The following is a 119,730-nucleotide window of genomic DNA, read 5'->3' on the forward strand; positions in this document are numbered from 1 at the left end:
TCCCCAGCCTCTAACTCTTTCCCTGGATTTCCTCTAATGCACAAAAGATGGCTACAGACTTTCTTGATAGCAAGTTAGAAAAATGGTCAGAGGTAAACAGGATGAAGTTTAATAAAGAGAAATGCAAAGTGCTCCACATAGGAAGGAACAATCAGTTCCATACATACAAGATGGGAAGCGACTGTCTAGGAAGGAGCATGGCGGAAAAGGATCTAGGGGTCATAGTGGACCACAAGTTGAATATGAGTCAACAGTGTGATGCTGCTGCAAAAAAAGCAAATATGATTCTAGGTTGTATCAACAGGTGTGTTGTAAGCAAAACTCATGAAGTCATTCTGCCTCTCTACTCTGCACTAGTTAGGCCTCAGCTGGAGTACTGGGTCCAGTTCTGGGTGCCACATTTCAGGAAAGATGTGGAGAAATTGGAAAGGGTACAGAGAAGAGCGACAAGAATGATTAAAGGTCTAGAGAACATGACCTATGAAGCCAGGCTTCATGAACTGGGCTTGTTTAGTTTGGAAAAAAGAAGATTAAGGGGGGACATGATAGCGGTTTTCAAGTATCTAAAAGGGTGTCACAAGGAGGAAGGAGAAAATTTGTTCCTCTTGGTTTCTGAGGACAGGACAAGGAGTAATGGGCTTAAAGTGCAGCAGGGGAGGTTTAGATTGGACATTAGGAAAAAATTCCTAACTGTCAGGGTGGTCAAATATTGGAATAAATTGCCAAGGGAGGTGGTGGAATCTCCCTCTCTGGAGATATTTAAGAACAGGTTAGATAGACATCTGTCAGGGATGGTGTAGACGGAGCTTGGTCCTGCCTTGAGGGCGGGGGGCTGGACTCGATGACCTCTTGAGGTCCCTTCCAGTCCTATGATTCTATGATTCTATTATTGATGCAATCCCCTTTCTGCTGTAAACTTACTACTTTCATACCAGTCCCAGGTGTTACTCCCCAGCTGGGCTCCATCTCCAATCAGTCCTCCAGTTGCTGGCTCTTTCCCAGGGACAGCCCATCACAGTGTCTTGCCAACTCAAGGAAATGCATGGTCCCTGCCCCAGAGAGGTTACAATCTAATGTCCACACACTGTAAATTGATCAGTATAGGCCAGTGGTCTCCAACCTTTTTAAGCACAAGATCACTTTTTGAATTTAAGTCAGTCCAGGATCTACCTCAAACCCAAATACCCCTGCTCCACCCCTTTGCTGAGGACCTGCGCTCCTCACTCTATGAATATGGGGTACAGGGGAGGGGGACAGAGTGACATCAATGCCCCCTGCCTCTCTTGCCCCCACCCTGCATAACAAGCAGGAAGCTCCCGGGGCAACTCTGAGGCTCTGGGCAGTAGCAGCTGGGCAGTGGTAGGAGGGACAGCTGAAGTGCCAGCGCTTGATAGTCTCCCAGCCAAACCAGTCAGGATCACCTGTCAGAGGCTCTAAGATCTACTGGTAGATCCCGATCTACTGGTTGGTGACCACTGGTATAGGCTGACCCCTGCCAGGCAGAACAAGTCACAGGACTAAGGCCTTAGAGCTCAACTCTGCAAATACTTAGGCTGATGACTAATGTGCCTCCTTGGCAGAGAAAGATGCTAACTAGAGATGTGAGACAAGTGAGGTCAGTAGACAAATGTCATGGAAAGGGGAGGTGGGAAAGAGGTTACAGTAATAAAATCAGATGTTTACTCATCTAGGCTGCTCCTAAAACTGGATCTGCAAAAGCAAAATCCCATTGACTTCAATGAGATACACATAGATGCAGGGGTCCACCAGCATAAAAGCTATTGGGGATGTAAGGGATGCACACATCTTGATGTCTCTATCAAATTCGTAATTAAAATATGTAAATTGTATTTATTTGCCACAAGACTGAAAGATGCTAGAGAGTATTTCGTATAATATAATAGTGGTACAACAAGTAAGCTAGTTAAAGAGTTCTCCAGATTGATCCAATTTTCATCTCTTACTTTCTTTTCTCTTACATATGCTCCCTAGACACCTAGGTGGAGTGCCTTAAAAGTGCCTAGATAAATAGAAAAGCCACAACATAGGATCAAAACAGATACGCAGTGAAGTTGGATATCATCTAAATTTAGAAAAAAACAACAAATGGTCCGGTAGCATTTTATAGACTAACGAAACATGTAGACGGTATCATGAGCTTTCGTGGGCACAGCCCACTTCATCAGATGACCGGAGTTATACTTAGTCAACTGTCATGTCTTGCTTTATTAGCTTGCTTTATTAGTGCAGCAATTTACTGTACAGTTTCATTCTTTTCCAGTCCATGTGAACAGAGTTCTGTATTAAAATACTTAGCAAGGACTCTATTTGTAAAAAAAAAACCCACATTTTTTAAATTCTTTTAAAAGAACTGTTCAGGTTCTTAAGAATTTTTGGATCAATATGCCCTCTTAGCTGATTTTTAAACGGGTATTTGATTTTTTAAGGTAACAGTTTATTATATACAATAAAATTTGTTAATAACATGGGGGAGCAGTCTCTGACTGGGGCAATTTTTTTAACAGCACCATAAAAATCTCTCCTCTGCTTTTCAGAGCAAATGGGTTTTGAGCCTGCACTTTCCATGCTAAGCAGGAAAGTGATCATAACTGGGATTTGCATTCATTTTCACAGCTGTTTGATTTTCTTTACATAATTGAACCAAGAGTATATTGTTTTGAAAAGTGGGGAGTAATGGATACAAATAAGAAAATGGGTGTTTAAAATTAAATGAGTTTGTTTATTTATAACACTATTATTCCTGTGACTAAATCAGATCAGTTCTGAGCCTTTTAATTTCCCTTCAGGTTTTTGTAAAATTATAGTTGTCCAACAGCAGAATGGGGTAAACTCAATAATATGAAAGATGCTCCTCTGCCATTTGTACTGATTTTGGGGCCCTATGTGGGCAACAATTTGAAAACACACTCCACACACCTTTCCTTCCCAGCTTCCTTTGAAACATTCATTGGAAAGGGGGAAGGAGACAGTCAGAATGAGATGGTATCTGCCACAAGGGCAAAATATTCAGCCCCTAAACCTGCAGATGGTTTGAGATCTGAGTGTCCCAGAGTAACTGTCATTACCACATGTATCTCACTGTCTGGTCAATTCCCATGGTCACAAACATACATCAGATTATTCTTTCACCAAAGTGCATATTTAGGCTTTTCTTATAATTTCTTGTTGTAATGCAGTCACCCATTACCAAGATAGTTCCCCAATTATCACCTCTAATACCATTAACTCACAAACATCCCACTCTCCCTACCTCTAATATCATCAATTCACAGACACTTACCTTCCTTCCTCCCCCCCCCACCCCGCATCCCCCTCCTGTTCTGCAATGTGATTTGTCCTTTTCATATTTGTTCATTTTTTTTAATTGTATCCTTTGGTATATATGGTTGTGACTACTTTCTTCCACTATTTGATCTGAGGAAGTGGGTCTGGCCCACGAAAGCTCATCATCTAATAAACCATCTTGTTAGTCTTTAAAGTGCTACATTGTCCTGCATTTTGCTTCAGTAAATAAGCACTTCTCTTTTACCTCCAAAACATCCCCTTGCTGCCTGTTTCTATTTATATCTTCCCAACTACCTCATTAGCCTCCCTGCCCAGCGTTTTTTGCTCTATATGCCTGGTTGGGCACCTATCATGGACCTGCCTCTCCTGGTACCACATCTTTGCAAGGTAACACATGGGGAAAGGGTGGGTTATGTAGGTTTACCCCCCATCCCACCTCAGTTTTCTGACAGGGTTCACATCAGAACATGACCCGCAGCATCCTTTTGGCACTATGCAGGAAAGGAAGGGATGGAAGCTGCTTTCAGCTACAGGGGAGGAGGAGGTGGGGAAGGGATGACCTGGCTCATGTCTTTACAGCACTCATCTCTTACTCCTCCAGCCAAGACCACCTCCCAAAAACCTCCTGTGGCTGAAAGCAGCTCCCCTCTCTTCCTGATGATACAGTGTGAAAAGGCAGCTAACCCCTCCAGCATGGATGGTGGATGAACTCCTGGCTTGGGGAGACAGCCCTCAGCTCCACCTCTTCCACCCAAAGCCCTGCCCCTTCCATACCCAATGGCCCCAACCCCTCCTCCCATTGTGGCTGCTGGCCTTGGAGCCCAGGGTTGCCAGGCAGCACAGCCCCAGACCCCCAGCTCCAGAGTGCTGGAGAGCCAGGTGAGCAGCACAACCTCAGACTCCCTGGGCTGCAATGCAGTGCCTGGTTGCTCCCCCTGCCCATGAAGTCCCTCCCCACCCAAGCCGTCAGCCCCAGCACTGCGCAGGCAGTGGACCCAAGGGCACATGCACCACAGTCCCAATCTGCCTGCCCTCACCTCAGGGAACAGGCAGGAGAGCCTAAAGGTAGAGCATGACCTGATGATGCCACAGACAACCCAGTCACCTCTTGTTCCCTGGCTACAGTGAGGGCAAGAAGGAGTTAAGCCTGAAGGCTCTATTGTCTACTTCAGGGATCAGGGAACTGGATTGCAGGGGCTTCAGCGTACCCAAGTGACTCGGAAAGGGGGAGCTAGTGGACAGAGCACCCCGGGCTCCCTTGGGACAGGATGGAATGTGGGGGGAGAGGGGCAGGTGAAAGGAGGGTGCTAAGCACCTGCCTGAGGGGCTGCTGTGGAGCCTGCCTATTTGAGGAGCAAGCAGGATGGAAATCGCTTTCCCACTACGACTCTAGAGCTTAGCTGAGAGGTGGACAGGATCCTCCAGATCCTCCATGTCAGGGCTGTGTGTGGATTTGGCACATGTAGGGCTTGACTTCTCCTGCCCAGTGCCCAGGGGGGAGGGTTCTGGGCTTTTGGGGGGCACCGGCTCCCAGCCAGAGGCAGTGAGAGGGAGGAAGAAGCCTCCAGCCAGGCTCTTGGTGAGCTGAGCCCTCTGACCAAGGGCTGGTTCTGTGCACAGTGGGAGCGGGACGTGCCCTGCCAGGGGAGATACAGACGAGTAGTGGGATGGGAGAGACAGGTGAAGGGGCAAAGCAGTGAGACTACAGCAATGTTCCCGACTTGCTGCCTACACCGTTCTGCTTACAGCCCCAGCACCGTGTGTGATTCCAGGAGAATCTCCGCTTTCATTTAAATGGTTGCAGAGAAAAGCGGAGCCCGTAACTGGAGCGTACCCCGCTAGCAGGGAAACCCGAAAGCAACGGCGCCTGCCCCACGCCAGACCCCCATGATTGCTGGGGCTGGCAACCCTGGAGATAGGGCCTGACAATGCAGCTTCCATAGAGCTCACAGCCCCCACTCCCTAGCCTGCCCCTGCTCAGAGCCCACGAGCCGCCCTGGCCTCTCCTTGTCCTTGGCCCCTCCCCTTTCCCAGCCTTTGCCCCGGCGATCTTCTAAACCCTCCCTTTCCCAGCAGCCACTGCTCCTCGATCCGTGGACTCGACGCTCGGCAGTGGCGCCTCGGTCAAGCCCCGCCCCTCCCTGCTGTCCCGGATGAGCCTGCCCATCTCCTCCCATCGCTAGCTCGGCGCTCGGCCTGGGCTCTAGCCCTTAGCGCAGCTGGGCCGGGCCCGCGGCCCGGAGCCGCCGCCTCGCCTCGCCTGGGAGCCGAGGTGAGACCCGCCCCGGGGTGGGCTCGGAATCCGGCCCGCGGGCCTGCGCTCCGCTCCTCGGTTGGGGCGCGCCCCTGGGTCCGCAGGGCGGGGGGATTCCTCTCCTCTCGCGCGGGACAGGGCGGGGCCCTTGTGGGGAGTAAAGGCGGCCCGGCCCTGGAGCGCGGGACCCTCCCCCTTCTGGCAGGGGCAGCCCCCCCCCGTCGCAGTGGGGTCGGGGGCGCCGCGGTCCTGATGTTGTTGCCAGAGCTCGGCGGGGCGGGGCGGGGCCGAGCCCGCTCCCCGGGGCGGGGCGGGGCTCGCAGGCGGCCACACGTTGCTGGCAGAGCTCCCCGGGCGCGTTTCGTAACGGTCGGGGTGTCCCGTGGGCACTTGGACCCTCCCCCATCCAGTTGGGCGTGGCTGGACTGCAGCGCGTCCCCCTCGGTGCTCCCGCCACAGCGCCCCTCTCAGAGCGTCACCTCCGTGGGGCGGGTGGAGGCACCTGTCGCAGGATTTCCATGCTGAATAGTCTCCCAAGTGCTTCCTAGGAAGCCACTTCGGTGGGTGAAACGTCCCGAACACCTCTTGCAAGTTCCCACGCTCCCCCGAGGTTGACATTAGTCTCTAGGACAGTGTTTCTCAACTCTTTTGCTTTTTATGAAGTGCCCCCTTTAAAAAAAAATTATAAGTACCCCCAGTACCTACCGTTTCAGAGGCAACATTTTTTTCTACCCTTGCAATACATTTGTTTCAACAACTTAAATGTAGCCGGGCAGGCGATGAAATTTTTGGGTGTAAGAAGTACACAAATAATAAAGTGGTGTAAAATTTAAAACAAAATTCAGTTTTCTCCAAATTTCAGTTGTGTTGCCGTACCCTGCAGACTTCTCAGACTTCTCTCGAGTACCCCTAAGGCAGGCATGTCCAAAGTCCGGCCCGCGGGCCAATTGCGGCCCGTGTTCCGGTTTAATACGGCCCCACAGGTAATTTGGCAATATCTATCTTTTAAGGCCCCCAACGAATCCATATGTATTGAGATGAATACATTGTAAAATCTCAGTTAATGTCAGTTGGTCTAAATCAGTTATAAATATATTTGGACACAACATGTATACTTGGTGTTATGTTCCTGTTCATATTTTTTGAACTTAAAAGTTGACAGACAACCTTTATTACCAATAATATGTAATGTACTTTACAATGTTCCTGACATATATTTCAGCTTCCTGGATTTTTTTTTCATTTGGACTTCAGATATGAAAGGCAGAGTGATTTAACACCTGTTTAGATTTGTGATCCATGTGATGAAATGAAAAGTATGCCGTTTGCAATAAACTTTGCATAAAATAGTTAATTTGCATTTAATTTTAATGGTTCAAAGAATGTCAGGCAAAATGGTCGGCCCTCACGCATGTTCACTTCATGAAATCTGGCCCTCTTTGAAAAAAGTTTGGACTCCCCTGCCCTAAGGGAACTCATACCAGTGGTTCAGAAACACTGCTATAAAAAATGAACATACAATCCTACAGTAACGCACCCAATAGTTGTATTTTTAGTACAGTGGAGCCCAAAGATCAGTATGGTTTAACTTCATTCATGAAGGTTTATCCTGGACATTCGAGGAAATTGCCCTCTAAAGTATTTACCTGGAATGACCCAAGTATTTTGAGTCAGACTGACCATTTTTATTTACATTTTATTTTCTTTAGCTTTCTTTGTCATTTGTCATATAAGTTTTCTTCCCTAGCAAAGGATCTTATGAGAAACTTGTGTTTTACACCCTCTAAGAGAAGTTAAGGGGCTGGGGTATAAAAGGAAGGGTCCACTGAATACTTGAGGGTCTCATGCAATATGTGATATGAGGTGAAGTATGATTTAGTCTAGAGGTCCCAGACTAAATCATGAGTATGTATGTGTACCTCTGCGGGTATACGGAAGTCTTCTAGGCTAGGGCATACATCAACTCATTTAGATATTTACATAGTTTAACAAGGTACATAAAAAACATTAGCAAAGTCTGTACAAACTAAAATTTTATACAGTGACTTGTTTACATGGTTCTATAAGCTATATGCCAAAATGTAAGTACAATATTTATAGTTCAGTTGATTTATTTTATAATTATATGGTAAAAATGAGAAAGTAAGCAATTTTTCAGTAATACAGGTTGAACTGCTCTAGTCCGGCTCATTCTGGTCCAGCAACATCCATGGTCCAGCAAGATTTTATTTAGCCAGATGTCCATTTACTATGGGTGTGGCCAAGTTTCCTGCAGTCCCATGAAGTGTGTTAAAGCCCTCATTCTTGGCTCTAGTGTTCTGTGCTGTTGTTTAATTTATCCCTGAATGTCTTCCAAGAGCCCAGTAAACAGTGGAAGTATTGGTAATACTGTTAGACAGTATTGACCTCCTGTGGTTCAGAAAAACCTCTGGTTTGGCACTGGTCAGATCCCCAGGGTACCAGACTAGAGAGGTTCAACCTGTAGTGTGTTGTGGCACTTTTGTATTTTTGTGTCTGGTTTTGTGTCTGGTTTTGTAAGTCCAGAGATTTTAAGTGAGGTGAAACTTGGGGGTAAGGTTCAGAGTCTTGAATGGGTTATAGTAGTCTGAAAAGGTGAGAGCCACTGCTTTAGTTTCTTCAGTTGTCTGTGGAGCAGTGTTCTAGGAAGTAACTGGATCATTAAAAGATCAGATAGCTACTGAGTTAAACTGTTCATCCTGTTTAAAACTGCACTGTGCATCTTTTTCAGATTGCTGTTTTGCACAAGCTGCAAGGAAGAATGCCACTTGCTCTTTGTTAATTCATCAGACATAATGCTACAGAACAGCATATTGCTGTTCCACTGCTGCTAAGTTTTGGAGGACAACAGTATACCACAAGTGCACAAAGCATCATGGCATCAGGCTACCCTCCTCCATTTGATGACTCTGTGGAAGTGAGAGAGGGTTTTCTCTGTCCCCTGTGCCTGAAGGATCTGCAGTCTTTCTATCAGCTTCAGTCTCATTATGAAGAAGAACACTCAAGTGAGGACAGAGATGTCAAAGGACAGCTCAGAAGTAAGAATCATGACAACAGTTTTAACTTCTGCTGTGTAAAATTATGTACAGTGAAATACAGCCGCTCTCTGAGTTACGAACCAACACTTGGTCCGTAACTTGAACTGTTCGTAACTCAGATCCCATAGAGTTACATGGTGACCATGCTGTTTGTAAGCGCAGATCGCCGTTCGTAACTCGGATCAGCATTTATAACCGCTTTGGTCGTAAGTGCGGATGGTCATAAGTGGAGGTGGCCGTAAGTCGGGGAGCGGCTGTATGTTTGTTGCACTACAGATTCCTAAGAGCATCTCAGCTATAAGTCTCACTTCACTAAAATATTGATTAAAATGAGTTAGAAGTGGGGTTGGTTAATGTGTAAATGGATTTAGGCCAAAGAATTTTTGTACAGTTTCCAACAGAAAGTTTCAATAATGTTTTCTAACTTGGTTTCCTAATTTTAGGCAACTAAATAAGCGGCTTGATTTTCAGATACCTACTTTTAAGCGCCCAAGTTAGAAAATGCAGGTGCTTCACTTTTGTGAGAGTTCTCAGTACATGAAGGATTTATATTATTAGAATTAATAACAGTTATGCTTGCAGTTTCCGTGGACACGATCTCAAAAAATAAATTATGGATTTGTCATTGGAATTGAAGGTGGATAACTTGCACATAATTAAAAGTGGGGTGTGAAATTGACAAGAGCCTTGGCTATATTTATAGTGGATTTAATAATGCTGTTTAGGTAATCTATTTTTGTGATAATAAAAGATTCTTCTTAGCTTTTTGTTCATATACACTTCAGTTGTATGTGTTGAGTAAAATGTTCAGAAACAGTCTTGAGTGTTTTCCTGGACAGTTGCTTGTTTTTCCTTAATCTTGAATTTTTATAATTTTTAACTGTAATTGACAGTGCCCCTTAAAAGGATACTTTGTTTGAATATATGGCTTTTAATCTCAATATTTTTATTTAAAACATTGCTTGTGTTACTCTTAGACCATGTTAGATTATTAAATTAGATTTATCAGACTGAATTTTACTTTTCACCACTTTAGCTGCTCATTTGCTTTTAGCCATTCACTCACTTTTGACAATGAAAGTAGACTTGTGTTCTGCTATCTCAGTAGTGTCCCTTCAATTTAAAATATCTCTGACATTTTCAAATTTTTCTTTAATTTGTATTTTTAAGGATGTTATTTTTATCTGTCTGCTTTGTCATAGTCAATGCTGCCACTTTAAAACATTGCATGGAGCCTGAGATCAGTTCCCAGTTGATCCTGGGTTCCATGCGGTGCTGCTGCTTTGAAATGCTGTGTGCAGCTTGATTCTGGGCTCCCCGGAGCATTTCAAAGTGGCAGCGCCACTTGGAGCCTGGGGTCTGGCTCCAGGTTCCAAGTGACACTGCCGCTTTGTTGAAGTACCCCCTACTATTCTTCCTCCTTGCTGCCTCTTTCTGACAGAGGCAGCAACAGGGGGATGTGACTAGTCAACTAGCCTGTCGATCATCTGATAAGCATTTACTTATCAGATAGTCAACTAGTCGGCTAGTCCTTCACATCTCTACTGATAACAATGAGGAAAATTACAGCAGGTCTCCAATTTGATGTGTATAAATGTGTCATGGGATACGTGTTAAACTTTATATGACAAATGATAGAAAAATTATGTGATTGCATACAACTATCTTTAGTAGATATTGAAGTGTGTTATAATATCACTATTGATTTTTCATGTGTTGCATATTATCTGTGTGACAGAGTTATGTCCTGTAATAATTTTTAGAAACTGCAGAAATTAGCTTGATAGGAAATAAATATTTTAAAATGTTGAATTTACTGGAATTTCACAATACAAGAGACTGGGAAGTCTTTAATAAAGATAGTCTATTTATGTAATGTGGTATAAATCAAGGCTGATTTTGTAGAATTATGTAAATAAATTTATGCTTCTGGTGAAGCTACCAAATCCATGACCTGAACCAAATCTGGCCAAAGAGAAGCCTAGTTTCCCTCCCATCAGAGGCAAATAAATAAATAGTGGCCAATAGCCATTGAGTTGAGGCGCCTGCCTGTGGTGGTAAATCAGGCCCCTATGCACAATCATACTGAAACTGTTGAATATACCTGTGAGCAAAACATTCAAGAAGCAACACTGTTGAATTATACTCTAATTGTTTGACTCCGCTTCCTCGAATAAAATAATCTCCACCGATTTTCCTTTCCACTGTTTCCGTGTGCAGATTTGGATTGTGTGTCTATGGCCAGGTCTGTGCTAGGAGACAGTCAAACAAAGATGTGCTATTATAGCTATGTGAATATCGTAGCTGGAGTAGATGTACTTTTTCCAATTTCAGTGGCATAGAATCATAGAGCTGGAAGAGACCTTAGAAGGCCATCAAGTCCAGCCGCCTGCCCAAGGCAGGACCAATCCCAATTAAATCAACCCAGCCAGAGCTTTGTCAAGCCGAGACTTAAACACCTCTAGGGATGGAGACTCCACTGCTTCCCTAGGTAACTGATTCCAGTGCTTCACCACCCTCCTAGTGAAACAGTTTTTCCTAATATCCAACCTGGACCTCTCCCACTGCAACTTGAGACCATTGTTCCTTGTTCTGCCATCCATCACTTCTGTGAACAGGCTTTCTCCAGCCTCTTTGGAACCTCCCTTGAGGAAGTTGAAGGCTTCTATCAAATCCCCCCTCACTCTTCTCTTCAGCAGACTAAACAAACCCAAATCCCTCAGCCTCTCCTCGTAGGTCATATGCTCAAAAGCCCCCTAATCATTTTGGTCACCCACTGCTGGACCCTCTCCAATGCATCCACATCCTTCCTGTGGCATCGCCACCACAGGAAAAACTGTCCCATAGACTTCTCTTACTCCTTGCAACCTAGTGGAGTACTGGAGTGGACAGGGGGCATGATCAGCAGTAAATGTAACAGGTCCTTACTAGACTCTCTAAATCGAATCCTGGGAGATCCATCTCCATAACACTGATCTTTCAATAATTGGAGAAAAGGCCTATGAAAATATTGGAGTAGCAGAAGCTAAGATGTTATTGGGATTGTACCACACCTATCGTAATGCGGATCCTGCTTCATGATTATGGTTACTAGGCCTTTAGTAGTACAAATAATAACCTGCTTCCAGCATTTTGAAAGTACCCACAAGTGCAGGGGTGGGCAGGATAGGATCTGTGGGCTGCATTCAGCCTGCGGCTGCCCTGTTGCTCCACAACCTGATGGACACCTGGGGTTGGGGGGAGCGCACAAAGTCTCCTGCCAGCCATTTTGAATAGTGAGGGAGGGAGATCTCTCTAGGCTGTGCAGGGTGGGGGCGGGGCAAGATACTTCATGCATTCCCCCCACCCCCAGACGCTGATTGGCCTGGGGTCAGGAGAAGCATGTAGAATCTCCTCCCCCCCCCCCCCCCACCAGGGGCATGAGGCACCTAGAGGGAATCATCAGCTGTTCAAAATGGTTGGTGGTTCTCTTTAGGCAATGGGCACCCCTGTCAGGGCATTGGAGGGGACAAAGACTTTGCATACTGTCCTACCCCCAGGCCAGTCAGGGCCTGGGGAGAGTGGGGGAGCACATGGTCTGCTCCCCCCCCACCAAGGGCATGCCACACCTAGAGAGAACAGCCCCCTTCTACCTAAGACCCAGCCCCTTCTGCCTGAGGCCCTGCCCCTTTCAGGGGTGTCCACAACTACTTCCAAAATTTGTGAAGTGGATGCCCTGCAAAAATTATTGCCTGCTCCTGCTCTAGCGTACTCTTGCTTAAAAGACCTTTGGACTTCTTATAGTACCTTTCACCTGCAGGTTTCAGTGGTCTTTACAAACAAAATTAATACACATTGATATTAGCCACATGTTGGCCTTGGCTGATAGTTAAGTTATTCTGGATGTCTTAATGAAGAGAAATAATTTTTATTTTGTATAATTTATAAATGTCAAAAGTGGCCTAAATTATGCTAGTACAGATTTGTGATACAGCATAGGTAATGGCTGGAAAGTTGATGGCTTCTGTCTATCAATAGAAGCAGCCCCCCGATTTGTGGTGCACATTTAGTTGTTGCCAAGAGCCATGGAATAAATTTGGTGCCACGCTTCAGTAGTAATTAGGAATGAAGCATGTCTACAGGCAGGTTTTGGTGTTGGGACTTCTGAGTTGTGTTCATAACTCTGTAACTGACTCTGGGAAAGTAATTTTCTGTGCCTCAGTTCAACCATCTGTCAAATGGGGCTAATCATACTTGTGACTTCAACCTACATGGGTTAAGTCTTAATGTTTGCATAAAGGGCTTTGGGATCCTTGGAAGCAAAGTACTTTAGAAGGGCGAAATATAATGACTGCTAACAGATGGATAAATATGACTCTTGTTTAGTTTAAACCAGTAAATGTGGGACTGTCTGCACCCAATTCACTGCAAATGTGAGCTGTTGCATGTTAGCAGTACAGGCAGTCCCCGAGTTACGCGGATCCGACTTATGTCGGATCCGCAGTTACGAACGGGTCCCTCTCCCTGGTCTCCAGCAGACGCGTCTGGGCTATCTGCTTCCCGCGTGTTCCACCGCTTTGCTCCCCGTCCTTCTGGTCTGCAGACCAGGGCGACGGGGAGCAAAGCAGAGCAAAGTGGCGGAACATGCGGGCAGCGGACAGTCCAGACGCGTCTGGGCTGTCTGCTGCCCGCGTGTTCCGCCGCTTTGCTCCCCGTCCTTCTGGTCTGCAGACCAGGGGGACGGGGAGCAAAGCAGAGCAAAGCGGCGGAGTCCGAGGGCAGCAGGACAGCCACGGCGCGTCTGGGCAGTCCCGCTGCCCCCGTGCTCCGCGGCTTTGCTCCAGACGCCTGTGGTACAGCAGCTGGGGCGCTGCTGGTTGGTCCTGTAGCGCCACTCTGGGCGCTACTGGACCAACCTGGCAGCACCCCAGCTGCTCTGCCCCAGGCGTCCTGATTCAGCCACTGCTGGTCAGTTTCAGCAGTGGCTGAATCAGGACGCCTGGGGCAGAGCAGCTGGGGTGCTGCTGGGTTGGTCCAGTAGCGCCGAGGAGCGGCGGCGCTACTGGACCAACCCAGCAGCACCCCAGCTGCTCTGCCCCAGGCATCCCCAAGTCAGCCACTGCTGAAACTGACCAGTGGCTGACTACAGGAAGCCCCTGCCCCGGGCTTCCTGGAATCAGCCGCTGATCAGTTTTAGCAGCAGCTGACTTGGGGATGCTTGGGGTTCTTAAGTTGAATCTGTATGCAAGTCAGAACTGGCATCCAGATTCAGCCGCTGTTGAAACTGATCAGTTTCAGCAGCGGCTGAATCTGGACGCCAGTTCCGACTTACATACAGATTCAACTTAAGAACAAACCTACAGTCCCTATCTTGTACGTAACCAGGGGACTGCCTGTATCTTAATAACAGGCTGCTTACCCGCTCTTTAATAGCTGCTAAGTAAATCAGACTTGTTTCATGTTTATAAAATGTTCTCCTATCTACTACTTTGTTCAACGTTTTAATTTCACAAATCGCTTGAAAAATAAGTCTTTGTCAGGGTACACTGTATTCCTGTGAATTGTTGATAATTGCAAAGATGGTTTAACTGGCACATTAATATTCCCACTAGGTTGAGCCAAGTAAGAGAATTTGACCAATATTAACATAGTACTTACAGCGCTTTTCAACTTCAGAGTTCTTTTCATTCAGCTGATTAATTCTTATAACATCCCCATGAGTAGTTAAGTATTCCCATATCTCTACAGTGGGGGAAGCCAGAACAGAATACTAAAATGCCTTGTCAGTACCGTTGGGGCAAATATTGCAATAAAGATGAAGATTCAGGAGTTTCAGACTCCCAGGCTTTGCTTGCTCCACTAGATTATGCCCCTCTCTCAATAACATTCATCTCACGTGAGGTAGTCTGGTAGAATGCATTGATATTTCAAAGATGTTCACTATTAGCAGTATTTTAAAATGTCTTTCTGCTTGTGGGCTTTTTTGTGTGTGAAATTACAAAGAATGTAGCTAAGTTCTGCAAAGCAGTACTATTTATTAACAGAGTATTTGAAAATAATTGTACTTCACTGAAGGTACTTGTACATTCAAGTGGCTGCTTTACTAATGTTTAAAGAAGAAAATCAGGTATTTGCTGATCATGATTGTGTAGCTTTCTTTAGGGTTGGCTCAATAAGTTGACTCTGGATAGGATTCCCTCCCTTAGGCCTCAATCTGCAAAGTGCTGAATTCCCATAGCTCCTTCAGAAATCACTGGGAATTGAGCGGTACTCAGCACTTATAAGATGTGCTCCGCTTTGCAGGATTGAATCCCTGCAGTGATGTTGCAGTCAACAATTCTCTATTTTAAATTAATTTATTTGCCTAATAATTTTGTCATAAAACACTGGTACTGGTGCCAAGTATCTGTAACTTGGGATTGGCAACAGGAGTTGTGGATGCTAAACATCTCTTCATATCCAGCCTCATCACTGTCTGACATATGTATGGGGATGCTTTGTGGTTCTGTATAGGGATGTTCAATAGTAGTTAATTGAATCCTCATGAATTCTTATCGATTAGTTGACTGTTCTATAGTCCCCCGGGGGGGGCCAGCAGACAGTGCATTCTGGCCTCACTCCCAAGGAGCCTTCTGCCACTCTACGCCGCTGCCTCTGTATTGGACGCAGCAGTGTGGGATGCCAGTAGGGTTGCTAGCTGTCCAGTTTTCACCTGGACAGTCCGGTAATTGAGTCTTCTGTTCGGTAAAAAACAAAAAATACCAGTCTGATTTTCCCTGGCGGGGGCAGGGGAAACACAGAAATTTAAAGGTGCAGCGACTTTTTTTTTTTATGCTCAACAAGTTTGGTCCCCTACCCCCGCCCCTTTTTTGTGTTTTGGTTTTTTTTGCTCAACCAATTTTTTTCCCTGGCATGTTTGGGATTTTTTTGTGAAGGTATCTGGCAACCCTAGATGCCAGGCAGGAGCTGGTCTGCGAGGAGTGCCAGTTGAAAAACGAGCTCCCCTTGTGGATCAGCTGCCTGTTGTCCTGTGCTGCTGCTTCTGATAAAGAGGCAGCAGTGCGGTGGTAGCAGCAGCTTCTGTCTGGGGTGGGGTCTGAGATTCCGGACCTGGTGTGAGTTGAAATTAAACCGGACTGCCTTTCTGCACGCCTGGCTCCTAATACACTTTAAATACAGAGCTACAGTGGGGGTAGGTCCCAGACCCATTGCAAGCCAGGACTGAGCCTGGCTTCTGGCCAGCCTGCTAAAAAAATTACTGGGGGGGGGAGAGATGGAGGGGAGGGAAATGCATGTAAAAACAACCCTATAAGCTTTTGTTTATCGTTTAATCGACTACGCTATTACATCTCTAGTTTTGTACACCAGGCCAGCCTATTTTTATGAAGGAGCAAAAATACTATTTTAAAGGGAATTGGTTTATACTAAATGATCAAATGATGTTTATAGGGGCTTCAGATGACACACATTCAGGAGCTGATTGCTTAGTGTTTGATCTGTTTTTCAGATCTAGTCCAAAAGGCCAAAAAAGCAAAGAAGAAGCTGCTGAAACGCGAAGGCGATGACCGAACTGATACTGGGACTCAGGAGCGATATGAATCTTTCAGCTATGGTGGAGTAGATCCATATATGTGGGAGCCCCAAGAACTGGGTAAGGAAACAGGAAAGCCATGTGTGATGGGACAGATTTTCTGGTAACACTCAGTACAATCCAATTGATTTCAGTGGAGTTGCACAGATTGTAAATTCATAGATTTTGGTGCATGGTGTAGAGAGGTGATGCTTTGTGTATTTTTTTATTAAACTAAGGCAATTGGGTAATATTTTAGAAAACAGATGTTACTATGTCCTTGAAACACACAGCACGGATTTGGAGTATGGGTTGGAGGGTGTCTTGTACCCAGTATCCTGTTATGGTTACAGTTCCCAAGGGCACTCTTGCTGTTGGGTCTGGGATGAAAACCCAAAGGGACTGGTGACAAACCTACACCTCTGAAACTGTCCCTCTGATCTGCTACAGTTTTACAGTGTATTGTACTATTAAGTTAGGATTATTTTTGTCTACAGAGAGACCTATATTTTGTACATGGTTCTTGGCTTGCACTAGTATGAGGAGGTGAAGCTATAGATGCTGTTACAGGTTTATAAACAAATATTTGTAGTGTAACCTCAGCATTGATTTTTTTGCTCCATCTGTAGCGTTGCAGGAAAAAAATCATCGTGTCATGATTTGTCCATATCTCTTGGAATAAAATATGAATCAGTAGCAAAGAAACATCTTGAGCAATGCTGAATTGCACTTTTCTTGAAGTGATTATGAAATGTTGATATCTCTCTCGTGCGTCCGTCTCTCTCTCTCTCTCTCTCCCCCCCCCCCCCTCTCCCCCTCCCTCTCTCCCTCCCTTCCCCCCCCCCCCCCTCCAATTTGAAATCCTTGCAGGGGGAAAAAAGGAAATGAGAAATCTGAAGGAGGAATTACAGCAGCACTCATTTTTAATATTAAAATTTGACAGCTTTGCTCCCAATTCCAGCAATAATCAGCAAATGAAAAGGAAGTAACTCTTGAAAAGTAATACATTTAGTAAGCTATTGTTGACTGGTAATAGAGATCAAGAGGGTAATCGCAAGAGTTGTGTTGCTTTTTCTGTCTTTAAAGTAATTATTGTAATTTTAGAAATAAAGTGCTCTGTTTATCACTAAAACCAGCCTACAGATAAGAGGTGTAATTTACATTTATATTCAAGGCTTCTAATCTCTCTCTAAAATTCCATTTGAACCTGAGTAGCAAACAATGTGAAAAGAGATTAAAGTTTCCTTTGAATCTGACATTTACAAGGTTATGTGATGGAATCTGGAGATTTTCCTAATCTGTTTTGTCTCACCAGGTGCCATGAGGAGCCATATTTCTGATTTCAAGAAACACCGAGCAGCCAGGATTGATCATTATGTTGTTGAAGTCAATAAATTAATAATCAGGTTAGAGAAGGTAAGTTGGTTACTTCTAAATTATTCCTGTGAATGTATGGAAGACTGGATGTAAAATCCTTGTTTGCATCTAAAATGTGCATGATTTGTGCAATGCCCATGCTGTTTCAGAAATGTTGGAGATTTAACCATAAATATTTGGTTTCCTATACAGTCTTCTTTTTGGCTCTCATTTTCCTGTGTGTCTTGCACTTGGCCAAATCCTGGTCCATTTTTAATTAATGCCCCTCTTCTGTGTTAAGAACTTCTATTTCTCTGTGGGCTAAGCATCATCTCTTTTATTATTTTCTTCTAGTTTTGCAGTGCTAAGCTCCTTCCTCATACTGTCTGTTTCTTTTTTGCATTTAATCTTTTATTATTCATATTTTCTTGTGGGTCTTGTTTCATGGCTCTAGTTTATTTCTGTCTTTTCATAGAAACAGTGATATAATGGGTGCTGTAGGAAGAATACACAGGCTCTTGTAAACAATCTGTTGTATTCATTATATTCATGGGGTTAGTGTGAGCTCCTCAGGTCAGGCATCTGGCTTATGTATATCATGTACTGTTTACCGTAGTGTTGATGTAGAAATAATGGGAAAGTGCAGGTTGCTGTAAAGGAGAGAGTACCTTTTTAGTACACAAGAGAATTCTGTCAAGGCTGAGAGGTCCAAGTTGTTAAAAATGCCATTCCTGAGGCCTGTAAATATTGTCTTAGTTAACCTGAAGTTGACCTGATTAACTTCTCTGTGTTTCCTTTTCCAGCTTACATCATTTGATAGAACAAATACAGAGCCAGCTAAAGTAAGAGGTTGGTACAGGCTTACATCAAACTAGCTTTGCTGATGCTTCACACCAGCAGATAATGGATTTCATAGTTGTTCTATGGTCAGTTTTTGTGTGTATGTTTCCCCATGAACAGCTATAGAGAAGTCTGTTGTGCCTTGGGTCAATGATCAGGATGTACCATTCTGCCCTGACTGTGGCAACAAATTCAGCATTCGGAACAGACGTCACCATTGCCGCCTTTGCGGGTCCATCATGTGCAAGAAATGTATGGAGCTTGTTGGCCTTCCGTTGGCGAGTGAGTACAGTGGGCAGATGTGAGTCACACCTCTCCTCCTCTTTAACAACAGCTACTAAAGATGTTGAGCTTTTTCAGTCTGAGCTGCTTGTCTGTTGGCATCAAAAGTTCCTGTCCATGATTCTCCTCTTGGCATTCCCACGATTTCTCAGAATGGCACAGTAGAATTTCTTGAATATTAGTACTCTTCATTCCTGTAACACCTTTCATCCAAGGAGGTCAAAAATGTTTTATAAACATGAATGCAGTAAGTCTTACTGCAGGCTAGATAAGTGTAAAACCTAGGTAAACTGAGGACTAGAATCCAGATTTCTTGATTCCAAGGAATTTGCTCTGACAGTGACACCATAACTTTTTTTTAGCAGCTACAGCACCTGATAACTTTGGTTAAAGAGGACAGATGGTTGTTGCAGACCTTATATGTTCCTTTGCTAGCACTTAAGAGAGCAGTACAAGGAAAACAGATGGATAGTATTATGAAACATTTAGCTATCAAAGTTGTAATGAACTCATTAACATGACTGAGAGAAATACTATCCTCCCTTTTATTAATTAAATATTGACGATTAGTCCATAAAATCACTTGATCAGCATTGTTCTTGATCATACATGTCAGTTTATTTTCCTGTATGTCTTCAGGCACATGCCATATAGGTCCAGAGAGGATGCCCCATTACTTTAATTAGGAATATTAAAATAATCTTGATAATTGTTAATTGTATGTGTGAGTCTTACAACTCAAGGTCCTCACCTATCCAATTAGCTGCCTTTGCTTGCTTACAGTAGGTGGATGTAGGACATCCCAGTAGCTAGTTCCTGCCTCCCTAATAAGTTGTTTTCCTTTATGAAATTTGTAGAACATGTGTATTTGTTTGGTCCCAATGGGTGGATACATCTAGATTACATCCCTCTTTCGACAGAGGGACGTAAATTAGGCACTTCAAAATTGCAAATGAAGCTGGGACTTGATTTTCCTGTGCTTCATTTGCATAATCACATAATGGTGTTCTTTCGAAAAAGCGCTCTTTTGAAGGTAAAACCGCGGACTAGACGCGATTCTTTCGAAAAGGGAAGGCTTTTTTGAAAGATCCTATAATCCTTGTTTACAAGTTCTTTCGAAAAAGCCTTCCCTTTTCAAAGAACCATGTCTAGTCTGCGGTTTTACCTTCAAAAGAGCGCTTTTTCGAAAACGTCATTATGTGATTATGCAAATGAAGCACGGGAAATTCAAGTCACGGCTTCATTTGCAATTTTGAAGTGCCTAACTTATATCCCTCTGTCGAAAGAGGGATGTAATCTAGACATAGCCAATGAGAGAGTAGAATATTCATTGCCTTTTGGGCATTACAGAATCTTTTGTGTGTGACTTTCAGGCAAACTCACCAGTGCCAGCAAAGAGGCCCTGGCCTCTCATATTAGTCCAAACTCCTCACCTAACAGTATCCATGGCTCCCGTCGTGGCAGCATTAGCAGTGTAAGCAGTGTGAGCTCAGTTCTGGATGACAAGGACGATGACAGAATCCGCTGCTGTAGGCACTGTAAAGACACCCTACTCAAAAGAGAGCAACAAATTGATGAGAGAGAATACACACCGGATATTGTGAAACTCTATGAGGTAAAATAAAATCTAGTACCTGTTCGGGGGGGCGGGGTATATGGAGGATGGTATGGAACTATACATAGGAAATGTTCACCACTTGGTCCATGATTTATTCTTCCTCACTGATGTTCCATGTCTGAACTGTTTATTGTACACCTTACTAGGAAAAGGGAATGCAGGGTGGTGGTGTCTGTCCACTAGCTCTGGGATAAGAATGTCTGTAGGACTGTATAATAATTGGTTCCTTGTCTCTAACCTGATGATGAAGCATCTCACTTTGTGACCTGCTTTATCTAATCATCTAGAATCAGTAGTTTTGAGGTGACTCCCAAATTAACATAAGAACATAAGAACGGCCGTACTGGGTCAGACCAAAGGTCCATCTAGCCCAGTAGCCTGTCTGCCAACAGTGGCCAGCGCCAAGTGCCCCGGAGGAGGTGGACCGAAGACAATGATCAAGCGATTTGTCTCGTGCCATCCATCTCCAGCCTCTGACAAACAGAAGCCAGGGATACCATTCTGGTCTTCCTCAGCTGGGTTGCTCATAAAATCCATTTTTTAAATATGTGTGTGTGTACATATTTGTATGTCTGCACTACATTGATGGATTGTACAGAATCTTGATGTTTTTAACTGTTGCTTGTATGGGACCTGGAGGGCAGTTGGACAGGATGGCCCAGGAAATTAGTAATAGGATATAACCCTCTTTCAGTTCTAGATTATGGGTTCAAATACAGTCCAAGCCAATAATGACTGAAAGCCATAATATCATGGCTATTTAGTGGTGTCTATAAAATGAATTAATGGGTTTTAGTTCAGTTCACAGTGGCTAACTGTGAATATCATACATTGGAACACCAGAGTTAGCACTAATTGGTTCTCTTATCAGCAATCTTAGCAGAGAGGCCAAGGACTGAAGAAGTCATGATGACAGATATACTTCATCCATCTTAGAAATGGTCTCTTAACTTGGTTCAGTAGTGGGGCAGTGAATGAAAACTTGCTGTGCTACTGCATATGCTGCATTTGTTGTGTGCATGAATAGAGGACCTCATTGTCTTAGGTAGTCAATTTGATAGTATTCGTTACCACTGAATTCTCACATGCATGTGCATATGCCCCAGATGAAGGGCTTAGACCAGACACATGGCTGGATTTTTATGTGAGGAGAGTATTTGTATAGCTAACATGGGAGAACTGCATTTTAATCTCTTGATTTTGATTACTTAAACAAGAAACTCCGACTTTGCATGGAGAAGGTTGACCAGAAGGCTCCACAATACATAAAGATGGCAGAATCATTAAAGTAAGCCTGTGTGATTTTTTTCTTGCATGTCTTTTTTTTTTCTTCCCTAAAATGCTGATTTTAATACAAAGTCTACAGTAATGAAAACTGGCAAGCTGTTCTCTGTTGATTTGAGGACAGCCAAATATTAGACACTGAGATTTCATTATATCCAAATATAGGACACTGCTCAGTGGCTGAAGCTAAGCTAGTAAATGGGAATGTCCTAAATTATTAAAGCATATCTTACAGTTGACAGAAGTTTCATCTTTGGCTTAATTCTGGTAAGATTTCAAATGACACTGTGAAATGTCTGAAGCTAAATATAAATATCTCATCTAGGTGACACTGAGAGATATTTTACATCATGTTGACGTACAGTGTTTTAAACTATTACATGTTTGTGGAAACGAGGGAAGGGTGTTAGATAGAAGGTTTGATTTGGTGGATGTTTATGATGCAGTACAAGTGATGTTCTGGCCTTATATAAGTTAGTGGAAGTTTAGCCACTGACTTGCAAGGATGGCAGTTTTTCTGCCTGCGAAGTCTGCATAGTTAGTACTTTATAGACAAGTACAATACATTCTGTCCCAAAGGGCTTTGACTCGAGGCTAGCTATGAGAAAGGAAGAGCTCCTGTACTATGTGAGAGGAGATCTCTGCACAGTGTATGTTCAGTATTAGGACCTGAGTTATTTCAGTCAATAGCAGTGGTATCAGGGAATGACAGTGCATGTTTTGTTCAGCATTGGCTCTGCATTGGAAATTGAACTGAAAATAAAAGGTATAAAGGTGTTTTCTGAAGGAGAAGGAAGCTGTATGCAAATGGGTTCAGGGAGACCATTTAGTGAAGGGGCAAAGTGTGGTGGTATTAAGTAAGGCTCCCTTTTCAATTATTTGAATCCATGTTACTTGGTACAGTATGCTATCTTTGCTGCTCTGAAGACTTTAGAGGATTACTGTAGTAAAAGTATGCTGTTATTGCAGAGCTCCCAGGACCTGGCTTGATCTGGGACTTAGCCGGGCTGTCTCCGGCCCCCCCCCCCCCCCCCCCGGCTCCTAAAATACTTTTTCCTGCTGAGCTGCAGTGGGAGTAGTTGCTGGACCCAGCATGAGCTGGGACTGAGTGCTATCCCTTATAGATTAATCATGTAGTTGACAAAAACTGTACTACACAATTAAGGAATTAAATGCTTCTTAGCATCCCTAATAACTAGATGAGCATATCAGGGTTTTGCTCCCAAATACAGTGTTGCTACATGGGAGTCATCTTTTTGACTCTCTTGTCTTTGTAAAGAGCATTGGGACCCTCAGCTGACCGGCTGTATAGTACTACAGTGTGCTGATTATAATACTCTCTCCCTACTTAACTACTATAAAATTTAAAAACCAAATGAATGAATTTATCATATCAATAGGCATTTCCAGGAGCTTCTCTCGGGACATATTCTCTCTGATTTTGTGTATCTCTCATGTTTAGACTTTTCGCAAGGCTGTATTTGTATTCTCTGGTGGTACATATTAGATGTAAAGTATAGGGTAAACCTCACTAACTTGTGCTAATGACTGAAGACCCTTTTTGGAGCCTAGAATTTTTGCAAATTAGCAAATAAATTCACAAAGGCACTGACAAATCAAGGCTACTATGTCACTGTGTACTCAGTATTTTTAAATTTTGGCAAGCATAGTTGTATAATTTAATAATATAGTATAGCAATCACACCTAAAATAGTGTGGGCACTTTCCAGACATAAAGTGATGCAAATTTAATTATTTATACTTATAATACATACTAAACATTTAATTCTAATTCTAAAAAATGAATTTCAATAAAGAGATCTTGCTGGGGCATCAACAATAGTGCGTGTGTGCGTGCGTGCGCGTGCTGCCTCCAACTGATATCTCTATGGGATAGTGGCCCCGATCCAAAAAAGGTTCCCCACTCCTGCTGTAAACTCTTCTGTGAAATATTAGCATTCACAAATTAACCATTGTCTTCACTTTTGTAAATAAGAAATTTGTTTTCACTTGAGTTTAACATATAACACTCATCCTGAAATCTTATTAGCTGCAGTAGTCTTTTTATCTGACAGAAGAGATAGAATCATAGAATAATAGGACTGGAAAGGACCTCAAGAGGTCATCAAGTCCAGCCCCCCGCCCTCAAGGCAGGACCAAGCACCATCTACACCATCCCTGACAGATGTCTATCTAACCTGTTCTTAAATATCTCCAGAGAGGGAGATTCCACCACCTCCCTTGGCAATTTATTCCAATATTTGACCACCCTGACAGTTAGGAATTTTTTCCTAATGTCCAATCTAAACCTCCCCTGCTGAACTTTAAGCCCATTACTCCTTGTCCTGTCCTCAGAAACCAAGAGGAACAAATTTTCTCCTTCCTCCTTGTGACACCCTTTTAGATATTTGAAAACCGCTATCATGTCCCCCCTTAATCTTCTTTTTTCCAAACTAAACAAGCCCAGTTCATGAAGCCTGGCTTCATAGGTCATGTTCTCTAGACCTTTAATCATTCTTGTCGCTCTTCTCTGTACCCTTTCCAATTTCTCCACATCTTTCTTGAAATGTGGCGCCCAGAACTGGACACAGTACTCCAGCTGAGGCCTAACTAGTGCAGAGTAGAGCGGCAGAATGCCTTCACGAGTTTTGCTTACAACACACCTGTTGATACAACCTAGAATCATATTTGCTTTTTTTGCAACAGCGTCACACTGTTGACTCATATTCAACTTGTGGTCCACTATGACCCCTAGATCCCTTTCTGCCATGCTCCTTCCTAGACAGTCGCTTCCCATCTTGTATGTATGGAACGGATTGTTCCTTCCTAAGTGGAGCACTTTGCATTTCTCTTTATTAAACCTCATCCTGTTTACCTCTGACCATTTCTCTAACTTGCTAAGGTCATTTTGAATTATGTCCCTATCCTCCAAAGAAGTCGCAACCCCACCCAGTTTGTTATCATCTGCAAACTTAATAAGCGTACTCTCTATCCCAATATCTACATCATTGATGAAGATATTGAACAGTACGGGTCCCAAAACAGACCCTTGAGGAACTCCACTTGTTATCCCTTTCCAGCAGGATTTAGAACCGTTAACAACAACTCTGACTACAGTTATCCAGCCAATTATGCACCCACCTTATCGTGGCCCTATCTAAGTTATATTTGCCTAGTTTATCAATAAGAATATCATGCGAGACCGTATCAAATGCCTTACTAAAGTCTAGGTATAGGACATCCACCGCTTCTCCCTTATCCACAAGGCTCGTTATCTTATCAAAGAAAGCTATCAGATTAGTTTGGCATGACTTGTTCTTCACAAACCCATGCTGGCTATTCCCTATCACTTTATTACCTTCCAAGTGTTTGCATATGATTTCCTTAATTACCTGCTCCATTATCTTCCCTGGGACAGACGTTAAACTGACCGGTCTATAGTTTCCTGGGTTGTTCTTATTCCCCTTTTTATAGATGGGCACAATATTTGCCCTTTTCCAGTCTTCTGGAATCTCCCCTGTCTGCCATGATTTTTCAAAGATCATAGCTAAAGGCTCAGATACCTCCTCTATCAGCTCCTTGAGTATCCTGGGATGCATTTCATCAGGACCTGGTGACTTGCTGACATCTAACTTTCCTAAGTGATTTTTAACTTGTTCTTTGTGTATCCTATCTTCTAAACTTACCCTCTCTGCGCTTGTATTCACTACGTTAGGCACACCTCCAGACTTCTCGGTGAAGACCGAAACAAAGAAGTCATTGAGCATCTCCGCCATTTCCAAGTTTCCTGTTACTGCTTCTCCCTCCTCACTAAGCAGTGGGCCTACCCTGTCCTTGGTCTTCCTCTTGCTTTTAATGTATTTATAAAAGGTCTTCTTGTTTCCCTTTATGCCTGTAGCTAGTTTGATCTCATTTTGTGCCTTTGCCTTTCTAATCTTGCCCCTGCATTCCCGTGTTGCTTGCCTATATTCATCCTTTGTTAATTGTCCTAGTTTCCATTTTTTATATGACTCCTTTTTTATTTTGAGATCGTGCAAGATCTCCTTGTTAAGCCAAGCTGGTCTTTTGCCATATTTTCTATCTTTCCTACACAGCGGAATTGTTTGCTTTTGGGCCCTTAACAACGTCCCTTTGAAATACTTCTAACTCTCCTCAGTTGTTTTTCCCTTCAGTCTTGCTTCCCATGGGACCTTACCTACAAGTTCTCTGAGCTTATCAAAATCTGCCTTCCTGAAATCCATTACCTCAATTGTGCTGGTCTCCCTTCTACCTTTCCTTAAGCTCATGAACTCTATTATTTCGTGATCACTGTCCCCTATACTGTCTTCCACTTTCAAGTTCTCAACTAGTTCCTCCCTATTTGTTAAAACCAAATCCAGAACAGCTTCTCCTCTGGTAGCTTTTTCAACCTTCTGAAACAGAAAGTTGTCTCCAATGCAGTCCAGAAACTTATTGGATAGCCTGTGCCTCGCTGTGTTAGTTTCCCAACATATGTCTGGATAGTTGAAGTCCCCCATCACCACCAAATCTTGGGCTTTGGATAGTTTTGTTAATTGTTTAAAAAAGGCCTCATCCACCTCTTCCACCTGGCTAGGTGGCCTGTAGTAGACTCCTAGCATGATATCACCCTCGTTTTTTACCCCTTTTAGCTTAACCCAGAGACTCTCTACACAGCTATCTCCTACGTTCATCTCCACTTCAGTCCAAGTGTGTACATTTTTAATATACAAGGCAACCCCTCCTCCCTTTTTTCCCTGTCTGTCCTTCCTGAGCAAGCCGTACCCTTCCATACCAACATTCCAATCATGCGTCCCATCCCACCAGGTTTCTGTAGTACCAATGATATCATAGTTGTATTTATTGGTTAGCAATTCCAGTTCTTCCTGCTTATTACCCATACTTCTCGCATTTGTATATAGGCATCTAAGATACTGATTTGATCTTGCCTCCCTGTTGTGCCCTGACCCTCCTTTCTCCTTGCCATTATAGGCCGTAGTCCCCCCCATTTCCAACCCATCTCCCAGTCCCGCACATGCAGCACTTACCTGTGGGCTTTGCTCACCTGCCCCCGACAAACCTAGTTTAAAGCCCTCCTCACATTAACAGGAGGCCTTTTGATATTTCTTAACATTGCATAGACTGCTGTTGACAGGACACAACAGTGTAAGTGAAGATAAGTGTTTTTTTCTTTCTGTCTTAGTGCTGGAGAGACAACCTACAATCTTGAACATGCTAATGACCTGAGGGTGGAAGTGCAGAAAGTGTATGAGTTAATAGATGCTTTAAGGTAAGGAATAAATAGTTGAGAGAGGTTTTTGTAACTATTTAGTGGATGGGCTAAATCAGAGACACAATTACCTGAGATTGAAATGTACTGTACTTAATTTAACCAAACAAAGAAAAATGGAAAATCACCTAATACAGTTTGAGTGAGAATATGTAAAGACAAACAAAAAAAACCCCAATCCTGTTAAGGCATGAATCAGCTATGTCCACAGTACCTCTGTCTACAATACAGGGACACAGGCAACTTCATTTGCAGTTTAAAAAATAAGTTTAAATAATATTCCTGTCTCCTTATCAATATTTTGTGGTTTTATAAGCTCACTCGGTAATTTATAATATTTGTTTCTCCTCTTACTGTGTAAGATAGACTTATGTGGGAAATTCACTATAGTGAAAGTGACTATACATAAAGTGCTGCTAAAGGCATGTATTAAGCAAATTGAACAATATTTTTCTGTAAATTTTTTCAGTCATCTTGGGTAACTCTTGTGGCAATATATTTTAAAAATCATGCTTTAATGTAGTTTGACAGTGTCTCTAACATCTGGATCTTGTTTTGAATTTTGCTTACTCTGGGCCCTTATTTTTGTATTAATTCACTGTATGTGTGTGTTTTGATTCAGTAAGAAGATTTTGACACTAGGCTTGAATGAAGAACCCCAACCTCATCCCAAAACTCTACAACTTCAGAGAATGATTAGATACTCAGCTACCCTTTTTGTACAGGTAAATAAAGCACAGGTTGCACGTATGTGAATCTTCTGCTGTATTATCTTCAAAAGCAAAAATTGGAACCATGACTAGACTCAAATTACGTGTTGGAGAAGAATAATGCTTTAGGCTATTTAAATGGTGAATATCATGCAATCTGACCTAATGAGTCCTTTAAGGCTTTTCCCTGGCATGAAGATAACTTGTGTTGAAGACATAGTACTATATGCTTATGCAGCATGTTTAAATGCCTTTCTTGGTGTGACAGCATATTTTGTGTATTTAGTTTTATCAGGGGCTTGAAACTTTGTTGAGCATTGATTTGTGGTACAGAAAAGTTGAGACACTGCAGTAGATCATCTTATTTAATGGTTTCTGTTCTTGAGTAGGCTAACAGTCTGCAGTTTGTTGGCAACATTATTTTACTAATTATACTCTTCCCTAGGAAAAATTGTTGGGTTTGATGTCCTTGCCAACCAAAGACAAGTATGAAGAACTGAAAGAGAAAAGAAAACAGGAGATTGATAGAAAATTGTACATGGAAAGACAGGTGAGGGTGTAGATCTCGCTTTAGCTGTGTTGGAGCTTTTTCGTGCAGTCACTCATATTCATATATATATATATATATATATAATATGTTCATTTAGTACTCCATTGTCCCTCAATGTAGGTGAGTAACTGTCTGCAGGACTGGATTTTGTGTGTCGTTAGCCTTTCAGGAACTGTCCCAATTCTATATGGATACATCTTGAAGGAGGTTGTGATATTCCCTGGGGGGAGACAGGCCATGCCTTGTGAGGGGGGGAAAAAAGAGTCATTAGCTAAAAGAGGGCTGGGTATGTCTGGGGGTAGGAATGGAAGAACGAGAACCCTTTGCTTCAGTTCAGTGCATTTCCCTGAAGAACACACTTGCCCTCTGTTCTAAGATTTTATATATACTTTGATACAATTTCTGTAGGTTTCATTGCATTTATGACCCCTTTAAATTAGTATTCCATTACAAGATCATCTGTTACAGAGGGGCTTGGGCAGTGTAATACTCAAATCAAATTAGGATTGCTCTTTGCACTGTCTCATCAGGCATATTTTTCACTAAGTGCACACAACCTTCAGTGAAGAGGATGACTGTTGTGCACTTCATATAATATCACTACCACTAGTGTAGAGCAGGAGAGGTTTAATGTAGGGAACTCGGGTGCGATTTCAGTTGATTTGTGAAACTAATAATAAACTCAAGGAAAAGCATTGCAAACTCAGACATCTTCTGAAGTGTGGTGATCACTTCTCTCTGGGATGGGGTGGGGAGCATCATTCTGGATCATCATTAATGATCCAGAATGGTTTCCATGGAATTGGCCTTCTGACGTCATTGCGAGTATCTGCTGGATCTGAACTGTGGTTGTTTTTAAGGATGGGAAGAGGTACTTTAACTTCCTTAACTAACAGGCTGTCAGTGTTTGAAGAACAGTATATTCCAGATAATAAAAGTACTGCCTCAGGCATAACTAGAAAATGTTTGTAACAGTCTGACTTTAGTTTTTGGGTGGAATTATGTAGATTTTAAATTGTGGCTCTGAGTTTTGTCCCATTAGATCAACACAGAACATAAAGTTGACATGAAGACAAGTTTGAGCCCTGTGTATTCCTTCTATTGTAGTAGAAATGGGTAAAATCTGTTATGCTGTATCCATAATCTAAATAATTTGAGTCAGAACAAAAGTGCTGTAATCCTCCCTTTTTGAGAGATTTTTGTGCATGTCGCCGCATTCTGTAAAGGATGCTGTAATTTAAAAAAAAATAATTAAAATATTTCATTTCTGATGGCGTAACCTTCAAATAGTGCACACTGATTTTTTTTAAATAGGCTGTTTTTTCAGAAAGGGGGGAAAGGGACTGGATACAAATGCATTTTATAAACTGCATAAAATATGTTGTAATCTCAGATGTTGTAACTACTGTATATAGGTACAGAAATTTTAGGCAAAAGTGGGAGTTTAAGCTAATAGGTCTCTGTTTAAATCTTCTCTCTGCTAGGCAACACTAGAAACACAGAGAAGACTAGAGGAAAGGCAGAAAGATTTGGCTTCCAGATCTACAACTGCATCCAATGGTGAGGTCCCTTATCCAAAGAGAGGCACAGTAAAGAAATCTGAAGGTTGGTTACCTACATCCAGCTCACCTCGCCAAAGGGAAATAGCAGATCCACTTCTTCAGCAGATTGACAATATTACATCCTTTATTAAACAAGCAAAGGCAGCTAATCGTTTAGATGAGGTCCGTATGTTGCAAGAGAACCTGCGACAGCTTCAAGATGAATATGATCAGCAGCAAACTCTGAAAGCTATTGAGCTTTCTAAAAGGCAGGCAGAGGAGGAAGAGATGCAGAGGGAGCAGCTTCAGGTCCTTCGTGAGAAGGAGTGGGAAAGGGAGCAACATAAAGCAATGTCTCTACACTCAAGGACACGTTCTCTCGACTTCAGAGAAGAGAAGCAACACCAGCATGACTCTGGAAAAGAAAACCTCAACCAGATAGCACATGCATTGGACTTAGATATCACTCAGATCAAAAGCAGCCCAAGTTCTAAAACACCTTCTCCAGGTGCTATCCAGCAAAAGCTAACTAAAGAGAACTCAGTCTTCCCAATTAAATCCAGAGAAGCTCCACAGTACATCAGAGAGACAGACCAAAACCAGACAGTTTTCCTAAACCCTTTTGAAGATGAGGCAGATACTAGTCCAGCAGAAAACCCTGCTAACACAATAGCTGACCACAGTTCTCAGGTGGTGTCTTTGACCACCAAAGCCTTGCACAGTGATAAAAAAGAATATAATCCATTTGAAGATGAGGAAGATCAGCAAACAAAGGGGGCAACTGTTTGTGCTCCAGCTCCCGTTGAAGATAATGGAAATCCATTTCAAAAGTCTGTGAATCATCAGAATTCTGGCAATCCATTTGAAAAGTTGTCTTCTACCAATCCCTTTGAAGTTGATGATGATGAAATCTCAGGAGAAGACATTATAGAAGAAGAACTCCTTCTCCAACAGATTGATAATATCAAGGCATATATATTTGATGCCAAACACAGCGGAAGGATGGATGAGGTGGAAGTACTGACAGAGAATTTAAAGGAACTGAAGTGCACACTAGCAAAGCAGAAAGAGAAATCCAACAGCTGAAGCAATAATATGTCCACATAAATATAATTTTATAGTTCACTGTTACTGCTGATGGATGACGCAGATAGAATTAAAAAAAAAAAAGGAGCACAGGTTACAAGAGGGAACGATGAAAAGAATGTTGAATTTTGTGTTATGCACTTTCATTTAGGTGTTTTCCTCACTATTCAGATTTGGAGAATAAAACTGACTATGCTAATACTATTACATTATTCTCAAACATTTGATAATGCAGACTTTGAATAGTATGAACTCTGTCACAACACCATTGTTTAAATTGCTGATCATCATCAGAGGTTTAATTCTGGGCAAAATGGCAAAGTGCTAATAGGGGAAAAAAGAGGATTCAAAAATACCTGTGATGCAGACATCAGTCTCTTTCCTTTTTTGCTTTGGTTGCAATATTATAGGTCAGCCTTTAAAACTGGACTTCTATTAATAAGAGACCAATGCTGCTTTCTAAAATTTTTTAGCACAAATGTTTCCCCTGAAAATAACAGTGCAAGTTGTGATACAAGGAAGTGCTGTTAAAAAGCAGGCTGCTATGATTGAGCTGCACAGTATAAAAGATACAAATCAATATGCGCAATGCAAATATGTAAAGGGATTTTTAGAGATTTAAAAACAAATTTGATAACTGATCTCATAAGTGTTTGAATTTTTTTAAATAAACTAAAAAGCTGTGGATGCTGCCATTTCACTTCCCAATACCTGTGTTTTTAGCTGCCACCATTGTGCTGGCCATAAAACACAGAATAAAAGTAGAGGGAACTGAGCTGTTCGGAAGTGAATTGTTTGTATAAAAATAATCTAACTTCCTTTTTAGAGGAAAAAAGTAGCAGAACCCAGTGCAAAATAAAAGTAAGGTAAAACCATCAAATTCCTAATTACTTTTTTGGAACCTGCACATTCCTTTGTAACTTCTGGGTGACAGAATGATCATGTGCGTATTGTTTGTGAGACTGGAACCCTGTTTACATAGCACTTAGGAAAAGCTTGTTTGCAATGGAGAAGCTGAAAACCACTAAACTGGAATTTTGTGAAAATGTTGGAGGACAAAGTTTGTGGCTATGAAATGCCTTTCAGTACACTATTTGATTCACTTTTTAAAAGATGCATTGATACAAATTCACAATCAAACTTGATTGCCTTACATAAAATAAGGTTGGATGTGTTTTAAGCTCAAAGTATGAGCCTTTATTAGGATCCACATGAATGAAGGACATCACTTTTGAAGTGTGTGTGCCCAACGTTGGTCACCTAAGCCTTTATTTAGGTAACAGTTTGCTTCAGTGGAAGATGCATGTACCCGGATCTCTGAAAAATCAAGCCACTTTTGTTTTCTAAATCTAGATTTACATGCTTCACTTCAGGCACGTTTGAAAGTTTTGGCTTAACCATGTGTGTGTAATTTTAGATGAAATAGAGATCAGTGAATATGAAAATGCAAACAGTTGTGACAGCACAATGCTTTTTGTAAATAAGTTACTTACACCTCAAATATTAAGAGGCATATGTTACTTCCTGAAAGACAAAATTAAGCTTTTTAAGCTTTGTTTCATTCTGAACAAAAATCACTAGCGTACAGCTAGTCATGCATTCCTTCCCCAAAATATTAAAATTTCCTTTTGTGAATTTTATATCATAACTGATTAAATAAATCATTATTTAAAGCAGTCGCATGTGGAAGATCCTGTGTTTCTTTAAGTATCTAATAGTACCCAGAGCTTTCTGCTGCAAATTGAGCATTTACTGATTGTATTATTTAAAAGATGCTTGAATATGAATGCCATAAGCCTCTCCAATCAGACCTGATTGAGCCCTTTACCTGTGCTGTCCACTCAGTAAACTCCACCCCAAATAATGTTTTTGCAAAAATATGAAAAAAGTATCAGGTTGCAGGGACATATAACACCTCTTGAAAAATGCATGTGATCCTAGTGCCAGATTAATGAAGGCAGGTGAGGTGCATGTCTCAGTAGCTCTAAGATTAATCAAAGTATGGAATTAAAAACATTTTAAAAGCCTTAAAAGTTTAGCATTTATTCATTTAGGCAAAACTGTTTCCTGTACCAAAACAGAACTGCTCGTAGGCAGCAATCCAAAATTTATCTTGTCAATTTAAAAATAAAAAATGGTTTGGTGGCTTCAGCTTTTTACACTGGGAGACAAGATGAAAAGTATGTTCCCTTATCCTGCATTGTGTTTTACAGTCTAATACACTAAAGTATAGTATTGTATATGTAACTATGTATTTTACAAGCAGTTAAGATGCTAGTGTACCTCATGATCTCAATCAATGTTAAATGTAATAGACTAGAACTTTTTATAACAGTAAAGGTGATCTCCAAAGTGAAAACCTTACATCTGTGTGTGGACTGCTGTGGAGATTACATTATAAAGCAGAAGACAGCTTATTGTCCATTAACTAACATTGATATGTTAAACTTGCACGCACTACTCTATACTGAAAATTTGTAAAGAAATAAAAATGACATGCTTATTTTGGTGTGTGTGTGTGTGTGTGCAGTAGTTGGAAAATGCTTTTCACTGTGGGTCTAGAGCCAAATAGGATCTGATAGGGGCCACCATTATAAGTATGCAATAGCAGGGGAATTTTAATGTAGTGCTATTACTATGATTTTCTTTTAGGAGCATATAAACTTTTAAAGTAAGATGTGCAACTTTACCTTCTGTCATGTCCTCACTAGTCAAACTAACTTTAACTTGGAGTGATTCCTCCACATTAGAGCAAACAACAATGAATTACTGCTGCATTATGCAATAACATTCAGCAGGACATGGGATATATTTAGTAAAAGCAGTTAGAAAGCTATATATCTATGTAGACTCAATCTCAATCTTTCAGTTTTAAGCAACCAGATTGTTTAAGGAGTAGGTTTACTCTTTTAAAGTGGCCTGTATTAGTTTGTACTTTATTTCTTGTAACACTATTGCTTACAATACTAGAACACCTTAGACCCATTTAAAAAAAGATACTGAATACTGCCACTAGCAAGTACCTCTTCTTAAACATACAGTATTTTATCTGTATACAGGTGAGCAAGCATAAGATACACCTTCCCCACCAATTCTACTAGACTAAAGTCTGAAAATCCATCCTAAGTCAACTTGGGGAAAAGTAGGCTTAGGCTCATGACAATGTTCAAGACTCTCTATATTTAGGCACCTTCGGTGTAACCTGTATCTTTTTAGTGAAGTCTCAAATCTGTTTCTACTGCTTGATTTTCACCTTTGGGTCCTCTCACCAACATGCAACCTCCCTCCCATTTCATCAGTTCATTACTTCTTCCCCATCCAGCTAGTTACAGAAGCTGGCTACTTCTGGGTCTGCTTGTTTGTGGAACTGTCACCTTACAAACATCTACTTGGTTCTGATGATGGTGTCCCCTTTTACAATATAGCAAATGGAGAGAACTATTAGGGCATGTCTTAAGTTACAGTGGCCCTATCCATTTTCAACCCATCAGTCAGTGCTGCAGTAGCTTTCCTCAGACAGAACTGTAAGGCTACTCACTTTCACATAAGATTTTAAATTAAAGGCAGATGAACTTGAGGCAGAGCACTCCCTCTCACATATAAGCAAGTATAAGACAGAGGATCGTTCCTGGATAGGGGAACTTGCCAAAATTAAAACAAGCTGAAGTTTTAAAAAGATTTATTTAAAAATGTCCTTCTACATGTCTGACCAGCATTAGTGGGTCCAACCACCTCTGAATCAAGGATTTCCGTCTAATCAAATGGACCAGTTTTTTTTTGGGGGGGGGGGAGGGGTTGGAGGAAGGGAGATGACACTGATAAGTCTGCCTCAGTTACTGAAGCACCCTGTATCCTATGACTGTCTGCATCTTGAATGGCAGCAGAAGTGCCTAATCTGTTAAATCATTGTGGTTTTTCTTTCATGGTGCCTTTAAATTTGCCTGTCATCTCTTTAGGCAGCGGTACTAGACCAGGGCAGGGGATCTGGCCTTCAATTTCACACATACATTCACGCAAATGATATTTTTTGGGTCCAAAGGTTGCAGGATGAGAGAGCTTCTTTTTGTCTTGCTCCTCTTTTTGTAATGTTTCCCTGGAAGAGGAAAGAAAATTAACGATTAAGGCGGCTGTATTTCTTCCTCTCTTCTCCAACCTATTCCCTGCTGCTTAAAAAGTACGGTTGGTGGTGCATTTTTTCATAGACCAAAATTTAAAAGGGCAGAATTTCACAGAGTAATGGCTATTGGCAGCCAAGCCACCTTTCCAGGACACTTGTAGAAAGAATTCCCACTTAGCTTGGAGAAGTTTTACTTTAATAGCACGCTTGCCTTTGCCAGAGAGGAAGGTCAGATCCTCTTACCACTAAATCAGTGGATACATGTACCTCTGGGAGTACTCAGAGGTCTTCCAGAGGGTATATCAATTCATCTAGATCTGTTTTCCAACAGGTTACATAAACACTAGCACAGTCCATACAAACTAAAATGTCAGACAATGATTTGTTTATACTGCTCTGAATGCTACACACTGAAAAATACAATATAGTCTAATTGATTTGTAAATAAAGCATTTGTTCAGTAACAGTTTGCTGCTACACTTCTAAGTGAGGTGGAAACAAACTCTTAAAAGGGGTACAATAATCTGGAAAGGCTGAGAACCCCTGGGTTAAGAGGCCCTATCCACTTTTCAGCTCATCAGCTAGCACTGTTCCATCTTACTGTTTTATCAGCAAGAGGACAAGCACTCCTCAGTTTGTGATGTATGTGTACTTACTCGCTTTTACCCAAGATTTTTTTAATGTGCTCCACTATCTCTCTGTTGCTTTTATCTTCCACATCAACCAAGACTTGCTCACCACTATCTGCAGAGGAAAATGGTACAGAACAGGTATTAACAGGTGACTGCCTAGAAGTGTCCACCATTCTGCATTAAATGGAAGGATTTTTTGAAAGTGTAAAACAATCGCAAGACCAGGAGTGGGCAATAATTTTTGATAGGGGGGCCACTCCAAGGATTTGCTAAGTGGTTAAGGGCTGTACTCTTCCATAATATTTATAGAGGTGGTGCGGGGTCTGGGATCGATGTTGGGTGCAGAAAGGAGCTTGGGATAAGGGACTCGGGTGCAGAAGATGTGGGATATGAGAGGGAGTTCAGATGAAGGTGTTGGTTGTGAACTGGGACAGGTTCCAGAAGGGGGTATGGGTACAAGAGAGGATTCAGACCTGGAGGCAGGATGTAGGATGGTGGTTGTGCCCTGATGCAGGAAGGGGTGCAGGAGTTGTGACCTGGTGCAGGAGAGAATTCTGATCTGGAGGGGTGCAAAAGTGAGTGCAGGGGGTTGTGACCTGGGGTAAGAGTGCAGGAGGGGATGCAGAGACTTGGGTTGTGCAAGGTTGAGAGAGGATTGTGACCTAGAGGATGGTTGTAGGATGGAGTGCAGGGTCTGGGAAGGGGTATTGGTATAGGAGAAGGGGTGCAAAGGGTTTGGATTATGTGGGATTGGGATAGAGGAAGTTGCTGGGGTGCCAGAATCAGGGTCTGGCCAGGAGGTACTCACCTGGGCAGCTCCCAGCCAGCAGCCCAGCATGTTTTTTAGCCTGGGTCCCTGCGTGCTGCTCTGGACTCTGTGAGCCCAGGGCGATGGGTACTTCAGAACAGGTAGCTCCTATTAGCTGGAAACCAGCCAAGGGGAGCTGCAAGACTCTGCTGGGAGCAGGAGCAACACGCCTCCCCTGGGTTTGCAATGTTCACAGAACACACATACCCCCACTGCTGTCTTTTCTGAGGGTGGGACAGGTAGGGGTCAAAGCCCATGAGCAAGATAGTCAAAAGCAGTACAATGTCCTACCCATTCCTTGGTCAATAACCTTTCTGTATGCAAGTCTCAAGAATACATACCAAGCTATTAAAGGGATCTTGCAGTGGGTCTTAGCAGGTAAAACTCAGCTCCCTGTAAACATTATTTCCCTTGTTCAGATGGTCCATTGGCACTGTGGTGAAGCAACTTGTACCCAGGCCACCCAGCAGCAGAGTCCCAAATCAATACACTATCCCTTAGGCTGCACTGCCTTCCTATAAATGGATCTCTCTAGAAAGTCATGTCCATAATCCATCAACCCCATGTATTTCTATAGGCTAGCAAAAAAGAGCCACTAGAAAGTTTTACAGATTCATGGCATATATAATGTGAGGCCCTTATTAAGATCCCTCTTGTCATAGATGGTTACTATTTGGTGCTACTGGACCAAATCATTACAGCTTAAAATAGTGAATTTGAAGTGCTACAAGCAGGGAATCCTGCAGAACTTTTAAAAATCTGAGTAAAATAGTGAACCAGTAAGTCTGTGAGGCCCCTTATACAACTGTGGGGTGCTCTAACACCTTTGCTCTCTAGGCCCTTACAAGAGTGAGGCTGTTGTTACCCACCCGACTGTAAGCAAGCCTTGGGAATCACAGTCAACATAAGCAGAGCCCTGCACATCTGTTTTATATCTGCATTCCCCGACACAGCTCATTTTTGCTGATAGGGATGCAGAACCCTGCAGGTTTGGAGATCTCTGCTTTATAACCGTGGGTATGGGCATCCCGCATGTGACTGCCCACCGGTCATTTTCGCAGATGCAGACATGGCTGCGGATACCAGTTGTATCTCTGCACAGGGCTAGAGCAGCCAGCAGCTTGCGGGGGAGGAGAACGGGCGCACGGTGACCCGGGGCGGTGGAGGGGACGGGGATGCTCCGCTCTCCCAGGTACAAGCACTTACCTAAGTAGAACCTTAGGAATGGCGAAGGGGTCATGTTCCGAAACATCATGATCTGCACCCAGGGGTTTTTGTACTGAATCTGGGGGATGTTGAAAAACACAAATTTCCTAGGGGGGAAGAAAGCCAGAGTCAGCGGGACGCACTCAGCCCTTCCGAGGTGGGCGGTGACATCGGCAGCCCAGCCCAGCCCAGCAAGCGCCAGTCCCAGGCAGAGCGGGGTGCACCCACCTGGCCCCCTCGCTCAGCTCCCCGTGGCTGTTGTAGTTCACAGTCAGCACCTTCACCGAGCTCTTGAAGACGACCTCGCCCTGGCTCAGGTACTGCAGGGTCCTGCGGATGGGGAAGCGGCCCTTCATGGGCATGGCTGCAGCTGGCGGGGCCCCCCGGGCCGGCACGCACACGGGCAGGCTCCGGCCCTGGCTCCGCGCACCCAGCGCACGCCGGGAGAGGGCGGCGGGCGAGGCGGAGAGACACGCCCCTGACGCGCAGGGCGGCGGGAGACGTAGTTTGGCTGCTGCAGGGCTGGGACGCGTAGCCGCAGCAAGGGGGTTTGCAGGAGCGAGGGTCGGAAGAGGAAGGGGAGGGGGCGAAAGAAGCGAACTAAGGGACAGGAGGAAGGAAAGACCTGGGGTATGTCGAGAGCAGGTAGCCCCAGGGGAACGCTGCAGCCTGAGTCACCTGCCTGGCTTTCCTGGGCACCTGTTTGCTTCATGTAGTGGCCGGAAAATGCTTCCTAGCCCTTTGCTGTGGGACTGGTTCAGCTGCCTGCTCTCGTTAACAGGAGCACTTCTTGGGCGCCACGGCATTAATCCTAGGCAGAAACGGAGTTGGTGGCCTTAAAAATACCGACACAGAAAGCTTGCTCCAGCGTGGTGGGTACGCGGGCGTTGAAGAGAAATGAAAGCAGGGGTTATGTAGGGCCTTGTAAATGAGGCTGAAGAACTTGAATGTTATTTGAAACCAAAGGCAAGATTAATGGCGGAGTTAACTTGGTTGTAGGAGAATAGGGAAATTATTCTGGAAGCAGGGAGACCAGTCAGTAAAAAGCAACAACAATCAAGGCAAGAGGCGGATCGTTTCAGACAAGGGTTTAAGCCATGGTTATAGTACAGAAGAGGACAAATTTGAATATATGGAAGCATATGTTGATGCAGAATTTGTAAGGTGGACAGAAAGCCAACATAGACAGAAGTGACAGGAGTTAACTGGAGACAGGAATTCGGGAAAGGAGAGAAGAGAGTCAAAAGAGGGCACTGAGTTTATGGATTACAAGGAAAGTGAAGTTGCTGCTAAGACTGAAAAAACGATAGTGCTTGCTGTTTTCCATCTGTCAGTGTGCATCCCTTTCATAACAATGTCCTATTGATTCAAATTAGATTTTAAGTACATTCAGTAATCCAGATTTTGCATTTCATTTTTCCTTTGTATTCATATGGTCACAAAAGGCTTATTTATTGAATTTCTGGGATTTTTTGAGATGTGACATGAATACACATTTTTGTTAGTGGCAAAACAGCCATTATTGTCAAATATGAAGAATGAATTTTGTACTCATGAAAGTGAGGGACCAATTATACTTGCAAGCCGAAGAAAGATCTTGGAGTCTTTGTGGGTAGTTATCTGAAAAACCCCCAACAGCAATAGAGGTGCAGAAGCAGTCTAAAAACTAACACAATATTAAGAGCCATTAACAAAGGGCTAAGATTATAAAACAGAAAATATCATAATGCCACGACCTGAATCAATGGTACACCAACACCTTGAATACTGCATGCATTTCTGGTTATTCCATCTAAAAAATGACACATTAGAATTGGAAAAAGTACAGAGAAGAGCAATGGAAAATTATTAGGTGTATAGAACAGTTTCTGTACAAGAAGAGATTAAAAAGAAGAGATTAAAAGACTGGAACTATTCATCTTAGAAAAAGAGACAACTAGGGCAATATGATAGTGGTCCATAAATTCATGAATGGTGTAGAGGTGAATAAGGGAGTGTCATTTACCCCAAGACATAACACAAGAACTAGGGGTCACCCAATGAAATTAATAGGCAGCAGGTTTAAAACTAAAGGAAGTAATACTTCATATGTCTCGTTATCTGGGATGTTGTGATGACCAAAAGTATAACAGGGATCAAAAAATAATTAGATAAAGGCATGCCAGATAAGCCTATCAATAGGTGTTAGCTAAGATGGTAAGTGATACTAGCCCATGCTTTGGATGTCTTTAAACCTTCAGTTACCAGAAGCTGGGAGTACAGGGGATGGATCACTTGATAACTTCCCTGTTCTGTTCATTCCTCTGTGCAGCATCTGGCATGGGCCACTGTGGGAAGACATGATATTGGGCTAGGTGGACCATTGGTCTGACTCAGAATGGCAGTTCTTATGTTCTTAAGGGTAAATATCTCTCAAAATAAATCATTTGATGGGAGAATCTCAGCCACACTTACTTGCAGCAGTGGGAGGGAGTCTAGTGATCTGGCCCAGCCTGCTCTACTGGCTTCCTGCTGTGTTCTGCTTTCCGCTACTGGTGTGGGGGTGGTTCCAACCTCTTCACTAAACTTCATCCCCCAGCAATGTAGCTCAGGGGACTAGTAGGGGGCTTGGTGGTCAGGACGCCCCCGCACTCACTGATGGCAGCAGGAAGTGGAGTGACCTAGCCCAGGCTACTCTGCTCCCCTGGCTCCAAGCTGCATTGTTTGGGAGAGAGGATGGGGGGGAAGAGTGCATAGGGAAGTGGAACGACGAGGCCAGGAGCTGGCGGAGTGGAGCAGAGCAGGCTGATTCTGGGTCACTCCACTTCTGCCACCATTGCTGGTGAGTGCAGAGGGCACCCCACTAGTCCTGAAGAATGCATTGCTCAGGCGACGGGACTTGAGTGACAAGGTTAAGTGTGGGTAGCGCAGGTGGAGGCAGGGCCTGGGGCAGAATGGTGGCAAGATGGGGATAGGAAGAGGTAGGGCCCTCTTTCAGGTTAGGGGTGGTATGGGGAGGAGTCGCGTGGGGCAGTCACATGACCAGTGCCCCTCTTGTGTCCCTCCCCGAAGCAGTCCCCACTGACTCCCTGATTTCTTTCTATTAGTTGTTAAACCTTTAGTTTGTTTATTACAGGAGTGGCTAGAGGCATCATCTTTGGGGTGAAGTATAAGGCACAAATTGATCAGGGGAAGGTAACTGGTCTTGGATTGGAAGCCACCTGAATATTTTTTTTTATATTTTTGGTGTAAACGACCATTGAAAGTCAAGACAGACTGGAGAGCCCAAGAGGACTCTATGTTAAGACTTTTACAGTGATCTAGGAACTCACATTTGTAAATGGGTTGTTGAAATCTAGTTATAAAACATGCCACTGTTTGGGGTCTCTGCTCTACTTTTGACAGTCTGCCCTAAGATTAGCACCCACGGTTAGCATGTCACTCCAGAGAGTGTGACAAAAAGGAAACAGGTAAAACTGAAATTTTGGCATGAATATGAAATGATCACCCCGATTAAAAAAAATAATTATAAAAATCAAAGATACATTTAGGTTTGTAATTCACTTTAATAGTATAAACCTCATTTAGGAAGTAGTATTAAGCCACAACAATATAATGCCACATTTAAACAGCATTTAATAAAATGCATAAGCTAATTCATGCACTGCAATACTCTATATACAAACACAACAATGCAAATTTCCTCTTCATGACTGAAGACATTGATTAGATATAAAATTCAGATTAAAAAACTCATGCTATTATTTTTAAATGCCATCACACATACAAAGCTGATTTCACAAAGGTGTGAGAAAGCAACAGCTTTAATAGGTTTTAAACCTGAAATTAAAAAATAATGGCATAAACAGTTTCCTAAACAATGAAGAACAGAGAGTTCCAAAAAACATCCCAAGGAACTATAGTAGACAATTCCTTTTGTAACAGATGGGGTATCTTTATAAAAGAGTTCAGACCTTGTAGGTATGCCAAATACATACAATTATACAATGAAAAATGTGTAGTTCAACTATAAAGCTGTCTGGCTTACTATATATTTTGGAAAACAGATGGATTATTGAAAAATATTCTAGAACTTGAACTTAATTTCATGGATGATAAAAAATAAATATGCTCTAACATTTTTCTAAAAGATATTCTCCACCTCTAACTTGAACTCTATTAATTCCCATTTTTAAAGTCCAAATTGTAAAACAAATTCTTAAAATGGATCTGTGCCTTCTTTGCAATAGTAGATGTTTCTAGGAACAGAGTTTTTTATATGCAACAAGCCAATTACTAAGAGGAGCAGAGCATCCCCAAGGGAATGAATTTGGCCATCTGTGATCAATACAGAAAGCTCATTTCGCATCCTGTAGTTCCTGCAAGATAGTACAGATCATATTTCATCCATATTTATATTTAAGCACATTTTATATTTCAAAAGAGGAAAATCAAACTTATGAGTTCCATAAACCTTCAATCCTAGATTATGGGCATTCTTTTTAAAATTCATGGTTTAATTATTAGTCTTTGAAATGGCTGCAGTGCTCAACAACACCCCAATCCATTTCTTAACCTTAAAATATGTTAATGAAATGAAAAAGCATTTAAAAACATTAAGGTTGCCATTCTGTTTTCAACAGAAAAGCAATAATAAAAACATTAAGGTTGCCATTCTATTTTTAACAGAAAAGCAATAATATTCAAATGGTATGATTGTCATAACACTAAGGAAGGGCCAAGTCATGCAAGAAATGTGCCCATTGATGGGACTTTTTTACATGCACAAGGCCTCAGAAATCAGGCTTGAAATGTTAAAAAGATGGATGTTTCATAAAGTCAATATTTAAAACAATGTCTACATATATTTATTAAACAGCATGGCAAAAAAAGAACACATTCTTAGTATTCTTCCCAGCAAACACTTTACAACCAAGGTCCTGATTCTGTGAAAGCTTACATGTGTGAAGCGTTCCCTTTGATTTCAAATGGCAAAGGGAGTGTTCAAAGATTGGGGCCCATGATATGCACAAAATTATTCTAAGGGAGAATATTTTCACCACTTCATTTACCGAGAGGTCAGTAGATCTTATTAATTTTCCTTTCAATTAACTTGGAAATACATGAAGAGCCTTCTGCAAAAATGATTATATTATCAGAGAAAAATTAAATTCAGAAATTCTTTATTAACAGGGGGAGCTCTCATATCTTTATTGGTAAGAATGTAATTGTTCAGTTTTTTGAGCATTTAATTTCTATAACTGAATGTTACTTGCACAGCTAACTGAAGCTGTTTTATTTTTTAAACTACTGAAGAAAACAACATTGAAACTGGAAACTTATATTGAAATTCGGTACCCTTACGTAGTTCTGATTGATCATTTCCTTCAATCTAATTGCCACTGATTTCTATTTTTGTAGAAATAAGAGCATGTATGGAGACTGTTTTAGCACATTCCTCTCTGCCCTTCTGCAATAGAAACAAGGACTATCATGTAGAGGAATTCAGTTTAAACCTGAACCTCACTCTAATTCCAATTTCCATATAAACAGTGTAGCATACTGAAACCTGAAATTTTACACCACAAAGTTGGGAGGCATCGTCAATACAGAGGAGGAATGGAATATGTAAACAGGAAGATCCGGGTGACCTGGAAGACAGGAGTGACAGAAATGGGATGAAATTCAATAGTACAGAATGCTAGGTCATGCATTTAGGGACAAAGTATCAAGAATTCTGCAACAAGCTGAGGGCTCATCTGTTGGAAGTAACATAGGAAGTGAGAGGTATGAGTGTGTGGGCTGATGACAGGATACATGTGAACCATGAGTATGATTTGGCTGTGAAAAAGGAATTTCCTCCCAGGAACAACTGATAGTGACCTTTAGGATTCTTTGCCTCCCTTTGCAGTATGTGGATACATATCGCTTGCTAAGATTATCTGGGTATATCTCACTAAATTGGTTCCCTGTTCCTTAGTCCCACCTATTTTTTGCTTATGGTACACAACAGTTTAGATTCCTGTGGGTTGTAATACTTTGGTTTAATTTCGGTTGTTGGATTTAGTGTGCAGATGCTGGTCTATAAAATAAATGAAGTCATATTAGATAACGTGGTGAACCCTTCTGACCTTGAACTCTATGATATGTAGAGATGTAAAAGTTAATCAGTTAGCTGGTTAACTAGCTAGCAGACCCCTTAACAGGTAATGCTTATCGGTTCTGGTTAACTGGTGGGTGTCTGCCATGGGGAGGGGAATGCTCTAGTCCCATGGGGGGCCTGCTGTGGACATGGGCTGCTACAGTGTCTGGAGCAGTCTCTGTCTGTGGCGAACCCAGACACTCTGCAGGCAGGGATGCTCTGCCCAGGCCTGCCACAGAGAGGGCTGGGCTGGAGCAGCCTCTGCTTTTGGTGGCTGGGCCACTCCAGCTTAGCCATGGCAGCAAGGGAGCTGCTCCAGCCTAGTGGGGCTGGAGCAGACCCCAGACCCATGACCCTTTAATCGGTTAACTCAGTGGTCCCCAACATGGTGCCCACAGGTGCCATGGCGCCCGCTGGGGCATTTATGTGTGCCCACCTAGTGACCAGGACCGGCCCGAGCCATTCTTGCACCCCAGGCACCCAGTGCATGCGCAGCCCCTGCCCCAGGCGCGCGGCACATGCGCAGTGCTGCCCCCGGGCACCCGGCAGCCCCAAAAGGTTGGGGACCACTGGGTTAACTGGTTAAACAGTTAATCAATTATACAGGATTTTACACCCCTAAAGACATGACTGTTATGACTTTTACTTTATTTTTCAGGATATAGTCCAAAGATATATTGTAACCTTTTTTTTTTTTTTTTTTTAATTAGCCACTGCTGGAGACTTAAAGAAATCACTTTAAAAGTTTACAAATAGAACTCTCTGAGAAAGCTAGAAAAGCCCCTCTGTGTCGATCAAGAATATAGGGGAATATTTTTTTTTCATGTTTTTGCTTGGAAATGGTAGATTCTACTAGCTCTCAGTTGGATGATTCCTACCCACCACTGAGAAAATAACCTGAAAACCTCAAACTGGAAATTTTTAAACTGTACTGAAGACAAAAGTGTCACATTCAGCCTTGGTTTAAAAATAGGTAGAATCCTACTGAAGTTAATGGAGCTGAGCCTGCTTAAGGCAGGGCCAATACTGGATCAAGAAATGAAAACTAGGAAGCCCTCGATTAGCAACTTAATAATAAACTTTCTTTTAACATATGAAAAGGGTGTATACATGGCTATGTATCTGTACAAATACACTGTAGATATGCTGTACATAATATATTAGATATATAAACACATTCATACACACAAACATACAACTATGTACATATATGCATTAGCTCCATGAGTGAGCTCTATTAGTAAACATCCAGAAATACACAATGGTAGATGGTATAAAGAAAACAGTATTTAAAAAAAGGATGGGGGAGGAAAAGCTTGAATTTAAAAATCATAATAATCCATTTTCAAAGCCTTCACTTCACCCAAGTAATGACAGACATTGGGAAATATGGAACACTGATTTACTGACATGAATATTTTTTATGATAAATACAGTACCGATTTCACAACAAAGAGAAAGTCTTAAATAAAGCAATTATAGGCAATAGTGCTTTCCAATTCTGATATATTTCATTAACTTTTTAAAAAAAATTTGTATGTGTATTTAGTTTTAACTTCCATCTTCATTAAGACTAACATTTTAAATGTTTACAAAATAATTTCACATTTAATACTGATACCTATTAAGGTGAGTTTGATAACACAGGCTAAAAAGGGGAATTGGGGCACTTTTAGTAAAACAATAAGCCTAGCCTTATTTTGAAGAGGCTTGACAGCCCTATAAAAAAGACTTTTCAAATGACACAGCAACTCCAGAATTAAAGAGGGGAATATCAAACACACAATATAAAACAGCTTTTGATTTTTTTCACTTCTCACTCTTAATAATGCCCCCTGTGCAACATTAACATTTCTATTACTCAGGTTATCGTTCTATGTCTAGTAACTCTGACGCCTCCCTGTTGTGTGTGAAAGAGCCAGCAAAAGAAGCTATGTTTGCTTCTACATCTATGTACAAAGATGTATTATCATAGCAGATGTTCTCTGCTACTATCACAGTAAGTGTATCTACCATCATACTGCTGCTATAAGGCTGGTCTGATGCACTCCTGGAATTAAATTCTGAAATTACCTGAGGCTACTTGAAGCTTTTCTCCCCATCTCTCTGCTTTTCCAGAGGTAAGAGAGGAAGAAGGAAAATCTTTTGCCTATAGGGAGATTTGAACCTGCAAGTAGTTGCTGAACAATCTGCATTTTAATTCGGCCTTGGAGCATACTTCTATGTTTTTGCCTGTTTCCCTGTGTATGTTCGGACATCCCACAATGTCAGCAATGAGCAGCTGGTACCAAGATTGGAACTATAATACCTGTTAATTTCTTGTTTATGTCAGTGGTACCTTAAATGTAATTGAGAATGGCAGAGATATCAGCACAGTTCTGAGAATCTAGTTTGTTAAAAGGGTTGCTTGAAGTGTGTGTGTGTGTGTGTGTGTGTGTGTGTACACATACCAATATTAACTTCTGCATTATCTGATATTGGGTATCCCATTGCTGTCACTATTGCAGAAGGGTGTTCCTGATCTGCCCTTGCTATAAGTGAATCTTTAGGGCTACATCTATACTGGATAGTTTTTGTGCATAAATGGCCATCCACACTAGAAGCATATTTTTGCTCAAGACAAAGTACAGTAGATTGTCAGAAGACAGGGCTTTTTGCACGAGAGTTATTCCTCTTTCTATGGGGAATACGCCTTTTTGCTCAAGAGCTCTTGTGCAAAAAGGCATGTGTGGATGGACAACAAGTTTCTTCCGCAAGAAACCCATTGGAAAAAGCACAGGTGCTTTGATGGTCATTCTGTGAATGCCCATCTGAGCTTTCTTGTGCAAGAGCTCATGACAGCGTGGACGCTGTCTTGCGCAAAAGCACATGGCAGTGTGGACGCGCTCTTGTGCAAGAAGTTTTTGCGGAAGATCTCTTCTGCAAAAGGTTCTTGCGCAAGAAGCTTGCAATGTAGATGAAGCCTAGCTTGGCAGGCTCCCCTCTTCCTTGCTGAAACCCATTCACAGTGGCATTGTCAGTCAGCTCTTTGAACAAGGAGTGCTCTGGCTATGCCTCCTCGTACCCCAATATACTCCAGAACACACCCTGAGCGAAAGGCTTCTAGGGGTGAGGGGAGAGGAAACCCATCTCTGCTGCTGACATAGAAGCCTTCTTGAGCTAATGCTATTCATTGGTAAACTTTATGCCTGCCTTATACCCCATCTGTGTCAGGAACGATGGTGCAAGGGGGCTGGAGGTCAATGACGAGTCTTGCCATCTGTGACTACGCAGCCAGCCAAAACTTCCATTGGCTAGCAATCAGTTTTCTGCTGCATATAAATTAACCATTGTCTACATTCTAACCATTTAAAGATTAATCAAAATCTGGATTTGTGTATCGTAGCTAAAGATCTGGGCTCAGTTTCTTCTGTCCCATCCACCAGTTTTATATCAGAGTAACGCCACTGGCTTCCAAGGGTGAGTTCTAATCTACGAATAGTTGAAGGGAAAGGAAAATAATCTAATCTTAGTTCTGATTGTAGTTTGACCAGTCAGTGTAACTAAGGAGAATTGCTCTTATTTAGATATTTTAAATATATCGGTTTGTTTTAGGTTCATATACAATAAAAACAATTAAAAATCTTTTAAAAATAACCAAATATTGCTTACTCAAATTAACCTTTTGTAATTGCCAATAACCATTCCTTTATACTCACATACAAACTCCAAACTCATATTTTTTCTTGAAAGAATGGGAAAACAGACAGCATATCCTGATAGTCAACAGCTTTGGGAGTTATTGGACTATTATCACTCACTGCATTCAGAACAATATCAGCCAACAGAGAGTTTTTGTATGAACTGTCTTACTGCTATATATGGATGGTCAAACTAGATCCACCATGACACTGAAAAACAATTTACGTTTGAAAGCAGCACAATGAGACTTTAGCAGGTTTTGAAGATAATCAGAGAGAGTAGCAGGAACTTTAGTTGGATGCAAGGTTTTCTAGAATCACTATCAGGCTTTGTTACTTTGGCTCCTAATTTTGCAAGGTCAAATTTGGCCACACAATTAGCTTTGCAATACTAAATTTTTACCAAATTTAACATTAACACAAATGTTTCCAATAATTGTCATTATTTCAAAAGAAAAACAAAAATATTCCCAATCTATATTTACAATACAAAAATGCACATAAACAAGCCAATAAATGGCAGAAAAATAACGTTTGTAATATGCTTTCAATTTTAACAATCAAGTGCATTACTAATAACATAGGCAAGGAATTTACTGTCTGAACATAGAGGATCAGGTCCTATGTGGCAGCCAATCTGTGAAGAGTTTTATTCAATGGTGTGCAAAGTTGACAAAGTTTACCTTTACACTCTTATGATCTTGGAAGCTGCTGTATGAAGCTAATTTCCTGAGCTATATTAAAGGAGCACAAGAGTTACAATGGGAACAAGGAGCTGAAAATATGGCCAATGATTAGAATAATACAGGAACAACTTGGTTATGCCCCACTGTCCCAAGCCATGCCTTTCCCCCCTGCTATCCCAGTAATAGGTGGCTGGAATAGCATAAATCAGTTCTATGCTTCTGGTAGATTAGCCTTATATTAGGATAGTCCTTCTGGAGCCAGGAGAGATGGCTTCACAGCTAGATTATCTCAGTGGTTTGGTGTAAAAAAGCCACACCACACTGGAGTTTGGCTCATACTTTTTAATAGGCCAATAATATTGTAAATGACTGTTTTACAGCATTGCTCTCTGTAAAGCAGGGCTACTCAACACATGGCCAGGGGGCCACATGCAGCCTGTGGGACGTTTCTTTACGGCTCGCTGTGCAGTTTGGGTTTACATGGGGCTCAACACGTGGCCCACAGGTGGGAGTCAAAACAAAAAAGTCAATATAATGATCTTCTATTGATATGCGTTTTAGAAGTTAAATTCCTGGACTGTCATTGCTCATTAAAAGTGCTGTCATATTGGTAGAAATAGAGTAAATATTGAATTGTACTAATATTAGCAGAACTGACTTAAATGGGATCTGCATGTTGTGTAGTCTTGCCGTAATCTTTGTATTCATGCCCGTCAGTGTGAAATAAGCTATTTGCGTATATTTACATATATATTTGCATGTATATGCAATCACACTTAAGTTGCAGCCCTCAGCATGTGCTGTGAGTATCATTGTGGCCCCCGGAGCTTCCAGAGTTGAGTAGACCTACTGTAAAGCATACCAATTCCTTGGCTCAGTGTTAATTATAGCTCTTGAACAGCATGTGAAAAAAGAAGCCTGAAGCTTATTATTCACACCTATCCTGTTATCTGTAACTTGTATTCAAATAGCTGGGAACCTGAATATCTCCTAAGCTGTGAGATCCACTATCTGCTGTCCAAACTTCTACCATCTAAACTGCTTGTCTTAGAATCAAAATAACGTATGTTCAGAGAAAACATTTTTTAATTACATGGGGGCTAGGTTAGTTTGGGTCTCACAAACCATGACAATGATGCTACATGAACAGAGTCTTCATAGTTTAAAGGTGGTAATTTAAGGTTTTAAAATAAAAAGTTTAATTATGGAACTGCTTCACACTATCCTTAAATGCATTTACACTTTTAAAAAGTAAACCGTAAGTATGGGCCCGATGGCAATACCCACACTCACGCTAAGTATCATTTTATTCTACGCAAGTCTTACGTAAGTCCATGAGACTACCTGCAGAATAATGTACAAATGGTATAGCCCTATGTTTACAGAATGCATTCTATACATGTTAACTGAGCTGTGTGAAATTCACCATTTTTTATTTATAAAATTTAATGCATAAATTTTGCTCGACAGCTTAGCTTTATGTGGGTTTTCTTTTTCAAAATGACTATTTTCACAATGAAAAAAAACAATCAAATTTTTGCATGTTTTCAACACAGAAGCCATTTTTACTCAAATCTGTGCTCATCTTTACTAGCAAAGGAGACCCTTTACTTGAGAAATGTACATGTTCAACATGTTTATGAAAATGATCTCAAACTTACAATAAAATTGGTTTTGTATATTTTTTGGTTATGAATATTTCACACTTCTCCAGCAATGCTTATTTGACTGCTGGAATAATTTTTACTAAATATTACAAGTGATTAAGTTACATCAGTTGCTAATCTGCAATTAACCCCCTACAAAAACAGTTTAATGTGTACTCTAAATTTTTAAATGAACAAGCAAAACAGTAAACCTGTAACATTCACATTTGCACAGAAAAGGGCTATAACTTTTCTTTGAAATTCTGTTTCCAAGGCAAGTACCTTATATGTTAAAATTCAGACTGCAACTAATTTCTAAGACCAACAAATAAACCCTTTAAACAGGGGTTTTATGTTGGAAGCGCTGACACAACCCTGCAAGTAGTGATACTATAATATAATGGCTAAGGCTTAGGTCTGCATTCCAGTTGGCCTAAGGAAGTTCAAAACGTAGGGCCTTTTGTCACTTCATTTACTATAATAAAAGCCTAGGAAGAAGATGGTGCAATACTTCAGATGTCTGCCTTTGCTCTGCATTCTGTCTATACCACCCTTTTTGAGAACCAAGGTTTCTGAATGTTATAAAGATGGTGAATGCAACTGAATTTAATGTACATATGATCTAAAATCACATAGTTGTACTTGTCAGAATGAGTGTTACAAATGAGATACTTACATCAGATGTGAATTGTACCAAGACAGGACTTGATAATACATTAATAGGCTAACCTGGAGTTGCTTAAAATCCTTTGGCTATAGCTCAGACCCTTGAGAGAGAGCAACCAACCCTTCTGGAATGTTTCTAAATCGATGTCAATACCAGAAACAAAAAAATGCTGAACTCATTATTTATATTTTTGTCACACACAAGTATGCAAGTAGAAAATGACACTGCCAAGAAATTCATTAAAGTAATTAATGAATGTATGTAATAAGCAAGAATCAGCTCAATGAAGATATAACTCTTCTGACAAAATGCTTTTTATGAATTTTGATTGTTTAAAATATTCTGTGTTAATATTAAAATAAATATTTTACATTAAAATTAATGAAATATTAGCAGGAACAGGCCAATCCTAGAAAACAACTTGTAGGTTACTACCCAAGATAAAAACAAAGATAGTTTAATATTTTAACTCCAAACAATCGGTCATTAACTGTAACTGCATATGAATGAATATAAAAAACCTGGCTGACACGCCAATTTAGAATGGAATCAGGATAGGGAACACTGCAGAAGACAGGCTTCTTAGTCTCTGGGGATGGAAGAAAACCTCATATTGTGCACTTATCCCTTTAGCTTACAACAGCATTATGGGCTTTACCATAGTCATAACCATCCCCTTTGGCTCCTATGATGGTGAGGGTCATTTAGGGCTGAAGAGAGAAGGAATGAATTTGGAAATATAAAAAGTATAGAGAGCATAGACTGCAAGACTCTAGTTGAAAGGATTGCTTCCCTGCCAGTTAATGACTGATTTTTCCCACAATCAAAAGGCATACTGATGGAATAATATCTATCATGACTGTGTTCTATTCCAGGTTGGAATTTAAACTTTAAGGAAGCTGAAATTTTCATCATTACTACGGCAAGAAATTCTACCTTCCAATTTGAGCAATTTCTGTAGCATTTGTTAATGTTGCTATTTATACTGTAGTCATTATACTTTTGTCAAATAAACCACATTTTCAATAATTTAGCAGTTTAATGCTAACAGTGTGGAAATTTGCTTTAAAGTTCCATGTTACCATTAAATGCATAACATTACTAATAGCAATTTTTTGTAGTACGAATGATTGTCTCCCTGTAGCCTTCACAGAAATCAATAGCTTTTTGACCAAAAACATATGCATTTTTCCATTTGTCCTGCTCATATGTAGAATGTTGATGACATTATCGATGTGACAAGTGCTTAGAAAGTGCTAATATCATTATACCCTGGTAATTATTAGATCTTAATTCCAAGGAAAAATTAAATATATACATACTGTTCTTCTTTTAGCAATTTTAATACTAATCTCTGACATTATAAAACTCTATTTTTGCCCATTAATAATTTCTAAATACAAAGCACATTAAAAGTATGTTCAGTAATCTATAGCCTTTTGAATGAAAGGCATCAAAACACTCCTTATGGCAGAAAGGGTCCTAGTAGGAAGTGTTTGAATAGCTTTTTATACTTTGTCATTGGAGATAAATAGACAAGGAGCAGTCTGGTAGGAAACTGATAACATGTTGGAAATATTTGTACATACCAAAATGTCATTTTTTAAAACTTATCTCTCTTAATTGTGTAGTTACTTGTTTTATTAAAATTACTTTGATTCATCAAGATGAATTGTTCCCATTATGCAGACGTGCCAGTTATTTGACCATTATACTCTGCAGTTTCCATTTTGAGGATATATGGGATTATGCTGTCAATCGGAACATTTCCGATGAGACCAGTAAAAAAAAGTTCCTCTGTAATACTAGAGCTCATCAGTCTAAGTGCTGGCAGGCGAACTAGAATCCGGGCTAACCTGGAAAAGAAGTTCAGGAGATTATGAAAATGTATAATGCAAATTAACCTAAACTATTGTGCTTCTAAAGAGCTGGATCTGCTTTTATTATTAAAGTAATTCATGAGTGAGAAGAAAGGCAGTTTATGTTAATTTCACTACCGTGAAAAGAGTATCTATGCTTATTCTTTCACCTTGTAAATTAAATGAAACATGCACAGTTCTTTAAGTCTACTGTCTAAAATTCCCAGGTTTGCAAGTGTTTCTTGGTAAGGACAATGTCTCATTCTGATCATGAGGGCATTTTCATATTTTGAAGAGCAAAATGCTTAATTAGTTCAAATAATCTAGACAGGATCACCCTCAGTTGCCTAGCAACTTGTTAATGACAAACTAGATAGCAAAAGTGGCTTGAGAATATATAAAAAGGAAGCAGAAAAATCTGAAAAGAAAGGGGAATTCTGAAGGGTCTGTTGTTCCCTATTATGCTAGTCCCAAAGTCCATGTTTTGTTAAAGTGTAAAGACAGTGACTAAAATATATAAATATGTAGATGTTAACCTTATACCACAGCTGACTTTTTAAAAGCAGTTTTACTTCCTTATACCACAGCTGACTTTTTAAAAGCAGTTTTACTTTACAATAATTCAGTATCATATCTTCTGTGTTTAAACTGGCAGGATCACATGACAAAAATTAAAATAAATGAGTTTCTTGATGAAATTATTTAAAGCATATAACGGCTCAGCCCTCCAGCAATAAAATAAAGAGACTTGTTGATAGTTAATGGCTAGCTGTGGAAAAAATTCTGTGTAGAATCAATTCTGTTAATATAGCATCTCTTGTAAATGTGTGAGGACTTTGTAAAGGACTGATGTCAGAAATCCCTTTTTGTAGGCATAAATTTGAATACTTTCCTCTATCTACATGATTTTATGCCTGCAATAAATGATTTAGAAGTGGAAGTATTCTATATTCACCCACAGGAGGTTACCAACTGCACTCACAAAAATTGAGGCCAGTCTTTGGGAAATTTGGTTATTTATGCTTTTACCTTCCCTTATTCTTTATTGAGAAGTATAGCTGCATGGGAAAATACTTTTATTTTTCAGTGGTGCAAGTCACTTCACTGGCATAAAGCCAGAGTAATTAGTAAACAAAAAAAAAATTCCATGCAACTAACATTTTAGACAAGTGTCCTTGTAAATTAAGAAATGGAGGAAAAAAACAAAAACAAAAGGTAGGTAGAATTCCTTCTAGTTACAAGCTTAAGGGGCTTAGTTACTATCCTCCCATCTAAATCTTGGTTTTCAAAGGTTTAATATGTTGGCAGTCTGCAGATGCACAACACTTACTATACATACCTGTTAAACTTTAAAAGGTCAGGAATTTATTCACCAGTTTCTCTCAAATGAAAAAACTGTAGGCAATCAATCCTGCTTCTTGCCATGTTTAAATTAAACTCATCTACTTTTAAAAATGTGCAAATGAGGATTTCCTTCTTTTGTTTGAGTCCTCACAAAACTAAATTTGATTGAACATTCTTATGTCTTAATGCTGAAACCACTGGTCATGGAATCATTCAGGATATCAAAAATAAATACCTATAAGTATCTTCTGGATAGGTTTTTTGGACATAGTCTTGTAACTCCATTTGTGCCTTCTCTTGGAATTTTTCTATTTGGCTTGAACTTGTCAGACCAGGGTGATCTAAGGAAAGAAAACATTTTTAACAGTCAATGGTTTCACGCTATAAGAAGATAGGAATACTTACAAAGAATCTTCCACTTAAGTGCTTAATTAAATCTCAATAAATAATTCTGAGATTGTCATTAATAAATAGGCTGGTGCTCTAACTGTATTTTCTGCTCACTGTTGGTTCTGTAACACATGTATTTAGCTAAAATTTAATTCCCAGTTTTAGAGTTAGTCACTCACTTTACCCACAGAACTGGAAGCACATCAGCTATCTGAATGCACATCAGCTATCAGTGGGTCCTATCAGGCTACAGGGTGGACAGCTTTTAAGGGCATGATTATTTGTTTCTGCTCCCTCTCATTTCAAATTGGTTCCCCTCTGGACTTACAAAGCAGAGTAACCAATCTCTTGCTTTCAAGATTTTTTTTTACTTCCAAACCTTCACTAGTTTGTGTTGTCTCAATTCCAGATGCTTTCAGCTCCTCACTGAACAGTTCAATGTTCAGAAGAACAGAAAATGCCATAGATATGACTATGCCAAAGCTTTTCAATGACAGGCTCATATGGTCATATGTTTAATGCCCTTTCTTTCTCCCTTGAGGACTGCAGTAGGCCTGTGCTTAGAGTCTTTCTCCTCCCACATCAGATAGAAGCAACTCTTACAGTGTGGCCTAATGGACAGAGACTGAATTAGGACTAAGGAGACCTACACTATAGCTGAGGTCGATTTAAGATACATAGTTCCAGCTCCATAAATAATGTAGCTGGAATCAATGTGCTTTAAGTGGACCCACTAAATCAAATGGTGGAAAATCAATCGCCTCAGCATTGTACCCCTAGGTTCTGTTTCTGCTCTGCCAACAGCGTGTTGGGTGACCTTGGGTCACTTCACTTACCTAGATACACTTTCCCCATCCGTAAAGATAGGAAAGTGAAACTTACCTCCTTGTAAAGAGCTTTGAGATCTGCTCATTAAAAGATGATTGATAAGAACTATGTGTTGTTATTCTAATACTACAGAAGAATCCAAGACAGTCTGTGAAAAATCTCCCAAAGCAACAGCTCAAGACCCTAAATTAATCTAATTAAAACAAGATTTATGAAGAGTAGATAGAGAAAATATTAAAGAAAAAAAAGAGGCTAAATACTTTGTAAAACTCAGCAAGGTAGATGAGATAGAATTAGTTACAGTGGAAATAGAAAGTAAATACCCTACAGTTCTAAGACAAGCACTTCCCTCTCACTCAGTCGGTCAGGATTCTTATATACTCGTTCAATTTCTGAGGAACATATTTAACTCCTCTTTCCCTGCCTGCATCACTTTGTACTTTGATATACCTATGGATACCTCTGACAAAGGTGTGTTCTCTGAGGAAATCCTGAGATCTCATACACAATGTCCATTGTATGGGTTCTGATTTTTTTAGTTTATCAGCTCATATGCTCATTGTCCTTGTTAACAAATTGGTGGTAGGGGGAACAATATTGTGTGTAGTGGTGGCTGTATCTAAACCACAGTAGAATTTCATCTCACATCTGCATCTTCTACCCCCTTTTGCATATTCTTAATAAAAGAATGTTAACACTGAAACAAGTACCTTTCAATCACTTATAGCCAGAGGATATATTTTCCCAATCATTTTTACCATTAATTATATTCCATATTGAATGAAAACTGACAGATTCTCAGTCATCTCTCACACATACCTACTCCCAATCCTGACATGAGCATGCAGAGTAGGGAAATGGATAGCACAGCTTTATGCCACTCAGTGATCTTACATCAATATAGTCCCGTGCAGCACTATCAGAGCAGCCTTCAGGTTTCTTTATGCTGTCAGAGTATCACAAAGCAGTTTGGGAAAGGGTGGTGGTCTGAGAATTCTGCCTTTAATGCATATAAATATGTACAAAACATGTAGAATTAAACATTGAGCACGAAATATTGTGCCCCCAAAGTTATTTTTAAAAGGGGTTATTTATGATAAAGTCTAATGGTGCTGTCTGATATTTTATGAACAACTCAGTAGAACAGTCTCTTTGTTACTGGATATTTGATTCTTTTAAAAGTTTCCTGGTGTCAAAAGATAAATATATTTAAGTTCAGCATCTGAACTGCAATTACAATTAGGTCATTATAATGGTTGTTGAATACCTTACCAGGGCTAAAGAGGACTATAGCTTTAAGGTATGCATATTCATATCCATCAATATCAAGCTTGGCCATGCTGTTACAGAACTCCTGAAGTTTCCAGATGTGTTCCATGACTTGCTTTATCCTGTCTCCGGAAAGCTTATCTACAATAAGACATTACACTTTCTCTTGAGAGAGTTCAAATACATTTGAAAATTAACAAAACACATTCATCTCCTTTGCAGGAATAGATCAAATGAAATTTAAAATAATTCTGAATTGATTATAAACTTTTTTTTTAACCATTTAAAATATATTATGGATGACTTAATACTCATGGAAGTAAGGATTGAGGACCTTATAAATTAGAGTCAGGTACACTAGTGTCAAACATGATGCAATATTTTTCAAAAAGGTTTGCCAATATATCTAAACCTATCCTGAAACACCTATATTATGCCAGTGATGGGCCTCTGCTAAGCAGATTGTGCTATATATTTAAACAGGAGTTTTGGGGAGGTGGACAAAAGTGAGAGATTAGGTGCAGAAGATTACCAGATTAATTTATTATAAGTAATAATCCACTCTGGAATCACTCTAGTTGTCCACAAGTGAAAGGCTAATGCAATATGACTGTGCCACCTTTTTCCATATCTGTTTCTTTAGAAATAGATTGTGCGCTCACTTTAATATGTGCCCTTTCTCCCTCTTACGGAGCATAATTAACACAGGGTGATCCCTCAGCTTTTCATATTACCAGGTTCTTTGTGTTGACTTCATCTCCTTTCTGTTTAAATGTGTTTATTTGGAAATTGCTATACCAATTAAGAATTTTCTCAATTTTCATAGTTTTAGTTGAGCCTGAAAAAGAGATGTATGGGGTCTTGGTGTTTCAGAAAGAGTTAGCTGAAAAAGGAAGAAATACTCTTGGGCATGTTTACACTAGGAATCTATTTCGAAATACAGTAAAACCTGTGTTAAATTACAGTCAGGTACACTAGTGACAAACGAGGATTAGGTCATGCCGGTTTTCTGAAAATTCTGGATATCTGAGAGGCAGGAGCCATGTGGGGGCTGGGATGTGGCCTTCTGGGGGGGGCCACGAGCCATGGGGGGGGGCAGATACGGCCTGGTGAAGGGGGTGGAAGCTGGGAGGCAGAGATAGCGGGGGCAGTCTGCCTGGAGGGGGGGAGGAACTGCGGGAGAGGAAGCCAGAATGTGTGGGGAAGAGGGGCAGGCCAAGCGGCCATGAGGGTGCTGGGCTGCTAGGAGCTGCAGGGGGCTTACCTGCTGGGGAGGAGATGTGGAGGCACGGGGGGAGAGGGGCGGAGGGGAGCCCGAGCGGCCGCGAGCCGCAGGGGGGCCGGGATGCAGCCTGGCATCAGGCGGCTATAGCGGCCGTTTGCTCATCCCCCAAGTACGTGCTGCATTCCTGGCTTAAAGCACCAGTTTCCTTTTTTCCCCCCCCAGATCTGAAATTTGCCAGTTTCTAAAGTTTTCCAGCTAGTTAAGTTCCAGATAGCACAGGTTTTACTGTAACTAAATGCGACTTAATAACTCCCAATTTTACAAAATCAATATAATGTGTCCTCACTACAGGAAAACCTCAAAATTAGTCCAAAGCAGGCTCCATTAATGTGAATGTGCTACCTTGACTTAACGCCCCAGAAAGCAGTAGGAAATAATTAGTTCGAATTACTTTGGAGAGTAATTATTTTGAAATAGCAGCACCGGAACGTCCACACCAGTGTTTCTTAAAGTGTGCTGCTCAACGATTTTTCCCTGGGGGCTTTTTTTTCCTCAACAAAAAAAAATCATTGTTGTTCCCCTTAAAAAAAAATTATTTGGTGTTCCTCGGTCTTAAAAGTTTAAGATACACTGGTCCACACTAACACTATTTTGAAATAAGTGTTATTCCCCATGAAAATCAGGAGTACAGATTTAGAAATAAGTGGCCTCTTATTCTGAAATAACGGGATGGGTAGTGTGGATTCTCTGCTTATAAATTTGACCCTTATAAATAATAAGGGGGGTTATTTCAAAATAAAGCCCTAGTGTAGACCTGGGCTTACTATGTTAAGAAAATAAGAAATATATTTCCTTTTCCTCCTCCCTGAACTGCATATTTGTAGACCAGTCAAAGAAATATGACAGATAGAAACATGAGATTATATTATGACAGATATCTGGATGCATGATTACTATTCATTAAATTAATCAAGATAAGTCTGCTGAAGAAACCTTCAACATATAAAACTTTTCACTGGAAATAAACAAAAACTAAAAGATCTTTAGAACTTAACTCCATGCATGACTTCTAATATTTATATTTCAGAACATTATAACAAGCATTTTTGCAGTAATCTGTACTGCTAATGACTGTATAGATGTGCTTAGCCCTATGTGCCTTAAATTAATGATTACTGTATATATTTTCTGCAACCACAACAAAAAATTGAAAAGAAACTAGACATTTTTACACGTCTTGAAAACAAGAATGAAAATATAATTGAAATTTCTAAGACAGATATACTATGATCATACTTTTGTGACTGACTGTTCAAGGGGATACATGCTACCATATTTTTAATGTATGGGAAACAACGGTACAAAAGTACACAGGAAAAACAGCTGGAATTCTAGAGTTTTCCAGAATTATTAGAATACTCCTATAATCTTCCTAGATACATTTCTAGCATTTTGTATTCACCATTTTAAAATAATAATAAAAAACTTCACTTGATGCCCTTATTTAAAATACCTAGAATAACATAAAATAACCTTATATATAGCCACATCCTCTTCTCAGTGCAAATCTCAACCTAAATAGTGAGGCTAGGTACTGAGGAGATCTGGAAGGATCAGGCTGAAGATGGAATTCTTTTCATTCAGGCTACAGTAGTGCAACCTTATGGCTTGATTAGGGCCTGCGACTCGTATAACCTCCAACCCCTTGCCAGCCAGTAACATGTGGATCTGTCAGTTCCACTAATCTTTCAAGCCCCCTCCACTTTCTCATGCAGAAAAAACCTGAATGGTTTACTCTTCAGGGAATACAGAGTACTCAAGGCCTCCTCCATGGCTTCTTTACATCATGCCCCTCTTTTTGTACAGGAGAGCACCACCAGTTATGCTGTGTTTTGAGGAACTGGTTTGGGGGCTGGATTTGCCTATGAGTATTGTGTTTGAAAGGATTACATTTTAAATCAGTAATCACTGATTTTCCCTTTCTAACCAAGCAAAAACCAAGCAAAAAACTCATGGAAAAAAAAGCACATTCTTGATTGTGTGAAAAATTATCACCAATAGCACCGCTACATGATTTGTACATGATGGCAGTCATTTTATTATTAAAAATTAAATTGATAGACTTTAAACATCATATAACAGATTCTGTGCTCTGCTTCCAAGAGGCATCCACAGAAAGCACAGCCCAGGGAAAGGAGTGGCAAAGGTGGCTTTAATACAGTTTTTTACTTAATTCTGCACTGGCTGGTAGCAACAGTGGCTCCTGGAATATACTACAATACCCTCAAGAGCTGTTCTAATGTATAGCAGCTACTTCAGAACTGCAACTTCAATTGATCTGTGCTGCTCCCATATCCTCCTCATTGATGTGAGGGAGTGAAAGGGAAAAATGCCCAGTTAACAGAAAAAATGGTTACTTACCTTCGTAACTGTTGTTCTTCAAGATGTGTTGCTCATGTCCATTCCACGTTAGTGTGTGTGCACTGCGTGCACGCGTTGTCAAAAGTTTTTCCCTTAGCAGTACCTGTTGAGCCAGTAGGAGAGTCTCTGGGAGTAGCACCGGTATACTGGCCAATATATATACCCCTGCTGGCCCAGTTCCTTCTTACTGAACTCAGAAGAGGAGGAGGTGGGGGCAGGATTTGGAATGGACATGAGCAACACATCTCAAAGTACAACAGTTAAGAGGTAAGTAACCTTTTTTTCTTCTTCGAATGATTACCCATGTTCATTCCATTACCCATGTCCATTCTAATGTAGGCATTCGAACTTGCAAATGAAGCCCGGGATATTTAAATATCCCGGGCTTCCTTTGCATGTTCCCGGGCGGGCGCCATTTTTAAATCGCCCTAGTTCGAACTGACTGCCCGCGGCTACACGCGGCAGTCAGAAGTTAATCCGAACCAAGGACTTAGTTCGGATTAACTTCTGACTGCCGCGTGTAGCCATGGGCGGTCAGTTCGAACTAGGGGGATTTAAAAATGGCGCCCGCCCGGGAACATGCAAATGAAGCCCGGGATATTTACATCCCGGGCTTCATTTGCAAGTTCGAATGCCTACATTAGCCACCCTAGTTCGAACTAGGAGGCTAGTGTAGACATACCCTAACTGATGAGGAGGATTGCCCTTGCATCCTAAGATCCAGTAGGTAATCCAGGAATAGAGGGATCTGGGCATCCATAGGTGATGCCCTTTTCTGGGTAGCTCAGATAGAGGAGCACTTCCACTTAGCCAGGTGGGTGGTCTAGTGAATAGTTTCCTATTCCCCAGCAGGACCTCCTGCACTCACTCTGAGCACTGCAGCTCCAACGCCGTCAGCCATGGAGCTTCCATGCCATTAGGTGCAGGGACTGCAGATTCAGGTGGCAAAGACTGCTGCAGTCCTGTGTTATCAGGTCTGGGTCCAGTGGGAGATCAATTGGCCTCTTGCAGGATAGGTTCAGGAGGGACGTGAACCAGTCCTGTCTGGGCCACACCAGTGCAATGAGGATCAGGGATGCCCATAACTCCTGAACCCGCAAGAGTACCTTGTGAACCAGTGGGAAGGGTGGAAACGCATAAAGTAGATCCTCTGGCCAGGAAGTGATGAGTGCGTCTCCCAGGGATCCCCACCCCATAGGAGCAGAACCATGGGCACTTCCTGTTCTGCTGGGTGGCAAACAGGTCCAGAAGGGGAAACTCCCACCTGCAGAAGATTTGGAGGGCCACATCCCCCCTGAGAGATCATTCGTGGCTGGAGAAGGATCTGATAAGTTGATCCACCAGGGTGTTCTGGGACCACGAGAGATAGGAGGCAAACAGGTGAATATCCACCCTGATACATAGCTCCCAAAGCTGAAGGGCCTCATGACACAGGAGAGGGGAATGGGCCCCTCCCTGTCTTTTTATGTAGGAGACTACTGACGTGTTGTCTGACACAATGAGAACTGTTCTGCCCCTGAGCTGTGGGAGAAAGGCTAGACAATTGAGCTGGACTGCTCGCCAACATCCTGACATTACTATGCAGGGAGAGTTTGTCCCGTGACCACATACGTTGGGTCCACATGTTGCTAAGATGAACCCCCAACCAGTGCCAGATGTGTCAGTTAGTAACTGAACAGTAATTCTCCAGCAGAGGTCTGGAGAATGGGACTCCGGTGCAGATCACCCTATCCTGGATCCACCAGTCCAGGGAACGGAGGACATTGGGAAGAACCGTCACCATTCTTAGCCCAAAGGAAGAAGGACAGGTTGTGAACCCACACCAGCCACAACTGTAGTGGGCGCCTGCAAAGCCTGGCATGTTGAATAACGTAGGTGCAGGCAGCCATAAGCCCCATGAGGTGCATGCAGGTCCTGGCCGTCGTCATGGAGATGCCCACATGTCCAGGATGGCCGCCTTGATCACCATAAAACAGCACTTGGGGAAGGAGACTGTGGCCAATGTGGAGTCCAGGTGGGTGCCCACGAACTAAATAACCTGAATGGGGACACCAGGGTCGACTTGGTCACATTTAGGACTCCCAACTCCTGAAAAATGTCTTGTAGTAGACCAACGTGGGCCAGCACCAGGTCCAAGGAAGGCCCTTGGAGAAGCCAGTTCTCCAGTTAGGGGAACACCTGGACCTTCTGCTTCCTCAGGGCAGAAGCTACTATGGCCATACACTTTGTGAACAGTCAAAGGGCTGTAGAGAGACCAAATGGGAGGTCCATAAACTGATAATGGTCCGGGCCCACCATAAAGCAGAGGAACCACCTGTGGTGTGGTGTAATACAAATATGGAAGTAGGCATCCTTTAGATCGAGGGCAGTGTACCAGTCTTCGAGGCTCAGGGAAGAGATGATGGATGCTATGGTCACCATCTTGAACTTGGCTTTGGCAATAAAGGTGTTGAGTTTCCTGAGGTCTAGGATGGGTCAGAATCCCCCTTTGGCCTTGGGAACCAGGAAGTACAGGAAGTAGAATCCTTTGCCCACAAACCCCTGGAGGACCACTTCAGATGCTCCTAGGCTTAGGGATGCTTGTGAAAGGAGTTCCTGAAGAGGGACGGGCCAGGGGGCTGGGAAAGAGCGGGCAAAAGGAAAAGGATGGTATATCCCCTTTCTATCATCTCTAATACCCATTGGTCTGAGGTAACAGACTCCCAGGCATGGTGGAAAGGGAATAGGCGGTCCCTGAACTGGAGAGGTGAGGCTAGTAGGCTGTCCTTGGGTGTACCCTCAAAATTCTTGGTGGGGCCTTGGGACTTGTTGGAGGGGACCTGGCCCTGGTCTGGGAGGGAACGGCACCTGTTACTTCTCCTGTTCACTGGGGCATTCCCGCCCGAGACGGAATGCCTTTGGGTAGCAGGTGTATGAACCCTGAGGGACTTTAAGTTGGCCTGGGTATCCTTGAGGCAATGCCGATGCTCAGAGAAGAGGGACGGCCCCTCGAATGGGAGGTCCTGGATGGTAGTCTGGAGTTCAGGAGGCACTCTGGAGACCTGCAGCCAAGATCTGTGTTGCAGAACCATGGTGTGGGCTGCTGCATCAGCTGCATCCAGGGCGGCTTGGAGGGTGGCCTGAGAAACTACTCTGCCCTCTTCCGAGAGAGATCTGAATTCAAGCCAAGAGTCCTTGGAAAGCAGCTCGGCAAATGTGTCCACGGCCACCCATTTGTCATATGCATAGTGACTCAGAAGAACCTGCTGGTTTGCTATGCGAAGCTGGAGGCTCTCAGAAGCACAGGTCTTTCTGCCCAGAAGGTCCATCTTTTTGGCATGCCTACTCTTAGGCATGGTGCCGGGCTGGCTTTGTCTCTTCCTCTGGTTCACTGCCTGGATGACCAAAGAACCCGGAGGTGAGTGGAAGAAGAGGTGCTTGTTCCCCTCCTGTGGTACAAAGTACTTCTGCTCAACCTTCTTATCGGCTGGTGGGATAAAAGCTGGGGTTTGTCAAAAGGTCTTTGTGATCTTTATCACAGTCTTATTGATGGGTAAGGCCACTCTGGTGGGGGTGTTGAGCTACAGGATGTCAACTGTAGGATCCGAATCATCTGACACACTCTTTGCCTGTACCCCCAGACTCTGGGCTAAGCAACGGAGGAGCTCCTGATGGGACCTCAAGTCCATGGAGGGCATGGTGGGAAGGAATCTGCCAAGGGCCTTGTCAGGTGAGGATGAGGACCTTTTCGCGCCTACCGCCTCTGGGTCATGGGCCTGTGAGGAGGCCTGGGATAGCACCAACGAGGCCACTGTAGAGGGCTGAGCAGTGGGTGGCCCTCTCTTTGAAGCGGGTCCTGGTGATGCCTGTCCTATGGGAGAGATTACCCTGCTATCAGGGAGCAAGTCAATGGGGTCGCTGAAGGAGGAGCTTTGGATCCTGATAAGACTGACTCTGGTTTAGAGGGGTCCACACTTTGGCTCTGATGGTAGGCCCATGGGGTCTAGAAAGGCCACTGTGTCAGGGCCTGCAGCTGTGATGGCCAGGGCTGCTGCTTGGCTGGTACCAGGGCAGGCTGAGGCCATAGCTGCTGTTGCTGGTGGTGCTGCGGTTGCGCTGACGTTCTATGGTGCGGTGCTGCAATCGGTGGTAAGAGTAGGATCAGTGCTGCAACCTTGACCTGTAGCCCCAGGATGACCAGACCAATTCCACCTCTGAGTTGGTTGAATATTCAGAAGTTGACCATGGCAGTGTGGTGGCTGTGACACACCATGGCAGTGTGGTGGCGACCTCCTGCTTGGAGCATGCCAGGTCATTGACTGTGGTTTCCCCCAGTGCTGAGGAGGAGGTGGAGGCATAGCAGGTGGTGGTGCCGGTCCACTCAATGGAGAGGGGCTGGCAGCCAAAAGACCTGGTACTAGAGTCAGTGCTGCGTGAGAGCCCCTGTGCCAGTGCTGACTCCAGTACTTGTGCCGATGCTTGGGTCAGGTAGGCAGTTGTGGCAGGTGCCAAGACTGGAGGTGGTGCTGTACACGGGGTCGAAGTGGATGGTACCAGGGTGGGGCGATGATGCACTCTTGATCTGGGGGTGGGGCGCTGTGTACCGAGGCCGAAGGGTGGTGCCATCTGGGCTTGCACTCCTTGGCTGCACCTGTTGCCGCAGTTGGAGAAGAGGTGAGCTTGATCAAGTCTCTCACTGCTTTGAAAGTGTCCTGAGTGGAGGGCTCTGGGAGGTCCTCTGCTGGGCTGAAGTCCTGGTGCCGACCCAACCGCAATGATCCAGGTGCCATGCTCATTGGTGCCACGTGCCCCACTTCAGTGCGCACAGAGGGCACGTGCCTAGAGGGAAACCTGCCCCCCCTAGGTCTCCTCTTCTTCTGGGGCACTGGGGATCGAGACCAGTGCTGAGGCCTACACAGCACCAGAAAGGTGTGTGAGTGGGTGGGTTCCTCCTGCACCAAAACCAGTGTGCTGGGTACAAGGCCACTTCCATAAGGATGATCTTCAAACGGGACTCTCTTTGGTATGCGGCTTGAAGCTTTTGCAGATCTTATACGCCTCGGACAGATGGGCTTCGCCGAGACACTTGGTTCAAGCTCTGTGGGGGGTCTCCACAGGGCATAGGGTTCTCACTATGCTTGAAGTCTTGGGATCCAGGCATGCCCCACTGGACACACCCAGGACACAAAGCAAGCCCCTTGCCTAAGTACTTCAACACTAAGTATAACACTTAACAACTGTTAACCACTCATATAAAGTTTCACAGTTCATTGTTCTTAACTAACTAACTAAACAAGGGAGAAGTGCTAAGAGACTCTTGCAGAGCAAGAGCAAAAGCACCTGACCATTATGACCAGTAAGAAGGAACTGAGGGCGTGGAGGACCAGCAGGGGTATATATTAACTGATATAGCGGAGGACGCCACTCCAGGGTGTTCCCCTGCTTGCCCAACGGGTACTAAGGGAAAAACTTTCGACGTTGCGTGCATTCATTACGTGCAGTGAGCACACACCTACATGGAATGGACGTGCGCAATCACTCAAAGAAGAATCAGAGGTTCTTTGGCTTTGCTCCTCTATCGGCCCCTCAAAACTCCGGAGTGTACTAAGAGCCAATATAGAGCACACAGAATCCTGACCCCTTTGTGTGTTGCCTTCACATAAACTGTGGAATTACATTGTATCTAAAGGCTCTCCACATTATGGAATTTCCCCAAGAAAAAATATGATTATTAATGGGGGGTACATAATTTGATATTTGCCTATATTTAACTGTGATTATTTTCTGCAGTCACCTTTAAATCAAACTATGTTTTTATGATTTGGTATTTACTTATAGATTTTTAAAATGTATTTATCTTTGTACCTTCATCCTGGTACTAATCCTTGCTAGTTTCATGACATATGTAGTATTCTGTAATTTGCTGGCTACATATACATCTGGTTTCTTCTACTTCTGTAAGTAAAGATAAATTGTATTTGCAGATGTCAGGCTGTTACTATAGATTTTTTTTCTATAGACATAATAATTTCCCCCATTTATTAAAAAAGTTACCCATATCAATCATATTATTTTGCATAATCTTCCCTGTAAAAAAGCCAGCTATGCCAGATCATCTCCATTCTAGAGATGAAAATTAGCAGGTTAACATAAAATTAGAAAAGATAAATATCTTTTTAAGGATGTGAGAAGTCAGCTTGTTATAAGATTTTTTGATAGAATTTTGGGACACAGCTATTAATTAATATCTAAGTATTTATATTTTGGTAATGTGGTATACTTGCAGTAATAACTGTGCAGTGTTGGTCAGCAACTATTTCAAAAGTGTAACTGTGAACAACTTGTGGGCATGTGTTGGAGAATGTTTCATCACCTCCAGCAAAGAAAATGCCCACACAAAATTTCAGGATGGGAGGAACACTTTATGATGTGAACCCTACAGTGCTTCCTTTGAATTTTTACTGTTAAGTGGGTAGAGTTTCATCTAGTTAGAAATCTGCTGAACATGAAAGACCATCTATGCTAAAACTCTGTATCAGCACACTCCAATGCCCTTCTAAGTTTCCTGAATTCCTACTCTGCCACTATCATAGAATCCTAGGGCTGGAAGAGACCTCAGGAGGTTATCGAGCCCAGCCCCCTGCCCAAAGCAGGACCAACCCCAACTAAATCATCCCAGCCAGGCCCTGGGAGCTACAGGGAGCCCCGCATGGTGGCTTCCTTTGGAACTTTCCATAAGAGCAGTTCACACAAAAGTTAATGTAGATTCTAGATTCATCATCTTCTTTGTAGAATCTCAGATGGAAGAAAAGAAGCAAGAGGAGTAACTGTGTCTATCCCCTCTAGCTTTGGCTCCACCCCATGCATGGATCTATAACCCTAAGAGGACCTCTTTGGAGGGCTGGTGAGTTTGATTCCCATATCCTGTGCAAGAATAGTTACATGTGGAGCGAGGCAGACAGAGGGGTGCAGACAGGGGAGTTTGAGAGGGAGTTTGACAGAGGGAGGCCTACGATGGTCAGGAAGACCCGCAACAGCTGTGCCAGCACTACTTCTGTCTCCTCCACCTGCGCCTGTAGCCAGACAGAGCACTTGAGCATGGATGCCTCTACCCAGATCCTGGTGTGATTTTGCAGGGACCGTGGCTTGCAATTCCCACTTACTGATATCCAGGTTGGGGAGATCATCCAATGCGAAAGGTGCCTGCTGCTGGAATCTCTCAGGCAGCAGGTGGGAGAGCTACAGGAGGTGGCTAGGTTGAGGAGCACCCGAATCCAGGAGCGATTCCTGGACCGTGTTCATGAGGAGACAGCTGAGGTAGCTGTCCCAGTACACAGGACACTGGTGGAGGAGGAGACGGCTCAGGGTGGACACTGGCAGCTGGTTACTTCTGGCAGCAGACACTGCTCCACCCCTGCTCCGAACCCTCCCGCTGTGGTACTAGGAAACCGTTATGCTCTTCTTTATACAGGAGATAAGGAATCACCCCTTACTACGGAGGAGGAGAAGCCTCGTACCCCCAAGGCTGGGAGGTCTGCTGCCACCACTGCGATTAGGAAACGTAGGGTAGTGGTGGTCGGAGACTCTCTTCTGAGGGGGACAGAGGCGCCCATCTGTCGCCCTGACATTTCATCTCGGGAGGTATTCTGTCTGTTGGGGGCCCGTATCCGAGATGTTAAGGAGGCATTGTCAAGGATTATCCAGCCCTCTGACTACTACTCCATGCTACTCATCCATGTGGGCACAAATGATACTGCGAGGTGAGACACTGAGCAGATCAAGAGTGACTACAGGGCTCTGGAAGTACGGGTGAAGGAGTTTGGAGCGCAGGTGGTATTCTCTTCAATCCTTCCTGTTGAAGGTAGGGGCCTGGGCAGAGACAGCTGTATCCTTAAGGTGAATGCCTGGCTGCAAGGATGGTGTCACCAGGAGGGCTTTGGCTTCCTCGACCACGGGATGCTATTCCAGGAAGGACTACTGGGAAGAGATGGCATTCACCTTTCGAGGAGGGGGAAGACCCTACTTGGACACAGACTGGCTAACCTAGTGAGGAGGACTTTAAACTAGGTTCGATGGGAACAGGTAAGCAAAGCCCACAGATAAGTGGAGAACATGGAGACCTGGGAGATGGGTCAGAAATGGGAGAGAGCATGGGCTATAACGGCAGAGAGAACAGAGGGTCAAAGCAAAACTGGGAGGCAAGGTCAAATCAGTATCTTAGATGCCTATATACAAATGTGAGAAGTATGGTAATAAGCAGGGAGTACAATTATGACATTGTTGACATCACAGAAACTTGGTGGGATAATACACATGATTGGAATGTTTGAATGGAAGGGTACAGCTTGCTCAGGAAGGATAGACATGGAAAAACGGGAGGAGGTGTTGCCTTATATATTAAAAATGAACACACTTGGAGTGAGGTGGAGATGGACATAGGAGACGGAAGTGTTGAGAGTCTCTGGGTTAGGCTAAAAGGGGTTAAAAACAAGGGTGATGTCATGCTAGGAGTCTACTACAGGCCACCTACCCAGGTGGAAGAAGTGGATGAGGATTTTTTTTAAACAACTAACAATATCATCCAAAGCCCAAGATTTGGTGGTGATGGGGGACTTCAACTATCCAGATATATGTTGGGGAAATAACACAGCGGGGCACAGACTATCCAATAAATTCTTGGACTGCATTGGAGACAACTTTTTATTTCAGAAGGTTGAAAAAGCTACTGGGGGGAAGCTGTTCTAGATTTGATCCTAACAAATAGGGAGGAACTGGTTGATAATTTGAAAGTGGAAGGCAGCTTGGGTGAAAGTGATCATGAAATCATAGAGTTCACAATTCTAAGGAAGGGCAGAAGGAAGAACAGCAAAACAGAGAATGGATTTCGGGAAGGCAGATTTTGGTAAACTCAGAGAACTGATAGGTAAGGTCTCATGGGAATCAAGACTGAGGGGGAAAAACAACCGAGGAGAGTTGGCAGTTTTTCAAAGGGACATTGTTAAGGGCCCAAAAGCAAGCTATTCCGCTGCATCAGAAAGATAGAAAATAGGGCAAAAGGCCACCTTGGCTTAACCACAAGATCTTGCATGATCTAAAAATAAAAAAGGAGTCATATAAAAATGGAAAGTAGGACAAATTACAAAGAATGAATATAGGCAAACAACACAGGAATGCAGGGGCAAGATTAGAAAGGCAAAGGCACAAAATGAGCTCAAACTAGCTACGGGAATAAAGGGAAAAAAGAAGACTTTTTATAAATACATTAGGAGCAAGAGGACAGGGTAGGCCCACTGGTCAGTGAGGAGGGAGAAACAGTAACAGGAAACTTGGAAATGGCAGAGATGCTTAATGACTTCTTTGTTTCAGTCTTCACCAAGAAGTCTGAAGGAATGCCTAACATAGTGAATGCTAGTGGGAAGGGGGTAAGTTTAGAAGATAAAATAAAAAAAGAACAAGTTAAAAATCACCTAGAAAAGTTAGATGCCTGCAAGTCACCAGGGCCTGATGAAATGCATCCTAGAACAGTCAAGGAGCAGATAGAGGAGGTATCTGAGCCTCTAACTATCATCTTTGGAAAATCATGGGAGACAGTAGAGATTCCAGAAGACTGGAAAAGGGCAAATATAGTGCCCATTTATAAAAAGGGAAATAAGAACAACCCAGGAAACTACAGACCAGTTAGTTTAACTTCTGTGCCAGGGAAGATAATGGAGCAAGTAATTAAAGAAATCATCTGTAAACACTTGGAAAGTGGCAAGATGATAGGGAACAGCCAGCATGTATTTGTAAAGAATAAATCATGTCAAACCAATCTGATAGCTTTCTTTGATAGGATAACGAGTCTTGTGGATAAGGGAGAAGCGCTGGATGTGGTATACCTAGACTTTAGTAAGGTGTTTGATACGGTCTCACATGATATTCTTATCAATAAACTAGGCAAATACAACTTAGATGGGGCTACTATAAGGTGGGTGCATAACTGGCTGGATAACTGTACTCAGAGAGTAGTTATTAATGGTTCACAATCCTGCTGGAAAGGTATAACAAGTGAGGTTCTGCAGGGGTCTGTTTTGGGACTGGCTCTGTTCAATATCTTCATCAATTATTTAGATATTGGCATAGAAAGTACGCTTATTAAGTTTGCAGATGATACCAAGCTGGGAGAGATGCGACTGCTCTGGAGGATAGGGTCATAATTCAAAATTATCTGGACAAATTGGAGAAATGGTTTGAGGTAAACAGGATGAAGTTTAATAAAAACAAATGTAAAGTGCTCCACTTAGGAAGGAACAATCAGTTTCACACATACAGAATGGGAAGCAACTGTCTAGGAAGGAGTACGGCAGAAAGGGATCTAAGGGTTATAGTGGACCACAAGCTGAATATGAGTCAGCAGTGTGATGCTGTTGCAAAAAAAGCAAACATGATTCTGGGATGCATTAACAGGTGTGTTGTGAGAAAGACACGCGAAGTCATTCTTCCGCTCTACTCTGTGCTGGTTAGGCCTCAGTTGGAGTCTTGTGTCCAGTTCTGGGCAATGCCTTTCAAGAAAGATGTGGTGAAATTGAAGAGGGTCCAGAGGTGAGCAACAAGAATGATTAAAGGTCTAGAGAACATGACCTATGAAGGAAGGCTGAAAGAATTGGATTTGTTTAGTTTAGAAGAGAGAAGACTGAGGGGGGACATGATAGCCGTTTTCAGGTATCTAAAAGGGTGTCATAAGGAGGAGGGAGAAAATTTGTTCATCTTGGCCTCTGAGGATAGAACAAGAAGCAATGGGCTTAAACTACAGCAAGGAAGGTTTAGGTTGGACATTACTAACTGTCAGGGTAGTTAAACACTGGAATAAATTGCCCAGGGAGGTTGTGGAATCTCTATCTGGGGAGATATTTAAGAGTAGGTTAGATAAATGTCTATCAGGGATGGTCTAGACATTATTTGGTCCTGCCATGGGGGCAGGGGACTGGACTCGATGACCTCTCAAGGTCCATTCCAGTCCTAGTATTCTATGATTCTATGATTCCTTCTGTGCTTGGATCTGGGGGAGGATAGACAATACCCATTCCTCCTTGGAAAATGCTTTGTGAAAAAAGTGTACAAACACATGTTTTTAATTCTTTACTGCTGAAAATAGCACATGCCTGCCTAACTTGTATAAGTATCATGTACCTAATAGCTAGTACTACCTAACACGTACCTTCTTGTATGCTGTTCTGCAGGTGGTTGACGATAGCTGCTAGGATAGTAGACAGACTCATCACCTGTGCACATTGTGCTAGGCCTAAGGTAAACAGTTCATTCCAGCAGGCACGAACTAGGCTTGTGTTACAGTCCTGTCTAAAAAGACACAAATCAAACAAACAATTCTAGCAAGTATTAAACTCATGTTGGTATTATCTTATATGTATAAATTAGGGTTATAATAATGATAGTATTTTGGGCACCTCTGTGACAGGAAGATACTGACAAATTACAGGAATTAAAATATAACTGCAACAGAAGTGTTTAGGGGTGGTTGTCCTGGCTATGAGAAATTATTAAAGATGATCTACAAAATGGAGATCCTGCTACTTCGAGTTGTCAAGTTGTATGTCCAAAAAACCGGCACTAGCTTTTGACTCAGTTTTTCAGTACAGCCTCATTGACTACAGGCAGTCCCCGGGTTACGTACAAGATAGGGACTGTAGGTTTGTTCTTAAGTTGAATCTGTATGTAAGTCGGAACTGGCGTCCAGATTCAGCCGCTGCTGAAACTGATCAGTTTCAACAGTGGCTGAATCTGGACGCCAGTTCTGACTTACATACAGATTCAACTTAAGAACCCCAGGCATCCCCAAGTCAGCTGCGGCTGAAACTGATCAGCGGCTGATTCCAGGAAGCCCGGGGCAGGGGCTTCCTGTAGTCAGCCACTGGTCATTTTCAGCAGCTGCTGACTAGGGGACACCTGGGGCAGAGCAGCTGGGGTGCTGCTGGGTTGGTCCAGTGGCACCCAGAGCGGCGCTACGGGACCAACCGGCAGCGCCCCAGCTGCTGTACCACAGGCGTCCGGAGCAAAGCCGCGGAGCACGGGGGCAGCGGGACAGCCCAGACGCGCTGTGGCTATCCTGCTGCCCTCGGGCTCCGCGGCTTTGCTCTGCTCTGCTCCCCGTCCCCCAGGTCTGCAGACCAGGGGGAGGGGGAGCAGAGTAGAGCAGAGCGGTGGAACGCGCGGCCAGCTGACAGCCCAGACGCGTCTGGGCTGTCAGCTGGCCGCGTGCTCCGCTCTGCTCCCCCCCCCTGCAGATCGGGGGAGGGGGAGCAGAGCGGAGCACAGCAGAGCGGCGGAACGCGCGGCCAGCTGACAGCCCAGACGCGTCTGGGCTGTCAGCTGGCCGCGTGCTCCGCTCTGCTCCCCCTCCCCCTGGTCTGCAGACCAGGGGGAGGGGGAGCAGAGCAGAGCGGAGCGGAGCAGAGCAGAGCGGCAGAACGCGCGGCCAGCTGACAGCCCAGACGCGTCTGGGCTGTCAGCTGGCTGCGCGTTCCGCCGCTCTGCTCTGCTCCGCTCTGCTCCCCCTCCCCCTGGTCTGCAGACGGGGGGGGGGCGGGGGGGACCAGAGCGGAGCGCGCGGCCAGCTGACAGCCCAGACGCGTCTGGGCTGTCAGCTGGCCGCGCGTTCAGCCGCCGCTTTGCTTCCTCTCCCTGGTCTGCTCGAGACCAGAGAGAGGAAGTGCCCCGTTCGTAACTGCGGATCCAACATAAGTCGGATCCGCGTAACTCGGGGACTGCCTGTGCTGTAATGCTAAGTATTATCATAATCAGTCATCTTGTTTTTCATATTCTTCAAAATGTAGAAAAGTGCTATGTGTAGTCTCTACATTTTAAACCATTAAGTATAAATGAATTAACTTCAAACCAATACAGTTGGAAAATGTTCAGCTTAAAACTTAAGTAATTATTCAGTAGAAAAATATTCACTTACCCAAGAGCTTGAAAAGCAGGGATGGATCTAGCCCAGTGCATTGAGAGGAAAAGCAGACGTGAAGCTGACTCACAGATGTAGTGCACATTAAGGTACTCTGGCATTGGACTAGGCATTGTTAGCTATACAGAAATAAGAGTACAGTATAGTCTGTACAGGTCAGACATAAATGTTTATTATCAATTAAATAAACTTGAATAAAACATGCAATCTGCCTTCAGAGTCTTTTGCTGAAAGTTGTCATTTATGATTGAGTTAGATTAGTAAAACTTCAGCACATAACTCATTAGCACTGGTAAGAAGTACAGGCTTAAAAGGGGGAGGTATAAAAGTAGGAGAAATATGGGAAGCTGAATGAGATGATTACTTTAAAAGTACTTTTTATTATTCATGCAACAACACATATCCCTGAATTGTCACTGCTGTGTGCAGCATTATTACCTTTACAATTACTATAAAAATGATGAGAATCATATCTAAATACAACTTTTTAAAATTACAAATTATTTAAAATCAATACTATTCTGGCAAAGCCATGCCATATGAATGAATCTTCACTTGCAAAAAACACCGGTTACCTGATATGCACAGAATAGGTTTCCTATATATTGTTTACTTCACTGTCTTGATGATATTTATCTGCTTAAAGGAAATGCACTTGGACAACACAAAGAAACATCCTTATTGATTTCTCTTATAGAATATAGCTAAAAGATGTGGTTGCTCAAAGTCACTTGAAGATACAGCAGCTTCAAAGTGCAATCTCTTCTGCAATTCCACATCAGTTCCCCAAACCACGACCATAAAAATATAGCAATAATTCTTTGAAAATGGCCCAAATTTTCTATATCCATGATGTGAGGGTGCCTCAAACAGCCAAAGTTAAGAGTTCAACATTTTTAGTAACAATGTGTATGAATTTACACATTTGGTATTATTGATTTGTTGTATTTAACACTGAGAGTAATTCCCAGAAGAATTATATGTAAAATGTAAATCTAAACCAAAAATTACTCCACTGTCAATTGAAATGTCTCAATGAGAGGGCATCTGCAGGGCTCCAGGATACAGAGTGCAAGGGAAATGTGGGGTGTTTTTATGTCTTTAACAACAATAGCTAGTATGCTAGATAATACTGATTACAGCAAAATATAATTATAGAAGAAAAAACACGTTACTAAAATTCCATGTTATGTCTTTTCCAAAAATATATTTCAGGAAGGACCCACCTTAAATGTGACATGTGTATCTGTAAGTAGGGGTCCTTCCACTTCAATGATTGGTGTTGACTGATCTCTGCTGATTACATGAATATTCCCTCCTCCTGTAGGATCCATCCCATCTGCCAAGTTCTGAGCTACTGTGCCATCAGTGGTATTAAGTGCTTTAGCCAAAGTATCAAATGCCCTTTAAATAAATGAATAAACAATACAAGTGTTTTTTCTTATATCTATTAACACATTTGGAGTTCAGGGCAAATCAAATACTGCAAGTTTTTCCATCTAGAAGATGTTCTCCCCAGCATATGCCCTGCATCAGCTGCTCTTTCTTATTTCAGCAACCGTGTCTCCTGCACTGGTTACCCACCTTCCTCTCTCTTACCTTGGGGCTTCATTACAAGGATCTTACTCTGGCATACGGTCACTTAGACTAGGTCTACTACACTATTGGGTTTTATTGGAAAAAGCTATGCAAATTGCGCTTTGCAATTTGCGTAGCTTTTTCCGATTGTTTTTCCGGAAGAGGCTTTTCTGCCATTTGGCCCCATCTAGACAGGGCCAAATGACAAAAAAGCCTCCTCTTTCGGAGGAACCCTTATTCCTTGTGAAATGAGGAATACAGGGCTCCCTGAAAGAGCTCATTTGCTCTTCTGCAAAAAAAAAAAAAAAAAAAAAAAACGGGAAGAGCAAACACGTTTCCTGGATGTGGTGGGGGTTTTGTGGGATAGGTATCCTGGAAACCCCCCACAGTGTAGACATAGCCTTAGGGATGTTATTGGAATGGCATACATTTTAGCCTCTAGGTGTCTTTCTAACTAAAACTGCAGCTAGGCCAGTGCAAAATCAGGAAAACATAACTAGCTTCTTGAGACTGCCTACAACTCCTCTCCCATAAAGACGAGAGCTCAAAATCAGAGGAGAACTGAGACCATTTCAGACTCATATTATGTTATTTCATAATGCTATTAAGCAACTATTTCCCAAGCAATCTGTTTCCTTGTTATCTATTCCTTGGGACCAAGATTTAAAAGTATAAAGCTAGTATCAGCAGAAGCAGCTGGGTGATCTGCATTTTTAAAAATTAGTTTATTTAGTATCCTAAATGTAACTTCTATTTTTAAAAATCTTATCCTGGGAACCTATATGGAAAAGATGGGATAGGATTGCTTTAAAATCTGGTGTTTTTCCTGTTTTGATACATTAGCATTACATATTACAGTACCATTTTTAAAAAAAAACAAAGAGTAAAAAACAAATGGAGCATTTACTTCCCTGTTTCCTGATTTTGAAATAAACAAAAGAGATTGAGATAATAACTTTGGAGAGCTGGGGTTCAAATTCTGCCTTGGATTGCCATAAAAGACAAGGTTTGATGATCTCGACATAATCCAAATTGTTTCCACATTGTCAGCCTCATCTTCGGAAAAATTTAAGAGTAAATTAGGAGACATTAAAGGTCAGGACTGAGCGTTCATGACAATTGTGTGGGAGATGCTTGCTGCCTATACTATGCTTGTCACAGCACTGTTGTTACCATTTTCTTTCTTTCACAAACACTAAACACACACAATCAAAGAAAAAAATTGAAGTAATATAAAATCATTACTAATTTTCACCAATTTTTAAGGAAAAGTTTTTTTGCTGTCACAAACTAGTTTTTATTTCATGTAACTTATTAAATATGAAATACAGCTCTGCCTTATTATGCTGCATTTGTACCAAACAGGAGAGAGCATTTGTAACAGTAATATAAATGAAAAGAGTTCTTCAGAATGGCAGAAATTCAGGTTGAAGGCAGAAGCCAAACATGGAGGGCTCGTCTACATTGGCCCCTTTTCCGGAAGGGGCATGTTAATTTCAGAGATCGCAATAGGGAAATCCGCGGGGGATTTAAATATCCCCCGCGGCATTTAAATAAAAATGTCCGCTGCTTTTTTCCGGCTTTTAGAAAAGCCGGAAAAAAGCGTCTACACTGGCCCCGATCCTCTGGAAAAAGCGCCCTTTTCCAGAGGATCTTATTCCTACTTCAAAGGAATAAGATCCTCCGAAAAAGGGCGCTTTTTCCGGAGGATCGGGGCCAGTGTAGACGCTCTTTTCCGGCTTTTCTAAAAGCCGGAAAAAAGCGGCGGACATTTTTATTTAAATGCCGCGGGGGATATTTAAATCCCCTGCGGATTTCCCTATTGCAATCTCTGAAATTAACATGCCCCTTCTGGAAAAGGGGCCAGTGTAGACGTAGCCGGAATGTTAATGCAATTATACAGTGAGTTGAAAAAGGTCATTACTATTGTAATGCAAACCTACAAAAGTATAGGTATGCCTTCTAAATTAGCTGCCAATATAAATTCATACCGAGTGATCTCACTTGCAGATTGATCCTCTTGCTGGATTTCAGAAGTATCTCCATTATTAAGTGACTCAGTGAGGTTGGCAAGGGATGTTACAACATTTGCCAGTGTTCCTAAAGCACCCTGACTTGTCTCAGCCTACAAAGAAAAAAGTCATATTAATTGATCAAAATTATTCATGGCCTCTTGATACCTATTAAATCCTCTGTATCCCCTTCCTCTGCTCCCACATAGGTTTCACTTCCTTATGACTATCCACAGTAAAGGACAGTGGTTGACATTTGGATAAGGATGATCATTAAATTCTCAAAAATCTTCCCTCCTGACTTCTGGTGTGTTTTTTTGTGATGGATCAATACAGGATTATCAACATAAATTCATTCATAATTATATCTGGGGGGGAAAAAAGTATGTCTCCCTGAATCAGATAAGTTAAAGATGGAAAAGATTTTCTAGATTATCCATTCCAACTTTCCCAAAATATAGGATTTGCTGCAGAGCACTATGGTATTATTGTCTCAAACTACATGTTACAGAAATGATGGAACAGGGCTTCCCATTCCACGTTCCACCTCAGGGTGGGGATCTCTCCATTTTCTAATGTCTTCTACCTTTCAACTGAGGTAAGAACCTTTGTGACTGCAAATGGGTCATAAGGATTTCCTTCTAAAAACACAGCCAAAATAATTTAGTAAATGTAAGATTTGAAATGAAATGAAAAGAATATTACCTTGGAGTCTGTAGCTAGCAGGACTGTACCATCATCTCGTATCAATGGCTGCTGAATATTCACAAGCATCCCTGGATCAAGAAGTCCTGTTGACCTATTCAAAAATGTAAAGAATCTAAGAGTGAATAATATAAAAATAATTAAAAATACATAGTAATTTATTTCAGTTCAGTATAATGAGGTAATCATCAGCCTTACCGGGCTTTTAATCTTGTGAGGTTGAGAATTTATCCCTCCCACTGAAAATCTATTTCCAAAAAATAGTTCATATCTTGGAAGAAACTGCGCTTTCAGGAATAAGGGATCCTCCAGAAAAGGGCTTATTTTCCGGAAAATCGCGTCTAGACTGGCGCTTTTCTCCCGCAAAAACCCCGAGCCGGAAAAAAGCGGCAGCCATGGAAATGCAAATGCCACAGGGAGTATTTAAATCCCCCGCGGATTTGCAATTCCGAAGTGTCTCATTAGCATCCCTTTTCCGGAAAGGGATGCCAATGTAGACACAGCCAATGTGTTTGACCTATTTATTAGACACTCATGCACAATACAAATGTAAGGATTTTGCAACAAACTTTCAAAGTAGTCTCCAGTCTAGCTTCCCAAACTGCCATGGCATTTTAAGTCATAACATGTGTGTATCAGATATCCAGACTCATAAATGCCTAAATTCTTTGTGCAAATACTACCTGCACATATAATTGAGCTCCTGAACACACAAAAACTTGTACTGGAAAAAACTGCCTAAAATTGTGCCTACTTTTGAAAACATGGTCTTTAAGCTACATTGCTATTTTCTATCTATGTTAAGATATTATATAGTATTCATTACTATTGTATCCAAATGTATTTTCATGCCTATTTGTTTGGAAATATCTGAACCCTCAACGAGTCCATTGTTTATAAATTTGACTCCACAAGAGCTCTAACGCGAAGGCATCTTAAACAAACCCATTTTAAAACTAAAAACTTACCGGGCCCCATCTTTATCTGCTACAAATGTTGGAGTGGCTATGAGAGGGCTTCTTAGGTCTTTCCTGATGTAGATTTTTTCAGTTGAAGCTGCACAGTTGGTTGGTTTCTCCCGTTGCACATCAAAAGGCTTTCTTTCACTCTGAACCGCTATATCAGAACAGAAAAACACAGATTTGAAGGGAAGTAATTCATCCAAAAACTAAAATAAAGGAAAATCTTAAAGCAGGATTTCAGTTTGCATTAAATGTATTGGCTCTTTTCAGATCAATGCAATATTGGAAATTCAGTATGATAACTGAAGACACGTAGGCCCCAGTCTTCCAATGCACTTAATCACATGTTCATTCATATTCTTAAGTGTTTTGCGGGATTAGGGTTAGAGCTTCCTATTGCATTGCATTTTAACACAGTAAGTATTCTGGAAGACACATTTTCACACTATATTTTCTGAGGAAAGAAATATATACATTTTAGGACCAATGATATTTCTTGAACATTTTATAAAAAAAATAATTGTTAAAACTTAAGATTCATGATAGGGCAGGCAGGCTAAGAGGGACTATTGACACTGCTATATGGTAGAAGAGTGTTCAATGTCCAGGCACAATGGATATGTGAATGTCTGGCCAGTGAAGAAGGGCTAGTGGGTTCCTAAATACATCTCTGAGGGACCAAAAATATCTCTAGTTTTAAAGTGTAGGAAAAAAAGGCTTACTATTCAAGGTTCTAAAAGTAATATGGATGAATCTCAAGCAAAACAATCAGAAAACAACAATGTGATTTTAAAGAAAATGAAATTGATACTGCTGTAATATTGCATCATTATAGTTGAGTGGACTATGCATGGGATTGGCAGCCAGGAACTTGTGCCATTAATTTGTGGTGTGACTTTGCGCAAGTCATTTAACTACATGATATTCACTTGAAAAAATGTCTCACCTGAAAATTGGGATATTAAAACTGATATTCTTTGCCTGTGATTCCCTGTGCTCCAGAGATCCCAGATGGTTTAAGAGCCCCTTTAGGACTGTTGATAGGGAGAGAAATTCAGAGCATTTTCAAGCTTAATTTACACGGAGGGGGAGACTGGCACACAGCTAGCCCAGGATCAAGAAAACATAATGATGTCTTTGCATCTTCCTCTTACGTGGCATTATGGCATTATTCTTTCTTGACAGCCTCGACTCCAGGTTCTTTACAGTTAAATCATATTTATGATAAAATAATCCCAGACTTGTAAAGAAGGTATTGGAATAATATCTGCAATGATTATCAAACTTATTTTTTTTGTCTTTTCATTTAACAAAACGAATCTGGAATAAGTACAGTGTTACACAGTAGTGTGCCACTAAGGCAGAGAACACTGCATACCCACTTCACAGAACATAACAAGCCTTATTTAATGGGAAATCTGCAAAAAATGGGATTCATGGTACGTAACAGGAGAAATAAAGCCCCAAATCTGACAGCAAAACAAATCTATCCATACACAAGAAAAAACTTAAAAAACAACAAATAGTCCTGCAGTGCCTCAAGGTATGTCTACACTACCACCCCAGTTCGAACTAGGGTGGTTAATGTAGTCAACCGAAGTTGCAAATGAAGCCCGGGATTTAAATATCCCGGGCTTCATTTGCATCTTTCCGGGCGCCGCCATTTTTAAAGCCCCGGTAGTTCGAACTCCGTGCCCGGAGTATTTAAATCCCGGGCTTCATTTGCAAGTTCGAATGCCTACATTAGTCACCCTAGTTCGAACTAGGGTGCAGTGTAGACATACTCTAAGGTGCTGTAGGACTATTTGTTGTTTTTTAAGGGCAAGTCTACACAGCAGGGCAAAAGTTTAATTAAGCTACGCAACTTGAGCTATGTCAATTGCATAGCTTAAGTCGAAATAACTTTATTTGGCTTTTGGTGCTGTCTACACAGCAGGAAGTTGAAGGAAGAGTGACTTCTCCTACTCCTTGTAAAATGAGGGTTACAGAAGTCAGAGTAAGAAGTCCTCCAGCTTGCCATTATTTCAAAATAATAGCTTGCAGTGTAGACACACTCTTTGTTATTTTGGAATAATATTAGTTATTCCATTTTCCTATGCCTGGTAGTCTAATCTACATGCTTCTGTCACCAGACGCAAGTAGTCTAGACGTACCCCTACAGACTAACACAGCTACCTCTCTGAAACTTTCATACAGAAGTTATACCAAAGCAAGGTCACAGAGTTTAAGAAAGGACCGCTACATCATCTAGTCTGACCTCCTATATATATGAGGCCAGCAACACCACCCAACATCCACACACTAAACTCAACATCCGAAGCTAAGCCAAAACATTACAACCCACAGGAAACTACACAAATATGTGCCACAGGCGGAGAACAGGAGTGTCATTCTCTATTACAAACACTGTACTTGTAAAATGCACTATAAATGAGGCTTCATCTGTCTTCTCAGTGTATGTGTTAAGAGACCAAGTTCAAAATTCATCACTGTAGCTTGAACTTCCTATACAAAACTGAACCAAGTAACAGGCTTAGAAAAGGTAAATATTTTAGATGACAAAAATTTCGTAATACTTGATTTGATACTTCTTGATTTGTATTCAAGGGAGCATTGCAGATGTCGTAGAACTTGGTGTTTCACATATATGGAGATCAAAAACTGAAAATATATTTAAGAGTACTGGTAGTCTACATATTTATTATTTGGTAGACATAACATCAGTTTGAGAAATGAACACTTACATTCCATTTTCATGCCCATCTCTAGGCACTTCTTAAGCCTACAAAACTGGCAACGGTTCCGATGATGTTTATTGATGATACAATCTTGGTTGCTACGACAACTGTAGGTCAAATTCTTCCTTACACTTCTTTTAAAAAAACCTTTGCATCCCTCGCAACTGACAGCACCATAGTGGCGACCTAAAGGAAAAGGAAATGCATGTACAACTTTGTTACCATAAGGGAATGATGTATATCTTTCATACCAAAATTTTATGTATAGCAGGCAGAGCCTATTGACAAATCATAACTTAGAATTGTTTTAGATTCCTGTTTTTTTCCCGCCTATTTGCAGGCACTGATGGTGAAATCACTATTCTAGTTTGATGTCACAGTTTTGTGTGTTTTTTTCCTCTGGAAATTGTTCAGAATCAGCCCATTTCTCACCATCCTCAAAGGGTATGTATAATGGCACTATCTGCTCTAACTCAAGACTAATGCTTCCTATTGGAGTTAATCAGTAGAGCTACATAATTGCTAATGGAGTCACATTCATGGATACAAAATATATGAAGGTTGTTACATGCAAAACAATATTGAAAGAACACTGAAGCTGCAAGTCAACCACTCAAAACAAAAGAAATTCCAAAAATGAACATTGTCCCTGCAACATTAATTCTGAGCCCTAGACTTTAATTATATGAGCACATACTACTTTTCCTTTATCCATAGGACCCCAGCTTATTTAATGCACTGGATGGATAGAAAGGGCTCACTGAGTAAACTCCCTTCACACTGTACTCTCAGTTCAAGCTAGCCTAGGAATAAAAAAAAAGCATTGGATGCCAAACTAACTCTTAGGGACATGAATGGGATCTGTGCAGTCATGCCCAATGGTTGGAACCAGGGAGGTAGCCAGGCCTGGAGATTAGAGTGGAACCAAGCTAGAGTCTAGGATCTGGACTACAGGATATATACGGGGCGTAGTTATGAGTAGAACTGAGAGTCAGAACCAGGGATCAAAAGAAGAATTCTACAGCTGATGGGTGAGCCAGAAATGTGGTCAAGAAGCAGAGCCTGGAGTGCCAAAATGAATAAGGCAGGGACTGAAGCATTCATGAGAATAGGCTGGGAAGGAAGTAGGAGCATGCACAGCTATGGACATGGAGCATCCAACCAGTTCTGTTGCTGGGTTTAATAACAGGTAGTTCCTCCTCTCCACCAATCAGGAAGTGCAATTAATCATGCAGTTCCCTTCTCCCCAGCATGGTTACATGAAGGGGAAAGGAGTCCAGGAGAGCTGGCAGTATTTTAAAGAAGCCTTATTAAAGGCACAGGAAGAAACCATCCCGATGCGCAGCAAGAAAATCAAATAGGGTAGGTGATCAGATTGGCTTACCGGGGATATCCTTGGTGAGCTTAAACACAAAAAGGAAGCTTACAAGAAGTGGAAACCTAGACGGATAACTAGGGAGGAGTATAAATATATTGCTCGAGAATGCAGAGGACTTATCAGGAAGGCGAAAGCGCAATTGGAACTGGAGCTAACAAGGGATGTGAAGGATAACAAGAAAGGTTTCTACAGGTATGCTAGCAATAAGAAGGTGTGGGGCCCTTATTGGATGAGGGAGGTAACCTAGTGACAGATGATGTGGGAAAAGCTGAAGTACTCAATGCTTTCCTTGCCTCCGTCTTCATGGACAAGGTCAGCTCCCAGACAAATGCACTAGGCAACACGTACGGGAAGGAGATGGACAGCCCTTGGTGGGGAAAGAACAAGTTAGGAACTATATTAGAAAAGCTAAACATATACAAATCCCGGATTTAATGCATCTGAGGGTATTGAGGGAATTAGCAAATGTCACTGCAGAGCCTTTGGCCATTATCTTTGAAAACTCGTGGAGATTGGGAGAGATCCCGGATAATTGGAAAAAGGCAAGTGTAGTGCCCATCTTTAAAAAAGGGAAGAAGGACAATTCATGGAACTACCCACAGTCAGCCTTACCTCAGTCCCTAGAAAAATCATGGAGGGGATCCTCAAGGAATCCATTATGAAGCACTTGGAAGAGGGAAAAGTAATCAGGAATAGTCAACATGAATTCACAAAGGGCAAGTCGTGCCTGACCAATCTGATTAGCTTCTGTGATGAGGTAATTGACTCTGTGGATATGGGAAAGTCAGTGGATGTGATATACCTTGACTTTAGCAAAGCTTTTGATACGGCCTCCCACAATATTCTTGCCATCAAGTTAACTGAATATGGATTGGATAAATGGACTGTAAGATAGATAGAAAGCTGGCTAGACTGTCAGGCCCAATGGGTAGTGATCAATGGCTTAATGTCAGGTTGGTGGTTGGCTTCTAGTGGAGTGCCCCAAGGATCTGTTCTAGGACCAGTTTTGTTCAACATCTTTATTAATGACCTGGATGAGGGGATGGATTGCACCCTCAGCAAGTTTGCAGATGACACTAAGCTAGGGGAAGAGGTAGATACACTGGAGGGCAGAGATAGGGTCCAGAGTGACCTGGACAGATTAGAGGATTGGGCCAAAAGAAATCTGACGAGGTTCAACAAGGACAAGTGTAGAGTCCTGCACTTAGGACAGAAGAATCCTAAGCATTGTTACAGGCTGGAAACCGAATGACTAAGCAGCAGTTCTGCAGAAAAGGACCTGGGGATTACAGTAGATGAGAAGCTGGATGAATCAACAGTGTGCCCTTGTAGCTAAGAGAGCTAATGGCATATTAGGGTGCATTAGGAGGAGCATTGCCAGCTGATCCAGAGAAGTGATTATTCCCCTTTATTTGGCTTTGGTGAGGCCACATCTGGAGTATTGTGTCCAGTTCTGGGCCCCCCACTATAGAAAGGATGTGTACACATTGGAGAGCGTCCAGCAGAGGGCAACCAAAATGAGTAGGGGGCTGGAGCACATGACCTATGAGGAGAGACTGAGGGATTTGGGTTTGTTTAGTCTGCAGAAGAGAAGAGTGAAGGGGGATTTGATAGCAGCCTTCAACTTCCTGAAGGGAGGTTCCAAAGAGGACGGAGAAAGGCTGTTCTCAGTAGTGATGGATGGCAGAACAAGGAGCAATGGTCTCAGGTTACAGTGAGAGAGGTTTAGGTTGGATATTAGGAAAAACTATTTCACTAAGAGGGTAGTGAAGCACTGGAACGGGTTACCTAGAGAGGTGGTGGAATCTCCATCCCTAGAGGTTTTTAAGTCTCGGCTTGACAAAGCTCTGGCTGGGTTGATTTAGTTGAGATTGGTCCTGCCTTGGGCAGGGGGCTGGACTTCATTACTTCCTGAGGTCTCTTCCAGCTCTATGATTCTATGTGTTAGGGAGACTGATCCTGCTATAGTTGGCTCCCTAACTCTTACTCTTCTCACACCGTGTTGTTGCAATCTGGTCAAAAGTGAAAGTTTTGTTGCCAGTTTTGGAGTTCTGACTAATATTGGTTTAAGGAGGGTTTAAGCAGGATGATACCAACCTGGCCATAATTGTGGTAATCTTTCAAGTTACTTAACTTACTTGTTCACAACTGTGTTCAACTCACAAGTATACCAGCCATAGATGATAACCAACACATTTCTGTACTGTAAATTCATTCTCTTTTGATCTAGTTTCAATTGCTATTCTCACAATACATAAACACAACATCCTTCCAGCATCACACTATTTGTACTAGTAACATGTCTCTTACAAGAGAATATTTGCTTACCTGATGCTTTATCTCCACAAACAACACAATACTCTACTACTTGTGGTCGCTGGACATCAGTTTTACCCAATAAACGTTCTACTGAAGCAGAGTCTGTCACGATCTAAAAAAAAAAAAGCCAGAACAGTTACGGTGTTGCTTGTATATATCACATTAAATCAAGCACTAAAAACATTTCGTATTCAGATCAACTGATTTACTTATCATCGCTAACTCTTGTAGGTTAGTGCTTCCAGTTAAATACTCCTAGGATCTGTAGTTTATTTTGGTAGAATGTTTCCACTGTTTTTGTGCTGAATATAACGTAATTCATTTTGTTTCTTTTTTGGGTCTGCCTGTATTTTAAATGCCAAAATCATACCATTAAACACAGACACTAAACAAAAAATATGATTCAAAGCAGAAGGTTTTCAACTTTGAGGAATTTTTAACATGAAATGTCATTTACAATAAACTGTGCCTTTAAAAATGTATTTAAAAGAATTGTTATTTAGATATTTATGCACAGATGGCAATTTTCTCTCTTGTAAATCACTTTTACTTTTATTGTTAAATAACAGTTCTATCATAGGTTTCAGAGAGCTAGCCATATAAGTCTGTTTCAGCAAAAACAACAAGAAGTCCAGTAGCTCTTTAAAGATTAACATATTCTATCATATTGATAGCAACAGAGAATACATATTTATTTTAAAGAGGTGGATGTGAGTGTGTGGGAAAATGCTCCTACGTTAATAGAACAAGATTGATCTATGATTATTAATGTGCACTAAGGTAGCTCCCAGGAATCATGGGCCCCACTGAAATATATAGTGAAGACAGTCCCTGCCACAAAGAGCTTACATTCCAAGGCCTTGAGTTTGCATGGACTTAAATAACTTTGTCTATTGACTACAATAGAACTATTCACAGGCACCAAATTATGCATCTGCTTAAATCTTTGTAGGATAGGGACCTCATGCAACAAGGGGTGCTGATCACAGTGCAGGGGTAGGCAAAAGGGCCTCCATGGGTCAGATCCGGCTCACCAAGAGGGTGGATCAGGCCCGCGGAGGCCCTGCTGCTTCCTCGCCCCCAGAATTAGGGCCTTGGGGCGGGGGAGCATGCGAAGCCTTCTACACTCTGCCCCCGCCCTGCAAGCAGTGCGTAGCACTTCAAAGTGCTGCATGCTCCTGGCAAGGCAGGAAGGGGCTTTGCGCACTCCCCTTGTCCGCAGGCCCTAATTAGCCTGGGGGCGAGGGAGTGCGTGAACCCTCCTCACGCCCTGCTAGAAGCACGTGGTGCTTTGAAGCACCATGTACTGCTAACAGGGCAGGGGGTGGGGAGGGAGGAGGAGAGTGGAGGAGGCTTCGTGTGCTTGCCTGCCTCCAGGCCCTAATTGGTCTAGGGCCTTGAGTTTGCATTGGTCTAGGGGCAGGGGAGTGAGGGAACTCTCCTCCCATGCCAGGGGCATGGGCAACCTTGGAGATCGTGAGGTGGTGGCAAAGGTACTCCCTCACCCCCAGACCAATCATTGTCTCGGGCTGTGGAACCCAGAAATACCCTGGCCCTGCCCCTTCCGCTCGATGCCCCGCCACTTCCTGTGCAGCCCAGGGCCACTTCAAAAATTTCCGAAGTGGCCCCTGGCAAAAAAATATTGCCCACAACCTGTCATAGTGGAAAGGGTCAAGGGAGAGGAGGAAGACACAGATAACAGTAAAAGGACAAAAAGTTGTATAGATGAAGTGTTATAATTTTCTAATTTATTGATCTCTAACAGCCCACTTGCTTAGCCATTGCCACTAGGCAGTTCACTGTGGCATACTAAGTAGTAAACTGGAAAGTTAGCAATGCAAATGAACAAAATGATTATATAATTTTTTTTAAAATGTGTACATAGGAAGTTCAAAACTTTCATTTAGGGCTACTACACAATTAAATCTATTTAAATCAATAATCAAAGATGTATTGCCTGTTTTAAGTATTGTATTTACCTGAATTCTACCTGGCACAATGTTGTCGGTGGTGGTAAAGATAAGTTGTTTGGCATTAGATGTTTCAGGTGCTGCCAATATCACCTTCCCTGTTCCAGTTCCATCAGGACTGGCCAAGATAAATTGCTGCTTTGGAGACACTGATGAATCCACTGCTGTCACTATTTGAATTTTCTGTCCTGTTTGCTGATCTGTCACAATCTGAAACAAATGTTGAAGGATTTTATAAGGCATAATATAAAATGTAATATTCTAAAATCTTTGGTTCTTTCTCAGAATTATATCTTATTATCTGATAATGGCCCTTCACTACCTTGTAACTCACAGTCATTTATACTTGTGCAAAGTAGGTGTAAATGATAACCCAAAGTGCAAGGCTGTGGTATCAGGTTTTTATATATACACATAGTGTTTCGCAGAGAAGGGTGCTTTTGGAATGGGCATACTGGTGATATGAAAGGTGAGAAGGTAGCCGGATTATGGTAAATCACATTAAACAGGTCAAGAAAGAGTCTCTCTAATGTGTGATGCAAATAATATAAAATGACTACCAATGAAGTATAATGGCTACGGTTCTCATGGTCACCTAAATGAAAAATATCTAACATATTATACATGGCTATGCATGACCAAGCACATATCCAGTAAACACACACAAATCTAATCTGATATAATCACAAAGTTTCCTCACTTAAATAATTAAAAGTGAAAGTAAAAATACCCTGGAAAACTCTATGAGGTCAAATTCACCCATTCTGAAAAAGTGAAAGATATTAATAAACTGTGAAACCAGCCTCTGCTGATTAGTGCTAGAAACAGAGAGGCAAGATGGGTGAGGTAATATTTTTTTATTGGACCAACTTTTTGCTGATGAGAGAGATTAGTTTATGAACAGAAAGAGCTTTTCTTTGGGTTGGAGGAAGTACTCCAAGGCATGTCTACACTAGTGAGAAGAGCGACCCTCGAGAGGTCGATCTTCTAGTGTTTGTTTTAGCAGATCTAATGTAGACCCCTAAATTGAATGCTGAGGGCAGCCCCTGCTGACATCTGGTACTCCTCGTTCTGCAAGGAGTAAGGCAAGCCAATGGGAATGTGTGCTTCCATCGCCTCCCGCTGTGTGGATACTGCCATAGCTCAGCTTAAAGGTAAGCCAACCCCAGCTACACATTTTGTGTAGCTGGAGTTGTGTACTTTAAACTGACCTGCCTGGTCTAATATAGATCAGGCCCAATTGTCACAGCAAAAGGCAAGATGGAACAGATTGTTTAGCTCAAGCAGTTAGCAAATTAAGGAACCATGTGGTAGAGAGGTCTGTTAACACCTCAGCAGTCATAGGACAAAAAGAAGAGGTCAGTGAGCTATAAATTGTTGTAATAGGCTATAAATCCAGAGTTTCTGTTCAGTCCATCATTTTTAGTGTCTAGAAGAGTTAAGCTCCCAAGCTTGTCTTTTGGTGTTGTGCACACAATACTAGAGACAGGTAATTCCCATGACTGCAGCTTAGGTTTCTTTTATTTGATTACAAATAAATTTATATTTTCAAAACTATTTTTGGTTTGTCGTTAACTTAAAGTTAGGATGCGGATGCTAATCTGACCACTATTCATATCAAATAAACACATCATCATCATCATCATTTTGTAAAAAAAATCTAAGCATTAAAAAATATGGAACAGCCAATTATGATAATTAAGGAGCTTAACAGACAAAGGGTCTCTGGGCTACTTTTCTCCTCCACAGAGCTCTCACTGGCTATTACAATGGTTTATATTGAAAATCTTAGCTGACAGCATAATTGCTAACACTGACAGCATGAAGCCACACTGAAATCTTATCGATGGGGCTAAGATTGATATGTTCATGATACTTCCTGTAAATTTTCTACAAAGATGGGAATTGTTTTTTTTCCATTGCAGTACTTTCCTTCAGCATGGACTGATAGTTCCTTTAGAAGCAGTAGAGATACAAGGAACAAGATTAATTGTTATGCCCAAGTGGGCCAAAACTAGAGTTACGTTGAATGGATCTACACTATAAACTTCAGAATGTCTTTCTATTTTTTACTCATACATGCTGAGGAAATATAAATGTTATAATGAAGAGGCAAGATATATGTTAATATTGTGGCTCTGCTAGATAAAAAAGGTTTTGTGCTATTGTTAATTATTCAGAAATATGTCTCCAAAGAGAATCATCCCATAGTGATAGACTTTAGAGAGTAAGACAGTGAAGAGGCATAAACTCAGGTGAAACACACACAGACACACACAAAGCTGTCAGTGCTGGTATACTAATGACAATCATAGATGCACAAAAATGTAGGGCTGGAACGGAGTTTGAAAAATCCTCAAGTACTACTCCCTGCTCTGGAGCAGGACCAAGTAAACTGAGACCATCCTGACCTAGTCTAGGTGTTTGCCGAGTCTATTCTGAAAAACTTCCAAAAATTCCACAACCTCTCCTGGAAACGTATTCCAGACCTTAACTACCTTTATACTTGGGAAAGTTTTTCCTAATATCTAAACTTAATTTCCATTGCTACAAATAAAATCCATTTTTTCTTGTTTTACCATCAGTGGACATGGAGAACAAATAATCACAATACTTTTTATAAGAGCCTTTAATACATTTGAAGTCTGTTATCAGGTCCCCCCATTGCCTTCTTTTCTCAAGACTAAATAATCACCATTTTTAAATGTTACAAACAGGTGAGGTTTTCTAAACTTTTTATCAGTTTTGTTGCTCTCCTCTAGATTGTCTCAAATTTGTCCATGTCTTCCCTAAAATGTGGCACTTATAATTGGACACGGTACTATAGCTGAGCCCTTATCCGTGCTGAGGAATGGAATAATTATCTTCACTGTTTTACATATAACACTTGTTTTCAGAATATAAGCCTTTTTCTTAAGTGCATCACATTATTGTCTTATATTCAATTTCGGAACCACTATAACTTTTAGCTCCTTTTCATCAGTATTACTTCCTGTCTTGTTATTCCTCATTTTGTAGTTGTGCATTTGAGTTTTCCTTCCCAACTGAAGTAATTTGCACGGTCTTTATTGAATTTCATCTTGCTGAATGCATACCAATTCTCCAATCTGTAAAGGTCATTTTATCTGCTGCATTAAAAATAAGAGCTTGCTATATTTTCGAGACAAAGAAATAAAAAAGGGTAACAGCTGCATCATGTTTGCTTTTATAATAAGGAAACCACTGACTAAGTTATTTAAACTAAAGGATTTTACCTGAATGCGCTGTGGTGAAGCTACAGAAGAGTCTGTAGAGATAATTTGGATGCGTTGAGAGGGGCTGGTCATCACTGGAGATTCAGATAATGATGTCTGAACAGTCTGCACCTGTAAACAACAAAATAGAAATTTCACTTCAGGTATTGTTATAACATAGTGGACATTTTTTATCTTAAACACTATAGAATTCCATCATGTATTATAGACTTCTCAGAAAAGATTTCAGTAGGTAAACACATTACAACAAAATAATCACTGTATAAATAGACTTGGCAGAATTCAAAGTTTATTGTTCATTTTTATGATTTTTGAGGGATAATATTAATCCTTATTTTAATATAGTTTTCTATTTTTATCTTCTTCAATCTTTACAATTCTGCAAAATTATGGATATTAAGCATTTTTTTTCAATTTATATCTATTTAAATTTTCCACAGTTACAAAAATTATGGGCAGGTTAGACAATTATTTAATGACAACAGACGTTAATAGTCAGAAATTTAAAGCTTTATAACCACTAAAACACAAATTGTCCTCATCATATGTCAAAACATACAATGTAAAATACCCTTAAAACAAACTATTAAATTGTCAAGCATAATATTTCCTATTTTGTCAGGAAGTTTCTATTTATATCAATTGAAATATTTGGTGTGTATGTGAATGGGGGTGAAAACAATGTTTACTCACAGCTACCAGTAAAAATCCAATCATTTGAAGCCTAGGTATAGTATTACTTTGATCATCCTATCAGAAGAGGCATACAATTTATAGTGTGATCACTATTACTGATGTGAAAAAATATAACTTTTTTCAATTTCCAATTATTTACTTGATAAATCTTTTTTCATTTCATGTTAAAATAAAGCTTTTAGACATATAAGTAATAATATTTTGTACTAAGATATCTTCTTTCATCTGAGGATCTTAAAATATTTTAGTCAAATGAAATCCAAAATGTTTAGATTTGTGTGCCTGACTTTCCCATTGATTTCAATGGAAATGAATGAATGCTGAGCATCTAATAAAGACTTTTAGTTTGGTGTCTGACTATGCATTTAATGCTTAATTTTAGGCAATCAAGTTTGAAAGTATCAACTATGATCCTACAAAAGCCCTTCAGATACAGGCAAGTATGGTTACTCTTATTTTACAGTTGTGTATCTTAGGTGACATTCCACTCCAGCGTAGACCAGGTCTCAAAGAGGGTTTCACAGATAGAACTGAGTGTAAAATTGGGGCTTGCAATTGGAATTCAGTTAACAAATCTGTTGGTGTGCAAAAACAAACAGATACCATCTCTCTTACAATAACTTTCTGTATTGGCCCTGCAGAACTAACAGGTATAAAATGTAGCATATCTTTATTTCTGTCATTTTAGTAAGCAGACCCGATCCTGGATACATGCAAAAAGCAAATCAATTTCCTAACAAGTGCTATTTTTACAGTTAATTTTCAGAGCAGAAATTGATTGTAAATAGTTGTTTGGGTTGAAGGATTCCTGATGGATGCTTAGTAAATTCAGCTGTCTCCATCCCTGGAAGATCCTGGATAAATTGGAATCAGACGCTGAATTCTGTGACCTTTACAAGGTTATACAGGAGTTAAGGTGTTAGTTACAGAATGTCCCATGGAAAATTTTTTGAGTGTGAAGGCTTTATCTGAAGTAAGAGTGAATGAAAAATGTTGGTTTGACAATCTTGAAAACTATTAATCCACAGAATTGATACAACACAGGCAATATACATTTGCACATGTACAACTTAGTTAGTTGTGATTAAACTCCAACTACAGGAAACTTCAATCTCCATGTCCTATTCAGTCTTCACCTTTGTTGATGCAACTACCAACAAGAGAAATCAATTAGTACTGATTTTGATCATTGGTTATTTTAGGTACCATTTTCTCACTAGAAAACAGACTAAAGCCTCCAAATGGATTTCACAAGGTTCACTGAGGCTATGTCTAGACTAAAAAAGCATATTTTGAAAGAGAGCATTTAGACTACAAGCAGATTTTTTCGAAAAAGAGAACCGCTTTTTTGAAAGAGAGTCTAGATGCTCTCTTTTGAAAAAGCACAGTTTGCATTCAATAGTGTCTTTTTTTCCAAAGAGAACTTTCGAAAAAAGGTGTTATTCCTCATAAAATTAGGTTTACCGCAACCAAAAAAACTGCTACGTTCTTTCAATTTACTTTTGAAAGACCTCGGCTGCAGTCTAGACGCAGGTGAAGCTTTTTCGAAAAAAGGTTACTTTTTTTGAAAAAAACCCTGCAGTCTAGACATACCCTAAGAGAAATGATCAGTCACAATCTACTATATATGAGAGAGTTTGTCTGTATCTCTGTGTTTGTTCAAGACCTCATCCTAAGTGGTGAAAGCTAAGAGCACAAAATTTGGTATGCAGCTTCCTCTTATCATAACTTAAAAGCAAGGCAAGGATTTAGTTGTGCCAAGTGAATGGGATGTGCCTGGAATGGGATTGCTTCTCATAAAACCATACAGAAACGAGACAGAATCACCAGGCAGGTGAAAGGGTGTGGTTGGGGGTGTGCCCTACAACATACCAGTACTGCCACACCCCTGAGCTTCCTCAGGTGCCCTTTAGTGATGGGGGGGAGGCTGAACACTCTCCCCCCCCCAATTTGTACAGGAACATTGCTGGCTGTTCCCCTTCATCAGGGAATGAGAGGAAAGTACAAAATTTGCTTCATTCCTCATTCTGCCTGGGTGGTGCGGGGGAAGACAAATCTGAACCTGCCCCAGTTGGGGAACATGCAACCTTCCCCCAGCTGTGCCTACTTGAGCTAGAGTGGTCATGGAGAGATGCTTCTCATCTGGCCCTGAGCTGCTACCCTCTCTTGCTAGGGCAGCCTGTATACTGAACCCCTCATCACCAGCCCCATCCCAGAACAATGATTTAAATGAACCATGTACATTTTCATTTTATTTTCCAATAACAATAATGTTAAGGACCTGAACAATGCCAGGTAAATCTTCTAGGGCAATTTATAAATTAAAGGTATTGTATGCCATTAATAGTCCCCAGAGCCATCCAACACTCTGTTTTTGTTAAGCTCAGCTTCAGTTTGAAGGCCCACCAAAGCCTTCTAAAAACCATCGTACTTAGTCTTACTTGGCTCATTCCTATCTAAATATGAGCAAGACCTAGTACAGTGGTCACCAACCAGTAGCTCGGGATCTACTGGTAGATCTTGGAGCCTCTGACAGGGGATCCTGACTGGTTTGACCAAGAGGCTATCAAGTGCTGGCACTCCAGCTGCCCCTCCCCCCACAGTTGTGCATTTCCTGCCCTTTGCCTTGGAATTGTCCCCTCAGGAGCCTCCTGCTTTCTGTGCAGGGCAGGTGAGGGAGAAGAGGGGTGCTGATGTCAAGGGATATCTGTATCCTACCTCCAGGACTTGGGATGGAGTTTGCTGGCTGCTTTTGGAAGTGGTGCAGGGCCAGGACAGGAGTGAGCCTGTCTTAGCCCCCTGCACCCAGGAGTCACTTGAGGTAAGCAGTGCCCAGCTGGTGCCCACATCCTGGAACCCTACCCCAGTCATGAACCCTCTCTTGCACCTCTAGCCCCGAGCAGCTCTGCATCCAAATGCCCTCTCAGAGCCTGCACCTAGAACCCCCTCTAATACCCCAACTGCCTGCTCCAAGCTCAGCTCAGAGCCCCTGTCTCACTCCAAATCCCTTAGTGCAAGACCAGAGCCTGCACCCTAACCCACTGCCCCTGACTGGTCAAAGTGAGGGAGGGAGGATGGAGTGAGCAGGGGTGGGGGCCTTGGAGAAGGGGCACGAAGGAGGTGGGGCAAGCGGATTTGGGGTTGAGGTAGATCTTGGATTTCACTTAAATGCAAAAACTGATCTTGTGCGTATAAAGGTTGGAGACCACTGACCTAGTATATGATTCCTCACTATATGAAAGATGCAGTAGAAATATTTTCAAGCCTATCTGTGTCTAAGCCCAAATAAAATTCACAGCCATTGTATATATAATCTCCCTGGAAACCAGGAGGTGTCTTTGTGTGTATATATAAATATTTCAGGACCTTATTCTACAAATCTTCCACACACAAAAATGCCATCTGAAGTCAACAGGAATATTTCCACAGTTTCACACTGGAGTTCTTTCAGAACACTTGGGTGAATGCCATCTGGTAACAGGTGACTCGTTACTTTAAATTTATCAATTTATTCCAAAACCTCCCCTAATGATACCTCAATCTGGGACAGTTCCTCAAATTTCTCACCTAAAAGGAAATCCTCAGGTTTGGGAATCTCCCTAATATTGTCAGCCATAGAGACAAAAGCAAAGAATGTATTTAGTTTCTCTGCAATGACCTTATCATCTTTGAGTGCTCCTTTAGCGTCTCAATTGTTCAAGGGTCCCACTGATTGTTTAACAGACTTCCTGCTTCTGCTGTACTTAAAACATTTTGCTATTACTTTTTGAGTTTTTGGCTAGCTTTTCTTCAAACTCCTTTTTTGGCTTTCCTTATATTTTTACACTTAATTTGCAAAATTTATGCTCTTTTCTATTTTCATCACTGGGATTTAACTTCCACTTTTTAAACAAAGCCTTTTTATTGGTCACTACTTCTTTTACTTGGTTATTAAGCCACGCTAGCACTTTTTTGTTTTTTAAATTTGGGGTATACATTTAAGTTGGTCCTCTATTATGATGTCTTTGAAAAGTTTCCATGCAGTTGTAGGGATTTTACTTTTGTCACTGTACCTTTTACAGTAAACTTCCGATAATCCGGCACCTTTAGGACCCAGGGGTTGCCGGATTATCAGATATGACGGACTATCGGAAGGGGGGCTATGAGGGGTCTGGGGTGGGGGGACCAGACCCCTCATAGCCCCCCCCTTCCGATAGTCTGGCTCTGCCCCAGGCGTCCCTGATTCAGCCGCTGCTGGTCAGTTTCAGCAGTGGCTGAATCGAGGACACCTGGGGCAGAGCAGCTGGAATGCTGCTGGGTTGGTCCCGTAGCGCCGACCCTTGGCGCAGCGAGACCAACCAGGCAGAACCCCAGCTGCTCTTGGGGACGCCTGGGGCAGAGCAGCTGGGGTGCTGCTCGGTTGGTCCCGCAGCGCCACTCCTCGGCGCTACTGGACCAACCCCAGCTGCTCTACCCCAGGTGTCCCTAAGTCAGCCGCTGCTGATACTGATCAGCGGCTGACTCCAGGAAGCCCGAGGCAGAGCTGCTCTGCCCCGGGCTTCCTGGAGTCAGTCGCTCGTCAGTTTCAACAGCAGCTGAATTGGGACACCTGGGACAGAGCAGCTGAGGCGCTGCCAGGTTGGTCCCCACAGCGCAGCACCTGATTCCAGGAAGCCGGGGCAGACCAGCCTAGAGTCAGCCGCTGGTCAGTTTCAGCAGCGGCTGAATCGGGGACAGCTGGGGTGCTGCCGGGTTGGTCCCGCAGCCCCAAGGGGCAGCACTATGGGACCTACCTGGCAGCACTCCAGCTGCTCTGCCCCCAGCTTCCCCGATTCAGCCGCTGGTCAGTTTTAGCAGCGGCTGAATTGGGGAAGCTGGGAGCAGAGCAGCTCCAATGGTCCGGCTGCCCGGAGCACTTCCGGGTTCCTGATGGTGCCGGACCATCAGGAGTGCCGGACCATCAGATGCCAGACCATCGGAGTTTTACTGTAATTTCTGTTTAACTAACCTCCTCATTTTGGTGCAGTTCCCCTTTCTGAAATTAAATGCCAGTGCTGGACTGCTGTGGTGTTTTTCCTGCCAAATTTTATTACATTATGGTCACTATTTCCAAGTGGTCCAGTTGTATTTAACTCTTGGACCAGGTCCTGCACTCTATTTAGGACTAAATCAAGAATTGCCTCTCCTCTTGTGGATTCCAGAACCAAATGCTCCCAGAAGCAGTTATTTAAGATGTCAAGAAACTTTATCTCTGCATCCCATCCTTAGGTGATATGTACCTAGTTAATATGGGGATAGTTGAAATCTCCCACTATTATTGAGATTTTTATTTTGATAGCCTCTCTAATCAACCTTAGCACTTATAGTCACTATGACTATCCTGGTCAGGTGGTTGGTAATATATCCCAACTTCTTTATTCTTATTATTATTAGACCATGGAATTACTATCCACAGAGATTTTATGGAACATTTTGATTCATTTAAGATTTTTACTTCATTTGATTCTACGTTTTCTTTCATGTATGCCACTCCCACTCAGAACAACCTGTTCTGTCCTTCCAACGTATTTTGTACCCTGCTATGACTGTGTCTCATTGATTATCCTCATCTCACCAAGCTTCTGTGATGCCTAATATATCAGTATCCTCCTTTAGTATGAGGCACCTTACAACACAAAAGCACCTGGAGACTACTCTTGCCCTAATGTATGGGGATTTGCACAGGTGTATGTGAAATCATGTCACTAAATGAAAACTAGAGTACAACCCCTCTGTAAGCTCTTTGGGGTAGGGACAGTCTTTGTGTTCTGTATTGCACAGTGCCTAGCACAATGGAATTCTGGCCCATGAGTAGGTTTTCCAAGTACTAGGGTAATACACATCTATAGAACACTTCATATTATATTAGTCTGTTCTCAAACTTTGTAGTATGGTCCAGATCTTCATAGAAATAATGTCTTATAGTCCACCAACCTGCCTATTTAACATGCAGACCATCTCACCTGCTTACCCTCGTCACATATTTTCCCTGTGGGATTTTTTATATGAAAAAGCAACATTCATAAGTATTTATGGGATTTATTTTTAACTATTTTAAATAAAATTCAACAGATGGCAACATAGAAAAAGCTAGCCCCATATGACCATTCTGGTCCACCAGTAACGGCTCTGTAGACCACAGTTTGAGAACCACTGCATAATGTGAATCACAAATATTACTGTCTCATTTTCATTTTTCTTCAAAAACTGAAAATTATTTATGCACTTAAATTTATTAACTTGAAAACCAAAACACTATTTGAGTTTATGTTGAAAAAATGCATGCTGTATCAATAAAGAGTATACAGTATTGCCTATTTTGTCTAATAGCTGTCTGAATGTGTATCTTATACTTTAGGGCTACGTCTACATTGGCCCCTTCTCCGGAAGAGGCATGTTAATTTCAAACTTCAGAATAGAGAAATCTGCGGGGGATTTAAATATCCCCCGCGGGATTTAAATAAACATGGCCGCCGCTTTTTTTCCGGCTTGGGGAAAAGCTGGAAAAAAGCATCTAGACTGGCGCTCCTAGGAATAAGAGATCCTCCGGAAAAGGGCTTTATTTCGGAGGATCGCGCCAGTCTAGACGCTTTTTTCCGGCTTTTCCCCAAGCCGGAAAAAAAGCGGCGGCCATGTTTATTTAAATCCCGCGGGGGATATTTAAATCCCCCGCGGATTTCCCTATTCTGAAGTTTGAAATTAACATGCCTTTTCCGGAGAAGGGGCCAATGTAGATGTAGCCTAGGATTCTTTGTATGTCCTTATTAATGTACACCTTGGTTAGGCTCATCTACATGATACCATATTAAATAATGTCTATTTTATATGCCTCACAGCTGCTGAACATTTCAGGTGTACCTACAAAGAACAAACTTGCGGTGCTACAGAATATACCAGACACCTCTTACCATTCAACTGATTTCACTGAACTGCTAATGGTTGACACAAGGACAACACGTGTATTAGAGAATCAGAAGCACAAAGGATTAGTTCTTCTGAAATAATCAAATTGTAGAGCTGAGAAAGAATCCAGTAGCTTCCTATATTAAAGCTTAGTTTCTCCCCCAACCATTGCCACACACATGCAAAGGATTAGAATGTATAATACTAAAATGCTGTATTAGAACCCTCGCCAGTTAATTTCAACTATGCACGTTTTAAATATTTAATTGAAAAACCCCATAACTCTAAAATATATAACTTTTTTAATGGATTTAAGTAATGTTACTATCGGAAACTGTCCAGCTTTTCTTCATATGCTATTACATAAGAATGTTTTTTCTACCATATTTGGCTATAAGTAGAATTAATTCAGCTTATATGAGAAAAATATTCTCAACAAAAAAGGTCTGTGAATATTTATTTGACACAAATAACAGTTTTGTTTGCTATTAAGTTTATTTTTAACATGTAAGGTCATAACTAGCATTCATTATTCAAATTTATAGTACAAAAGACCTCACTCACTTGTGGAACTTATGCCACATGTTTAAAGAAGCCACAATGGAAGCCGTATAAACAGTTAGCAAAAATCTAATCCACCAACTTTAAATGAGATAGGTATAATCTATTGTGTAAAGAATTAAAATAAGTTAAAAAAACAAGGACTTCTATATTTTGTCATTTGTAAAAAAAAATTATGAACTAATTTGAAGTCTCTCAGTACATGATAAAGTGAAAACAGGCCTTAAGCTGTAAGAAAATTCAACATACTAAATTCTAAATATGCTTAAGCAATAAGTATTTAAAGTATCACTAAATATTTTAACAATTGTTCTGAAATTAATCCATTTACTAAATAAAAGGCTTTTTCAAAAATAGATTTCTCCTTACCAAAATAATTGAAAATACATAGTTCAAGAATAGATAGAAAATCTGTTTCAATAACCTTTGCATTGTTTGCTTCCTGGCGCTCCCTAGTTATATTCTGTACAGACTCTAGTACTTACAGTGTCAAATCCTTCCTGCAGATTTATTTACATTTTTCCTCAGCAAACCTCTCAGGCCAAAACAATCCAATAAGAATACAGAGGTCAATTACAATCTGTTCACAGACTTTTGCATCCAGGTTCCATTAGTGAAGATTCCAATCACTGAAACCAGACAGAATTGTTTAAAAATGCCCTCTCTGTGACCCTGCTCCTCTGAAGGTCAAGTGCACTATCACTCCCTGTAACCAAGGAAGCAGAATCGACGTGTTCCTGCTGTTTTGCCAGCTGCTGAAGCAGTTTGTCTAATAATACAATTAATTTCATCTGGGGAAAGAAGTACCCATGTTACAAAGCTTTTTTCTGTTTTTCTTCCTTAGACCCCAATTATGCTACCTCTCCATAAGATATCAAAAGAGAATTCTATTAAAAAAAAAGAGAGAGTTTACCCAGCTCTCGAATTATTTTCAGATCAGTAAATGGAAAAGGAAAACCACCATGTTTCCCTGTAGAGCATCTTTATCTTTACCGTTCATTAAGCTAATGTATTTAAAGGAACATGGTCCTCTCTAAATTCCTATATACCCCTTGCACATATAGTAATGTAATTAGTCTTATTACACATAATACTTATAATATTTACATACAAGACTCCGAATCTTATACTTACATATAAGACTCCTAATCTGAATATTGAAATGAGCTCACTGTTAAAATGAAGCATTTTTCACAAAAGTAAAGAACTACTGAAGATAAAATGTATGTATTATATAATATTACTTACACGAAAAGATTAAAAGCTATAGACAATATCTATAGAGTAATTTCTCCCAACTCTATACATGCATAATTGCAACACACACCCAAAAGCAATATTTAGTCAACAAACCTATGTCCCAATTCAGAAAGGTATGCACGTAATCCTAATGAAATCAATTGTACTACTTGTCCTTAAAGTTTGACACATATTTAAATACCTAGTTAAACTGGGCCTTAATCTGCCTACCTGGCTAGGGAAGTGTCATTTATGAAGTTTGATTAGCAGATGTCTTTCAACTATACATTACCAGTTTGAATCCAACCCAGCTCCATAGGGATAAAGAATTGTTCTTATTTCACTGAGGAATAACATTAGATAACTTTTCTTTAAAAGATCACAATAATAGTCCCACATTTAGATAAAGCCTCCTTTCCCTCTCAACAACTTCCTTCATAAACTTAATATAGAAAAAAACTTGAAACTTTTTTGAAACTGTGAATTCTTTACATGACTGTATTTGTCTTTTGCATTCCTGGCTGACAGGTGCCTAAAAATACAATAGAAAGGTTATATAGGTTGAACCTCTGTGGTCTGGGACTCTCTGGTCCGGCAACATCGCTGGACCAGAGAGCCCCAGGCACAGAGGTTGCCAGCAGCTGGGAGCTCAGCCAGGCAGGCAGCTAAGAGGGCCAATGTCCTGGGGCCAAGAAGCCCAGCCAGTGACCTGCTGCCAGAGCAGGGCCGGGCAGGAGCCCCATCCAGCCAAGAGTAGAGCTCCAGCGGTTGGGGCCAGGGAAGCGTCTGCGGCCAGGGGCATGGCTGAGGGCGTGGATCTGCTGCCTGCTGGGGGAAGGGAAGCCCTTCCATTGGGGACATGGAGCCCATGCCTGCTGGAAGTGTAGAGCTGCTGACGGATGGGGGCAGGGAGCCCCACCAGCCAACGGAAGGGAGCCCCATGGGCTGCAGGGGTGGCAGCCAGGAGCAGAGCCCCTCCGGTGGCTGGGGGCAGTGCACTTACTGGGCCAGTGGGCAGGAGGGGAGCCCCAAGAGAGCCTAAGGCTTGAGCTCCCCATGTCTGGCAAACTCCCTCCTTTGGGACCACTCAGGACCTGAGAGTGCTGGATTAGGGAGGGCCAACCTGTAGTGAAAAAAATACATAATTTACTACATTAAAGGCTTACCGAACCCAACTCAGAAATATTTTTCTGCACAGAACTAATCAGTTTATTGATTTTCTTTCTGATATACAGCTACAACACAAACCCATACATAATTTTTATAAGACATGATGTCAGCACCAGCCTCTGTAGAGAATTTAAATAAACAGTGAACTTAACCTCAAACTAAGGCTGAGTCTACACTGGAAGTTTAGGTTGAACTTAGCCACATTAGGTAGATTTTCTAAACATCCATCAAGCCCATTCCATCACCACCAAGTCTATCCACAACAACAAGCCCATTCAGTTGACTTTAAGAACCAATGATTTTCACAAGGAGTAATGCTAAATTTGACGTTGCATGGTTAACTTTAGGGTAGTACAGACACAACACTGTGAAAGTCAACACTTCTGGCCTCTGGGAGGTGTCCCATCATGCCTCATTGTTCTTTCAACTCTGATGCTCTCTGGCTACCCAGGAAAAGCCCCAGCAAAATATGAATTTCCTATGTGGCCAGCGTGGCAAGCAGACCTCAAAGCAGGCAGCACACCTCAGCAGCACACCTGAACACAAATGCCCAGGATTGCAAACAAACACCATCATGCAGGATATCCTGGAACTCACTGCTGTGCAGGGAGAGGAATCTTTCCTTACTGAACTATGAACCAGTGTGGCGGGGTAGCCCCACCACCCCCGGAAACCGCCGCGGTCTGGTGGCAACCCGGGGGCAGAGCCAGGGCCGTACCAGGACAGGAAGCCCCGGCCGAGTCAGGACGGGCGATAGCGGGACCTGGACGCAAGGACGCTGGGGAGGGCGGGCGCCCGCTCGGGACTGTGCCGGGGGTGACGTCATCGGCGCGCCCCGGGTGCAGGACGCAGGCTGATGACGTAGGGCGGGCCGTCATCTCCCCGCGCCCAGCGGGGGATTTAAAAATGGATTCCGGGCCAGGGGAAGGGGAAGGCCTGAGGAGGAAAGGAGTGGCTCCGGCGGAGACGGAGAGGACTGGGTACTGGCGGCCCTGAGTGCAGTTTAACCCAGGGGGCCAGGGCTAGAGGTAGACTCTGGCTGGGGGAAAGAAGCGGCCCAGGGCGGGGCCGAGGAACCCGTAAGCGGGGGAGTTTAGGTTTCCCAGACCCCCCCCCCTCCCCGTTTTGAGTGAGGACAGGCGTCCTGACTCTAGGGCCCTGGGTCAGGGTCTGGAGAGAGGGCGGGCCCGGACCCCCTCACCCCTCCCCCCCAACCAGCCTGATAGGCTGCTGCGTGGCCTGGGCCTTAAGCGGCGCAACGAGACCAGGCACAATCAGCATTATATTGGGACAAGAGGGGCGACCAGGGAGGAGGATTGTCAAGGGGAGGGGGTCCCCCCCCCCTTTCCGCTGGGGCGTCCTACAACCAGTAAAAGAAACTTAGATATGTATGCCAAGATTGCAAAGGGCATGGAGGAGAAAGGATTAGAGAGGTTAAAATGTGTTTACTTCAATAAATGTGTAACTGCTGAAACTTTTAGCAATGGAGGGGTGGGGGGGAGTCGGATCCCCAAGAGCTGGTATACGCAGGAGCCAGCTTTTAAGCCGGTTCCTCATGCGCACCAGCTCCTACCTGCTCCCTGTGCTGCTGTCTCTGACACAAAGGCAGCAGTGTGGGAAAGCACCTCCGTGGGAGCCAGTACGTGCAGGGAGCCAACTTATGAGCTGGCTCCCCATCCATACCAGATCTATCGGAGAGAATCCCGAGGATAGAAAAACAGTGTGAAGAACCTGTGGTTGAAGTTCCCATTAGTGATCTATTGTGAAATGGTGACTGAGGGTATCTGTTGTTGTGTTCTTGACTTCAGGCAGATAGGACACTACTAGACTGCTGTTGTTGTGGATGCACTATTTGCATAGACAAATAGCCTCCACACAAAGGGTGCAGGAGCGAGCGCCCCCTTGATGATTGATATAGAACATAATGGTAACATTGTTGGTAAGGATATGGGGGGGGAAATATGTATGAAGATCATGTACTCATGTTCTACACATTTGAGAGAATGTCTATGAGAGAGTGCATCTGTTCAAGAACTCTTCCTAAATGGTGAGAGGTAGCATCCCCAAATTTGGTATACAGCTTCCTTTTAATGTAAAGCAAGGTAAGGGTTTATTGTGCCAGGAAAATGGGATGTGCCCAGAATGGGATTGCTTCAAACCTAAGAGTAAGTGGGGTATCTTAGTGGGAGGCTTATGTCGGTGGTGCAAGGGATTGGATCAGCAGCACATACTACAGCAAGGATTCTAGGCCCACAGGAAAGTGTGGAAAATTACATGCCTAAAAGATGCTGTGGACTGATTGTCATCTCTCAGATAGTTCCTCAGGGCTGTGTAAGTTACATCAGGGGCTATACGGGATCCTACAGGAGTCGAGAATTAGAAGGGCAGAAAGGTGACGTAAGCCATTTTTGTTCCTATTCCTTGGATTTCACCTTCAGAACTTTATTTTGAAATGAAAAATAGCCAACAATGATGGGACGTCACAAATACAGGGCCTAATTCTTCACTGTCTTTCATCTTGTGTAGTCACTTACTCTTTAGTAAAGTGAGAGCAAAATGCTATCAGGTCTGACTGATTGCTTTTTGCCCTCTCTTTGCACAGACATAAGTGGTGACACAAAGTGCACTGAAATTAAGTATCTGGCACAGCCTGTTTATCCAAGACAGCAAGTATATAGCTGAAAAAAATGATGTAACAGTGTTTGTAAATTTTGGAGGAAGCATTTCATACAGTAGCAGGATCCAATTTTTTCAGCTTGAAGGCAAAGGATACTATTTCAAGAAGGTCAAGGGGCCACAGTCAGCGCTTTTGTGCAAATTCTTTGTCTTGTTCCTCTTCCTTTGCACCATTCATGTCACATAAAGAGAGTAGAACCAACACCAAGTCCCCACCTGGGAGTTAACCAAGCATGAGTGAGAACTCTCCTCCCCCCATAAATACAGAGCTCTTATAGCTAGCCCCTATGCCTCCCTTTCTGCAGTACATGACAAAAGTAGGGAGGAGCAGTAGTGGAAATGGACTGCATTTCAACTATCCCAACCTGGTGAAAAGTCCTTTGGGGACCATGGACAGCTGATGGGATGGGGAAAAGAATAAAGGAACAGTAGGCTGTCAGCTTCATCTCCTGCTTCCCTTGCTTGAGCTTCCCAGCGAGCTGCTTGCATGAAGGGAACTGTTCTTTCCTTGACACTCACATAGGCTCAGGCAGTCAGCAAAGCACTTATCCTTGCTGACAGAGGATTTTACAACTTAGCAGGCAAAGGAGGAACTAATGCTACTCCGGCCTCCCTCTACTGTGATGGAGAAGGACAGCTAGTGAGCAATGGGAACAAGGGAAGAGACAATATTAGCCACTGCCCATAGTGCTTACGAACAGCACGGTCGCAATGTAACTCAGTGGGGTCCACCTTACAAACATTTCAAGTTACAGCCAAGAGTTTGGTCTGTAACTCTTTTGTAACTCGGGAACTGGCTGTACTTCAGTTTAGAAATTGAAGGGCATAGTGCAGAGAACACACTTTCATACAAATTTTCTTCCTAACAGAATTGCTCTCAAGGGCTGCAGTTGAAGCCTCAAATGGTCTTTGAACTACAGATTGGAGATCACTAGGGTGTGCATACTCAGAGCACAAGATAAAACTCTGAGAAAAGTGTTAGTAGTTTATACAGGAAGAGTAAAATATAAATGATATTTTACAAAAGTTGCTCAGAATATGAAGCAACTGCAGAAATTTCCTTTCTTGGGCATAGCTGTCCTCTATATTCCAAACTGATGAACTCTGAGTAAAACAAACTAAATAATAGCTCAAGGTATAAGTAATGACACAAAGTGTCATTTAAGCTCATCCAAGTGGCTGTAGAAAGTTGGAGAAATGGAACAAACAATAATAAGCTCTAAAGAAAAAATAAATAAAATAAAAGCAATGAACTTTTAACTACTCAGTAGATGAAACCATCATAGGAGCTGCTTTAGAAAATCATTCTTAAAACAAGAACTGATTCAACTGTTTTTCACTTTACTACACAAAATACAAACAGTATTGAGGTAAAGTCATTAATGGCCATGCTGGAGCAATAATTCAGTGAGACAATAAAACCCAACAAATTACTGCACAGGAGAGAAAAACTGCACTGCTGACTCTCAACTCACAGGACAAAATAATGTTTGCTGCTTGACACCTTGGTCCCCATTAAACCCATGTGCAAAACGGGCAGCAATCCATTTGAAGAATTATTGTATGTATTACTAACCATGTCAATATTTACATTACATTAACTTGTTCACAACTGATCATTTAAAATTCATTCTTATGATTCAATATATGATTAATGGTTATATTTCCCTTCTCCCAGTTCAATTTTCCTTGATGAAATATCTGGCTTTTGAAGAAAACTCTCATTTTTTAAGACCAATGCCAAATTTTTAAAATTCCCCAAACCAATTAATCATTTCCCTTCTTGCCAAGAAATGACTAGGAATACAAATACACAGATCTAATATATTTTTAAAAATCAGTCATTTATTAAAGTAGACTAAAAATGTGTCTGACTTAGCAGGGCACATAGCAGTAAGCTGACCATTTATAAAGAAGGTGGCTCAAAATTTAAAAGCAACATTATATCCTTCAGAATTAACAGCTGTCGTGACCACGGTGGTTTTTTATAGATATTTTTCCCATGAACAAAAATCATGGTGTTATGGAGCAGACTGGCATAAAATTTAAGGAGGAATTGAATAGTGTAAAGAGAGGAAGCCCTAGTTACCCACCGGACAGGAAGAAATCACAGAGCTTCACATGCTCTTGGGAAGGACCGAGCTCTCCAGTGGCAAGATACAACCATCATACTATGTTACCACGGTGCATTTCCTGCACGAGGAATTACAAATGTCACATTTTATGTGCCTTAGATTTGATTACAGCATCACCATTCATACCAAAATACGTAAGGGTTCGCCTGTATACAATTTTTTTTTTCAAACTCTTCTAGGACTAGTTTGTAAAAGTTAATTCTGGGCTGAAATTTGCTTTGCAAACATATGAAAGAGCAAAAGAAAACAAAAAAAATATGTTTGGCAGTTTCTAAGGTGAAATTTTAGTTTGTTCTTTGAACAGTCCTTAAAAAATGATTTAGCTGTTCTTTGCAGCCCTGAGTCCAGATTGTGGCTTAATCACTCATGCCATAAAATATAGTTTTATAAGAACAAATTAATATTTCTTTGTAGAAAGAAGTTATTGGTAGAGATCATTTACAAAATCCCCTAATTATGTAATTATATGATAGGCTGTAATAACTCTCAAGGATATTAAGCCAAGCAAAAAACCTATACAGTTAAGGACCTGATTAAAATTAGCAAATTGAAAGAAATATGTAAGTAATCTTCTCTTTCCATGATAAAGTTCATTTTCAGTGATGAGAAGTTGATTTAGACATTTTAATCTTCAACCGTCTAAGTTACGGTGAACATAAGTAAGGCCATTAATTAATGTTACCTTAAAACTATTTTTGTGCTTTTATATATGGTATGCTTTGGACAAAAATCCAAACTATGATTCATAAGATTCTCACTACTATATGCTCACAATATTTACTATGTAGTATAGTACCTGAAACATGGGTTCAAAATTTAGATGATATGCCACTGAAAGAGCAGAAACCCTTATTTTATTAAAATGTCACTCAAATGCAATGATTTTCTCATATCTTTTATTTCAAATTATAATAATTATAAAATAGGCAAAAGAAGTAAATTTCCATACAAGTTACAGGTGATTTTCTTGATTTACACATCTCATATGGAATCCACTAGAATGAAGTAAAGTGACTCAAACAAATATTGGCTACATTTCTTACATATTCTCCTGTAAAATAATTGCCGTTCTATAATTACCATCTGCTTCATTTCTGATCACTTGTAAATAATGGAAAACACTGATAGATTTTCCTTTCAAAATCAAGTGTGCCAGCTACTATAATATCATCTACAACTCACCTCAGCCACCTGCTGTGTCTCCATTATCTGCTGAGCCAGCACCTCCATATTGGTTGCCATGGTGAAGCAAGATCATTAGAGAACCTGTTTGAAAAGATGCCAGCAACTTCCATCAGGCACAGAAAATTAGACTTTTGTCACTGTTATTAAGTAAAATTAAATATGCGGTGAGACTTCATATGAGTTTACACCACTGTCAAATATATCTAACAAATAAAAAAGCAGTACACATTTTCACTGCAAAAATGGGAATACTGTTTTCAAGATACAGATCTTCTAAAATTATAAGCAAAAATATTTGTTTACTTTGTAAAACTTAACAAATCTTTGTAACTCCACCATTTAATAACTGGCAATTAAGAGAGCTCCATTTAAAAAGGGGACAGGGCACATTTTAACTTCCACTAATGGTTTGATTTGGAGAATTCACAGTTCTTAAAAAAAGTTTTCATTAATTCCTAGTTAGTGAGGCGATGAAAAAAATTATACTAAAATGAACAACTTATGTCATGCTCTGCTGGACAATGATGTGGCTACTAGAGAAAGGTATTTGAACACATACTTATTGAACCCTTTTGCCAGACTACCATTATCACATTTTTTTTTGTCAAAATCCTGCATTGGTAGGGAAACGGCCTACAATATCTTACATATCTTCTTACTTTTTAACTTCTATGCTATATTTTATAAAGATACTAGGATATCATCATAACTATGGGAAGGAAACTCTGTAAAGGAATTACTTCCTAGGACTGGTTAATATAACTGCAAGTTAATTCTCTGCCACAAATAAAAACAAGATGCAGCTTTTTGAAAGACCAAAGTTCCTAAAGATGTGTTCATCATGCACTTTTGCCTACCATCTCATGCGGATATTGGTGAAATGGCCTTTGTGATCCACCAGCACCTGCAACACCATTGAGAAGTACCCATTGCAGTTTATGTATTCTTTGGCAAGGTAGTCTGGTTCCAAGATAGGAATATGTATATCATCTATCGTCCCACCAGTTAGAGAACCCTATTGAGGCAAAGCCATTCACTATGTCCTGTATGTTTCCCAGAGTCACTATCCTTCCTACAGAAGGATATTAATTGCCTTGGCTACTTGAATCACAGCAACTCCCACTGTTCATCTACCAACTCCAGACTGATTCCCAACTGACCGGTAATTATCTGACATTACAGCTGTGTCTACACTGGCAAGGTTTTTCCGGAAAATCATTTGATTTTCTGGGAAAACTTGCCAGCTGTCTACACTGGCTGCTTGAATTTCCGGAAAAGCACTAACGATCTAATGTAAAATCATCAGTGCTTTTCCGGAAAAACTATGCTGCTCCCGTTTGGGCAAAAGTCTTTTTCCGAAAGACTTTTGCCCGAAAGGGCCAGTGTAGACAGCATGGTAGTGTTTTCTGCAAAAAAGCCCCGATCGCGAAAATGGCGATCGGGGCTTTTTTGCGGAAAAGCGCGTCTAGATTGGCCACGGACGCTTTTCCAGAAAAGCGTCCTGCCAATCTAGAAGTGCTTTTCTGAAAATGCTTTTAACGGAAAACTTTTCCGTTAAAAGCATTTTCGGAAAATCATGCCAGTGTAGACGTAGCCTACAAGTTTCCGCATGGCTATTGCCACTTTCTTCTTAATATAGAGTAGGTCTCATTCTGGTATTTCTGCACTTTAGAGAATGGGAAAACAATTGGCAAAGTTCAGTGAAAGTGGCCTTATGCATGCAAAAATATTTCAGCCACTGGTCATCATCCAATAGCTGCATAATTATGTGGACCCACTAGTCTGTGCTTGACTCACGGGACCAGAACCTGCATTCTACTGTGTCAACAGGATTGTGTGCCGCCAACATGTGCCTGTTGTTCCACTTGATGGTTTCATACACTTCTGTCTCTGTGGCCTCCTCTCATTCTTCCTCACTCCAGTGGCTCCTGGCTAGTCTCTGGACATACTGTAGAATAATTAATGAAGTATTTGCAATACTTGTCAAAGCAGTTTGAAGCTGAGCAGGGTACAAGCTTGCCATGCTATGGTGTCTGCATGGACAACCAGGGGTGAAAAAGGTGTGAAAAAACTGTTTACTGTTGCTTTCAAGCATGGGAGAGGGGGAAGGAGGAGAGGAGTGCATTATGGGATGCTGATGACATTTACCCAGTACCACTTGCTGTAATATTTTTGTCCCATCACCCTTGCAGGAGGAATAACGGTAGTTCGAATTAGGAGCTTTTTCGAACTACCTAGTCCGTGCCGCGTGTAGCCGCGGGCAGGTAGTTCGAACTATGGGGCATTTAAAAATGGCGGCACCCAGGAACATGCAAAAGAAGCCCGGGATATTTAAATCCTGGGCTTCATTTGCAAGTTCGAATGCCTGCATACCCCGAGAGGCTCTGGGTGACAGACCCATACTCTCCTATAGATAACCACCTAACCTCAGGAAGATTCTTACCAACAACCACAGGACATACCACATTAATACCAACCCTGTAACCTTCCCTTGCAACAAACCCCGTTGCCAACTTTGTTCACATATTTACTCCGGTGACACCATCACTGGACTTAACCATGTCAGTTATATGATCAAAGACACATATTCCTGTTCATCTAGAAATATAATTTATGCCATCATGTGCCAACAGTGTCCTTCTGCTATGTATATTGATTGGACAGACTTCTCAGAAACTTCGTCAAAGAATTAATGCCCACAAATCAGACATCTTCACAAGGAAAAACCTGTCAGTTTGCATTACAGCATACCTGGACAGAGTTTTAACGACCTTACTACGTGCATCTTACTTCAAAAAGACTTTAACACCAGATTACAGAGAGAAACTTCAGAACTTTCATTCATGCTTAAATTTGACACTTTACGAATGGGCCTTAACAAAGATGCTAATTACCTTACACATCATAAAGACACCTTTCCCACTTATCACCCCCATTAGTCATTCATTGACTTATAAACAGCTATTCCCTCCCTCCCTCTCCCTCGCCCCACCTTCTGTTCTAAATCTGATTTGTCAGTTTAATAATGTGTTCACTTTTTTCCTTGTATTCCTTTGATACAGTAGACTTCTGATAATCCGGCACCCTTGGGACCCAGGTGGTGCCGGATTATCAGAAATGCCGGACTATCAGGAGGTACTCTGGCAGGGGCGGGTCTCGTCGAAGGAGAAGTGGAGGAGGGGGTGGGGGTGTGCCAAACCCTCCCTCCTGCTGCAGGGAGGCAGAGCCTGCGAGCGGAAGAGGAGAGGCCGTGACAGGCAGGCAGCCGCATTTAGGATGTTCTGGTCAGTTACAGTCACTCCGGCTGGATCCACAGCCGACACGCAATTAATGTAATTTCCTCTCTACTGCCGGTAGGAGGGGGGCAGGGGAAGGTAGGGGTTGGTGGGAGAGGGGAAGGGAGAGGAGGAGGGGACGAGGGTGTGCCAAAGCAGCCGCTTTCAGGACGTTCTGGTCAGTTACAGTCACTCCGGCTGGATCAACAGCCGACACACAGTTAATGTAATTTTCCTCTCTACTGCCGGGAGGGGGGGGCAGGGGAAGATAGGGGTCAGTGGGAGAGGGGGAGGGAAAGGAAGAGGGGTCTCCCACTGACCCCTACCTTCCCCTGCCCCCCCCTCCCAGCAGTAGAGAGGAAAATTACATTAACTGCGTGTCGGCTGTGGATCCAGCCGGAGTGACTGTAACTGACCAGAACGTCCTGAAAGCGGCTGCTTTGGCACACCCTCGCCCCCTCCTCCTCTCCCTTCCCCTCTCCCACCAACCCCTACCTTCCCCTGCCCCCCCCCCCCCCCCCCCCCGGCAGTAGAGAGGAAAATTACATTAACTGCGTGTCGGCTGTTGATCCAGCCGGAGTGACTGTAACTGACCAGAACGTCCTGAATGCGTCTGCTTTGGCACACCTTCGCCCCCTCCTGCTCCCCCTCTCCCACCGACCCCTACCTTCCCCTGGCCCCCCCCCTCCCGGCAGTAGAGAGGAAAGTTACATTAACTGCGTGTTGGCTGTGGATCCAGCCGCAGTTAATCAATTACTCTAACAACTTGAAGCAGCTGCCGGAGCACTTCCGGGTTGCAGTTGGTGCCGGACCATCAGGTGTACCGGACCACTGGATGCCGGACCACCGGAGTTTTACTGTATATATGGTCATGCCAATTCTCTTTCAGAATATGATCTGAGGAAGTGGGTCTGGCCCACGAAAGCTCATCACCTATTAAACCATTGTGTTAGTCTTTGAAGTGCTACATAGTTTTTCTTTTTGTTTTAGCAATATCAGACTAACACAGCTACCTCTCTACTACTATTTAACAAATTGGAGGAATTGGAAATGGATATTTAAGGAAGGAGAGATATGTTCCAGTTTTCCAGTAATATTTATACTATGTTTTTACAGACAATTATTATGTACCTTAGTCAAGCATAAAATTGACTACTAGTAATAAAAGTCCCTGGCAGAACATGACAACTAAGAATGTGAAAATAAACATTTCTGATTTTTCATCTTCAGTCATATTGGAGAAGGTCATGACCTTAATTTTAGTGGACTCTTCCTGGTTATTAAAGCAATTCAATTCCTCAAACTAGATGCCAGACACTATGTGGAACAGTGGTGACAAGTCAATTACTATCCCAACAGAAGATAACACCTTTTTGTAACTGCATATCCATATTTACAGTATGAATTATAAATTTTTTTGCATCAGTTTATTATAGTATTATGAGTTTGAATCGTAAGTAATGTGATGAATTATATTCCAGTGTAGCTAGCTAATATGTCAGTGTGACAGACTGCTGGCTAAGCCAGAGCTCTGCTACCGTAGCCTGACTAAGGGAAAACAGCTGAGTAAGCCCAGGCCTGCAGGGCTATCAGAAGCAGCTGTGGGCCTCACAGAAGGAGAGCTATATAAGGCGGAGGAAGCAAGCCACAGGGGGAAGAAGGAGTGGCATAGTTTGTGCCCAGGTAGAGAGATGAGCTGGCTAACTTCTAGTACCTAGAAGGGAGTGGGAAGTTACAATAAAAGGCATGGGTGACTGCACCAGATGGCTTGTTGACTGATTTGTGGACTAGCCGATGGACCAGACCCAGGTGCCTGAGTGGGGACTCTGCCACATGTGGTACCAGGAGTGGGGTGCAGCACCAGCGAATGTGGTTGGTGGCCCAGAAATGGAGGAGACCTTGCAATGGCTGGTCAAGTAGCAAGAGAAAGTGCAGCAGGCCCTGCAAAGTTTTCAGCAGTCCCACCAGGCAGAGAGACATGCTTTGCTAACCTGGCAGGCAGAGCAGCAGCAAGCCTGCAGGAATTTATAAAAGAGCAGAGCAAAGTGCAGCAGCAGCAACTCCTGAAAAACTGGCGAGTCCTGGGGAAGAGGATGGTACCCGGCCGCCAGGCCTGGGACTCTAAAATGGAGCCAGCAGATGACCTGGATTCATTTTTGAGGACATTTGGGTGGGCAGCCATGGATGCTAGATAGGATGGCCTACCTGGGCCCTGCATCTGGCTCCCTACCTGGCAGGAGAGGCTCAAGCGGCCTATGTGGCCTTGGAGGATGACCAAGCCCATAGTTATGAGGCAGTAAGAGCAGCCCTTTTGGACCAGGTGGGTCTGTCCACAGAAAAGTACCAGCAGAAGAAATTTGTCAGCTTGATGGACCGCAGATGTGAGGCCCAAAAGCTACTAGACTGGGCAACCCGTTGGCTGAGGCCAGAGGCACAGATGGTGCAAGAAATACTGGACTCGCTCATTCTCGAGCAGTTGCCTCAAGCCCCTCGGGAGAGTGTCTGTGTGGGTTAGGTGCCACCAGCCTGACACACTTAATGCAGCGGTTAGGTTGGTGGAGAAGTATGTAGAGGCAAAGGTTCCCCGGAGAGAAGGCCAACCCTCTAGGGACAAGGAATCAGGGAGAAAGCCAGAGGAGCCCCTTTCTGAGAGGTCCAGAGAGGAGGGAGTCACCTCGAGGAGCAACTGTGGGGGCTGGCACTATGACCAGCTGGCAATGTGGGATGCCAGGGCATAGAAAGCAGGACTGCCTGGACCGTATGGATTGTGGACATGTGGGGTTCTGCAGGGTGATTCAGATCAGAGGACCTGACAGGAGGCAGTGTCTGCCCACTGTCCAGATCCGGGTGAGGAGAAAGGCCCAGCGAGGGCTAATGGACTGCATCGGCCCACTCGCTCACACTGGATTCTCCCTGGAGTAAAGGTGGCACTAGAATGTGTCCATGGGGACAAGAGGTCCTGCCCAGGTGCCACTGGAACTGAGAGGCCGTTCCGGTGGAAGTGGGTGAGGGTAATGGACCAGTTACCGTATCCAATGGTGGTAGGTCAGGACTGGGACCAATCTGCCACAGAGAGCAAGAGGGGAGCCTCAAGGAAGGTCAAGAATTCCCCCAAGGGAGACAGAGGCATAGCCATTGGTGCTACAGGTGTGAGGAACTAGGTCACGTAGTTGGGTGGTATCCCAGTCCGGTAGGGACAGAAAGGTGGGAAGCAAGTCTGGTGGTAATGGGTAGCCCTTCTCCCTCTCAGGGAGATGAGGCACAAGTGGATTGCTGCCCAGAGCTGTCCCCAGAAGTAGAGACATCAATCCTGGTGGGGGAAGATAGTGCAGCACAAAGAGGAGACCAACCCTGATCTCCCCCTCCTCGCCCCTCCCCCCCCCCCCCCCAGTGCAGGTTAGAGCTGTATTGGAGGAAAGGCCACAACAAGGCTGCGGGTGGTGTGAACACCTGTGGGCAATGCCTGAAAAATTCGGGCCTGGCCCTTTCCACTGTGACTTTCATGGGGAGGGAATAAAAGAGCCCCCTGGAAAAGCTCCAAGGGAGGGTTTGTACACATGTGGGGATTTGCCCAGAAGGGAGACCCCCCCCTTAGTAAGGGCCAGAATGGCCCAGGGAGGGTGGAACCCCAGGGCAAGGAACAACTCCCCAAGGGAAAAAAAGGGGAAAAGCCAGCCCCAGGGGCAGAGTGTGTTAAGGAGAGGCAGGCCCAAACCTGACACTTCATAAGTGGGGAGGAGTGTGACAGACTGCTGGCGAAGCCAGAGCTCTGCCAGGGTAGCCTGGCTAAGGGGAAACAGCTGAGCAAGCCCAGACCTTCAGGGCTATCAGAAGCAGCTGTGGGCCTCACAGAAGGAAGGCTATATAAGGCAGAGGGAGGGCCGGAGGAAGAAAGGGGGGAAGGAGCCAGGGTGTGGCTCAGCATGCTCTCAGTTAGAGAGAGGAGCTGTCTAGACTGTAAACTTTGTACATAGCCGGTGGTGGGAACTTACAATAAAAGGGACGGGTGACTGCACCAGAAGGCTTGTCGACTGATTTGTGGACCAGCCGGTGTACCAGACCAAGGGGCCTGATCAGGGACTCTACCACAGTCAGCCATACAATATTATGCTGTAAATAGATTGTGGGATGGATTTAAATTTTCTGATGAAAAGAGAAACTCCTTAAATATACCAAACTATAACTGGTTATTTTAATGTTGTATTTACTGTGTATGCAAAAGTGAATGTGTTGATAGCATGAGGGCTTTGGGACCTGCTGATACAGGTTGGATATCCGTGGTCTGGCATGATTGGGACCAGTCAACAAAATCTGCTGGTCCAGGGGAGGGGTTCCCTTCCCCAAGCCAGCTGGCCCTCTGACTCTGTCCTCCAACCCCCACACATTATGGCTGCCAATCCCAGCCCCAGACTGCCTTTGGTGGCCAGGACTCTCTGGCTCTGGCCCATGCTGCTGCATGCAGCCACGTTTCCCCAGCCCCGCACTGCCATGGGTGGCTGGACTTCTCTGGCCCCTAGTTCTGCAATTTCCCAGCTCCACCCTGATGCGTGCTGCTGGGATTCTCTGGTTCCTGGCCAAGCACTGCCCCCGGCTACTGGCCCTCCTGCCTTTAGGCTCTCTGGTTCAGGAGCATCCGAGGTCTTGTCGGACCATGGATGTTGCTGGATCAGAGAGTACCAGTTGTCAGAGGTTGCAACCTGCACTATGAAATAGATGACAGTTGTTTGCAACAGTTGCAGTAGGGATGTTAAATTTAGATTAATCAACTAATCAGAGTTGGAATTTCCATCGATTAGTCGATAAGGGCACTTCTGCTTTGAAATGTAGCAAGAGTCTGCCAGGTTGTTGCTACATTTCAAAGGCGGAAGTGCCACACGACTGAAACACTGTATACAACCTGGTGCCAACAGGAGACTTAGGGTCCCCCACTGGCCCCAGGTTCCATGCCATGCTTCCACTTTGCAATGTACAAGTGCCCTGGTGGAGACTCCTGTACATTTCAAAGGCCAAATGCTTCCACTACACCCCTGCCTCCTCCCACAGAGCTTTTAAACTGGCTCCCCCAGCACCCCGTTTTCTTCTCCCTTCCTTGCTGCTTCTTTCTGATAGAGGCAGCAAGGGGTTGGGGAAAGAGACTAGCCAACTAGTTGATTAGCTGCTAACAGCCCTAAGTTACAGCTGAATATTGTGAAGCAGTAAGCTCAAAGAACAAATCTGTTTCAGCACCATTTTGTGTAAACACTGTTCAAGCCTGGTGAGCATGGTCTATCAATGGTTAGCTGAAACAGCTGACTAAAGTTTGCCCTTTCCAACACATTTCAAATGAAGCCATGGCCTCATTAAAGTCTATGGAAGCTTTCCACTGACTTCAATGGCACCATGATTTCATAGTTCATCTTCAAATTCAGAATGTAAAAATGTCTGGCCCAGCATCATTCTGCCACTCCCCACATGCACTGGCTCCTGTCTGCTGCTGCTTCCCTCCCTGCGCTGCTACCTCTGTATCAGAGGAAGGGGGCTTCATATAACCATTAAGATTAATCGATGAACCCAGACTCATTGGTTCATGTAAATGGGTACACAAAAAGGAGGGCATGAACTCTTTGGGAGATCAAATAAGCCATCAAGACAGATTCAGACCCAGAGAGACTGGGTGATTTTTTTTTTTTTTTTTGAGGGGAGAAGACTGACATGTCAGTTATTCTGATATAACACTGTTGCATAGGCATAGCCTTCAAGTCCTGGGCTTCACAACATCCTCAGGCAAGGAGGATTTCTTTAGCTCAGGAATAATAAATATCATATTTTGTTTAGTTTAGTTCTGTAACAAAAATGAAAGATGGTTTGAATACCAGACAAGGTCTCGTGGGCTTGGTTTTGTTTCAAGGGATGCAATTTCCCTCCTCCTCTCTTCTCTCCCGTTGTTTTTTTAACCATATAGTGGAGATTCTGGTGCTGCTGTATTTAATAAAAATTATATCTGCTAAATAAAACAAGTAATCAGGAACTGTATACACTGAATAAAAGGTCACTTATTTTCTATCTACACCTTCTTCCTTTTATCTTCCCAGTCTACAGTTGTGACACCCTTCATTGTGACAGATCCCACCTTGCTTTGCAAAATACTTCTATACAACACTGTAACACCCTCTCCACAGAACTGAAAGAAACAGCCAATTTATTACACAGCAAAGAACATAGGTTGGCCAAGGCACTGGTGTAAAATTTGTTCTACCAAAAAGGCAACAAAATCATTACTCTGAGAAGAAAGCAATCACAAGCTCTGAGGTGAAATACTCTTCATTTATTGCACTGGGGCGAAGTGAAGCTGTGTCATTTCGGGAAGGTACAACCAAGTCCAGCAATGCTGGGATCTGAGCCTATAGGTCCCAAGGAATCAAACACACTATCAAAGTTCTTCTCAGTTAGGGGAAACCCGATTACAGCGTGTCCGGGAATACTACAGGAGTCAGGTAAACTGACTACTTGGCGCAGGAAGGAAATAAAAATCCTATGGCCAGGTTGCAGTGCAGGACCCAGGGAAAGGACAATTAGCGAGGGAAAGGCCAACGCTGTAAACCCAGGCTAACATCTCAACGCCAGGCTCGGCAGGAGCGGTCCGTGGATAACAACCCCGCATCCCAGAAGCACTTCAGCCAACTGCGCCTCAGGATCCAAGTGTTGAGCCAGCCCCACATGCTGCCTGGCTCCTAGGAGCCCAGGAGACCCAGCTCGCAGCAAGCGCCATAGACCTCCTCCCGCACTGATGACCGCAGCTCCAGCGCCGCCGGTCACTACACTCTGTGCCCCGAGACCAATGGGCGCCGCGCTCCCAGCCCTTCCCACGCCCCCTGGCGTGAGAGCCGCACAGAGCAATTTTTCTCTGAACCCAACAGGAAACCCCGCCCCCTGATCTAACCAATCGGCACAAGTTAAGGCGAAAAGGCCCGCCCCCAAGGAGCGGATTGGTTAACGGGTATGCCCGTTAGGCCGCTTAGCCCGCCTCCCGTCTAAGAAGAAAAACACTCGAGGGACACCGCGGAAAAACACAAGATGGCGGTGCTGGCTGACAGCCAAGTCCCAGGCGGAGCCGACGCCATTAGACCCCCCCCTTTCCCTCCGGTGTGAGCTCTGTCGAGTTCCGAAGGGCCCGGCCCTGCCATGGGGGAGCGGCCGGTAAGATGGCGGCGGTCCCGGCCCCGTATGCAAAGTACCCACCGCCCCCTCCCCTCCGCCCTCCCGGTGGCAAAGGTAAAAGGGTCGGGTTCAAGCCGCCGCCTCCGCCCGCTCAGACTCCATCTTCCCTGTGTGTGGCCAGGGTTCCTCCGCGCCGTGGCCAGACCCCTTCTCCCGCAGCCCGCCCGGAAAGCACGCTGCTCGCCCGCATGCCGGACCGACTCGGAACCTAGGCGGGCCGGACCCCGCCAAGCGGCTCCGAAGCGGACTCGGACTCGATCGGCCCAGCTATTCCCAGAGACCCTTTCCCGAAGCGGCCTGCGAGCCCAGCCAGGCCTAGGCACGGTCGGCGCTCAACTACCACGGGCCCCCGGAGGCCGAACAAGGGGCCCGCAGGGCTGGACTCTGGCCGTTTAAACCGGGCGTTCTCTTTTCCCTTGGAGCGGCTTGGCCCGACTCCATTCCCGCCGCCCGGCCCGTTACGATCAGCCAGCGCGGGGTATTTTTATTTAGTAAAAACATTTACCTCAGACTTTGGCGCCAAATGTGCCCCGACGGTGACCCGGGTCCGACCGGGCCTGTTGGGCAGCGGTGCCAGGCGACGGCCCGGAGAGGGCGGGGGGAGGGGTGCTCGGGTTAGTATTATTTGTTATGGGGGGGGGGGGTTGTTTTGGTTTTGCGCCGTGCCCCTGTGAAAGGTCAGAGTTCGTGACCCCGCCTGCCGCTGCTGCCGCCTGGGAGCGTTTCCCCGCTTCCTCTTCCCAGCCCCACGCCGGCCACGGCCCCCTCCTCCATCCTCGCGGGGCGGGGCCGGGGGACGGCAGCGGCGGGGAGGGGCTACCTGAGTGCCTGGATGGAACGCTCACACACCAGCGTTCCAGCCGGCCCCGGGGGCAGGAACGGCGCTTTCCCGCCACCGTCCCTTACCTTCGCCCCCGGCATTGCTGGGACGATGCTGTGCTGCTGGAGCTCAGACTGGAAAACTGTGCGGCCTCCTTTTGTCTCTTAGTGAGGGGAGAGTGAGCAGACGCGTTTATTCCCCTCCCCCGAAGTTATTGTGGTAGGGAGAGGTCACAGAAGATAGCTTAGACATGGAGATTACTCTCCTCCAAACCTTATTACTTTACTGTGAGGAGAAACCCTTTATCCCAGTCAAGTTCTGTGGTCAGTCATTGTTTTCCTCCTGACCCGTGAGGCTTGTGTATAATCTTCTACTTTGAGGTAATTGCCTTTTAATTTAAGGTCGGTTATGTGTAAAGTCTGTGTGGATGCTCCTCAAAGCTTTACCCTGTGGCTTATACACAGGAATTAGAGGTGTGACTGCAGCATGGGTAGATGTACTCAAAATAACTTGAGTCTAGGGCAGGGGTGGGCAATAAAAAGGCAGAGGACCTCCAGGGTTAGTCCCTGCTGGGCTGCTGCTATAGTTACTGCACCTCTAGGTATTGGTGATTGCAGCTCTCATTGGCCACAAATCACCATTCCCAGCCAATGTGAGTGCCAGGAACTAACCCCATCAGTCTGGATCTAGCCTGTGGTCCGGTATTTGCCCACCACTGGTCTAGGGCAGTATACTAGGTATTTATGTCAGTATAACTTTGCTGCCCAGGAGTATGAAAAATCCACACTCCTGAGTGACACAGTTAAACTGACCTAACCCACAGAGCAATATTCCCACTAATCTTTTTAATTGGTGTGTGGATTTTTTTCCATCCATGTGCGGAATAACTTTTATATGCAAAGTATGTGCACATGTACACCATTGGAAACCTAAAGCTTAGTTGTGGGTGCACTGCTAATCACCTAGCTCGCATGTGAATTTCTCCTGAGGGGCAGCATAAGCACATAGCGAAATACTGCCCAGAGTAGACCACACTAAGTGGAAGGGAAAATTATTCCGTAAACCTAGCTTCTATCTCTGGGATAAATGGGTTATGTATGCTAACAGGAGAACTCCTCCCTTCTATGAAGGTAGTGTCTTCACTGACGCATTGTAGTATTTTTGCATAGACCAGCCTTAACAGCAGTATCACTTACAGTGAAACTGCAGCAGCACAAACTTCAGTGCAGACCGTATAAACCTGAAAGGAATGCTTGGTTCTGGTTAGTAAGATAGGTAGCCTGCACTGCAATTTGTGCTGTCATGGCTTCACTGCTGTTGGTACTCCTGCTTGCAACATTAAAACTAGCTGACATACATCTAAATGAGCATGAGTTAACTGTAGACATACTCCCATGATGTGTTTTCATCAGTAAAAATGTGCCATTACAATGAGATATTTATATTGGGAAATTATTTTTTTTACTAGTGAAAACAGTTGAAGGAGGTGCCCTGTGCTTTTAATCAGCATAGAGTTTGCTTATGAAACCTTCAAAGGCTATGTCTTGACAGCCAAAAAGGAGATTTTATAGTGAGTTCTCTTTTAAAATCCTAGTAGAGATAAGGCACAGGTAGTTTTTCTCTTCAGTGAAGAGGCCAATACTTGTAGAATCATGCGTCTCAGGCTAGACTCCTGGATTAATAGTTCACTCTTCTTCTGTTCACCAAGATTTTGGATGTCATAGCAGAAAGACATCTTGTGTATAGTAATGAATAAACATAAAGTAAAATCTTCAAAAAATAGCCAGTGTGTATTTAATTTATTTTTATAATAACTGGTGTGGAGAAGAATTATTTTTTTAAAGTGAACTTTTAAAATATGATTTATAGTTAACTACAAATCTAGAAGCTTACCTTTTAACATGTAAATATTCTATGTGAAGCTTAAAATCATTAGGACCTGGAGAAGATATTTAAGTATTTTTGTAAAAGGTATTTCAGATAAAATCAGATAATAGAACTAGACTTAAGAGTAGAATATTAGTACTTAGTAAAACAAATATAGTGACTATTGTGGTTCTGCTTGTGCAAGTATGTATTGGTTGCTGTTTCTCCATTTAAATATCAGTCTTTCAAAAAATTTGGCCTTGGTTATGGAGAGAGGTATTTGTGAACTTTACAAGGGAGGCCTAGTTTGGAAAAGCCCTACCATTTCATAAATGTCATTTGATACAACTGGCATGTGGTTAGAAAGTGTTTTACCATTTCTGAAATGTACATTTATCACAATATTCAAGTGCTTCTCAAGTAAACTAAATTTGTCTGGAGGTTCTCTAGTGGACTCTTAGACTTCTTACATCACTATTTATACAAGTATCTGCTTCAAAATGGGTTGTCATTTT

General features: G+C 42.6%; 3 protein-coding genes across 10 annotated transcripts; 1 reads left to right on the plus strand and 2 right to left on the minus strand.

Annotated features, from left to right (window-relative positions):
• The first annotated feature begins 5,417 nt into the window (after positions 1-5,417).
• Positions 5,418-33,222, plus strand: RBSN (rabenosyn, RAB effector). Of its 3 annotated transcripts, none has more exons than XM_075938751.1 (12): positions 5,418-5,578; positions 8,310-8,616; positions 16,103-16,246; positions 17,481-17,581; positions 18,325-18,370; positions 18,482-18,643; positions 20,017-20,258; positions 21,479-21,549; positions 26,746-26,832; positions 27,455-27,557; positions 27,988-28,092; positions 29,577-33,222. In XM_075938751.1, exons 2-12 carry the CDS (start codon positions 8,454-8,456, stop codon positions 30,717-30,719), a joined length of 2,367 nt encoding a protein of 788 aa, XP_075794866.1. In that variant the 5' UTR covers positions 5,418-5,578; positions 8,310-8,453; the 3' UTR covers positions 30,720-33,222. The 3 variants fall into 3 exon arrangements, with proteins under 3 accessions (XP_075794866.1, XP_075794867.1, XP_075794868.1); XM_075938752.1 differs by lacking the exon at positions 5,418-5,578 and adding an exon at positions 6,333-6,543; XM_075938753.1 differs by lacking the exons at positions 5,418-5,578; positions 8,310-8,616; positions 16,103-16,246 and having other exon boundaries at positions 17,513-17,581; positions 18,453-18,662.
• Positions 33,223-34,381: 1,159 nt separating this feature from the next.
• MRPS25 (mitochondrial ribosomal protein S25) lies at positions 34,382-37,963 on the minus strand. The gene is made up of 4 exons (XM_006132843.2): positions 37,711-37,963; positions 37,483-37,589; positions 35,493-35,580; positions 34,382-34,812 (listed from the first exon to the last, which is right to left on the minus strand). Exons 1-4 carry the CDS (start codon positions 37,842-37,844, stop codon positions 34,623-34,625), a joined length of 519 nt encoding a protein of 172 aa, XP_006132905.1. The 5' UTR covers positions 37,845-37,963; the 3' UTR covers positions 34,382-34,622.
• Positions 37,964-38,103: 140 nt separating this feature from the next.
• Positions 38,104-117,285, minus strand: NR2C2 (nuclear receptor subfamily 2 group C member 2). 6 transcript variants are annotated; one of them, XM_075938756.1, is made up of 16 exons: positions 117,035-117,285; positions 106,055-106,138; positions 104,831-104,930; positions 89,475-89,585; positions 86,230-86,430; positions 84,260-84,362; positions 80,560-80,739; positions 77,822-77,969; positions 76,854-76,947; positions 76,128-76,261; positions 73,785-73,962; positions 72,556-72,677; positions 70,795-70,934; positions 55,976-56,113; positions 53,721-53,826; positions 42,969-52,138 (listed from the first exon to the last, which is right to left on the minus strand). In XM_075938756.1, exons 4-16 carry the CDS (start codon positions 89,544-89,546, stop codon positions 51,964-51,966), a joined length of 1,791 nt encoding a protein of 596 aa, XP_075794871.1. In that variant the 5' UTR covers positions 89,547-89,585; positions 104,831-104,930; positions 106,055-106,138; positions 117,035-117,285; the 3' UTR covers positions 42,969-51,963. The 6 variants fall into 6 exon arrangements, with proteins under 6 accessions (XP_075794870.1, XP_075794871.1, XP_075794869.1 ...); XM_075938755.1 differs by lacking the exon at positions 104,831-104,930 and having other exon boundaries at positions 38,104-43,112; XM_075938754.1 differs by lacking the exon at positions 104,831-104,930.
• Between the last annotated feature and the right edge of the window lie 2,445 nt (positions 117,286-119,730).

This window comes from Pelodiscus sinensis, chromosome 11 (genome assembly GCF_049634645.1).
Source record: "Pelodiscus sinensis isolate JC-2024 chromosome 11, ASM4963464v1, whole genome shotgun sequence".
Classification (NCBI taxonomy): domain Eukaryota; kingdom Metazoa; phylum Chordata; order Testudines; family Trionychidae; genus Pelodiscus; species Pelodiscus sinensis.

Coding starts and splice junctions, on each gene's coding strand:
- RBSN (XM_075938751.1), top strand. CDS start 8,454: ATGGCATCAGGCTACCCTCCTCCATTTGATGACTCTGTGGAAGTGAGA. Junction 8,617..16,102: donor TGTCAAAGGACAGCTCAGAA/GTAAGAATCATG, acceptor TCTGTTTTTCAG/ATCTAGTCCAAAAGGCCAAA. Junction 26,833..27,454: donor GAGTTAATAGATGCTTTAAG/GTAAGGAATAAA, acceptor GTTTTGATTCAG/TAAGAAGATTTTGACACTAG.
- MRPS25 (XM_006132843.2), bottom strand. CDS start 37,844: ATGCCCATGAAGGGCCGCTTCCCCATCCGCAGGACCCTGCAGTACCTG. Junction 37,590..37,710: donor GAGCTGAGCGAGGGGGCCAG/GTGGGTGCACCC, acceptor CTTCCCCCCTAG/GAAATTTGTGTTTTTCAACA. Junction 34,813..35,492: donor AAAATCTTGGGTAAAAGCGA/GTAAGTACACAT, acceptor TTCCTCTTCCAG/GGAAACATTACAAAAAGAGG.
- NR2C2 (XM_075938754.1), bottom strand. CDS start 106,114: ATGGCAACCAATATGGAGGTGCTGGCTCAGCAGATAATGGAGACACAG. Junction 84,363..86,229: donor TTGTGCCAGGTAGAATTCAG/GTAAATACAATA, acceptor TTTTTTTTTTAG/ATCGTGACAGACTCTGCTTC. Junction 76,948..77,821: donor GCAGATAAAGATGGGGCCCG/GTAAGTTTTTAG, acceptor ATTTTTGAATAG/GTCAACAGGACTTCTTGATC.